Consider the following 144,179-nt stretch of genomic DNA (forward strand, 5'->3'; position numbering starts at 1 on the left):
TTTGGCCATCATATGCCCATTAGCATGTGTTTCACAAATTCTTTCGTGTACTTCTTCAAGTATCATTCTTGCTTCCACAGCATCGATGCACCTTAACAAAATTTGATCTCGACTCTTTTTATACAAGATTTTTCCATCAAGCACAAAACCTACTGCTAATCTTTGAATGATCCTCTTATCATTTTTTGAAGCCTACTTTGAGTAGTTTTGACACTTGATATACTATACAATGTCATAGACCATGATTGTCGATCTACCTCTTCTTCCACATTTGAACAGTAGGCTGGTGAAACTTTCATTTGTACTCTAATGGGGTGGATTCTTATACTATTATTTAACTTAAATATTGCTGCCAAAGTAACCAAGGCATCAACAATCTGGTTTTCTTTTAGAAGAATATGCTGAAATTGAATCTCTTTAAAATGTTTCTTCAAGCCAGCTATGTGCATTTGGTATAACACTAGTTTCGAGTCCCTAGTCTCCCATTCACCTTTTCGTTGATAAATTACCAAGGCTGAGTCCTCATATACTTTTAGTGTTTCAATTTTCTTTTCAATGGCCATCTGTAACCCCATGACACATGCCTAATATTCAGCGATATTGTTTGTGCAATTGAAATCTAACATTGTGGTACATGGGTAATAATTTTCTTCTGGGGATATTAGCATTGCCCCAATACCATGCCCCATTATATTGGATACCCCATCGAAAAACATTTTTCATACTTCTCTTACAGGCTCTTTATCTTCATTCTGCAAGATTGCCATCAAATCTTCATATGAAAACTCAAACTTCATAGGTTTATAATCTCCTGTAGTTCGATCAGTAAAAAAATCAGTAATTGCACTCTCTTTTATGGATTTTCGTGTAACATACATAATATCATATTCTGAGAGCATGACTTGCCATCTAGCTAGCCTGTCTGATAAGGATGATTTTTTAAAAATGTACTTAAAGGGATTCAATTTTGATATTAGCCACATCATATGGTAGAGCATGTATTGTCTGAGTCTACAAGTAGTCCAAGCCCGGGCACAACATATTTTTTTTATTTGAGCGTATTTGGCCTTGTACTCTGTAAACTTTTTACTCAAATAGTATATAACATGCTTTTTCTAGCCAGTTTCATCTCTTTACCGCAATACACATCCTATCAATTTTTCTTGAATCGTTAGATATAAAATCAATGGTCTTCCTGTAACTGGTGGAACCAACATCGGTAGGCTTATCAAATACTCTTTAATTTTTTCAAATGCATTTTGGTATTCTTCATCCCATTTACCAGGATTATTTTTACGAAGTAACCTAAAGATTGGATCACATTTTAAGGTAAATTGAGATATAAAGCGAGAAATATAATTTAATCGCCCCAAAAAGCCTATCACCTCCCTTTGCGTGCGTGGTGCTAACAATTCTTGAATAGCTCAAATTTTATCAGGATCTACTTTTATACCTCTTTCACTGACTATAAACCCTAACATTTTTTTAGATTTAACTGTAAATATGCATTTGGCTAGATTCAACTTGAGCTGGTATCTCTGTAATCTTTTAAAAAGCTTTCTGAGATTAACAATATGATCTTTCCCTTCCTAAGACTTAGCTATCATATCATCAACATATACCTCTATCTTCTTATGCATCATATCATGAAAAAGAGTGACCATCGCCCTTTGATATGTGGCACCAGTATTTTTTAGCCTAAAAGGCATAACTTTAGAGCAAAATGTGCCCCGCATTGTCAAAAATATAATTTTATCCATATCTTCATAAGCCATTTTGATCTGATTGTAGCCAGAGAACTTGTCCATGAATGAAAACATGGAGTGCTTAGCAATGTTATCCACAAGGGTATCAATATATGGCAATGGAAAGTTATTTTTTGGGTTAGCCCTATTTAAATCTCAATAGTCCACACATATTCTAACTTTTTTATCTTTCTTAAGAACTGGGACTATATTAGCTACCCATTTAAGAAATCGACATCAAATTACTTTTTTACTTTTTCTTTTATCTTCAGTAATATTTTTGGCTTCATGCGTCTTAACTTCTGTTGTACTGGTCGGTATTCTGGTTTTAAAGGTAGCTTATGCTCAACTACCTCTGTGCTAAGTCCTGACATATCCTGGTAAGACCATGCAAATACATCCATGTACTCTTGCAGTAGATTCACCAACTTTTGCTTCTCAATCGGTGATAGTGAAGTACCGATCCTGACTTCTTTCTTATTGTCACCATTTCTCAAATTTAATGGGTCAGTTGATTCCTGATGGGGTTCTATAATTTTTTTTTCTTGTTCTATCCATTTCAATAGATCATGAGGTAAATCATAGTCTTCTGAATCAACATCATTATCAAGCTCGCTAATATGAGTCAAATTTTTAAAATCAAATCCGGTGTTATTGCCTTGGTTATCTATAATGTTCATTATTAGAAAACCTGAAAATAGGTATAATAACAAAGAAATATATATTGATCTTGGCAAAGGCAAAGAGAATGGTAATGAAAGAAAGGAAAAATGAAAAATAGAGAACATGGTATAAGTGAAATGCATTGCATTCATCATTTTATTAAGACAATGAAAATAAGCCCATACACTTAACCTCCGCATGCTCTTGGTAGAAGCAATTAGAATTTTTGAGTTAAAAGGTTCAAGGACAACAAAAATGGTACACCGTTTTTTGAGTCTCCTAAAAAATAAAAAAGATCTATTCATCTTGCACGACTCTTTCATCTGCTTCTACTTGAAATCATGAGAAAGCTTCCTCTAATCCCATTACTAGTCTTTCTTGTTCAACTTTTATCGACCCGGGATAGATATGCCTGGCTAAACGAAAGGTTTCATACAAATAAGGGAATAACATTTTCCCATCAATCGAATTTTGTCCTTTGAGGCATGCCATTCTCTTTTCTTTCTTCTCCAGCATTACATTTTTTTATCAGTAGCCATAGGCTTATAGCCTAACCTTTACCTTTTTTTATTTTTAATCAAGCATAGTGCTCTTGCGATCCCTTGTAGAGCTTTCCCTAAGTATTGTCTGACTCACCAACCCTTACCAGCAGTCTACTTGATCACTATATTCGTACCTTTTAACAATTAAAAGATTGACATCTTTGACCTTCTCTTACGTAAGTAGTGTTTGCTACTTCAAAAGCTCTGAAAGAACTTCAATTACTTTTTCTTCTGTCTCAACGTAAAAAGTTGTTAAGGTCTTTGTTACCAATAAATCTTTCTCACCATCCACACAAACTTATTTTTCTTTCATGACAAATTTTACCTTTTGATGTAAAGATAAAGATACAACTCAGGTCGTGTGAATCCAAGGTCTTCTAAGTAAACAACTATATACAAGAGTTATGTCTATTACTTGAAATATGATGTTAAAAGTACAAAGACCGATCTATAATGAAATCTTTATATCACTAATTACCTCTCTTCATGCCATGTCAAACGCTCTTATAATTGTATGACTATTTTGCATGTAAGAGGGGTCCATTAGAAGCTTTGATAATGTCGTCAAAGGCAAACATTAATAGATGATTCATTGTCAATCAGCACTTTAGCCATAGTGTGGGACTTACACTTGACAGTAATATGTAAAGCTTTAATACTACCACGTCCTTCCGGAGGTATTTCATTATCATTGAAGGTGATAAAATTTAGGGCTATAATATTCCCAACCATGTGATCTACCTTATCAACAAAAATGTTATGCTCGACATAAGCTTGGTTGAGCACTTTCAACAAAGCATTCCTATAGGGTTCAAAATTCAGTAGTAGCGATAGTAAAGAAATACGAGCTGACATTTTGTTTAACTGGTCAACCACACTGTACTCACTGTGTTTGATGATCTTTAGAAACTCATAAGCTTTTTTTTTTATATCGATTTGTTAACTTGCACTTTCGAGCTTACCACCGATTGAAAATCTTGGCTTTCCCTTGTGTCTTCTTCTCTTATCTTGTATTTCTTTTTTCTGGCCCTTTCTGACATTTCAGGGGTATAAATTCAACCACTTTCAGTCATTTTTCCTATTTCCTCTATGTTGGCAGTATTCTTCACGCTTGAATTATTCGAGGTCATATTAGGCCCTCGCATCACTACATCATAATCATATCACCATGAAACTACTTTGTTAGTCTGATAAGGGAATGGACTAGGGACATAAATGATCATTGGTGTCCTGAAAGAGAAAATAGTTTTCTCAATTAGGGCTCTGGTTTCTCATCATAGTAAACAATGAGGGGTTTGGAGATAAAAGACTCGTTAGGACGCTCATCACCCACTGTATTCACATTATTTCCATCATATTTATCATAGAACTCAATGATGACCTTATCTATCAAGCTCTGTAATGTATGCTTAAAGACCTCACAACTTTGGATCGAATGTCTAATTATTTTCCCATGATATTTGTAAAAATGGTTAGGATCTTCATGACTTCCATTGTCATCCAAAAATAATAGTTGAATCATGCCCGTCTCATATAAACAGTCGTACACCCATTCAAAAGGGGTCATCACTTCTTTCATGCATCTTTTGATCTTCACATTTTTTTTTTACCCACCACATTGATTTTCCCTTCGGTGTGATCCTGTAAAAGGTTTCCACTGACACTTGGTTTGAATTTAGTATCAAAAGACAAAAGCCCATCATTTATCAAACCTTGCACCTTGTGTTTAAATGTCATGCAATTTTTAGTAGAGTGTCTTGTAATTTCGTAATGATAATCACACTTGACGTTAGGGTCATACCAACTTGGGTAAGGTGGTTTTAATGGTTTCGTATAAGTAGGTGGCCTCTCATTAACTGAGGGTACAAATCAATATAAGACATGAGAACTGGGTTAAAATAAGGTTTTTCCCAATTGTTATTATTTTATGAGTTTTTTTTTATTGTTGTTTGGGTAGGTTGGTCAAGTAAATGGCCGAGCTAGAGGTGCAGAGGTATAATTGGATGGTTGAGGGCTAAAACTTGATCTGGGTAGCGGTTGTTGGGGTGCTCGGTAATGGTATGATTGTTGAGAGATTTGGTTTGTGGTAAGGTAGTAAGGTGGGTATGGATTATACAAGACAAAAGGATGGTGTGAGGGATTTCTGTGAGTGACAGCATGTGTCTCCTATACTTTTTTTTTTAAAGTTACTATCTTCTTTTCAAACCCTTCAATTTTATCACTTTTGATAGCGTTCTCTATCATCTCCCCTAAGATTACCATATCAGAAAAGTTTTTTATGGCATTTCCCATCAATCTGTCATAATACGAGGCCTTCAGTGTATTGACGAATAGCACAGTTATCTCTTTTCAATCAATGACGGTTAGACTTGGGCCATTGCATCTTTCCATCGATGTGCGTATTCTTTGAAAGTTTTCATCGAATTTTTCTCCATATTTTGTAATGACAGTTTATCAGGGGCTGTATCCAAATGTACTTATACTGAGCAAGAAAAACTTTGGTCAAGTCTTTTCATGAACGAATCTTACTCTGATCTAACTGCATGTATCATTTAGTTGTTGAACCAGTCAAACTATCTTAAAAATAATATATCAATAGTTTATCGTTATGGGTATGACACATCATCTTTCTACAAAATATGGTGATATAAGCAGAATGACACTTTGTCTCATCGTATTTCTCGAAATCTGAGGTCTTAAATTTTGCTGGGATAACCAAGTCAGGGGCTGTATCCAAACGTGCTTATACTAAGTAAAAAAAACTTTGGCCAAGTCTTTTCATGAATGAATCTTGCTCTGATCTAACTGTATGTACCATTTAGCTGTTGAACCAGTCAAATTATCTTGAAAACAGTGTATCAATAGTTTATTGTTATGGGTATGACCCATCATCTTTTTACAAAACATGGTGATATGAGCAAAAGGACATTTTATCCCATCATATTTTTTGAAATTTGGGGTCTTAAATTTTGGTAGGATAACCAAGTCAGGCACTAGGTTGAGTTTATTGGCATCAATAACCCCATAAATGTCATTACCTTCAACCGTTTTGAGCCTCTCTTCGAGTTGGTCATATTTATATCAAAATTTTGAATTTATAACAGGTTTTAACATTTCGTGAGACTTCTCTTGTTCAACAGGATCGTTAAGATTTGGTATCATAATGGGATCGACTGGGATGAGTCCCGAATTAGTATTCAAATGGGTCAGTTGTTGACTTACAGAATGATTGACATAGGGGTATGGCTGTGCACTTGGTGATTGTATGTGTATACCTCGAGGAACTTGAACTTGAACCTGAACCTAAGACAAAGTGAATCCCATAGGGTATAATGGCTTTTTTATATTAACCTCATCTCCTGTCTTTGATACACCAGTGACTCTTTTTCTTTTCATTGATCCAATCAACAATTGTCTTAATTCAGCCATTTGTGCTTAAATGCTTTGTTGTATTTTCATCACTCTTTCTCGTATCTCCTCCTATGCCTTTTCGACGCTTTCAAATCTTATCGTATTCTCTTTTTCCATGGCTCGAGTATGAGAACGAGTATTATATCTATGCAAAATTGATGGATTTTGATTCCTCGACTTTGCTATCTTTGAACCTTAGTTTATTAATCATGAATTAGATCGCATGATATAATGTCGTTGATATTGTTGTTAGTATGAAAATGCATGCATGAAATGAATGAAATACAAATTAAGGTACTGTCTTGGATCGATCAAAATAAAAAGAAACTTTTATTAACCATGGAAGTCTTTATACATCATTCAATCATTCTTACATTAAAGCCATAAAAATATTTTATTTGAGCATATTGCTCCTTAGTTTCATACAAAAAGTGTAATAATCTTTGACTGTGGCCTTGGGTTGGTACAATCTCCTGTTCCAGTGCTTTCGTCTTTTCAATCATGTTGCTTTCTTTTTAAACAACCTTGTAGATTTGAGCAATCAGATGTTCAATTTATTGCTACCTCCCTAAACTTTTCACTATCTACATCTCTCGAGCATCTACCTTCATATTGCAAGTGCGAGTCAAATAATCTTCTTTATCCTGCCACTTAGTCAAAATAAAGTCTATGTGACTTTGATTGCTTGTCAATTGAAGCTCCAAGCTCATTAATTCATGCTCTAAGGCTTTTTTCTCACTTTACAAATCAAAGTTTTTGTTTTGTTCCCTCCTTAGTTTGACTTTTAGCTTTTACTTTCTCTTTGGTGCCTTGCTACCTTTTCAAAAGCTCTTGAAAGTTTTTTTTTCCATTCATGTTGTTCTTTGGTGAGTGTGAAGATCATTTTTTTATTCTCTTGAGTTCTGTTCTTTCAATATTCCATCATATCTCGTAGTTCTTTCATATTTTTCTTAGATCCCTCTAAAGGTCTACTATCCAACCTTAATTTTTTATTTTCTTGATGTAGATTTTACAGATTCTCTTTTAATACTTTTCGTTCTTTAGTCAACTTCTATACTGCATCATCTCTCATCATCAAATCATATCTTAGTTGGTTAACTTGATCCATCATAGCCATCTTTGCTTTCTCTAACCTTTTTTTTCAATCTCAAACTCTCGTTGAGCATCTCAAAAGTCAACAATACTGATACTGAAACAGGAGCTGGTAACTTCTCTGAAACATCAGTTGGTAGAGGCCTAATTTTGTTAACCCTTTTCATCCTTCACGTAAGGTAACCTTCAGCAACATTATCTGTGAATCTAGCTGGGCTTATTCGGTTGACCTACTTCCATGCTTTGATGATTTCACGAACCCTTTTCACATAACCAGGTGTTTCATAATCAAACTCGAGTGAATCGAGCTTATGAGTCATAGAGATGAACTGTCGTGAATCATATTGTCTTTGAACCATAAGAGGTGCGTAACTCACTGCCCCTCATATTTCTAACAAAGGTACCCATAACTCATCTCCATAACTATATAAGATGGCCATTGAAAACATCCATGGTGCCTTCCATATTACATGCTCGCTAGTGAGCTTCAAAAAGAATGCCAACCATTGACCTTTTGTCTAATATTTCCTCCATTCTTTAGCAATAAACTCCTTGACAGGACTGAAATGAACAGAGAATGGTCGAAATGATGTCTTTTCTTTTCCTCAAAAATGGCTTCTGAGCTAGACAAAAAGTAATTAAGCACACCTCATAAATTGTCTTTCACCCTTTTTTTGATAAAAATTAAATGATCTAATAGTCTCTGCCAAAATAATTGGTGAAAAGTTTATACCTTTATCTAATTGCTGAAAGAAATCAACTATTGATGCTTCTATATGTCCTAAAACCTTAAAAAATATCATCAATCCATATACGGCCAAAGCAAACACATCCAACCTCTGATCAGTTTCAATATACTTCTTTATGTGCTCGAGCAGAAAAGTTGATGGAATGGTCTCAACCCCATTATTTTCTTTCTTGTGCTTGTCTATCTCTTCAATCTCTACTTGCATAATCTTGTTAACTTCTTTCTATATCAGATAGTCTTATGCTCTTTCTAATAGATCTTATAATGATTGATAGACTTTATCTGAAGTAAAGAAGAATATTCTTCGATCGTGAGAGTCAAGTCTTCTTGGTTGAATACAAAGCATCGATAAAATAGATCTTAAAACTGTATTACGGCTTTCATCAGCTATTCATCAATCTTTACTAACATAAGCAGTACCACATCTCTGTATTTCTTGGAAAAAGATTTTTTTTCTCTCTATTCTCCACTGTTTCCAAATGGCTTCCAATTCTGATATATTATTTTGATTGAAATCCATATGCACTGACTGTGGTAGCACCGATACGTGACCATCTACTAAGCAATCTTCTTCTTTCCTCTGAGTACCTTCTAAATGGCTCTTGACCTTTAAGTAGCTCTTACAAACAGACGACATCCTTTAGGTTTTTTGAAAGTTTTTCTTGCAGAAGATTGGTCCAAAACAATACCTTCTAGAAATATGGTACCTATATGATACATGCAACAAAATTGAAGACAATAAAACAAATCAATAATGTAAATAAAACAAATAAATAAAAATGAATAAATGAATGAACAAGTATAACATACGTCATGACAGAACATACATTATGTCCTAATTTAGGTAATTTTCTCGTAAAAAGGACAGCATGGCTCAATCATAAAGTTGGACCTTATGGCTCACTATATGCCGGGTTAAGATTTACATATCTAAAGGTTCCCAGACTATTCCTCACATCATCATCCATTATAGACTAGTAAGGTTCCTCGATCCTCACCTATTACAAGCTACTAATGGAATGGGTTCAATCTGAGTGGAAGTGTTTTGCTAGCAAATACGGAGGTTATCACTTCACGAGAGCATAGCTACTTCACTTTCTCCTAAAAGGGATAGAGCCCGGGTCTAGAGCTCATGCATAAATATGCAAAGTGTGTGCAAAATAATGTATTAATTAAAATAACATGAATAAATCATAACCACAAAATCAAAATAAATTAATAACTAACATACAATTTATTTTATTCGTTAACATATATATATTTTTTTAAATCAAAATAAAGGAGATTAAATGAAATGTCAAACAAAACCAATTAAATCTAACAATTCTTAATAGTGCATAATTAAAAGTTTTGGCTTGACTCTCGAATTTAGTCCCTAGTGGAGTCGCCAAGCTGTCGTAACGGTTTTGAGACCGCCAGACGTAAATATGATGGTTTTAAAATCGAAAAAAATAAAAAGGGAGTAGTCATCACCAATCTTTATTAGGGTGTGATTGGTCACCCAAAAGTTTATCTTTTTAATAAAACTATAAAAAACGGGTTTAAAGTTTATCAAAAAGATAAATTTTGGTCTACGAAAAATCAGGTTGGGTCCGAGAGTCGGTTACGCGTGAGGAAGGATTAACACCTCCACAACGTCCATAAATTGGTACCATTTAATTACGCATTATTTTCAGTGTTGGATAAAAATTGTTTTAATTTAAAATTTAACACTAATTCCCTTCATTTGAAAAAATAAAATTTTGCTAAAAATTTTTATTTTGAACTATTGAGAAAATCTTTAAGTTAAAGAATTATCTTAAAATTTTCTAACATCTAGGCAGAATTTAAAATAACTCTTTTAGCTTAAAATTTAATACAATAACCCTTAAAATGAAATAATAATCTTTATAGAAAATAATTGTTAGTGACTCTCCAACATCTAGACAGAGTACCAAGAATTATTTCTTTCGAAATGTTATTTTTATTTTATTTTATAATATCACAAAAAGATTTTTTTTAAAGTATTATTCTTTTTTATTATAAAATATTTTATTATTAAACAGTAAATTAAAGAGAGAATAATGCAGTCAATTATCAATGATAACATGCTAACATATGTATGTTAATGAATGTCATGTAAAATGAAATGCAATTTAAGAGTTGGATTCTTAAGTATAATGAGACCACCCCGACTCTCCAACATCTAGGTAGAGCTTAGGTGCGATTGTTTATATTTAAGATCCTAATTCTATTATACTTTTTATTTATTAATCTTATTATTAATGTGAATTAAGAACTCGTGTGAAAAACTTGATGAAATGGAGTTTCCTAAATACCCATCATTTAGGCAGCATTCGAAAATAAACCATTTCATGTGAGATTTTCACACATATCCTTAAAGTTTAAAAAAAGATTTAAGGTGAAAGTTTAGGGTTCAAGTTTAATTAAAATGCGAACATTTCTAAAAATCTCCATCATCTAAGTAAACTTTCGGAGTAAGTTCAAATATTTTTTAAAATTTGAAAACTAATTAAAAAAATTCTTATATATTTCTTTTTATGAAAATTTATTAATAATAATTCTCCAACATCTAGGCGAAATTATTTGTTTAGGAAAATATTTTTTATTCCCTCCATCATCTAGGTAAGGAAAATAAAAAGCTTATTCCATTATTATTATTATTATTATTATTATTATTTAAACATTTCAATATTGTTTTTAGTTATTATCTTATATTGTTTTCATTTTATTAGTATTAATAACAATTAGATATTTCTCCTAATAAATTTAAACATTTATCATGCATAAATATAAAATAAAAAAAATAATAATATATAAAAAAATAGAAAAAAAAATTTTTTTTATTTGAATGGACCGGTCAACGATCCAGTCAACGTTGGTCTGGGTCGATCTGACCGGTTCGGTAGTTCAATCGACGGTTCGGTGATCCGACGGTTCAAACCTATTTACTGACGGTTCATCTAAACCGATTCAAGGTTGGCTGAAGCGGACTGTCGAGTCAGGTTGCGAAGATCTCGAGTAAGGTTCAGTTCACGCTCGGATCCTCTATGCTTGAAACGACGTCGTTTTGATCCTATGCTCAAAACGACATCGTTTTACCCTTATGTTTTCTATAAAAATCAGATTTTTTCTCTCAGTTTGTTTCATTCACAGAAAAAAAAGGTCTGGGGGTTCTCTGGCTTCGTCGAAATTCGATGCCGGGCATTACGTCGATCGCCGCTTGAGTCACCACCGGCGGTGGTCGCCGGCGATCGAAAAATGATCAAAAAGTCACCAAAAATTCCTCTCGACGCTTTCTTTCTCGATCCGACCTTCGTTTGGTCTGAAAATGCCTTGACCGTCGCGAATCGACCTTCAAAGTTTCTGAACTCTCATCTTTTTCCTTTTTTTTTTTTGGGATGGCTTGAACTGATGATTTCTCCTTGTTTCAGGTGGCTATGGCACTGATTTTCCTCCTTCCGGGGAGGACTGTGTTGTGTTTTTTGTTTTTGTTTTTTTTTGTTAGATATGTTTCGTTTTCGATTTGGGTATTTTGAGGGGTTGTTTGAAATTTGATTTTTTATGCGTGAGAATAGGGGTTTGTCTGGAGGTGTTGAGAATGTTTTGAAGTGGGGTTCTTCTGAGCTCAAGGGTTTTTTCAGAGAGTGTTCAAAAGAGCTTGAAGGGGAAAGGACTGGAGATTTTAAAAGACTTAAATTAGGGGGATCTGGGTGGTTGTACGGTGGCTGTAGGTGGGTTGAAAGGGAGCTGGTCAGGGGGCGTCAGGGGGCTGGACAGAAGTTGCAGCGGCACTGTACTAACCTCTAGTTTCTGCCTCATTTCTTTTTTTTTTTAATTTAATTTTTTAATTAATTAATTATTATATATATTTTAAAATTTTTATTATTATTATTATTATAAAATAAAAACAATAAACCCGAACAAAACCGATGTCTACAAATTAATTGTAAAATTCTTTTTTATAATTAAAAAATCCTCAATTTCTCTAGTACTACAAAATAAAAGAAAAAGAAAAAACCTAAATTTGAGTTGCAAATCTAAAAATTTCTCTACCAAACAAAACAAAAATTTCAAACAACCAAAAATTCCAAAACTCTCTTTCTCTCCTTCAAATGCTTATTCATCATCATGAAACACAATAAAAAAATAATTTAAATTTCCAATAAACAACTTAAAATCAAAACCTAATTTCAAAATTTTAACATAAATCTCATAATTTAAATAAAAATTCATAAAATATTAAGAACTCACAATTACAAAGTAAGAAGTAATGAGGAGAGAAATTTATGAGACTTAAAATAATTTAAAATATGATACGATAACACGATATAAATAAAAATATAAAATTAATATGATTTAAAATTTTAAAAAAATTATAAAAAAATTTAATAAAATTAAAAAATTATATTTTATATTTTCATGTCGACATAAATTATAACATATAATTTTGATATAAAACATAATATGAATAAAATATTTTACATAATATAATAATACAAATTATCACATTTACTTAAAAACATGCCAAGTAAAAATATAGCACAAATTCTGGAGAAAGAAAGCCCCGTTATTTAAAGTACAATCTTTACCATATGAAGAAATTGCTTTTTTAGGGAGATTAGGATTTGGGTCGCATTTGGATGCTCGATTAATTCTAGTGAGGTGCAGTTGAGGTTCCTTAATCTACCGGTGGTTCGTTTAGCACACTAATCTAGTTTGATTTTGTGGTTTTCAACTGGACTGATTTCTTAAATTTTCACTGGCCAATGCTCTCTCTGGTGCAAATTCAACACTCCTCCGCATATCTCATTTCCTATTATACCCCAAAATTTTTCTTTTTTTTTTTTCTTTTATGCCCTTGAATAAAATGTGCGGACAAATTTGTTTCCTACATTTATGGACTTTGATTTGACATTTTTTATTTATTTAGTTTTACTTTTTTGTTATTTTATTTTTCTTTTTCTAATTTAAAGTTTTTAAAATTAATTTATTATAATTAGTTAAAAAATCATTTATATTATTGTTTAATAAATTAATTAATTAATACAAAAAATATTAAGTACATAAATAAATAAATAATCAATTTTATAATAATAAATTATTAGTGAATGAAAAAAAATAAAATAGATAACTACATAAATAATAAAGTAAATAAATAATAGTTATTTTAAGATGTATAAATGCATTATTATTTTTTAAAAAAATTTGTTATTTTTAAATATAAAGAAAATATAAATAATAAAATATATAGTCAACTTATTTATTAAAAAATAATTACAAAATAAATAAAAATAGATATATAATTAAATAAAAGTAAATTTATTAAATTTCAATTATTTGTTAATTTTATAAATACCAAATATATTATAAAATTTATTATATATCAATTTTAATATAATGTTTATAATGATCTTTTTCTTTTTACATTTCATCTCATTGTTACTGTTACGTTTGTATTTAAATATATATTTTATCATTATTTTTAATCACATAATAATAATATTTAATTTTATCACTATAATAATTAATCTTACTACTATCATTATTTTTAATTTCATCAAAATCAATTTTACCACTACATAATTAAAGAAGATTGAAAATTTTTTGAAAAGAGAAAATGAGAATTGAAGAAAAGGAATAGGATAAAATTTGAGTAAAGGTGCAGCATATTAGTTGATCATGTCATTTTTATGAGTTTTTTTTTTTTTTTAGTGATGAGAAATGAAACTTAAAAAGAAATTAGAGTTACAAGAAAGAATTTATAGAGAGAATAAGAGAGAAATGAAAATATATATATATATATATATTATTGTAATCTTACTGGAAATTTGGATTTCACTTTTTCCAATTTTTTCTCTCAAATTTTTACAAAAATGAATTTTTTAAACCCTAGAACCCTTTTGTTTTAAGAGATTGGGGGTTGGATTTTTTTTCATTTTTTTATTTTATTTTAATTGAAATTATTGTTAACACCAAATTTTAACGACACATCTATCATGCTACGTCAATAATTTTGTTTGATAAAAATAAATTAATATGTCTCATTCTCTTATGTAATTCATATTAAAAATAAAAAATTTATTTGAATAAATTCAAAAATATTTTATTCTTAATTAAATATTTTTCATTGAAACAAAAAAACATACATTAAGTCTCAAATTAAATATTTAATCTTTTATTAATAATAAAAATTTTCGATATTTTTAGGTCTTCGGTCTGATGCAAGCCCGCAGGACCAAGTCCAAAAAGCCGAAATCAAAAGGGGCAATACCTGGCTCCGTCCAACGTGTGACAGCCACGTGTATCGGGACCAAAACAAAAAACAAAAAAAAAACTGGAATTAGTAAAAATTGTCGAGCAAAAGCCAACGACGACACGACAACCGACACATACGCACAAACATGAAAAAAGGACAAGAGACGAGGTTTTGTCTATCTGAGCCAGTCCACGAAGAAAAATCCCAAGGGTAAAATAGTAAACGTTGAGGAAATATGAAGAAATCTATTTAAAAGGAACGATGGAATTGGAAAAGTGGGGTTACGGAGAAAAGAAACGGCTCTTACTCATCGTTTTTTTTTTTTTTTTTGACTCTTCCATTGGGCATTAGTATTTACAACTGCCACCCATTAACAGGGAGGCACCTGCTCTTTATTTATTTATTATTTCTCTTCTTCTTCTTTTTATTATTAGTCTATTCTATTTTTTTATTTAAACGAACTATTCAAGCTCAATATTTCCGTTAATTGTTTTTTAAGACGAGTCTCTCTCTTCTGGGGTTTTTCCTTTTTAAAGAGATTGTTTTTCCGGAAGTTGATCTGTCTGGGTTTTTCAGCACTGAGCTAAAAGATTTCTCTTCGTTTTATTTTGTCAAAAAAGGAATTTTTCCTCCAAAAAATGTGGTGGATGATGAATGAAGGAGGAGGGCATTCTTGTTCTAAAAAAACTGATGACATCTGTGGAAATGTTTGTGGCCAGGTACTTTACTATTTTGATCTCTTTTGCTTTGTTTATTTATTTTTATTTTCATCTTTCACTTTTTGGGTGTTTATCTTTCATGGGAATTTGAGGGAAGTTTCTAGGGTTAAAAATTTTTCTCTTAGGTAAATTTTTTATCTATAAGTTAGCTGCTAGATACTGCCTGTTAATCTCATTGTTTGGGGGTTTGGATTAAATTTTAAACAAATGTCTTTGCTTTTGATTTGGGGATTGAGAGTTTGCCTGTTGATTTCTTATCGATCTGAAATTGTTTAGATGTAACTGTTTTTTGAGTCTTTTTTTTTAGATTATAAAGAATTTAATACAATTTAACCAAAAAACCTGAAAATTGGACACCAAAGATGTAAAATTTTAGCTTGCTTTTAACACCTGGAGGAAACTGGCTGAAAAGATATTGGGTTGATACTTTTGAAAGGAAGCTACTATTTTTTAAGCAAATGTTCTTTTACTTTGTAGCTTCTATCATACTTTTTCTAAGAATCTAAAAGGGAATTGCCATTCGCATATGAGCTTGCTTTTCTAAATTTTGCCTTCCGGATTATGATGCTTATTGTGGCACGGATGATTACTTACCCTGCTGGATTTATAATATTCTTTGATGTTTTTGGCGTGCCTTGTTTCGATTGTTACTTTGCTTCTTATGTCATAATAAATTTGATTAGTGTTAACATAGGCTTTTCTCTATGCTGCAGGAATCAAGCCGGCTGAGCATGTCAAGAATCCGCTGTATACTGCGTGGCATTGATTTGAAAACTTATATTTTTCTATTTGTACTGGTCCCAACATGCATATTCGGTATATATGTTCATGGGCAGAAGATTTCGTACTTTCTGCGGCCACTATGGGAATCGCCACCCAAACCTTTCCATGATATCCCACATTATTATCATGAGAATGTGTCAATGGAGAAGCTCTGCAAACTTCATGGTTGGGGAATTCGTGAATTTCCAAGACGGGTTTATGATGCAGTGTTGTTTAGTAATGAGGTGGATATTCTTACTATGCGGTGGCAAGAGTTGTACCCTTACATAACACAATTTGTTCTTCTTGAGTCTAATTCAACATTTACGGGAATTCCAAAGCCTATGGTTTTTGCTAGCCATCGAGATCAATTCAAATTTGTGGAGCCCCGATTGACTTATGGGACAATTGGAGGAAGGTTTAAGAAGGGAGAAAACCCATTTGTTGAGGAGGCTCTGCAGCGAGTAGCATTAGACCAGCTTCTTAAAATAGCAGGAATTTCTGATGATGACTTGTTGATAATGTCAGATGTTGACGAGATACCAAGCAGACATACTATCAACCTCCTGCGCTGGTGTGATGACATACCTCAAGTTCTTCATCTCCAGCTGAAGAATTATCTTTATTCTTTTGAGTTTCTTGTGGATAATAACAGCTGGAGGGCATCGATCCATAGGTATCAGACAGGAAAAACAAGGTATGCACATTATCGCCAGACAGATGAGATTTTGGCAGATGCAGGGTGGCACTGCAGTTTTTGCTTCCGCCACATCAGCGAGTTCATATTTAAGATGAAAGCTTACAGCCATAATGATAGAGTGAGGTTCTCTCACTATTTGAACCCGAACAGAGTTCAGAGAGTAATTTGCAAGGGTGCTGATCTATTTGACATGCTTCCGGAGGAGCACACATTCAAGGAAATAATCGGGAAAATGGGACCTATTCCTCATTCCTTCTCAGCTGTTCATCTTCCATCATATCTTCTAGAGAACGCAGATAAATATAAGTTTCTTTTACCTGGAAATTGTTTGAGAGAGAGTGGGTGATTCTTCCAATAACTTCAGATGTTTGGTTCTGTAAAGGCTAGTCAGAGGTGCCGCTGGTGTGACCTCCCACAAAGGGTTCAACTAAACAACTAATGACTGCGGTGGGTCACTGAGCAGCCTTCATCTTTTATCCAGCTAAAAGTTTTTACATTTCCTTGGGAAAATGATTGAAGAGTTGGATAAATGCTTGGAAATTCTAGGTTTGTACATAACTTTTCTTGATTTGAGTTTTACTTGGAGGATATTTCATTCAATGAGCGAGGATCTTCCTGTATCGGAAACAGCTTAGTTGTTGCGGGGGTGCATGTGTACTACTTAGATTCTCTAATACACTAGTTTGAGGTTCCTGTGATTCCCTATGTTGGGAAGTTTTGTTTTGATACAATTTATTCATACATGTTTTATTGAATTCCTTGATTTGTTTTTAGATTGTTTGTTGATGAAAATGCTTATCTCCTTATGTTTTTATCAGATACGTTTTTTGACAATTCTTAAAGATAAATATATAATAGCAAGGTAAGAGGCTCTTAAAAACCTAGGAAATTCAATTCCCATTTCATCATAAAGTAAAATATGCGATAAGAAAGGAGTGAAATAAAAAAAAACAAAATCAGCAGCATCTATTTTTCTTTTGTTGATCAGGCAATCAGCTGCTCTGTTGGCCACTCCATAGAAGTGAGGGAGCGTGGTTTGAAGGAAGCTAGTTGGCATCAAGTACCTACAAACATTAGCAAGGGGACCAAGAGGATGATGATCATTGGTGGTCAGCATTTGCGTGCTCTAAATTCAGAAGCTTGCTTGTGGCCAAAAAAAAATCAGAAGCTTGCTGAATAATGGAATAAGTTAAAATAAGATTACAAGAGGATCAAGAACACCTTCCATCAACCATAAGTGAAAATAGTACTTAGCAAAATCAAGTTTAAAGCAGAGTGGATAGAATCCAAGTAGCCAAACAATTGGAACTGGAAAATGAGTCACCTTGAGTAGTTTTCAGGCAATTCTATACGTTAAAAGCTACAGCCCAAAAGGTTGTGGGACTAATTCCTCAGAGTCAACACAAATGTCAAAGCAAGCATGGGATGATATTCCTGTGAGAAAGGAGATATTTTATTGGAAGTTTATTATGTGTGGCAGACAATAACATTTGTTTAATACAAGTATGACAATGGGTTTTTCCAGGTAATTATTCTAATTTGAACCAGAAGAATCGTAAACACCCAATCATCCAACAATCATGTAGGCTGGATTAAGGTTAAAATACCGATTTGAGGAGTAGCCCCTCAGAGTATAGTCTTCACTCTTCACCATTGCAAAAAGTCTTTACCATGCTGTTTTACAACAATTCTTTGACAGAGTATTATATGTTTGCTGATATACCACTAAGCTTTGATATAGTTTGGCCTGATGAATATTTCAAATCCAAAGAATGGTCCATTAGGTATGTGGTCTGCCTCAACACCTCCGGTTTTCCAGTGTTTGTAGCTCATTTCCATGTCATTCCTCGCTGATATCCAACTCAAATACTAATGGATGCCACGTTCATATTGTTCATATTAATCATAATCGTGCCCCGCATAGCAATTTCTGTAATTTAATGCTGCTTCTATAAAATCTTTTCCCTTAATACTGTCTCGGAACTGTGGTAAAAAAGGCTTGAAACTTTGGAAGCTAAAGACATATCTCAAGTCTTCACGGTCACTAAAGCAGCAGAATTATGGCCCAGATGACGAAAGACACTTTGATGTAAGCAGAGTGGAATCACTGACATCACTATCATGTTTCCCTAATCTGAATGACGTGGAAGCCAATGGTCGTGGCACTAAAGTTGGCAGGGATGCTTCATTTATAGCATTACTGGTCGCATCTGGAAAAGATGATGGAAATACCTAACCTTGGACATCTGCTTCCAACTATACTACGCAACACTGTCTACCAATCTGCGAGGCCAGATGCACTTTGCAGATGGTTGGAAATGAATAAATTAGTGAAAATATTATGTTCTTCATAAATATGAATTTTGTGTGTGTGTGTGTGTGTGGATAAACCCAATTATTTTATTGAATAGCCATTAATCCAAGTATATGATCGACTTCGAAACTCAAAACTACGTTACTAAAATGAGGAGTATGCTTGCGCTCGCCAATTTCGCTTCTCCTGTGACAGTGAGGGTTAATCTGTCTGTGCTTAGTAAGGTTCAAAACCACAAATTGATGTGTTCAAAACAGTATGAGAGTATCAGGCCTTGTTTCTTACCGCATGTATGAAATCTCCTTGTTACTTTCAGGTCTGAAGAATCTGTAATTTGCAATCCATTTTAACTTTGTTGGTGAGAACAGAACGTTGATAACAAGTGAAACATATTCTGGCTTTGTTTTTGTGGCCCTTTATTAATGAATAACCTTTTCAAATAATTTTTCAGTCAATATAGGAATCGATCCATAACTTTTTATATCTATTTCATTGCCCATTCCTCTGCTGAATTTGGTCAGCAGAGTATAGAATCCAACATTGGTGAAACATGGCCGGGTATGAGATGCTATCTTATCCGTCCAAAAAATTGGCTATATATAGCATAGATTCAGAAAGCAATATACAAGCTCAACATCGCACTGATGTATTCTCAATATCAAGAAACCATGCTAGACAATTTACAACAAGGCTATGGATTTGGATTTGGCCAGCATAGCTATTCCATGCACCAAGAAAGCTGGCAAAATGGATATCAGGGTCATCTCTCGGGGTTGCCAACCATGCCTAATTGCTTCATAGAATCCCCTCAACTCTCCACACACCAAATGATATTCCATGGGACCCATGCTATGCATCAGGATGTCTGGCATGCCCAAAATATGCACCAAAATGACTGGCTCACCCAAAATTTGCGCCAACATTGCATTGTCAGTCCGGAGAAATATGGACGTTTCATTGGTGGATATGTTAGCAATGTTGGTCCTGTGGCCTCAACTGGTGGTAAATACCCCATCCTGATTGCAAGCTCTGAATATGAAAGTTTTAACAGCACACAGCAAGCTCCAGCAACCATGAGGTTTGAAGCAATGAGATATGAGCACAGGAATTGGGGTGGGGATGGTCACTACCGCCAAAGCTACAGTGATGGATTCAACCTGCAGGGCAATGGCTGCCAGAGTATTGAGTGGATGTCCAAGGGGCTGTAAAGGCTAAGAAGTGATATCCTGAGAGATCATTGGCATTTTACAATCTCCATAGAATTGTGCAAGTGACCTGTCCTGCTTTATGTTTGCAGGATAGTAGTTTGATGCTTATGTACTTAAACCTTTACTTAATACAAGTTAAAAATAATAAGTTTTTAGTATTTCACAGATGTAAATTCTCTAAAAAAACTTCAGTGGAAAGATGAATCAATGGAAATAAAGGGAAAAAGCCGAAGGGGAATGGAATCGACGTTCAAATTTATAGGTAAGTCCAAATGTCACGGGCCGAAAATTAACCTCTGGATTTGTACGTCCCCACTCCAACAAAGGTCTATTATTTTCGGGGGCAAATCATTAGTATATTCGAGCTAGCTCTAATATCATTTGTTATGGGTTGAGAATCAATCTCCAGACTCGTGTGGCTTTAAAATTCGAGCATGGACTCATTTGATGTTTCAGATCAGCTTAACTGTTACGGTTCACATCATTGTGAAGTATTGTTCGCTTTGATTCTCTTTTGGACTCACGATTTTGTCGCACAAAAAACATCTCAAAAAAAAAAAGTGATATGAATCTTTATATTTCATGATCAATTTTAATACGCAACTGATATAAGATTTATGATTCCTCTCCGTGACAAAAGTACTTCAAAATTGAAACCCTGGGAATAGAGTCAGGGACTAATCAAAGCAATTAAGCTATAGCTGAAGGGACTGTCAACATTCCACTAATTACTGCAATTAGGATAAATAAAATATCCACAACTATGAAAAATCAGTATTGTTTTAGAAAAAAAAAAGCCTGAAGAGCATATCAGACGATCACTTTCCTGAGGGCTTTTTTTTTTTTTTTTTTAGTTGGCACAAATTAAACATCTAGACGTGAAAAGAGACTTTATCCATCCCTCACCAATGATATTTAGAAAGAAAATAGAGACTACTTGAACACCTTTTCTTTTTAAAACCAGCTTTCCTTCTTAATTTGAACACCTTTTCTATATTTTGAAAATGTTCAGAAAACTGATGAACGTATTATCATACCATCAAGGGAGCTAGGAATCATTCTGTGGAAATTTTCATTGGTTGTGTACCATTTACAATTAAGTTATTACTCAGATTTCTTGTAGCATGAAATTCAGTCGTTTAAATCAAAATCTAACAACTAAAACAAGTAGGAAAACGAATCAGAACTCGTCAGAATTTGATCACCTAAGGTCGGTGTAGTGATATGATAGATGCTTGATAAGAATAGTTTTTTATGGTTAAAGGCTTATTCTTCCCCAAGTTGTGCCTGTCATTTCGTCGGTTCTGGCCATGTCAGTGATTATCCTTGGTACTGATTTTGAATATTCTTATAGGGAATAAAAAAGCCGAAAGTGCTTTAGAAATTCGTTACGTATTTGCTGTTTTGTAAATTTGGTTACTTGTCCTGTTTCTTCATCACTTTCTTCATTGCAATTTCTTCAGTCCACAAAGTTGGCTGATATTATTAGATATGATTGTGACAAAAGTAAGGGAATTAGATTCGATGTCATACAGGGAATTAGATTCGATCTCATCTTAGGAACAACAACATTGGTCTATAAAATGCAACTGATAACATGAGTGACACAAATTAGATACCTTGATATCAATTTTCTGAGCCTGTCCCTGACCGAAAACGTGAAAAAGAGTGACTATAGGATGTCATACACTAGCCCTAAGCACCATGCCAAGCACCCTAGGGTCAGCTGGGGGGAGACCTCGTATGACTACCAGGTTTATGGTAAGACAATGGAGCCATTGCCATATCAATCTTACCGTACATGGGAGTACCCACAAGTTGATTTTACAATCAACAAGTTTGAGGAGCAGCGTATTCTTCATGCTTCAAGGGCTCAAATGATAGAATGTGAGTGTTATCCTCAACTTGTCAAGACTACCGAAAAGAATCAGATTAAAGAAGATGTAAACAAAGAAGCTGAGGACTTTATTAAGCTAGAGCACAAGAAGTTTGCACGATTGAATACGTCCATGTCTATGAAGAGTGGCTGATAAGAAGAGTCCTAACACTTTTCAATCAATAAGCTCTACAAATTATAGGGCATTAATAGCTATGATGAGAACTCCTCTTGCTGATTTTAATCCCATGTGTGCTAGTTAATCATACGTCAAATATATCAAACACTTGCTTTAGAAGCGCATTTGTTTCACGTCGCTCTCTTTTACATATTAAATAATCTTGTATCTAATCATCTTGCATTTAAATAATCTTCTATCAAATAAACTATTGAATCAGAGTTTGAGGCTTTGAGCACCAAGGCAAAGCAATTGCTTCATCTAGATCCAACCTATATTGCCTGGATCCCTACTGAAAAGAACTTGTCATCCCCTCACCAAAAAGAAAAGGAACAAAAAAAGAAAGGTCCCCTAATTTTCCTCTGCTCCAAACTACTTACAATTGCTTTGGCAGTCCCTTTTTTCTTTCTTTTCCCAAACCTATCAGATAAACTTTGTGAAGTCAAATTATGTTTTTACAATATATATATATATATATATATATAAATATAGCATGACTCTTTAACGTGCAATTTGCCATATTACTACCAAGTACCAAACCTAATTTTCTTGACAGTTTATAGCTGCCAGTATTTACATGGAATTCAAGGTATACCAGATTATTTAACTTATTTACTGCACCAGAACTATTTGCTGCGCACTAGAGGGAAGACATGACTATTCATATTAATTAATATGAACGTTAGGAACTTCAATTATTTTTTTTAATATCTTTACGTAATGATCTTCAAGGTTGTCCAAATTGAACTCAAGATTTTATGGTTAAGCTTAGAACACGAAAGAGTTGGATTTTTAATCAATTATAATGTCTCCTAAATTCCTAAACCACTCCTCAAATGCTAAGGAGTAGATGAAGAACCTTCAGGATTTTTTTCAATCCAGAAACTAACCAATTGTCCTCATCCAATCCACTTGAGCAGCATAATTTTGGGTCCGTTCTGTGATAAACCAACATAGATGATTTTCCTGTAGTTACTCGATTACCAAAAAGAATTCCTAATTCTGTAAGCAAAAATGAGACGACTTTGGACCTTTTATCTGTTTCCTGCTGTGGATACTTCTTCAGTGTTCCAGTCCTCATCTTTGGGAAAGGTTCCAAAACATTTTCCAGGCTACTCTAACCGGTTTCCAGTGTTTGGAAAGAAACAGTATAGCAGATATCAGCAGTTTTCAGTATTTTCTTTTTCTCCCTTTTAGTATTTTGTTTGCTTTGGTATACTTTACAGTATAGCAGATATAACGCCTGACCTGAGTTTCTTCGAAAATAGAAACATTAACGATTTCCTTTGTAGAAATACGGGCCCATGAACAAGTAGAAAAGCCCCAAAACGGCAGCTTTTTTATGTATTTTTCTTTATAAGAAATGCTCATCTGATATTATATACTACTACAGTACTACTGCAACATTCATATGCTTATCTGAAATTTATAGTCACTACAATCAGACGGAGGCACTCAAATATTTTTGGCCCACGTCTTCTAAACTTGGAAACAGAAGTTACAAACTGCAATACACAAAGGCACATAGGATAGGAGTCAAAAAATTCTTCAATCCCTTCATTCTTTTATTGTTCTTGTACTTTTTGTGGTACACGTACACACTGTAACACACACAGAAGAAAGCAAAAGAAAAAGATTGTTACACTACACAACCATCCCGTCCAGTGTTTTTGCTAAAAAAAATGAACCAAGAAAGGAGAAAAAGGAAATTACAAAAAAAAAAGTAAATGGGATATAATTGAGAAAAAGAAAAACAACTATTCCTCTGATCTGAACTAAATGACTAAATTAAGCGTCTCTCATTCTAGTGAATAGATCGCAGAGAGGGCATGTACTATGCTTGCTAGAAAACCATTTCTCTAAGCAACCTTTGTGGAAGAAATGCTTGCAAGACAACTCACTCACCTCCTCATGTGCTTCAAACCCACATAAACACACACAACAATCCACAGTCATGTTGGCCCATCCACTCCCACTCCCACTCCCACCCCCACTGCCACTGCTACTGCTAGTGATGTAACAAGCACCCGCTGCAGCAGCTGAACCCTCACATGATAATGTGTACCTGTTGTGGCACAAAGACTTGAATTCAGTTATTGATATCCTTCTCTCCCTTGCATTACTCATCTCTTCCGGGTACCCATCTGACTCCTCAATATCAAAATTTGAAGACGAAATACTACACCCTGCTGCATCTACCACTTGTAGTAAAGATCTCACCATGTTTTTCAACAAAGCCACTGACAGAACTCTGTTCATTACTAGCACAGGAAATACCCCTTCAGCTGCAGTAGGGAAGTTCAACAGTCCCATCTTATTTTTCCCGATAAACTCACTAAATTAAGATTCTAAAATCACGTTCTTATCTTCTAAAATTCAGAAAAGAATTTGAATCATGGATATGATAACATGAAAGAGTTAATTTCCATCAGATGGGAAGCAGCAACAACAATCTGCTTTCACATAATGCTTGTCTTTCACCAACGTAGAAACCGAGTTGGGCTGATAAATATACATGGGCTCATGCTAACCACCCCGGTTCAAGAACTTTAATCAGGGATGGGCTCAGTATGTAGACGTGGCGACACGTGTAGAGCTTGTGAAAGATTAGTGATACATATTAGAGTGTGGGTGTTACGTCTCGATGATTATTTAGAAATGGTTGAAAGGAAAAGACGAAAACACTGGTTGCGCTGGCATTTTCACATGAATGTGAATGGTAATTTGTGATAAGCCACGTGTCTTGTAAAGTTTGTTTGGGCCAATCAGGTAGGTGGTTGTGACGAAGGTGGGCGACCATTCAGTTTGGGCCTTGGGGGCAGGAATTTTATTGATTCCCGGATGCCGCGTATTGATCATTATTGTCTAGTTTATTTCTTTTTTTTTTTGGGAGGGATTTTATTTTATATTTTTAATTTTTCTAATTCTTTAATTACCGTTAATCACTCAATCTCTATCCACTAAATTCACTTAAAAAAAATTACAGGCCTAAATTTTTTTTTGAAACCCCGATTTTCAAAATGCATGTCATTACGTGTGGACTAATACTCGATTAATTTTTTTTTTTTTTTGTCATTAACAAATTTAGAGGTATGCAGATAAATCCAAAGGATGAGGATTACGATTTATTATGAGGCTTCTTAGGATATTTGTGTTTAAAGATATTTTAACATTGACAAATGTTTTTTTAAAGAGTAAATTTAAGTCTATAAAATTAGTCAAGGTTTAAGAGTACATTACGAATAAAAAAAATTATAATACCTAGCAAGTCCATTCAACTGATGTTATTAGTTGATTTCATATTATCCAAAATCTTAAAATATCTTTAAAATCTTATCAAACAATATAATATTGAAAATTATTTTTAAATTACTACAATAATTTAAGAGTTATTTAAAAATATTTTATCATCTTAAAAGTATTTAATGATATTACTGTTACTATCTAAAGAGGTTTTCCATCATCACGTTTATTAAGATTTTCAAAAAAAATTTATTATTATATTTTAAAATTAAAATCTTTTTAAAAATTCATGAAATTTTTCAATAATTTGATAAAATTAAATTAATTTCAAAATTAATTTTTAAATTTATAAAATATTTTAATAGTTTAATAAGATTTTATTTTTCATAAAAAATCTTCTAATAATTTAATAAAATTAATTTTAAATATTTACTTTTAATAGGTGAAAAATCTTTTAATAATTTAATAGGATCTATAAATTTAATCTTAAAAATTTAAAACCCATAAAATCTATAATTATTTTTTAGAATTAATTTAATCTAAAAAATTGTTATTTTTTAGCCATAAACTTTCATATTCTCCTCATAATTCCCTCCTTGGGAAGAAATTTTACTTTAAAATTAATTCAATCACATGTTAGAATTATACAAAGTATGCTAACTTAACAAACTTACTCTACTAAATTAGATTTTTGTATATACTCTTTCCTATGCACTTGTTTCTTTTTATAGTTTTATTGTCAAACATTTAAATTTGCGGGACATAAACCGAATAAATGAATAAATGGAAACCATATAAATAAAAAATGAAAAATGAAAAAAGAAAACACCAAATGTTTGGGCTGGGAGGAAATCTAATATAATAAATCTGGTCCATGGTGAAATTATTGGTTTGTTGGAACCGGCTTTTTCACTCCTCAAGTCTATTGGCCCAAGTCAATTAGTCTGTCTGAAATTAAAAATAATAATAAAGATGAGATTTATTATTATAACAATAAAATTAATTATTATAGTATTAAAATTAAAATAAATAATGAAATATGTATTTGGATTCAAACGCAATAGTAATGATGATATAAATTATAATAAAAAAATAAAATGATTACTAAAAATATTAGATTATAACTTATATATAATGAAATTTATAATACATATTTGACATTTGTGAAATTAATAAATTATTCAAATTATTTTATATCAAGTAATATCTTTATTAATAAATTAAAAATACTAAAATTATTTTTATATCAAATAATATTTTATTATTAAATATTTAAAAATTATTTATATATATTATTTCCGTATAAAATAGGAAAATAATTAAATAATAAAAAAGCAAAGCTAAAAGCTCTACAAGTGTAAAGGAATATTTTGTTCCTTCACTTTTGTTTCAGCTGTAAAAAAGATAAAAGAAAAACAAGTAGGGGTATTAGAAGGAAGGAGGCTGCGGTAGGGATGAGAATTTTCTAATAAAAGGAACAGTGGGCAGTGGAAAAAAAAGGCGGTATGGTGCGTTTAAAACCAACTCTAATTGCACTGATGTTGTTTGCCGAATGAATGCATGGTACGTTTTGCACAATTTTTAAAGAATAAGTATCTCCATCGGGGTTACTTTTGATTCCAAATGGGATTTAAGGCTTGTTTTGGATGCAACCGCACCTCCAGTTAGGTGCAGTTAACAACCAGAAGGCCATTTTTATTTTCTAATACATTGTCAGTGAGGTGAGATTGAACCAAACTTATCGTGCCATACCTCCAATTGACCTTTTGGAAAATTTTTCTTCCAACCGCACCCTTATCTTCTAGTTTTACCCATATTTTTTTTATTGTTTTTCTTTTTTTACCCTTATATATTGGAGGGTCTTTCTGCCACTTGCTATTCTCTTTTTTTTATTATTATTATTAAAAAAGTTTTAAATAATTTTGCTAATTCAATGTAATAATTAAATTTTGTTATAATAATTAAATATCTTCATAATTAAATAATTACATAAGTAAAAAATAAATAAACATTATTATTTTTTAATTTAATATAAATAAATAAATTTAATTTAAATTATTATATTCAAACTTTAAATAATTTATTATATTCAAATTTTAATTTAACGGTTTTAATAATCTTAACAATCTTTTTTTCTTATTACACTTCACTTTGTTATCATTGTTTCTTTTGCATTTTAATAAGTATTTTATTTTTATTTTTATTTTTATTTTTATAATAATTAATTTTATTTTTATCATTATTTTTAATTTTATCGAAATTAATTTCACGGATGGATCGTAAGTCACCTCCTTTCTTTCTTCTTTTTCGCTTTCAACCCAGCAAAACTAGCAACTCCCCCTTAAACCTGGCAATGTCGCATTCCAATCCTCTGGCCAACGCCGGTGTCAGGTTTGCAAGCAACAAAATTTCCCTTTTATCCTTTCGAAATCCTTTATCTGTTCTCTTTTAAGTCTTCTTCATTTCACTACTGTGCAACCCTATCTTTCCACTCTTCCCTCTTCTTCAATCGGTGGACAATTATCAATTTCAACAGTGTTACTGCTGCTGTTGCTGCCGTAAAGCCCCCTCCAACGATACTAGTTAGAACACTTGGAAGCACTTCCTTTCTTCCTTCTCGATCAAGCCCTTCCGATATCTGAAATAAAAAACCCAAAAAGAAATATCTTTTGTGATTTTTGCACCTAAATCCCCTACTTTGTTGTGTGCTGTGGTGGGTTTATATAGGGATTGAAAACCATTGATAATCAGATTTAAGATTAGAAAATTTTAAAGTTTATATTTGAAATTAGATTTTATCCTGTCAATCCTATTTCAAATTTTGAAGAGTCTGTTCCAAATCTCAACCTCTTCGTTCTTATTTTCAAAACCTTAGATTTTGGCATTTTATCCTAACTTCCTCATTTTTTATTTTTGTTACTTTTTTTTAAATAATAATAATAAATAAAAGAAACTAAAAAATATATAAAAGAGATGAAAAAAAAATAAAAGGAAATAAAATCAAGAACAGCTTAATCCTAAATCTAATCCAAATCGAATAGCCATAGTCATATATCACCTTGGGTTTAAATGGGCCAATTTATACTCAAATCGAAAGCCCACCATTTATTAATGGCCCAACAATAAATTTTGAAAATTAAAATATCAATGTTTACATAAATAATATTTTAATTATATAAATTTAATATTTTTATTAAATTTATATTTTAAATAATATATTAAAATGTATTCATATATACATATAAAATTAAATAAATAATAAAAATATATTCTAATATTTGTCTAGGGATAAATTAAGACAAAATATCTTAAAACTTGTTTTGATCTAACCTTGATTTTCTTTAAAAAAAAAAAAAAATTGACTTGCTTTTTCTTTTGATGTCTAATTTAAAAAATGCTCATATCAATTATACTAATCGAATTATTTCTAATTTAAAAGATATATGACGTATTTTGTCACATAATTATTCAAAATCATAAAAAATGCACAGGTATCATCCAGTAGCACACGTGAGATGAATTTCATATTCACATGGGTACTATTTGTTATTAATTTTAAAAAATATAAAAAAAAATTTAAATAAACTTTTATTTTTGAAAAATAAAAAAGGAATTTTTTTTAAAAGAAAAAACTTTTAAAAAATAAAAAGTATAAATTTTATAAAAATACTTTTTTCAAATAGAAAAAAATTTTAAATATATTTTTATTTTGAAAAATTTTAAGAACTTTAAGAATTTTTTCCTTCATTTATCAACATTTTAAATTTCAATATTTAAAAATTTAAAAACAAAATTCTAAAATAATATTTTTAAAATTAAAATGATTTCTTTTAAAAACAAAATTACAATAATTATTTTAAAATTCCTTTTTTTTTTTCTTGCTTTCATTTTTCTCTCCTTTCCTCCTTTTTCTCTTTCGATCCCTCCAATTGTGGCTGAATCCAACTATCACCGATTGAATCTGGCTGTAAGTGATCGATCCTGCATTGGTATGCTATTAATAGCCAGAAAACAGGCCGAATCGACCCGAATCAGCTTGTAATCACCTCGCCTTTAGTTTTCAAGAAAGCGTCCATGGATTAAGTATAATATACCTACCCTGCATCTAGTAGACTTCCTTCACTTTGTGCTCTTGAAATTAGTTAACCAATTGTTTTCGATATATTCATAGTTAGGTATTTAACCAATTGTTTTCAATATATTCATAATTAGGGACCATTATGTGTATAATCATTCATTCTCTCATCTACAGCATTTTTTTAGAATCTGTGTTCCACTTCCATTCATGTTTTGGTGCTCCATTGGCGTAAAGCAACGAAATTATGAACAAATTTGACTTTTGCTGGATAACTAATGGACCTGAAAATAAAAACCTACTTTTCGCCTCCACCGCAATAAAAATCTCCCCCGCATCAAACTTTTTTTTTTTTAATTTCTCCAGCGGCCAGCAGAAACTTGTGGGTAAATTCATTTTTTGGATCAGCGGGGCAGGGAAGGGTCCCAGGAATTCAGTGGGTAATTCAATCATCAGTGGAAATAAGACTAGAATTTGGAACTTGTTTCAAAAGTTTGTGCGACAAAACAAAGCAATGGACCCTTTTAAAGATCACTCATCAGCCATGTGATAGTGAGGTGAGCCCCATTCATATCCACGCATCCCATCTTCATTTACAGTATACGGCGTGTATATCAACGACTTGTCCATTTGTTTTTTTAGCACCACTGCCAATGGCCATGTTAAAGAATGAGAGAAATCAACGTTTTACAAGAATTTTTCAATTTTGTGATGGTGATATACTTTTTTATGCATCTGTCTATGAGCCGGGCAAATCTGTTGTGCCAACGGCTTGGCCTGATTAGGGCTAAGCTTTTGATAAGAATTTTCAAAATCGAATCGTTTTATCCAACGAAAAATATTATTTGATTAATAATTTTTTGATTATAAAACATATTTTAAGTTATTAATATAAAATAATTTTTAATATTTTAAATAATAACAAATCTGAATAAACTTTTATAAACAAGTCAAATTAAGACTTGAACAAAGTTTTAAAAGTATCATAAACCTTTATCCAAATATATCGCAATTCATGAACATTTAACATCATTAATTTTTTTATAGCAAAAACAAAAAGATTATGCTTAATATTAAGCCAAGTTCCTAACACTCTAAATAATTTAATCTTCAATAAAAATTGTCTTTTCTTAACTATTTGAAAACATTGTTTTCTCCACTTTCCACACAAAAATTACCATCCTTGATAGGAAGGACAGAGACAAAGACGAGCCTTGCAAATGCGGGCCAAGCAGGAGAAGTTTCGTATGAGAAATGGAATTAAGTCTTTATTGTCATTTGAGGACACAAAAGTTGTGATTATTAGTAAACATTGATTAAAAATGTAATGCTGGATTCTACAAATTTTATGTGGATAAGAAAAAAATATATATTATATCTAAGTAGTGCAGTAATACTAATAATGAATGTATACGGTCAGCTTTCCTTTTTAAGTGATGCTATTCTCCTAATGAGATGTTGAATTTATCTCCTCGAAATATGCTTTCTCCGCCCTTGACAACCGCGCTTGGAATATAGTCCATTCCTTTTTACATCTCTCCCTTACCTGGCACCACACCATTGTTAATAAAAATTAACTTAAATGACAATTAACAAAGCTATTTCGGAAAAAAGAATTATTAATGTTTTTCTTTGAGTTAATATGCAATTTCATCTTTTAACTATATTTATTGCAATGATACCGTAATCATAAAAAATTCACGATTAAATACTAAAATTTTATTTTCATCAAGCATTTTATTTTTTTACTGATACTGTTAATCAAAATATTAATGTGACAAATATTAACCAATATAAATGTTTTATGTATATAAAATTTAAGCATTTAATCGTGAATTTTTTTATAAATATCAAATCATTAAAAGTAATATAATTCAAGTTAAATGGCACAATTAACGTTTTTTCTTAATAGCACTCCACCAAAGAAAAGAGAAAGGGGGAAAAGAAAGAAAGAAAGTTTGCATACCCCCTGCCATGGTGCCTTCCCATTTTGTGACTCTCCCTATCAAAAGCAAATTATGAAAAATAATAATAAGAAAAAAAAAAAAAAAAACAAGAGAAAATAGAAGATAGAGGAAAGTTCTCATTACCTGGTTCCCAAGTGAGGGAACAGATTGATGAACAATCCACTGAGAATCTACGACGCCTATCTTCTCATGGGCGGGCTGTTTTCAAGAAAAATATCCATGCTTAGTAAACAGTTTTATTGTAATCCAATCACTGAACAAAGAATCCGTTTGGAAAGGGTTCGGGGAAGGGAACATACAAATACAGAGAGAATAACAGACAGAAAAAGACAAACGGAAGAGAGAAACAGGATGCTGACCTCTACACATTTTCTGAGGGCAAAATCAAGACCCCAGCCATGGACTAAGTCATTCTGCAAATTGTCCAAGAAAAACAATAAATGAGCATGCCGAGAAAACAATTCGAAACGCCGCAGCAATGTTAAAATGAACAAAAAGATAAATACACCCCTCATACCTGAATCATATGCCATACACACCGCCATGCATCTCGTGAGAAAACAGGAGCCATTATCTCAACAAACCTACATTTACGTAAGAAAAAAGAATACTAATATTTACCAAACCCTTGGAGAATTAAGGAATTGTAACAAACAATAATGCTCAAAGCTATACATACGCTGCACAAGGAGGAACATGTGGATCATTACACCAGCCCGGTTTCTCCTGTGTTTCTCTGAACCAAAATTGGAAAAATGAGAAAAGGCTATTTATCATTTAATGAATTAATCTGAATTCAACGATTCCTGGTATAATTGCCCCACTGTTCTTACTTGTGAACTTCACGATCACCTCTTCTCTTAGTCATTTGCCAGGTTAACCCTCTGTTTGGTTCCAGACCAGGCTGTGAAATCTCCAGTCCATACTTCCTCACCAGTTTAATGTATCTGAAAGTGAAATAAATAAAACATTTTTTTTGTGTAATTTTCTTTTTAATGCAAATGGGTTAAACTTGAACAAAGTATTTATCAAGAAGTCCTGCAATGTCCAACACTAACTCTTCTGCATTGAAATGCTCAACCCCCAAGTCCTCATCCCAGATAAATATGTAGTCATAGGGTGCCACGATGTCCGGGTGCAAAAACCGCTTGGCATACCACCTAGGTAAATAAAACTTAATGAGTTAAATCTTTAAAACTTTTAAGCAACACTAAAAATAGCCAGTCAGTGCATTCAATCCGGCTTTAAAAGCAGGATTGAATTTGTAAATCTATATTCTTAATACAAATATTTACCATTTAGTCTGCCTCTGGACGCTCACATGTATTGCCTGCTTTGACCACTCAAACTCATCCCATTCAGTTGTTCGACCATCATAATGAAAGAGAAGGATAGTAAAATTCCCTGAAAACTGTTGGATGCACGTTTTTAGTCACACAACTTGCAATGTGAAACACACAAACACATGGGCATCAGAAAACTCCATCCTGATCTCAGCATCCTGTCTACCTTCAATAAATGCATCCGTGAAGATGCCCACAAGGATGCACATTCACAAGCACACACACACATACACACACATATATATATAGAGAGAGAGAGAATGATACCTTTTTAACTGCAATATCAATATTGTTTCGTTGATCATAACCAACCGTAAAGGCGACAAGATACTTTGGTGTGCTGGCCAAGTCCTGCATATTCCAATATTGTCAAAACACAACCAGGGTAAAAGAAAAACTCGAAACATGTTTTAATCTTATCTGATATAGTTCTTTGTTAAATCTATGGACTGGTAAGAGTAATAATGGTTTTTATAACATGAATGGAAATTAGTATTGCAAACAACCTCTCACATATTAACATCTTCAGTTCTGAGATCCTGCAATATATTAGGCAACTTGAAATTATTTCACCCTATAGCAAAAGATCCTTGCTTCCTTGAGAGTGATTCAAATCCCTTTTCCCTTCTTTCGAGGCTAGATGAAAGTGAGTAAGTTCATATATCCAAGTTAACTCGCCCAAGATACCAAGATATGTTACTACTATTCCCCCCTCACCCCCCTCCTTTTATCCCTAAGCACTGATATCAATGTGTCAGAAATTTAACACTTCCACATATAGTAAGTTGTTTCAGTTATAATTTAGCATATGCCGAGGAACAAGAAGAACAAGAACCTTTGTAGAAAGAGAAACAATTCCAAAAGCGATATCCCATTTATAAGATTTATTCAATTGAAACAGAAATAATTTATCTTCTCATACCAGAGCTAAACATATTCATGTGTGTATTAGAAAGTTGAAAGAAGTTCAGGGTTCAAAATATGTTGTACGCATAAAGGGTCCAAGAAAACACACCTCACTAGGTTTGCCCCACAATCTACGCAAGTATAAGTCTGACTCAGCTCTAACAATTCCCGGTGGTAGTCTTTCTGCACCTCGAGGATTCGATGGGACCCAAATCTGCATCAGAGTCATAAAGGAAGCACAAAAACATGGTATATTAGAGTAACACCATATCATTCAGGTCCTAAAAAATCATCGAACACAAAAATCACATAATTTAGAACATGATGATGGTAAAAGATGGATTCAAATAATGCATTTGGATATGCAGCAATAAAATAAAGCAATGTCTACCATACTACAACATAATAGACACACAACTCAAACATAGGATAGATGCATGCACATATAGATGATACATGAACATGTGCATTCACGTATTGAAACATGATAGGCTAAGAATGAGTAATAGACGACATTTATACATATATATATATATCCAGGTGTTTTATTCAGTTTCCCTGATGTATAATCGTATTCTACAGGTTAACCAAGGGAACCATATACGAATTACCATGACAACTATAGGGTTTAAATATTATTCTACAAGAAACAGATTGCAGAAAGAAATAGAAAATGCCTCTCCATTCAGGAGCTTTGAATGGCATGTGGACCACACTATTTCCTTGTTTTCTCAAGGAAAACCTCCCAATTCCTCTTCAACAAATACCTAAAGCCTATAATGCAAGAGAAACAGCTAGACATGAATAAATAAAGTGGAAGTGCAGAAAAATAAATGTGTACAAAGAAAACATCCACTGAATTCCCCTCCTCCCCCACCCCCTCCCCCTCCCCCTCCCTCATAAAACAAAATTTTAGAAAACAGGTAAGACAAGAAAAGACTAGCCATGCAATTGAGATTTTACAGAGGAAAAGTCAGACAAAAAGGCTGACACCTGTTGTGAAAAACAATAGGTTATTTCAGGAACATTTTTTCACAAGTTTGATTTACTCACATTAAGCTTCAACTCAAATTAAGCATTAAGAGAACTGGTTCCAATGATGTTTGCAAAACTGCTATCTCAGATATTGTAGAAATGCTGAGGTTAGGTGAGGAGGTATACCTTCTTTAACGTGACATTAGCAGAGCTGCCATTATTACCAATTGGATGCTGCACAGGAGTTGAGCTTGAGGGGCCAGACTTTGTATACTCAGTGAATTTGAAATCGACGGTAGTAAGAATGCTGGATGATAGATTAAGCTGCCATATTTAGACAAAATATAAAAGTTACATTACGTAGATGAAAACAATCATTATTGCATAGATGCATAAAGATGAATATAAAATTAAGGGGAAAAGTTTGTCTACCTTTGTTAATGACAATGTTGGAAAAGATATTCCTATCAAGAAGCCAAAAACTACTCCAACAAATGTTGTTACAATAAGCCTCATGCTTTCATTCGGCTTTCTACTAACCATACTGCAGTCACCAAGATGGAATAAAAGTTAAATAAATCCAAAATCTACTTAACTTTTCTACACACACACACACACACACACAATTCTTTATTATGAAGAGACCATTATAAGTGGTGAACCTGCGTGTAGGGATCCCCATTCTATTTAAATTCATCTTACTGTATATTCACAACAAAACTATGTGCAATTCAGATTGCAAGAGTCTTTGAGCATTATTTAGCAGGCATTCAGTTGCCACTTCTCCATAAAACAAAGAGAGACCCTCAGCATAAGGCCTGATGCGACCAAAATATTGTATTAAAATGATGAAGCAAAGGAATAGTTACAGATAAAATAAATTAACAAAGATGGACACTAATAAGAATTGAGATTCAAACGGCAACTTTGCAGCACTTAAATCTAAGCCGATATCCTAGTTCAATCAAATTTACCCATTCATACAGAATGCAGTCAACAAAACACAAGATAATGAGACCCTTCTATTCTTGCTCTAAGGATTATATTATATGGTAAATACGCAAGAATCTGCAAAAGTAGCTACTAAGTATTCACCTAAGAACCTGTTCCAAGCAACCACGTGCTACCCCTTTGACAAAAGATCAGGGTTGCCAGCACCTAACTCTAAGCTGATATCCTAGTTCAATCAAATTTACCCATTCATACAGAAAGCAGCCAACAAAACACAAGCTAATGAGACCATTCTATTCTTGCTCCAAGGATTTTATTATAAAGTAAATATGCAAGAATCCGCATCAGAAGCTACTAAGTAACAACTAAGTACCCCTTCCACATAACCCTCAACAAGTAACTTCACAAAGCAAGTAACCATGTGCTACCCCCTTGACAAAAGATCAGTGGTGCCACGCAAACACAAAAGGCAGACAAATTGCAATCCTAAATTCAATAACTCTGAAATCAAGTAAGCGTGTGCCCTTTTTCTTTTTTCACTAAGAACATGAAATCCTAAAATCATTGAATTCAAAAAATTAAAAAAAGCTGCAATACCAAGAATTTTTAGTTCAGAGCAACAACCGTGCTTGCTTAGGTTGAAAGATACAGAACAAAACCGCCAAAAACATAAACCTGACCTAAAAGTTAGCTTAAAAGCCGGTCTTATTCCTTTAAACTTTTGTCAACTTCAACCATCTTTTCGATTATTTTAATATCAATAAAACTTCAAAAAGTACAGAAAATTTAATGCCTAGAGAAAAAAGAAATGAAAGAAAGCAAGTTCGAGCAAAAAACTGAAATACTAGACTAATGATTCAAAAAATCAAATCTAATTTAAGCAAGTTTAAGAAACTGAATGCTCATAGCTGTTGCACGTGAGACAAGGAATTTCTCGGGAACCAAACGGAAAACTAAGCGTTAAATAGATTTAAATAAAAGAAAAAAAAAAACTATAAACATCTACTTACCTGAACGGAAAGATGATTGTGAGCAACAGAGCAAGATCTGGTGGAAACTGAAAGTGTATTTTAAAAGGGCTATAAAATCTAAATCACGAGAAAATCACCTCCACCTCTTTAACTGAAAATCTGTGCAAATGAGTTTACGCTTTCTCTGACAGAACTAACTTCGTGATCGCCTTCCTAAACGGAAACTGATGGTAAACGTGGAGGAAAAAAGACTTGAAACGATGAATTTCAGTTTCCCGGGAAAAAATTAAAAAAAAAATCTCCCCTTTTTGTACTCTTATTTGCTAGATGAAGGAACACTAAGATCGCGTGCTTTTATGAAAGAAAGAGAAAAAGCAAAACGGAATCAAAGAAAATATTATAGAAGAAAAATATTTAGGCGATATTCGAGATTGTTTTCAGATAGAAATTGGAATTTTGGTTCTTTTTCTTCATATAACAAAAAAAATGGAGTTGATATCTAAATGCAGTTCATATACGAAGTAAAAAGTAACAAGTAAAAAGTAAAAATATATATATTATTTTGATTAAGAAAATTAGGATTAAATTGGTTTTTATTTTTATTTTTATTTTACTTTATCTCATTGGCTGAACCGAAATCGTGTGTGACTGTGTGTGACTGTGTGTGGTGGACGTGGTTTGATATGACATTGAAAGCTTTTTTGCTTAAATTTTGACAACCAGCTACTGCTGCTACACCTAGATTTTCTGCTAACCAAATTTTTAACCGTCCTATTTTTTATGGTTGGTCGAACTCCATATCTAATTTTAAAAATAATTTTAGTTAAATTTGATAATTTATATATTTATATTATATTTATTTTATATTAAATACATAAAAAATGTAAATTTTATTATATCATAATTTATATTAATATAAACATAAAATATATATTTATTTTTATTAAATTTATGCAAATTTTAATTTCAACCGATTTTAATACAATTTAACTAATTTAATGATTGTCTTTAACTGTCTTAAATTCTTGCCATTCATGTTCTTGAATTTATTAATTATGCAGTTATTTTAAAGAATATTTGCCAATTATTACTCTATTTTTTCATCTGGTAAAAGAGGTAAGTAGTAATTTAAAAAGCAGTAGCAACTCTTAAAAATATTCTTTCGTTTCTTTTGCTCTCTCTTTGTACCGATTTATAAAGTTTTTGATTTTCCAGGCTGGGAATGAGAATATGCTGTAAATACCAATCGAGCAAGTTTGGTAATTGTTTAAGAGTAACTGAGCAATACACAAAGGCTAGGTCACGTACACACCTTTTTAAGTGTTGTTTTCTTTGTCCTTTTGGAAAAATAATAAAAAAAAAAGCAAAAAATTAGTAACAAAGGAGTTTTCAGTCTTTTCACTTTCAAAGACTTTGTTTTTCCCTTCTAATTTCTCCTCGTTCGCTCATATCATAATTTTATTTTTATAAAGGAAATTGTAGTTTTAGAATAATGGATAAAGAAATAAGTTTTAAGCATTGAATTTTTTTTTAATTCATATATGGAGATTTAAAATAAAATTTATTGAATATTTTATTTTAAAATGATTGTATGAATAATTAAATTAAATTTTGAAATTAAAATTTTTGAGCTTTAATATTTGACTATTTGTTATTATATACTTTTTTTAATCTAAAAAATATGTTTAAACTTACTATATGATTTTTGCTAAACTTACCATTTTGAAAAAAAAATGTTATTAAATTTTTTAGAATAAATATTTCTATACTTAAAATTTTAATGTTAACTAATTTTAAATTTTGTATACGCTATCTATCCATTTTTCTCCTTCTAATTTATTATGTTACATCAAGAACCATATCAATGATAATATTAAAATTCATCAATGATTTTTATTACTGATTAATTTAATGTGATCGGAATTTTTTTTATTTGTAGAAAAAGATTCTAATTTTCTTTGAACTATAAATATACACACTTATTATTAAGAGTAAAGTGAGATTATAAAAATTTTAATAATATTTGTTATTAAAAATTTTTTGATTTAAAATTCTTTTTAAAATTCAAATTTACTTATCGCATAAATTAAAAAATTTAAAATTTTGATAATCAAATACTTAACATTTGTTTTTGTAATAGATAAGCTCTGTCATAAATTGGATCAAACATTCATTGAGTATGCCGGTGAAATAAAAAATTTGAATAATTTAAAATTTTTAAAAATATTATCATGTAGTGTTTGGCGGAGATACCTGACTTATAATCTTCTATGGGTCAATAAGATAATATGATCATCAAGGTGAAAGGGTCTTTGAATGTTTCTAGTAATTTTACTTTTCCTACGCAAGGGCGGCTGAGAGGGAGGCTCAATTCAGCATCCAACCAAAAAGAGAAGAAGATCATTCCAATTTAGGAATGTCAATTTTACTTTTTTTAATGAAGGATCTAATTTTTTATTCAAATAAAAATAAAAATTATATTATAAATATATGAATGGGATAAATATAATTTAAAAAAATTTTTTATACAAAAATAAAAAAATATATAATATTCGTTCGTACCTTTATTTATATTTATATTCTATGTATATATATATATTATATTATTTAATAAATAAAATTATTATTAAATAATATAAATTATTATTTTATATTATTTAAAATTAATATATTTTTATTAAAAATATATATTAATATATTTTTATAAAAAATTACTTAAATATATAAAATAAAAAAATAAAAAAATAAATTTTTATTTTTATTTTTTAAAAATTATAGATATGAAATTATACATACTCATTAAATACTCAAAAAGGATAGAGATAAAAATAAACTTAAAATATTCATTAAATATAAATATAATATAAAAATTCAAAAATAAAAATAAAAAATATTTCATTCTCCTCGTATTTTATCTATTGGCGTAAACATCTTTAAGCGGATCCTTAAATTATGCTCCATTTGAATGGTTAAGGATCCAATTATCAACGATAAAATGACGCAATGATGAGATAAAATTCATTTTGCCATCCGCCGTTCAAATGAAGCATTAAAAAGGCATAGACCAAAAGTCCAACGGCTACGGAATGGTTCCCAAATTTTAATTAGGCCATGGTATATTGGTCGACCAAAATAAAAAGCCTTGCATATGGTTATCAAAATTTCGTCAAAATTTCTTCATTTCATTTCTATTTCTACCAAGACTGCTAATTGGAATGTGACATTGCTGCTTTCAAAAAAAAAGAAAAGAAAAAAAGAATGTGATATTACCGCCGTGAAAGCTGGCTAATTTAGCTAGAGCAAGACCGCGTGGACTTTAACATTGGAAGCTAAATTAATTAATTCATTCAACAAAAATGGACCGTGGGCGTGGGGCGTGGAAAGCCGACTCCCAAAGTCCCATGTGTTTTCTCAAGTGGGCCGCCAAAATTAAGAAAGACAATTGCGGGACCGGTAATTGTGCTACTCTTGTGGCTGAAAAATCTCATTGTGTTCACCACAATGAATTCGCTTGTCCTAAAATTTTTTCCTTGGCCCAGAAGTAGGAGTTGTGTTTAGATTAGCTTCCTTTCGCGTACCTATGAAGTTTTTTTTTTTTTTTTTATTTGAACTATACATTTGCAGGTTTTTCCTTTTTTTTTTTTTTATAAAATGCAAATTCATTATTTAATTTACGTAAGTGTTTGAGATTTATTTTTTATTCTTTAAGCAGTATGATTTAATCATTACATTTTTAGTTTTACAATAAATTTATTATCATATTTTTAATTTTGAAAATAAGTTTGATAAAAAATAATAATGGTTTGGATATCAACTTATTTTTAAATATTTATAATCAAAATTGTTTTATTGAATATTAAAATATTCATAACCTAATAAAAGCAGCTATAAAAATCTATTATAAATATTTATAATTTATCCAAAATCATTTAATAATATACGTTAATTATCAAAAATTATATATGTTATGGATATCTTATTGAAAACCTGTATTCAAATATGATCTGATTAAAAACCAAGCTAGTAAACTCGTAATATTACAAAATAAATTTAATATTCAAACTAATTGATTAAAATGGGAAAAGAATGAATTCATTGACAGTGCTTCATAAAATGATTGTTGCATTTTGTTAGGTGGAACTGTGATTTTTCTTGCTTGCAAAAAACATTAAAATTGACTTGTTAAAAGCGATATCTTCTTCCTTAAAGTTATTTTAATATTATTGTTAAAATTATAAATTTTAAATTGAAAAAAGAATGTTAAAAAATTTGATGAAAAAAATATTATTTAAAAATTTTAAGTGTTTGATATTATTCTAAACAATATTTTATTAAATTAAAATATTTAAAAAATAAATATAAAATAATTAAAATTTAAAAAATATATAAAAATAATAAAATTATTTTATTATAAAAATTACGATTAAAAATAAAAATATTATTTTACTAATTTTTTATTTAGGTTTCAAACCAAATTAAAAACAAAAAAAAAAAAAAAAAACTTCTAAACGAAAATGTCATTTTCAACCCAAACGAAGCAACGGGCCAATAACCCAGCGTCCAATGAGCTGCTTTAAGAATGGTTTGCTTAAAAACCAATTAATTCTTGGGTTCGCACAAATATTGGGTGCGCCAAACCAGGTAGTGCCTAGTAGCTAGTTGTTAGGTTCAGCTGCGGTTGACTCGACGCTTGAGCTTGTGGGTGAATGAGAAGTCCAGGTGTGTTGGGTGCAATTGCTGCAATTGCGTCTTTCGTGTAATTATGAGACGTGTTTGACGTGTTTTGCTGTCCGTGTCTGTGTGGCCACTAAACACAATCGTGGTGGGTTCGACTCACCATCCCTTTGGCTTTGGTCAGTGCGCAGGTTTTCCTGATGGCGAAATGGCGATGGATGTATTTAATTTTTTAATTAATTAAATTTTTTTTTCATCTTCCTTCCATGTTTCTGTTTCTGCTATTTTGATTTTATAGATTCATTTGTTGTGTTAGAAGTTGATACATGAATTTTTAATTTCATTAAAATATTAACATATTTTTATTTATATTTTTAATTAATTTTTTAAAATATATTATAAAAAGTATATGTTATTTTTTTAATTTTATTTATGAAATTTAAAAATTTTGTTATTAATGTATTTAATAATTTTTTTATTTGATGATAAAAAAATATATAAACACATAATGTCCGAAGGTCGTTGAGTCCGTAAAAATTAAATATTTTAAATTTGATTTTTACTGCTACTTATCCTCTATATGGAAGATTTATAAAATTAATATAAATTTTTGTTAAAATTTATAATATATTATAATCTTGAAATAAAATAACCTTCCCTGGCCTAATTTCTTAAAAATAAAAATACGTAATCCTGTCATATTCACCGTGTTTATGAATTCGATGGTCAATAAACATTTTTTAATGATTCATATTATGTGGAATAATCTTACGGGAATGTGGCATGGTCCAGGATCTGGTCAGGAGACATATATATATATATATATATATATATATATATATAAATGAGCAGCCTATTTCGACATCTTCTTCAGCTTGGGTTGTTTGAATATTTGTAGCCTGCCTGATCGTGTAAACATATATATAAAGGTGGAAAAACAGGTGGACGGCTCGTGACATGATATGGTCCAGATATAAGTCATGCTAGCATAATCTATTTTACTATAATAATTGTGTCGAGTCAGATTGGAATCTTTTACTCGTACCATGCTGAGTTGAGCATTTTAAAATTTATGGGTTGGCACGGCGGAAGCCCAAAATTAACCAAAGTTGGCACATGTTTAGTATGGCACAATTCTTGTTAATAAAGATATACAATCAATTAATTTTTTAAAATGATTTATTCATATTTTAATAGGATGTTTTATTTTATTATAGTAAAATGAAAAAATTGATTCACATTTAAAGGGATTGATTCATTTTTAAAAAAAACTTATAAAAACTAATTAATTGGATGTCGAATGTCACTCGCAATAAAAGATTGTATCATTAAAAGAAAATAAAATGTTATTGGAAGAAAATCTTGTAAAATTTATTATTTTTTAGTTAATTAATCTTTGTAAAATTTATTTATTCATGATAAAAAATTTTTCTTTTTTCCCATGGACGTAAACATTTTAAAAAGAATAATGTAAATTATGTCCCCAATTTTTCATAATATATCACTAAAATAGATATATATAGATAAAAAAACTCACAATTAAAAAAAAATTAATATAAAAAATAAAAAAAAAAGTTTGATAATCCATGAACTAGCACTACATGACTTATATCATATAAGGTTATGGACCATGCAAGACCAAAGATTTTTTTGACATTATCTATATTTTTTGTGTTGGGTCAACCCCTACTATAATGCCATGCAAAACATGCCGTGTCGGCTCATTTGGCCCATTTTGCCATATATACATGGAGAGTGCTTTGATCCAGACAGACTGAACAAAAGTCTAAATTAGGCATATCAAATGTAAGGAGGGGGGCGGTGCACAAGCAGCTGTCATAGTTGTGTGGTCGTAAGGACGTTCATAACTTATTTTAATTGAATTAATATATGAAATTAATTTATTTTAATTAATTGATTAATTATTAAATTAATTTTAATTAATTAACAAAAATAATTTTAAAAAAATTTAATTTTTGATTAATTCAAATTTTGAATCAAATTAATTAAAATTTTTATCAAAATATAACAAAATTCAAATATAAAGCAAAAAATATATAAAATGAATTATTTTATTTTATAAATTATTAAAATTTTAACATGACATTTTGATATTTGAATATTTTATTAAATAATCTTATTAATTTATTTAAAATATAAGAAATTAAAAATTTTAAATAAATATAATTTAAAATATATTTATTATTCAATTATCTTAAAAATTAACCAAATCAATTGAATATAATTTAATTCAATTAATAAAAATAATATGATAAAATTTAATTAATTTAATTTTATATAATTTAATTTAAAATTAATTAAACCGATCAAATGAATAACCTATACAGTTGAAACATAATGAACATAATGGTCACAGAGGAAGTCCTGCGTTTCTAACATTTTGTTGTCGAAATAACATTTCCAATACAATTGATGAAAGTTTATTTCGTTTTTCTATGGGACTTCTAAGAAGCCTAAAGGCTTAATATATACATTTTCCTTCTCTTCTTCATGATATATATACTGCGCTAGAATACAAATTCGCCTCAAATTTGAGATACTAATAAATGTGATGATGGGAGCAGGGACTTCCAAAATAAGTATACTCATCAGTGTGGAAGGAGTTCAATCAAGAACATAGCATCCCACTTTCTTGTTATGCCTCTTGAGTAAGGTTTTTTGTATCAGATAATGCAGCAAAAGAAGGAAGCCAGAGTTCTACACGAGTTCCACCTGCTCCAAGAGCAGCATCGGTGCTCCGAGGTGATATGACACGGACAACACAGCCATAACTATCAAGTATTTCACGTGCTACAGTCAGTCCAGCAACAAAGTTCCATGTCATGTTGTCTTCTATCATGTTTTCCGAGAAGAGTTCGGCTCCAAATGGTGTCAGAGAATGCATCTGAGTCTGCAAACACAAGGATCAGTAAAAAAATTCGTTTATGGTCAACATGAGCTAAAACTCAAAAGCAAGTATAACAAAGGCAATCGGAACTATGTGACATCATCCTAATTAAGGCGACATAACACAAAGACAAAGAAAGTAAAATAATGGTAGATGATCAATTTACAAACGTTACTAGCATCTAAAAAACTCAGAAAATACCCCCATATGATGCTTAAGATCTTAAAACTTATTTATTTCTGTTTCAATCTTTTAGTTTCCCTAGTATGGACGAAAGCTTCCTATCAATCAATTAATATGAACATCAATTGGAATATATTGTAGGCAACTCACACCCTAATTTGAACATGGAAAAAATGCTACCACAAAGGAAAAAGACAATACCATATAGTGCATATCTGGTCCATTGTCATCAATTACCAGTAAAGCGCCACCAGCAGGTGCCCTAGTAGAAATAATTTCAACCTTACCCCCAACCTGGGTACGTAATAATGCACCCTCTATCAAATTGCTCAGAGCCTGACGCAGAGCAGGTTCTTCTATAGCCACTTGCAAAGATTCTGAAAGTTCACTTAATTCCACGATGCGTTGCTGCTTATGAGCAAGAGGCCTCACAGCATCAACTAAATCAGTAAGTACATCAGAAACATTGCACGGTCTTCCTGACAGAAAAGCAAAACCACAATCAAAAGAATAATAACACTACTAAATGAAGTCAACGGTACAAATATATTGCATGTCTAAAAAGGGATGGGACCGGATAGTGTTCAGTTATCAAATCATGCAGCATAGTATGCAACATCTAAAAAGGGAGAATTCAAAATGAAGGCACGAGGGATGAAACTGAGGACGGCAAAGAAACACAACCAAGTGGTTTATTCCCAAGGCTAATAATATCAAGATAAACAATTTAGCCTACATTCAGCTTCAGTCTACAACCTAGCTTCACAGTACTAATCCAGGCTATATACTTTCCAATAATTAGTATCACAAACATTTTTCTGCGTGAGTTTTGGAACCAAATTCCAATGGTAGAGGAGCATTTCTCCTGCAATTCTTTTTATTAAAATCTTGCAATTATCCAATTACAATAAAAAATTATAGAAGATCTACCACTTATAAGTGTTGACTCAACATAAAATTTTGGTGGTCCCTATATAATTCTAAATTTTGATTGTTTAATTGTGATGCAACTATTTTTAGTAATATGCTCCTGTAAATGAGGTATCTACAACCGCAAAATGATTGATATAATTGAATACTTTTCTAGTTTTCACTTTATGAAGTAATGGAAATGAAGTAGTGTCCAGAAGGAAGTTGCATACCTGATCCCATATTCTCGTCGAGGAGCAAGAGCTAGAGGTGGCATTGGCATCTCTAAATCCTTCTCTTTTGCACTTAGAGATAGTAGTGCACCGGATGCTTCTAACCTATCGGATGACCTATCCCTGGATAAATCATCTGATAATTCAGATCTCAGTGACTCAGAGCGTGAATGACTTGAATTATGCATCTTTTTCAAAGTCTCTTCATTGTAGCGCACTATATTAGCCTAAAAAAAAGTCAAGATAAGAAAGTTTATAGAAGTTGAAATGTTGCATTCTTCATGTAAATTAATATACTAAAGTAACATAATAAAATTATTAGAGAAGTTAATTTCATTAAAGCTTGGGAAATTTCAAATCCATGAGCAGTTTGGTACACAACCAGGAGGAATTCAGGTATTACCAATAGAATTTTTTTCATCGCTAATTACCGATGGAATATTGACAAAATTAAACAAAAAAAAATTTTACCAACAATTTATTGATGGAATTAAATCCATCGGTAATCAATAGGAAAAAGTGTGGCACGAATTGCCACAATTTTACCGACAAATTTTTTCATTCGTAAATCTGTAACTAAAAGTCACCGACAGATTTAGTGACGGAAAAATCTGTCAATAAAAAAAATTTGCAAAAAAAAAAAAACTTTTTTTTGACATTACTGACGAAAATTTTGTTGCTAAATTTTCTCCCAATTTCTAAAACCAAATCCCTAATTCCTTTTTCCCTCCCCTCTCCCCGTTGTCGTTGCTACTTTTCCCTGTTGTCCAAGTGCATTGGTTGGCTAGTCTTATTGCTCCTCCCATTCAGTAAGTTTTTTTTAATATTTTTTTATGTTGTATTTTATGTAATATATTTGTTGAGTTTAGGATTTAATTTTTTGTTATAAATTTATAGAAATTTGTTTGGATTTTGCTTACCAATATGCTGAGTTTTTGTTGGTTATTTATTTGTTAAAATTTGTTTAGGTTTTGGTTATATATATGTTGAAATCTGTTTATATATTTTTGTTGAATTTTTGTTGAGTATTAATGTTGTGTTGTTAATTTTTTGGATTTATTTTTAGTATTGTTGGGAAATTTTTTCTATTTGTTGAGTAATTTATTTTTTATTTGTGAATATTTTGTTGAGATTTGTTGATTTTTGTTATAAATTTATTAACTTTTAGATATGTAAGATTTATATTGATTAATTTGGGTTTAATATATATTAAAATTTATATATATTTTTATGGATGTTTTATATTTAATATTTTTTAAATTTTAATAATAATTATAAAAATTAAAATGATTTATGTTGATTTGAGGTTATAATTTATATATATTACTAATAGCTATCTCATTTTAAAGCAATTTCTTTATTATTAAGATTTATATTTGTTTTGAAGTAATTTATATATTTGATAGTTTAGTAAAATTTATATATTATTAATTATTGAAATATTGTGATTTTATTGTATTGATCAAACTTAATATAAATAAATTAAATTGTTCTATTTTTTTTCATAATCTATTTATGAATGTGTCCTGTGAATGTGGGTTTAGGTGAATATATTTTTTGTAATTAATATAATTTTTAATTCATTTTCATCAATACTAATTTGCTTTATTTTCCGTTCCATCTACTTTGAAAGTAATGTGTCTTGTGAATGTGGGTTTAGGTGAATATATTTTTTGTAATTAATATAATTTTTAATTCATTTTCATCAATACTAATTTGCTTTATTTTCCGTTCCATCTACTTTGAAAGTAGAACAAGCTTCGTACGTAGAAGTGCCTTGATCAAAGAAATTCTTGACAAAACTAACAGAATTGTACTAAAAAGACCAAGATTAAAAGTAAAATTCTATCATTAAAATCAATAATATTTTGTTGTGAATGTGTTGTCTTCTAGTATGTATGATGAATATAATGTTTATTCGATATCCACAATATATCTCAAGCAACTATAATACTTTATTTTTTGTTTTATCTGAAATTAAATATATTTTGCTAATTTCATTTAATCTTATATTACTAAAGTAATATTATATAAATTTGTTTCTTGGTGTTATTGGAATACTTATGGAATATTTTTGTTCTATATGGATTAGATGGTGGAATGTCGTGCATAGAGAATTATCCATCAAGGTGGTTCTAAGGTAGGATCTATAAGAGGTGATTTACGTATCGGGTCATCATCAGAATCGATACAATATGATCCACCATACGGGTCAGCTTCACCCCAAATATAGTTTGATCGACCATATTGGTAACCTCTAGCACCGATGATGGATGATCCATCGATGAAACAGTACGTTAATCCAAGATTAGCCAATGATCCACTGGTTGGAGAAGAAGAAGGGAAGACAACTAAGCAGAGGACTAAAAGGTAAACAAATAGTTACCGACTCCATCAAATCCAGAGAAGTGGGTGTGGATTATTCTACTAAAAGAAAAGTATTAATTGTTTTCTTATTGTTATTTGTTTTTTAATGAATTCATTTAATTAAACTAATCTTACTAACAAATGGATGTTAGTAGTTGTTTTGAGCAATCGTCGGTTAACTCAACAATTTCATGAATAATTCAAACGAATTATATTGGTCCATGGCTGACATGGAGTAAAGTATCTGTGTTAGTTAAGTTCATGATGTTTGATAAATTTAAGGTAGTAAAAGGATATTTACTTTTTTGTACATATTTTTATTTGATTTGAATTGAAAGTTCAAATTATTGTTAATGACTTATTATATTCCTATTTATTATGTTAGGAAAAATGTTAGTGGACTGAGTCAGATAATGATCTTATTCAATGAGCTTAGAACAATATTTCGAAAAATTGATTGACAGACTTATTGTTTGAGGAGAGAGAACTGAAAATGAAGGAATGTGGTGTTGATAACATTGTAGAGTACAGAGATATGAAGCGAAGGTGAATCACAACTCCAATTTGGGATGCTCTTATTGACATACATAGAGCACTCCCCAATGACAAAACATCTCTGCCAAAGCCAAACAAAATCGTCGGACACAAAAAGAAGAAAGTATTATGAAGCACATTGACAGCTCGATTGCTTTTCCTGTTCACAAAAAAAGAATGGTACTATCTTTTTCACAAGTTATTTTTATCATAAAATATCAATAAATTATATAAATTGTATTGTTACATGTTTCATTGAATGTGTCTAAACAAATGCAATCACTTGAGTTGCAATGAGAACCCACATTTATAGAACTTTTCAATTGCACTCACAGAAGTTCAGAAGGATGTGGTGATTTCACTGACAAGTTTAGAGTTGTCGGTGTATGTGACTTTCAAATTATTGTGAATAATTTGAAATTGTTGTCTTGTTTTATTGAAATAGATAATATCTAGTGTGTTTTGTGCTGCACAAACTTTGTGAAAAGTGAAAATGATTGTGTAGTTTGCTTTCTGCTTCTTGTTGTGTATTGTGATTGTTGCTTAATTATCTTTATAGTATATTACAATGTGATGAGATGATATTTATTAAATGTGAAAACTATTGTGTTTTTTGAAATGTGATGACAGTTATGTATTGTGATTGTTAATCAACTATCTTTACCGTATATTACGTATTTTGCATTGTGATAATGGTTGTGTATTTTGATTATTGATGAACAATAGATGTTAAATAATATATTGCGATAACTATTTATTTGTAAAAGATTTTTACGTTTTATCTAGATAAGATAACATTTGTGGAAGGTGACAATTATTGCATATTTTCGTTTGTGATTCTATTTGTGTATTGTGATTGTTGATAAAGTATACAGCGAAGTAATTGAAAGCAAAGATATTGTAAGAGATTTGTATTGAACTAGATAGTTTGGTGTGATAATGGTTGTGTATTGTGATTATTGATGAACTATATATGTTAATAGTATATTGTGGCAACTATTTATTTGTGAAAGGTTTTATGTATTATTTAGATGAGATAACATTTGTGAAAGGTGAAAATTACTGCATAATTTCGTTTGTGATTTTATTTATGTATTGTGATTGTTGATGAAAGTATATAGTGAAGTAATTGAAAACAAAGATATTGTAAGAAATCCCGTATTGAACTAGATAGTTTGGTGTATACTAAAATGCAATGAATTTGTAAAATGTGAAAATTATGCTTCAAGTTGTGAATTGTTTGAAATTATGAATTGTTTGAAGTTGGGATATTTTAGTGGATTATAAAGTCCTATAGTAACGATTATTGTTTATAATTTTTTGTAGGAAAACTATGCCATTGCATTATCTTAAAAATACAGTGAAGATTGTTTCAATCATCCAAATTTCGATCCGCAAGCATGGATTGAAGCTATTGGAGGGGTTGAAGCTTCACGCACTCTTATGTATGGCTTTGGATTAGCAAATAGATCTAAGGCCCTCCTTCACTCAACTCAGTCCATTGCTGTGGCAAGATTGTCTATCTTTGTTTGTGGTCCGTCATCCGTGCCTTCTCAAGCTCGTTAGCCTCAGATAGAAAAACAAATTGGTGAGTTGAGAATTGAGCTGAAAGCTAAGCTTAGGTCATCCAAGGATCAGATGATACAGTTATGGGGTATAAATAGATTCCATCATCATAGTATTCTAGACCTAGTCACGGCACTGCAGATTTTGGATCAGAAAATGCAGCAGCAGCACAGTAACATTTTTTGTTGGATTTGTATTGAGGTATTTGATAGATAGATGCTATGGATATTTTATAATGTTTGATGGATGTTTGATGATATATTTGATGAATGATATCCAGATTTGATATTTTAATTAATAATAAAAGCATATTTAGATAATTACATATGTTTAACTTGTAATTTACGGGATTTAGAAATAATTACAGGTTTTTTGAATAATTATAAATGTTTTTATCTAAATTATTGATGAATTTATTTTCTTTCCCGATAGAATTTCATTATTACCAATGGAATTTTTATCATTACTGACGGATTTACTGACAAAAAAAAAAAACCCTTTTGTGACTATTTTCATGTTTATTACCAATGGATTTATTGACGAAATTTCACTATTATCAATGAAATTTTTATCATTATCGATGGATTTACCAACGGAAAAAAACCATTTACCAACGAAAAATTTTGTAGGTAATTACCAAAGGAAAATTCCGTAGATAAAACCGCTGGTAATACATCCGCCGGTAATTACCAACGAATTTCAACCATTATCAACGATAATAGCATTACTAACATAGCTAGCACTGACGGAATTTTTCCATCGCTAAAACCATTGCTAATTCTATTATAGACAGATTTCTGACTTTTACCGACGGAAAATTCCATCGGTAAAGCAAAAATTTCTGGTAGAGGTAACAGAATTGTAGTTCCAAATTGATGACAGTGAAGATTACTGTGAAAGGGAAATTTTTGATACCAAGAATGGAACTAAATGAGAAGTGAAATAAATAATTCAGAACAAATGCATCAAATCAAACAAAAGAAAGACATTCCCTATTATAAAAAAAAAAGAAACCACAATCTGTACGTGTATGCTTATAAACACTGAAAGCAAAATTACCTTGGTCAAGTAAACAGCATCTTGGAGTTCTTGAACGGTGTCGCTCATACGATCACCTTGCACCAGTATGCCTTCAACAATGTCATTAGAAATCTGCAAGAATATGCTTCTCATAGTTAAATATAACAATAAACAATTAGCATAATAAAACTCTGAAAACAAAAAAGATAGGACTAACGTTTTTCAAGATGGTTTCAGGACTAACCTCACTTTTTTTGAGTTGAGTGGATAGCATTTTGCTTAAAGTCCGTATGCTAGAAAGAGGGCCACGAATCTGCGAGAAAATTTTAAAGTTAAAAGAAAATCATAAAAACAAAACCAAAATGTATCTACAACAGGCAACAAATCTTACCTGCTCAACAAGAGCACCCATTCTGACATTATTTTGCCATGATGATTGCTGCAGTAACATTGCTTTCTGCAGAAGAAATATAAAAAATGGCAATCTTCTATGTGAATGGAACTGAACATGAGTCACAAAACTTACACTATATTTAGATCGAGGGGGAGAGGAAGAAAAGGAAAAAAAAATAATGGAAAGTAAAGGAAATAGAAAAATGATCATTTGTTTGGATAAATTTTTAATTTAAAGAAAAGAAAAGAAATATAAATTTAATAACTTTTAATTTTCCTTATTATCCTCACTTTTTAATATCCAAATTTGAAAGAAAAAAAAAAAATATTTTTATAAAAAAATTATATTTATATTTTTATTATAACATTAATTTGATTATATAATTAATATTTTTTATAAAAAATAATTTTTTTATGAGTATTTTATATAATATCACCATTTATAAATATTTTATAATTTTTAAATTTTAACAATAAAACAAATCAAATTATTATCGAATACATTAAAAACTTAAATTAAACACAATATTATAAATAAATTAATAATTAATTAATATATTTTATCGCACTAAATATATTTAATTTTATTTAAAAAATTTATTTATTAAAGTTAAGTAATATAAAAAAATATTTATGTATTATATGTTATTTTATAAAAAATATTATAATTAAAAATATATTATAATAAATTTTTTTTCTTTTCATTATTAACCCAATCAATGATTATTAAAATTTATTTTTTTCATTCTTTTATTAATTTTAAGTATTCAAACAAGTGCTACATGTAACATTTTCTTTTCTTTCTTTTACATTCCTTTTCTTTATTTACATGTATCCAAACATTGCGTTAGAGAAGCCATCTTAGACCTTAGATATAAAAAGAAAAAAGAAGAGGCAAATCTAAGAAGCTAACCTGATCCATAACATGAGCCATAGCTAAAGTGTGAGATATATTGATTGCATTCGATCTCTGGTCAGCAGTAAAGATACCATTTTTCCTCAACGCTTCATAATCAAGAGACTGAATTTCCCAGGATTTTTTCATATGCAATCCTGGAGAGGGAGAAGACAACGCATAAGCCTCCTCCGGAACCAAGTCCCCACCCTCAGTCCAACGCGCCACCTTCTCCATCTCCGGCAGCTCCGCCACCAAGAACCCAACCACGAATGGGTGCTTCACCATCGGAAATACCACCGCTCTATGCTCCCCCACAACCACCATTTGTCGACTTGAAAGAACGGCTTCCGCGGCACGTAGTCCGGTAGGGACAGTGAAATTTCCGACTAAAATCACAATTTCGGCGGCTTTGACTCCCGGATATGACGTTACTCGACGTAACTCGAGCTGGTCCATGACGTAACTACCGGCCGGCCTGACGTAAACCGAGAGAATGGCGTCGCGTTCAACGGTTCGGCGAAAGAGGTCAAGTTGTTCAAGGGAGAGGTGTCGGAAATCGTGGCTGGGCATGATTAATTTATGGTTTCGGTGGTCGGTTTTCTCGATTCTTTGAGTAAAGTTGACGGCGGACGTAGAAACCTTGCAGATGGCGGCGGAGACAGCGGAGGCGGAGGAGACAATCGTGGGTTGGGGTTGTTGGGATTCATCGTCGTCGGAGAGGGTGTGAGTGGAGACGTGGCGGAGAGAGGTGGAGGTGCTGGGGGAGTAGGAGTGGAGGGATTTGAGGGAGGGAAGAGGGATCGGTGGTTTGGGAGAAGGGTTGGAGGAGGATAGACGTGGATGGGTTTGGTTGGTGGAGGAGTTTGGCGGGGAGAGGGGTAGTTGGGGAGTTATTGCAGAGAGAAGCATCGTTCCGTAGTGTACCTGCTGGAACCACCGAGGCAGACTGTGGATGACAACAAATGCTAAAAGATAAAAGGAGCAGATTTCCGCTGTTTCCTTAAAACATTAATCCAGCCAGTTTGGGGTAAGATTAGAACAGTTGACTTGGGTTTGGGGCTGGGCAGAGAATGGGGAAGGGAAATAAGATGGTCCGCTGTTTCCTTAAAACATTAATCCAGCCAGTTTGGGGTAAGATTAGAACAGTTCAGTTGACTTGGGTTTGGGGCTGAGCAGAGAATGGGGAAGGGAAATACGATGTGAAATAAGCGAGCGATGTGTACTTAAGCCACTTGGGCGAGCAGAGCCCTAGCTTTGCATTTAGGGGTGTCAACTCAGGTAAATTCGGCTCACGTATATCTCTTATTTTGGAGTTTCCATTTTGAGTTTACATTTGATTTATTTGTATTATTAAATTAAATAATATTATTTTGTTAATAAATAAAAATTAATGTTTTAAATAAATATATAAAAATTTAATTTTTTTAGAAAAATTCGTGAGATAATATTTTCTTATTTATTTTATTAATAAAATGATATTAATAATAATATATAAAATTTATATACTAAAAATATATTAAATATAAATCTTTTGTTTTTTTTTTTTTAATTTTATGGCATGTTGGGTGGGTGAATACCGAATACATTATACATGCAATTATTATGCAGGAATAAAAGAAAAACAGAAAGAATTCAAAGAGTGAACCTAACTTTGCATTCTATCCAAAAGTTTAGCTCCAACTCCAAATTTGGAACGTTTCCCTCCTCAGTCCCCACCAAGCAAGGATTCAAACTTTTGACCAAAAGCTTCCCATTCCCCCCACCCCACCCAACGGCTCAAAGTTGTAGTATAACATCGAAAATTCTTGGATAATATATTCCTTTGACCCTCCGACCCTAACTGCCTTCCTTCGCCCATAAAACTGCTTCCTCTTATCTTTATAGCCGTTGCACTCTCCTCTCTGCTAACCCCAACCCCCCCCCCCCCACCCCCCGAAATATGACAAACAACCCTTCAGTTTCAGCGCAGCCTGAGGAGAAACAGGACAAAGACCCTCCCCCACAACCTTCACCTTCTTCTTTCAAATGTTCTCCAACCAACCCTGTTGTTTCTTGCTCTTTGAAACGTAAAAGGCCGCTTAAGATTGAGATCCCAAATCTCCTGCAAGAAATCCAAGCCAACTCCCTCAAAGTTAGAGATGTTACCCCACGAGACGAAGCCGTTTGTTTCAGTGGATTGGGTGTGGGTGTTTTCTCTGTCAAAGGCAAGAAGAAGTTCATGGAAGACACGCACAAGATCGTTTCTTGTTTGCATGGAAACTCGAACAAAGTAATAGTTGTAAATGGGTTGTTTTTATTTTTGTTCTTTTTTGTAAATTTTGAACATTTTGGCTTCTGCATTGGGCTTCAATAACCAAAATTTGGGTTTTTTTTTTTCTTTGTTGCTGATTTGTAGGCATTTTTTGGGGTTTATGATGGACATGGAGGGAAGAAGGCTGCAGAGTTTGTTGCAGAAAACTTGCACAACAATATTTTTGAGATGTTGAAGAATTGTGAAGGAAATAAGGAGAAGGAGGAGGCAGTTAAGGCTGGCTACCTTAAAACAGATGAAGAGTTCTTGAAGCAGGTAATAGCATTGTGGTATTTTTTTTTTTTTAATTTTTATAGTTTTCACATTGCTAGAAATCGATGGTTGGCCGAGTCATGCATTTTCTAAGGAGTTTCGGAGAGGGGTAGGGGTTTGTGACTTGTGAGTGAGAAGAAGAAGCAGGAAACCCGTGACTTTGTCCTTACAAACTAAATAGTAGTAGCAGTTAAACTTCTGGCGAATTCTTTTTTTAGTTCCTTTGAATTTCAAATTCTTTCCACGACCACCTTTATTCAATTTGAAAGGTAATTGCTTAAGAATTTGTCTTGGTCGGTTGGTCCTTGGGGTTTCTTTGTTCTTGGTCCACAAAAGCTGCGGTTATTTAAGTAGTACGAGTTTTGAGAGCATGCAAATATTGATTACCGGACAAAAAAACTGAAGGATGATGATTACTGAGCATCAAGTAACTTTCTTGGCTTTGAATTGAATTTCTATCAACCTTTTCTAAGAGTGTTCTTATTCATATTAGATGTGTTAGATGCTATTTTTTTTAAATGGATGGAGCTTTGTAGGATGTGATGTTTGTAGCTTTAGTCTAAGGTTAGACATGAAAGACAATATCTAAGGTTTTTACCAATTTGGGATTTAAATTCCACCACATCATGCCATACTATATGGTGAACATTCTCATATTATTGGTGCTGCCTCTTGAACAATAAAACTTCATGAGTTGCTGGCAATTTAAGTACCCTTACGAGACAAGATTTTAATCTAGGCTGAGTCATTCAGTCTTGGCTTGAAACCCATTTGATGTATCGCATTCCAATCAGCCGGATTTGATAGTTGGTAGGTTCTATGCGCAGAAGGATGCAGGCTAGATCTGGCCGATACCTTAGACCTTTCTCAAGATTGTAACATGCAAGGCACATGTCTTGGCATGTAACTCTTGTACCATGACTATTTAGGTCAGGGAATCAAGAAGCAAGATATATTCCAATGTATGGAAACAACTTCTAAATAAACAAATATTAATTAACTGGCATATCTATGGCTTAAATTATGATCAATAAACTCATAGATGTGTAACTGTCAGATCAATCAACTGATAAACTCTTCTAAATGTACAAAAATCCGTCTTCATACTGGATTTTTTGTTAGCTAGATAGGCAAACTATAATTTAACAAATTTAAGGATCAGCCGGTTAAGTTTGAGATAATGAATGTGGTTGGCTAAGAATATGCTGTACTGTACATATATCTTATCAGCAAGTTGGATAAACATATGCTGGTTATAGTCTGTGAGAGGATGTCAACAGGGGCTTCAAACTAAATATTTGGGCAAGTCCTTGTACATTTGCATGAGGAACCTCCTAAGAGGGCATCAAGATGGCTTGTATACAGATGTATCATTATGCTTACTGGAGCTTTTTGTCTTTGTCTTTTATATTCCCAAAATACTTAGTTAACTAGTGGGAACCAATGCAGGATATAGTCAGTGGCACCTGTTGTGTCACAGCATTAATTGAAGGCAAGGAGATTGTTGTTTCAAACTTGGGAGATTGCAGGGCTGTCTTATGTAAAGGAGGAGTAGCTGAAGCCCTTACAACAGATCATAAAGCAGAGCAAGTGGATGAAAGAAAAAGAATTGAGAATAAGGTTTTTTTTTTTTTTCTCATCCAAACTAAAATGTATTCTTACGTTAGGTGCTAATGTCGTTCTGACTCTTTCTCTTGATATTGGAGCATAGGGAGGATATATTGAATTTCATCGAGGAGCTTGGAGAGTTCATGGGATACTCTCTGTGTCTAGAAGTATTGGAGATGCCCATCTGAAGGACTGGGTACTAGCTGAGCCTGAAACGAAAATTTTTCAGTTGACTCCAGATATGGAGTTCCTTGTTTTGGCTTCTGATGGTCTTTGGCAAGAGGTAAGAGAATAATGTTTATTTGATATAAAAAGAGAAACATTTAAGCACAGGAGTTCCATACAATGATTATTCGTACTTGTTTTTGAAAACATCTTAGACTTCACTGCATTTAACATGTTACTACTTTTCTTTTACAGTACATTCCTGCAGTTGCATACTCTTTGTTGATTGGGCTCTTTTGCTCTAATGCATTTGTATGCCTTGTTTTTCTTATTTTGTGTCTTTTAGCTAACTATAAGGGTGGACTGCATAAGCACTTAACTGGAGAAAGGTAGTAGCATCTGTGAAACTGCACAGCATTTCCTGGTATAGGTGGTGAAAATGTCAAATGCAAGGAGAGGCCGTTTGAAATGTTTGTTTGAGAGCATCTCTTTAAAACCATCTTCTCTCCCTTTCCCCAATACCAAAAACTTGATGTTATGTAGCTTTTGTCCAGGGATCTCTTTAACTAATACTGGGTTGATCATCAGTACAAATTACATGTTGCACGAGTGAAATTCTCTAAACAAGTCATTCTCTTTTATTTTGTTATGCTACTAGATAATTACTCTGTATTTGCAGAATATTAGTCAGGTCATGCTAAAAGACTAGATATTTCATTTATGTCTGTTGGGGGCAGTCGTTTTAATTACTCGATTGTTGAATTTGATCTCTAACCTTCATCAGGTTAGCGGTCAGGAAGTTGTTGATATTGTTACACGTCTATTGGTTGGAAAAAGACTGGGTGCCTCCGGAGGTCTCAGTAAAGAAAATGATGAGGATTATGGCTGTGTGAATGTAAGTCCATCATCAAAGATACGGAGAGTTTCACTGGTTAAGCAACAGAAAGAGATAAGTCAGTCACCAAGATGCAAGAAGAACATTGATGATTGTAAAGATAATGAAGATGAATTTGCTTGTGAAAAAGGAAGTCCACCATCAAAGTTACGCAGAATTTCCTTGGTCAAGCGGATAAGCATGAAGCCTGAGTCTCCTAGTCAAGAAAACGCCGGTTTTAAGAAGAGACCGTCTTCTGCTGGTCTTATGGCTGCCTGCAAGGAGCTCGTGAGCCTTGCCGTGAGTAGGGGTAGTTTAGATGATATTACCATCATGATAATTGATTTAAATCATTTCAAATGTAACACTTAATCTTGCTGATCATATAACTGCTTTCGTCATTAGTATCATTTGCGTTTCATAAAGAATAGGCATTGTACAAACCACTTTCATGAGTATAAAAACTGTTTAGCAGCAGATTTAGCAAACACATCGGTATACCGTGTACCCATTGACCTCCACATAGGAAAACGCCATCTTCGCAGCCTGGAAATTTGTGAGGATCGGACAATCCTTTAGTGAGTGTGGTTTTCCTTTACAAAGGGGAAACAGAACTCAAGGAATCAGATTCCAGAATTTTCGTATTGAAATTTGCTAAGGAGTGTTTTAAGCCACTTTTTTAAGATTATTATATTAAGAAAGTTGTTATTTTCAATGTAAGGGAAATTCATCAAATTAATTAATAACACTATGTTTATTATAAAATATTACTATAAATAATAATTTAACTAATCTTAAACACTGCTTATTGTTCAAAAACAAAATCTTAACAGTAAACTAACGTGTATATGCAGCATACAAGGGAATAAGAATGGAAGGAGATGTGTATAGCCGTATTATTGGCAGACAAATATCGTTTTAATTGAGTAGTGACTGGTGTGTGAAAAATTTTCTTTTCAAGAGAAGATTGACGTTTCACGTTCACTGGGCCATTTAGGGCAATCATTTAGAAGCAACAATAAAGCGAGACTGACTGATGAGACCGGTGGTCAGAAGCTGGAGTCCTTTTTAAAGCAAGAAGCCATGCATGCCACACCAGAAACTTTATCCTAGGACAAGGATGTTTGATTTTTTTTATAATGTAAATTGAATGTTAATTTTGCATAGTTCTAATGTTTACAGATTTAAAATAAGATGATTTTTGTAAATTGTTTTATTAAAAAATCTTACTTTAATTTATTAAATTTTTTAAAAATATTATTTTTATATTTTTTTTTGTTTTTCTCTCTTGACCTTTTAATTTTTTATTTTTCATATTTTTTTGTGTGAAGAGAATGCATTAAGATAGAAAAGTAGTCTTATTTTTTTTTATTTATTGATTTCTATACATGTGTTGTATCAACGAATAAAATAAATAATTAAATAACTCTTTTTCTATCAATAAAATTTTTAGCATTTAATTATTAAATCATAAATTTAAAAGACATTTACATGGATTAGATATTGTAAGGATCATAATATCCAACATTCTTCTACTTAACTTATGTAGTATTATTCAAATTTATGATTTAATAGTAAAATATAATGCGCACAATATAAACTAAATCTTTTCTTAAATTGGTCAAATCATAAATCATTATTAAGTTAAAACCAATAAAGATTATAATTTGACATGGTCTCTTCCAAATATTACATTATTAGTTGTATATTTAACATGACGTTTAATGAAAGATACTACAATAGTCTAACAATAATGTTTTCATTCGAGACAAATTATGTTTATATTCACATAATTCAATCATATATATATTAACATAATGAAACATGATGCATTAATATGTCAAAAAAAAATACTTAAAAGAGCTCAGAGTGTCAAATACTTAAAAGAACATAAAACTTTACTGTGATGTCAAAAATGATTTTTCAATAATGCTCATTCTTTCAACATGTTCATTAAATGTTTTTTGTAGCAAACCTTTTATTAATGAATCTGTAGCCATAAGATTGAAGTTAATATGTTCAATTAGCACTTTTTTTTATTTTTTTTTTAACAACAAAGTATTTCAATTTTATGTGTTTAACACTTTTTGAATACTTGTCATTTTTAGAAAAAAAGATTGTTGCGACATTATTACAATAAATTTTCAACGATGTAGTGATATTGTTGATAATTCCAAATTCTAAAATAGAGTTTCGAAGTTATAAATCATGAACAGTGGCCTAAAAGCATGACACAAATTAAGCTTTCATAGTGGATGCAGTAATAATAGACTATTTCATACTTTTTCATGAGATTGTCCATCAGTTAAAAGAAAAAATAGCCAAATGTGGATTTTTTAGTATCCATATATCCAGTAAAATTTAAATTTGAATGTCCTATCACTTCAAAATAATTAGATCATCTATAAGTGAATATGTGATCTTTCATTTCTTACAAGTATCTCGATATTGCCTTTTTAACCCTCAAATGATTTAATTCTGGATTACTTTGATATCTGCCTAGCATTCAACGCTAAAAACTAATGCTTAGCTTGGTATAAGTTTGAGCATACATTAAGCTTCCAACAATAGATGCATGAGGAATTTATTCCATTATTTGCTTTCAATGCATTATTTGGGCATTGCATAAGGCTCAATTTATCTTATTTTTTTGAATTGGAATAATACTTGCAGAGTATTTTTTCATAAGATGTTTTTTGAAACAAGCCTAACAATCTTTATGATATGTCATAGGATATTTCAATTCCAAACACATAAGATGCCTTACCCATATCCTCTTTTTAAAAATTCTTAGAAAATTTTTTTTTAATCTCATGTAATAAGCCAAGATTATTAGAAGCAAGCAAAATGTCATCAATATACATAATCAAAAATATAAATTTGCTCATACTGACCTTTATATCAATGATGTTTTCTTTAAATCCAAAGGAAGTGATATTATCATTAAACTTAAAATATCATTGTCAAGAAGCTTGTTTAAGTTCATGTATTAACTTCTTAAGTTACATACCATGTGTTCTTTTCCTTTAATCGAAAAACCCTTAGGTTGGTCCATGTAAACTTTTTCCTCTAAATTTTTATTTAGAAAAATAGTTTTCACATACATTTGATGTAGCCCTAAGTCATAAATAAGCCACTTTTGCCATAATAATTGTGAATGAATCTTTTTTAGAAGCTGGAAAAAAGTCTCTTTATAGTCAATGCCACGTTTTTTAGTAAAACTTTCGGGAACAAGTCTATCATTGTATCATTCAATACTGCAATTCGAATAGTGTTTAGTTTTCAAGACCTATTTACATTTAACTATTTTACAATCTTCAAGTAATTCAATCTATTTTACAATCTTCAAGTAATTCAACAAGATTCCATCATTATAATCCATTAATTTTAACTTTTCTTTCATGGCATCTAACTATATATCAAAATTAACACTTTCTATGGCTTGTGAAAATAAAATTGAATCTTCATCAATTCTTAAGTCAAATTCTAATTCTTTCAGATAAATCTCATGTTCATAAGAAATAGCATATCTATTTTGCCTTTGAAACCGTCTTAATGCTACTTCACCTGGTTCATCTACTGTAGGTTCGTTAACAATAATTTCATTATGGGGTGTTTGATAATTTATTTATTATTCTTGTAAGTTTTTAAACTATTCAATAATTTTATGAACAACAATTTGAGAAGAAGTTATAGATAAAGAAATTTGCATCCTTACTTCTTAAAGTTTTACTTTGTATGGTTTCACACTTCGACTAGCTTTACCATTCTCAATGAACCTAGCAATTCTAGTTTTAACAATTCTTGTACTATAGTTAGCACAATAAATTTTATTCTCTTTAAATTTTTTAGATGACCAATGAAAAAATCAGTAATTATTCTTGAATCTAGTTTCTTCTCATGTAGATTATAAATTCTTACTTTCGTTGAGCAACCCTGACTATGCAAGTGCATTAAACTGGATTTTTTTTTTATTAATAGTTCAAAAAGAGTCTTTGAAACTGCTTTATTAGGAACCTTATTTAAAAATACAAAGTGATTTTCAAAGCACGTATCCACAACGATAAAGGTAAAGATGAATTATTTAACATACTCCTAACCATGTTTATTAAAGTATGGCTACACCTTTCTTTAACATCATTTTGTTACAGAGTACTTGGTATTGTATATTGAGCACATATGCCATGCCTTTTAAAGAATTTAGCAAATGAACTAAGACATTGTCCATTTTCAATATACCTCTCATAATATTCACCACTCTGTCAGATCTAACAATTTTTACTTTTCTATCTAATTATCTTTCAACTTCATTAATAAATATCACTAAGATATTTAGTGATTGAGATTTTCATACAATAAGTAAATATACCCATGAGGTGAAAATCATCAATAATGGTGATAAAAGGTTTTTCTTTATCAAAAGATGGAACATTAAAAAGTCTGCAAATAACAAGGTATATAATCTCAAAAAGTTATGTGCTTTTTATGGTTGTTTTCTTAATTGTGTATTTTGTATGTTTTCCTTAATATAATCCATATAAATGCCAATATCAACAAAATTCAAATTAGGAAAGATTTCATTCTTGACCAATCTTTGCATTTTTTTTGGATATATGACCCAAACGTTTATGCCACAAGTAAGCAAAATTTTCATCCACTAAACCACATTTAGTACCACGTTATAATGTAAGGTCAATAGAATTTTAACAAAAAAGTTATCAAGATTTAATTTGTATAAACCAACACAAAGAATATCGAAATCAATGAAATAATTATGTTTAAATAAACTAAAACATTCATTTCAAAACCTTAAAAGGAGTATCCAATTGTATCAAATTATAAAAAGAAACTAAATTTTGAAAAACTAAAGGAATATAAAAAGTTTGAAAAATATCTAAATGGTGTATAGTGTCTAGTGTCTAAAACCAAATAATACGTTCCAATAGCTTCAACTAAAGCATTGACTCGGTTTCTTATACAAACAAAATTTTTATTTGAATTTATGGTTTAGATTGTAAAGAATCCTTGCATTGTATTTGAAACATGAGTGGGATAACCATAATCAATCCATCAAGTGTTATAAAGAACTTCTACCAAATTAGATTCAAAACATACGAAAGCACTAAGCTTATCTTTTTTTTTAAACCAAGCCTTACATATTAGAAAATCTTTTTGATAGTGTCTAGACTTTCCATAGAAGTTACACTTATCTTTCTTTTGTTCATTCTTATGGATTTGAGCAAATAACGCATTAATCTTTAATAGTCATTTATTGTCCTTTCAAGTTTTCTTTCTTAGTTTCTTTTTATCTCCTTTTTAGCCTATAAGATTAATTGAGTGAATTTCTTACTTCTTAAGCCTTGCTTCCTCTTGAATAAGCATACTTTGTAGTTTAATCACATTCCATTTATCTATTATAGTATTGTAATTTATTAGGAATGAACCGTACTCAGAAGGTAAGAAATTTATAATAAATTGGATAAGAAAATTTTTACTCATTTTCATTCCTATGGATCTTAATTTTGCTATTGTATTTGACATTTCAATGATATGTTCATGTATGATACGGGAACCATTGAATTTCATAATAGTTAACATGCACATTAATGTTCTCTCAAGTGACTTATCAATAGAGTCAAACTAAATAGATTTTTCATAACCTTTATAAATTCCTCAGCACTATCAATTTTAGGAATCGTTGACTTGATATCATTCGCTACTATCATCCATATGAACATTAAACTCAATCTATTTGATCTTTGCCAAGCATTATGAAAAGACTTTTGTTCTGTACTTCTAGAATCAATAATAACAGTAGGCTTATAAGTTAGGAATGCCAAATCAAGATCCAAAATACCTAGATGATACTAGACTTATTCACACTATTTAGAAAAATTAAACCCATAGAATTTTACAATAGACGAAGTTTGTGAATGTAGAGAAATAGGAACAAATGCTACAAAATAGATAAAATGCTCATATGTTGATGTTTTGAGTTATAATTTAAACTCATAATAAATATTCAAATAACATTCATACAAACATTAAATGTACATTGAGTTCTTCTTTAAGGGATCCAACAATATACAAAAATAAATATAATTGATACTTAATTTTGATTTCACATTATTGGCAATTATATATGTTTCAATTAGACAAGCTTGTTATCTTTGGATTTGCAAAAATATCTAATGAATTATATTAATTAACTACAATTATGTTCATAATTATAAAGCCAACCAATCTACCTTTGGACAATCCTTAAATATTTTATAATCAATGAACTTCAATTTACTCAATAAATATATATCATAATGTCATCTCATTTGTAGTATCATATAATCATGAGTAATTGAATTTTATTTAATTTAATATCGATAAAGCTTTTCAATTTGATCACTTTGGTAACTAACAAATATATATACTATAAGTATCAAAATAAATAATTATAACAATTATTTCAACAATAATAATATATAACGATAAACCAAAATATAAAGATGCCAAATGTGTTAATATTTAAGCTCCATTTGTTTCGCAAAAAATAACTTTTGAAAAATAATTTATGGAAAATGTTTACATTTTTTGAATTGAAAGAGATTTTTTATTGTTTGGATAAGTTAATAAAAAATGTTTTCTGTTGTTTAGTTGTTTTTTGAAAAATTTATTTTTTTCAAATAATATTAATATAACTATTAAAATATTAAAAGTTATTTATTATTAAAATATATTGAAATTATTTATTATTAAAATTATTAATATTAAAAAATAATTATATTTTAATAATAATATTTAATATTAAAATATTATGTTAATATAAAAATACTTAAAATAAAACTATTTATTATTCTTTATATTATTTATTAATATAATATTATTTATGAATATATTATAATATTATTTATGAACATATTATAATATTATTTATTAATATATTATTTAATAGTATATTTGTATTTATATAATATTATTTATTAATATAATATTATTTATAAGTAAAATTATACGAAAAAGTATTGATAAATAGTTATACTCATAAACAATTTTTTTTTAAATGTGTTCCCTTTTCAAATTCATAAGATAATTTCTACAAAAATGACTTCATTTTCTATTGACTAGAAAATCATTTTCTGTTAACTAATTAGTTTTTTGTTAAATAAATACTTGAAAATATGAAAATCATTTTTCGTGAAACAAATAGAACCTTAGTAAAAAAATATCAAAAAAACTATCATATATAAATTTTACAAAATTAGTTCATCTCATGTATAAAATACAACATTTATATTACAATAACTAGATAGATATAAAATAGTCAAACATTTATTTACATTAATGGCTTTCATAATCATTATAAATTTATAATATTTAATTGTATTCTTTACACTTTAATAACTATTAAATTTTATTTATTTTATTTTATATTTATTATGCCACCTTTACTATTTTTCTTTACGTTATTTCTCTTTTTAATATATCATATATTCTTTAATATATATATTTATTAATCTAACAAATATATATTCATTATGTTATACATTTCTTCACTAATAAATATGATTTATTATCATATTAAATTCAAACAAGGATATCCATTGCATTTTTTCTTTCAGTATCTTGTAATTAAATGATTACAGTTTCAAACCAAAGATGAAACATATGAAAAATGAAAGAAGTTTTAATTATTGTTTTTGAGATTTCATGTGATATGTCTTTATTAACTTGCGGATAATATTAAAATTCTTACCCTTCAACATAATATAAAATAAAATTATTGACAAACAACACAAAAATAGATCATAAAAAATAATAAATAAATATATAAAGTAATCTTTAAAAAAAAATCACAAATTTTTAAAATAAAAGCTTTGACACCACAATTTAGATTTTTTATATTATGCAAATCGAATCTTAACTTTATATAGTTTTAATGTCTAAGATCATATAACAAGACAGATTTTCATAATTTCTTGTTTAAAGAAAAACCACATCTTGATCCATTATAGTTTCCTTTTAAAAATTTATTTTTATGAAATTTTTTCTCCTTCTTGACCCCTTTAATCTCTTACTTTTCACATACATTCTTGATGGAAAGAATGCATACATCTACAGGCAGAGAGAACGGTTTTACACTTTTATTTATTGATTTTTACGCATACGTTCTAACAATATATGAAATAATTAATCAAATAACTCTCTTTTAATTAATATAATTTTTAACATTTGATTATTAAATTATAAATTTAAGAATGTGAATGAGATAACGAAGGCCACATAACATCCAACAAAGGTAAGCTACTCAGCTCCAAATCAGACTCCCATAAACTTGAGCCTAAGCAGGAGGATAAAAATGAATCCAACAAAAATAATCTGTCTAGTCTTACACGTTTCTGAATTCTGAACCTCTGGAGTTGATGATGCCCATTGATGGGGCTCTCAATTCTGAGTGGAGTCTCCTGAAAGTTAGATCAATCATCTATTTTTTTGTTAAGCTATTGTAAATTATTTTTATCCAACAGAATCCCTAACTAATATGAAGTGACGGCTGAATTAATGCATCTACCCTTTGAATTAAACAGAACCCTTTCGAAAAAAAATAAAATTCATTTTGGAGATCATGGTAGTTGAAACTTTAATGAAATGAAGCACAACACACTTCGGGTAATTCCTATTCCCTCAGTTTTTATGTAAACAAAATTTGCAACAAAAAAGTTCCTTGTTTCGTTTTTGCATTTGTAGAATTACTCAATACTGCTAAATGTTTTTCTTTCACGTTTTTATTTTTCTTAAGCTAAAAATAGAGAAACGTGATCTCCTGAAAAACCCAGAAAACCCAGATACGTCCTATGTGTGTTTTTTTTTTTTGAAAGATAAGGTTTGGTAAATGTCAGCTGTAGGATCGCTGCCTATTGCCTACTTTTTTTTTTTATTAAGACTCATGAACAATAAAATTGATTTTAGTGAGATTAAAAATAAAAAATAAAAATATTATAATTATAATTAAAAAAATTTAATGAAATATTTATATTGAATAGTGGAATTCAAACCTAGGCTAAACATAAGATACTTAGAGCTCATTAGCAAATTATATATAGTTACATTATTTTTTTGATTTCATAGTTATATTAAAATTCAAATACATGAAATAAGTAAAAGCAATTAAGCAAATATATACAAGAATAGGAACATTATGCTAAGGGCAAATTATAAAAAAATAATGTCAATTTTTAAACTTAGAAATAAATTAACCTATTTGAACAAAAGAAAAGTACAGTCTCTGCCAAAAAAAAAAAAAAACAAAGTTTTTCTTTTTTTTTTTGGGTAATTTACCCTTGTAGTAATTAATTTAAGATAAACTCCACTAATCACTAGGTTCCTTTTCACCCCCACCCACATGCTCCAATGAAGCTATGACTTTGTTTGAGTACTACACTTTCACATTGGCTTCAAATCTTCATTACGTAGGAAAGGTGGTTTTCTGCTTTTTACCAAAATAAAAAGCTCATCATATATTGAAGCCATTGAAATTTGAAGAAAGCGAAAAGGTGTGTTTGTTGACAAAAGAAAGAAAAGCGAAAAAAGACTAAAAGCTTACAGGGCTTTGCGTTCGATAATTGATTATACAATATATGCTTCTCTCTTCTCTCTGTTCCTCTCCCTTTCTCCCATACCTTCCAAGGTGACAATCACTAATTAATCCTCTGGTTCTATATCAAATAACCAGCCAGTCTTATTTGATCAGATCAGTATCAAGAATCATGCATGATTCAATAGGAATTCCTGCTTGCTTTTCATCTAGTGATCATAGGCAAGCTGATAAGCCAGCCAGTGTAGGCAAATCCGGTCAGAGCGTTTATATGTCAGTATATCGAACAAAGCTTGCCGGTCAGTTTTGCTTGATTACTGTTACATGGTGTAGGAATTTGTTATTACATGGCCTCTCTGTTTCTGTTCAAGGACCTGACGGGGACGAGCATTATAGTTGCAAAGTTGAGCTGAAGCCATGGTATTTCTGGAGAAAACAAGGATCTAAGCATTTTATCGTTGATGGTAGGACTGTTGGTGTGGTTTGGGACCTCAAGACAGCAAAATTCAATGGTGAGACCGAGCCGCGATCAGATTACTATGTTGCCATCGTTTGTGAAAATGAGGTTGTTTTGCTTCTTGGTGATCAAAAGAAAGACGCTTATAAAAAGACAGGTTGCAGGCCATCTCTTATTGAACCGATGTTAGTCTCCAGGAGGGAACATATATTCGGTAAGAGGAAGTTCTCAACAAGGGTTAAGTTTAATGACAAGGGAATTTTTCATGATATCTCAGTGGAATGCAACAATAATATCAGCAGCAACAGCAGCTCTGATGGTTTTGATCCAGTATTGGAGATAAGAGTAGATGGGAAACTAGCTATTCGGATTAAACATCTTCAGTGGAAATTTAGAGGCAATGAGTCCATCAATGTGGGCAAAAATGGAGTAGAAGTTTTTTGGGATGTTCATGATTGGCTCTTTGGTTCAGGTCTAAGGCATGGTCTGTTCGTATTTAACCCAATTCCATCATCTTCTGTATCAGCATCATCAATATCAGCTCCATCGTCCCCTCCATCATCATCATCGAAATCGATGCCTCTGTCAAATCAGGAAGGAAATCCTGCATCATCAGGAGACTTTGATAATGCAACGGGTTCATCCAGGTTCTGCTTGTTTCTCTATGTCTGGAAGGTAGAATGAAAACTGTACAGTGCATGACACATATATATGAGTGGTTTCTTTATACATCATCATTAATATATCATCATCATTCATGCATCATTCCCTGTGAATCAAAGGCCGTTCAACCTGATTGAGCTCCCATCCAAACTGATAGAGGGAAATGAAGGATTAGGATTTGGTAAGCGACACAAGGGCCCAAAGAAAGCTGGAAGATAGTCACCGCTGGACAGTATTGGACCGACCAGATTGGACGAGATTAGAAGTTTTCCAATAATTCTCCAATCTCCAATACCAATCAAGACTTTGCAATTGTTTTGTAATGTAGTTTTATAAATATATTTTAAAATTTTTGTGTCAACATAAGGTCAACAGTGTTTGTTATGATGTATGAATCCGGGAAAAACAGCTAATATGTGGGATGATATTATGCAGTTGATGGTGATGCCTTGATGGAATAACCCTTGCCGGAGCCCGTGTATACGCGTGCGTGTAGTGAAAATGGACGCTGTAGTTTTCCTTTTTTTCAATAAATGGTTGAAGTAGCTCTACATGTGATATATGGTTACTAGTGTGGAAGTTAACAAGGTAAATTGATCATCACGCTGACTGTTCGGCATATTCACATGTACATGTTTCTATGTCGTGTATGCATTACACATGCGAACATGTATGCATGAATGCCCATAAACATCTGAACATGCACATGTGGATGTGGTTGATCAAAAAAGAAATAAAAACAGAAGGGAAAGAAAAAGTAGAGTTCTGGGTGGCCCATAACAGCTTGCTTGTCACAACCGCCATTGTAATAAATCTCTGTACTGTAACCGAGAAAGAGGACTAAGAACCTTGCTAATTTTGGGCCTGATGGTGGCAAGCATCAAGAAGTTTGGTTATTCTTTCTGGCTAGAAAACAAGCCCAATAACAGGCCTCCTGGCTCCTACCATGCTGTGTAGAGGAAGGATGTCTGTTGGCTTCTTTTCGAAAATTTTCTTTCCAACATAAAAAGCCATGGTCACATTGGAGAAAGGTTTTCGGTGAATGAGTGGTCCATCCTTCGAAAGCCAATTTTCGATCGAATTAGTTGGTCTTAGAGTGCGCTATTGTCAGAGTGGGTATTTGTCCCATTATCCTCGATCTGATTTTTTAATAGTTTTATTCGATTTCTATTTCGTCTCGATTTAACCTAATGTATTTATAATACGAATATGATTTAATTTGATTAAAAAATAATTTAATATATTTTATTATAAAATTGTGCTTTATTTATCTAAAGAAAAGAAAATTTCTATTACAATACAACTACAGTCCTCACACTCCACCACAAACTAGTATGCACTAACATTCAACATTTACATAATAATCAATATAGTGGTTTTAATATTTCAGGTAACACAAATTCTTATTCATTACAATCGAGTGCAAGTCTTTTAATTGATTTTTGACAGCATCTTATACTCTAGCAAGCACTTGTTTAATTGTTTCTTCTCCATCCATGTATAACATATGATTCCTTTCTCTCCATATTTGATATATACAAGCATATTAAGCAATTCACAAAATGATTGAGATCAATACTTTCCCTTTCATCCTGCTCTCTCTCCACCTGAGCTTTGCAGCTCACTTATTTTTCTTTCCATCTTACAATGCTATAATATTGTTTTGCCATATTTCTTTTGTGAACTTGCGTTCAAAATACAAATGATCCCTAAATTTTCTGCCCTGTCTACATAAACAACATTGTGCATGCATAAATTCAATTATTTTAAGTTAATATAATTTTCATTAAATATAATTTTTATATAAATTATCCTTTAATTATATAAATTTAATATTTTATTAAATTAATTTTTAAATTAAAATATTAAATAATAATTGTACGAATATAAATTTATAAAATTAATTTAAATAAATAATAAAAAATATATAATTACGTCTCAATCCGGAACAAAATAAAAACGTAAAAAAAACAGAAGGCTAAAGGCTTGAATTTTGGGCTTTTGAATAGACCAGACCAGGCACCTCAAACTCCTGCTAGTTATAAGTAGTCCAATAGCAAAGAATAAGCCTCCTATGACGGTACATAACTAAAAATGCACAAACCAGCTTCAACTTACAATTAATGGGTCCAATCTAAACATACGGAATTAGAAAATTGATTTACCATTTTTGCAATCAAAGCCTCACCATTTATGCTGCTTCAAAAAAGAAAAAAAAATCGTTGCCCGAACCAATGCAGTGGCAGTCCACTTATACTCTACTGGGCAGCAAAGTTTATTAACAAGACCAGTTAGAGATAGTTTAAAATGCATGTAATCTGCTAGTATTATTAAGGCCAACTGTCGTCAATATGAACAATTAGACCCTACTTTTATTTTTGGAATATGCGAAGTCTTAAATGTTTTGACAGTGGAAACCAAGTGAATTTATTTTATTCAGTGGTCCATTCTTTGACAAGGCATTTTCAGTGGAATTGGTGGGTTAGAATAGGAGCCATTGGCGATTTGTTCAAATATCCACTTATTAGCTGCCTCACTGAAATGAATGCCATCCCGGTTAACCCGAACTGATGGATTCTGGCATGAATTTGCAATCAAGATCTCCTTGCCATTCACAGTAATCTTCCCCCCACACCTTATAGAATTGTTGAAATTATACTTCCCACCGTGGCCACAGCAAGCTATTAGAGGGAGCTCAAATCCTGTGAATCCCAAAGAACCGATATAAAGAAGTTATTAATCAGAAAGGGCTTGCTTTGCTTTATCAACATGAAACTCTGCACAAAAAATTCTACTGCGAACTTTAACCATCATTTACTGAAGAGGATTAGTTACCGAGTTTCTTGGCTTAGCTGATGAGAGTATACTTCAGAGAGTAGACATCAACATATGTAATTGCAGCCAAAGAAAGTTGTTCCCTTAATTGAATAACAACATCTTTCAGTCTTTGGTAGAAATACTGAGCCACCTCATTGAACGGACTGGCGCTGCCATCTTTGTCTACCTGAGCTGCAGTGATGAGAAACCTGTCCAGTGCATATGGTAGGCAGCCTACTGGCCCTGTGTTGTGTATCCAAAATGCTCTTCCTCCTTGATCATATACTCGCTGCAAGAAACACCAGATTACAAACTATTTCATCAATTATTATATAACTCTAACCTACTGTTTTTCTTGAGAGGGAAAAAGATGCTTATCTGACCTTAACAGCATCAGAAAATTGGCGGAGTACCTCTGGAACATATGCCTTTACTTGTTCTGTGGTCAGATTAAGCTTATATCCAGCTGTGAGATCGTTTTGGCCAATGTCAAAGGTGTACAATGCCATAGAAAAATAATCCTCCTTGGGCAACAATTTATCAAATACCCCTGATATATTATAATGTTAATTCCAGGATTATTCAAGTAATTTTATAGAAATGAAAGTAGTGCAATGTGCATGCATTAGGATTGCACCTTGCTTATTGAATATCTGAGATCTTCTATGAAAGTCCGAAAATTGAACCAACTGTACATCCAATGAAATTGGACTAGCCCCACTTTGAAAAATGGTTGTGTTTTGTCGCCTAATGGTTGATCCGGCAGTTGCTAAGTTGGCTCCATGGCTGAAATTCGAACCCACTGAGTCCAGATAAGAGCTTAGGTAAGGTAATCCGAAGCTTTCAGCTATAACCAACAGAAAGTGGTATATATGTATTAGGATATGCTGAAACTCTTCTAATCAAATTCCATGGTAGTTTTATTTATCAAATGCAGAGAGAAAGGAACAACAGATTGCATAATCACATTGAGCATCCGGTCCTAGGCTGCGGGAATACATCAAGAGATCTGTTTCATATACGCTTATCTGGACTAAAAAACATTGCCATTGACTCTGTAAATTTAGATCTTTGTTCTACTTGGAGACTTAATCTGCTATACTTGTCTAATGTTAAACATTAACTTAAAATTAAGACTTTATTTGGATGGATAGTGAGATTAATTTTGGTAAAATTAAAAACAGTAATAAAAGTTACTATAATTGCAATTAAAAAAAAAACAGTTATTGTAGTTGTGATTGAAAAAAAAAAATTTAATGAAAAATTTATATTGAATGGTTCATATTGGAGTTGAAATTCAGATTCACCTGACGATGTGGTGGGGAAAACTCATATGCACTGTATCGAACGTGTTGTGAAATCCAAACCTAAATTAATTAATTGTAAATGGAATGATTCAACTTAAATATAAGATTAAAAAAAATTAACTATTTATTAAATGTGACATAATATCATTTTAACTAGCCAGACGAAAATGAAAAAAGCCTATCATATCACATTTTTGGAAAGAGCAATAAAAAGAAATTATAACTCTAATACTATATTAAGAATTAAGCAACCAACTTGATAAGTGGAAATGAAAGAAGCCTATCATATATCTGACTTGGTAAGCGGAGATGGAAGAATTAAGCATCCAACTTGGTAAGCAGAGATAAAAAAACTATTGGATATGAAACTTAAAACTAATTAGTAGTGAGTAGAGGGACTCAATCAAAATATAAGATTATAAGATGTTGAATATTTATTAAACGTCGGATAATATCACTTTAATAATAACAATATTATATTAAACATTCAATTTAAAATAAATTGACAATAAGTGAAAGAGTTCAATCTGAATATAAAATTATGAGATATGAAATATTTATTATATATAAAATAACACCATTTAAACGTCTAAGTTTTAGTTTGTACATATTATTATATAGCAGTTCTATTGCATTTTTGTATAAAAATTCAACTAATTATAAATATACAAAAGCATTGCAGATTGTAATGAATTAAAACTGCTGGAATACGAGTTGAACCAAGTGGATACAAACTCACTAGTATATACACAGCCATTATCTAACTATAATAAGTGGAGTTAGAATTCTGTTTTAAATAAAATTTCATATAAGTGCTAAATATAGGTCTATTTATAAAAGATTGAAATACGAGCTATATTTGGCCCAAAAAAAAAAGCAATATGAGCTATATGGATAGACACATAATTAATAAGATGAATTAATCTCAATTTCTCTACCAAAAGTTCTCTACTAAACTCTTTCTTACTTAATCCTCGAGTATCTTGGAGAAAAAAAAAATCCTTGGGTATTCATGTAGATCCATAGGGTATGGAAATTTGTGGACAACTGTAATACTTGTTCTATACGAGAATGATTAAAAAAAAAATCACAAAGTAGATTCTTAGAGATTTGTAAAGCAAGCATGATAAATTAACTTCGAAAATTCATATTAGCATTGAAGTAAGTAATCTAAATCTATGAAACCAAATGCATAGATTTCATTATTGAAAATTGTTATTATGATTTTAACAAATGATGTTTTCAATCGAAAAAATGTTGCAATTCAAAAAAACCAAATATTTTAAAGTAGATGGAAATCACATGTTTGACTCTGTACATGAATCATCCAACATTTGGACTTTACCTCAAACGAACGTACACTTTGGAGATCTGTCCCAATTCCCAACGTTAAAATTTCAAAATTTAAAACGTAAACCGACAAAACAAGACTATATACAATAACTTTCAAATTTGGCCTTAAAAAATTACTATCCAAGTTTTTTACTTGAGCGGGAAAAGTTTGAAATTCAAAACTTTAGGGTGTTCATTTGTAACATGAGTTCAGGGCTTTCATGCCATAAATCCTGATTCGTCAAGCATTAAGTATTTTTCCTTAAAGAATGGTATCAGGCAAATAGCGTTAATTAATAGCAAGCCATGTCAAGTAAAATGGATAATGAACAGAAGGAAAACTCCGAATATATATACCTGTGAAATCAATTGTCAGTCGGCCATCTGGATACCGACCAGGCGGGGCATGGAAATAGGTCTCTCCATTGGGGGCAGGGGCTTATCCAAATGCCGCTGATAATCCACCCGTGTCGTAATTTGAGTCACCGAAGTTGAAGATGGCTGGAAAGTTGCAAGGCGCTGAAGAACCGCTACTACTACGTGGCAGCAATGTCATTGAAAATAAAAGGCCAATGACAACATGCCTGAAGCTCTAAGGTTCCATGAATGGGAAAAAAATAGATAGAGAAAGCTAGAAAAGGTTTGATTATATAGAAAAAGGAAAACTAATTGCCATCCATTGATAATAATTAAGGTATATTTTCCCTTTTGAAATTTAGTTAAGTAATTAATAAAGAAACTTTTTCTTTATTAAATTATCCAAATTTCAAACATTCAAATTTGAAAATGGCTTCTGCAAAGAAAAAAAAAAGCTGCTGTTTCTTGATAAAAAATTTTATTCAATAATTATTTAAATTTCTAATATTTTACTATAATCAATTAAATTTTTAATTTTTTATTCAGACTAAATTAAATCATTAAATAAATAAATTTAATTATATGATAAAATTTAATCAATTAATATTTTAATTACAGTCAATTGAATTTTTCAAAATAAAATACTTGAATGATTTTTTTATTATAATTTAAGGATATTTTTATATCTCTTAACCTTTCTGTAATTTTTTATACCAATCATATCCTAAAACTATGGTCATCTTTATACTAAAAAAAAAAAAAAAGAAGTTAACCCTTACCAAGTTTTCATTTTATCAGCCATTATCATAAAGAAAGAGTTTGAAACAATTAAAAATAATCCAACTTAAGCATGGCACTGAACTTTCTTAATACATAAAACGAAAAAAAAAACCAGTTAAAAATGTAAAAAGAGTTCACTTCCCCTTCCTAGTTCCTATGACAGGCCAAATTTAATGGAATTGGAGGGTCTGAAAATGAACCATCAACAATACGTTCAAATATGTACTGATTAGCTGCTTGTGTAAAGTGTACTCCGTCCCAATTTACGTAAGTCCAAGGATCTTTGCAAGGTGCCCCCACTAACACTTCCTTCCCATGTTTATGAACCTTTGCTCCACAGCCTAAGTTCTTGTTGTAATTGTACTTGCCACCATGACCGCAGCATGTTTTAAGCGGATGACTGAACCCTGCATTTTCATATAATCCTTGTCAACATAAATCTACATCAATGAATGGGTTGCTTGAACCCTGCATGAAAAATTCTTGAGTGGACTCACCATGCTTTCTTCCTTGGCTAATTAGGGAGTATTTGACCGAGTAAACATCAACGTATGTGATTACTGCATTTGGCAAATCTTTGCGCAACTGTTCCACCGCCTTTTTCAATCCTTGGTTGAAAAATTGAGCCACTTCATTGAATGGAGAGGCACATCCATATTTATCAATCTGGCCTGCTAAGACCGGGACACGTTCCAGGACGTATGGTAGACACCCAACAGGAACTGTATTGTGTATCCAAAAGTATCTACCTCCTTGGCTATATATATACTGCACACATACAAATTACAAAATAATAATAAATGCTTAATTCTCTTCAAATATTTGATTTAACCGTGAATACAAGTGTTCTTTATTCAAGGAGATTGAGTTCAAAATCCCTTTTTCCCGAATCAAAACTAAAAATCGTTGGTTAATTAGTGTTTAATTCAAAGATTGCAATTTCTTTTACTAGACTTACGTGTAAGCTAAGCACTCTAAATTACGAAAGTAAGCATAACATGCATTAAAAATCCACAGATTTGCAATTAAATATTCAAGATTACATTTGTTTTACTAGCCTTAATTTTAGTGTTACCTGATAAGGTTCCATTAAAGAGATCGATTGGAGAGTTCTCACCGTATCAGAAGATGCATTTTATAATTGACATAAAACGCACCCTATGATACGGTTAATGCTCTCTAATCGAACTCCCAAATAGACCTTAAGCAATTGCACGCTAGGGAGTAACCAGAGCCCAAATCAAATATTATTAATTAGTGATTAATCAATTATTCAAAGATGATTGAGATTTGATATACTAGCCTGAATTATAGTCTGGAACTGACTAAGCACATCAGGAACATATGCTTTAACTTCGTCCGTAGACATGTTTAAGAAGTAACCAGCAGTGAGATCATTTTGGCCAATATCAAAGGCGTACAAGGCATTTGAGAAGTCTTCTTCCTTTGGCAATAACCTTTCATAAACTCCACCTACATTCATCGACAAGATAATTCACATGCTTACCCAAAAACAGGTGAAATTTTGTTCTTTTTTTTTTTTTGCCATAAATTGAGAAATATGATTAATGTATGTATTGAAATGTTACCTTTTTTACGCACAACTTGTGACCTTACAAGAAAATCATGGAACTCGTAGTACTGAACGTTCAAAGAGATAGGGCTGAAACCGCTTTGATGTAAAGTTGTGTTCTGAGGTCTAATCGTAGATCCAGCAGTGGCAAAGTTAGCTCCATGACTAAAGTTGCTTCCAACGGAGTCAAGAAATGCGCTTAGATATGGTAATCCAAGGCTCTGGGCTGAAAATTGAACGGTAACATCAGTCAAGCAGAATACCAACAACCAAAGATACGCGAATCTTTTGAGATAAACTCCTTTATTCTTTGAGATTCTTTAGGTGCAGTGTTCCTTGGTTGAGATATATTCAAGTTTTAGTTGATTTTCTCCTTGTGCAAAAAATATAATACTCAATAAAAAGTCGGATCATTTTATCTGTTATCAGTCATAATCAAAGACAAGGTACAAAATTACTTCATTTCAAAGTGCTTCATTTTTTCTTATACGCTACAATAATTGAATCAGAAAGTAGAAAAGACAAACAGGATCAAATGTCACGCTTTGCACCTCCTTTTTGTGCTTGCAGTTGCTAAAATCCAATTTGCGCATAACACACTTTTTTACTTTTTTTTTTTTACTGAAGTTGGAGTCTGAAAAATGGGACCAGGAAACACCGGAAACGGACATGAATGATTGTTATAGATGGTCTTTTTTGTCACGCCAAAAACTAGTTTACTTTCTCTAAGCGTCGGTGGATGCTGTTGATGATCAGCAACTGTAATCACTAATCAGTAAAGCGCCAGTAAGGATAATTATACTGAATAATCACTGATTACTTAATGCTGACTGTTTAATTTATCTTGTTTATGGAAGTTTAGGGGTCAGTGATAAAATGATGGTGGGGCTGTGAGAATCTTTCTACCAATCAATCAATGACACAAAGAAGAAAAGAAAAAAAAAACATATGACCAATGAATGAGAGAGCGAATTGTGCTGAAACAACTCTACAATTTGCTTGCTATTATCATGAGCAATATTGGAAGGTCCAGGGTTTCATGATTTCATTCCTGATAGAATTTTTTTTTTATATGGAAACAAGAGTTTAGCTGAGATGTAAAAGAGTACCTATGAAATCGATGACAAGGCGGCCATCGGAATAGCGGCCAGCGGGGCCGCCAAAGTAAGACAGTCCATTAGGAGGAGGAGCCTGGCCAAATGCGGCTGACAAGCCTCCAGTGTCAGAGTTTGAATCACCAAAGTTAAATATTGCAGGAAAGTGGCATGGCTTTCTAGCAAGCACCAAGGATGGAGTTAAGTTCACTAATGAGATAGCAAAGAGAGTGATAACTAAAATGGAGGATAGATCAGAAGCCATGACTAGGAGAAAGAGAAACCAAAAGATTGGATAGGAAGAGTCAGACAGGCAACTTAAAGATGAAGAGAAATTCCTACTTATATATAAATTATAACAACCAAAGGCTGAGCCGGTGATGATGCATATAATTGAGATTTTGTAGAAGTTATCCAAAACAAAGAAGATTTTGTTTCTTTTTTGTTCTCTACCTCTAAAGGGGCATTCAACTGCTTTTGTGAGCTACAAAATCGCTTAGGATTTTATCTAAAAATTAAACCACGCACTTTTTAGTGATTTCACTATTTTTCCTTATAGGATTCTCAAATTGTGAACTGATCGTCTCTGCCTGGGTCATGGTCCTCAATCCTCATGCCTAGTCACATATTTACAGTTTACCGTCACATTATTTTTCCTAGTCGCTAAATGTATTGTAAAAGACAAATTGCACAATCAACAAGCACTTTTTATATTGCAATTGGAATAAGAGTCCGAAAAGTGGCATGGGACGAGACATGAAACCAATACATGATGCATGTGGTATTTGGTTTAGCCAAAACTTGTTCATTTTGGTTAAGATACTGTAATACAAAAGATCCCTCGATTGATCAGAAGACAGAAATATATTCGTGCGTTTTTGCTACTCAGACACTATTTGCTTCAATAGATGTTTTCACTTTTCTATAGATATGGAACTTAGGATCTTGATTTGCAAACTAATTCTATTACTTGGGTTGCTCTTAGCAACCGGAACTAGGGTGCAATCGAGCCGATACAGTAAAAAGTTCGAACTCAATCGAGTTTCATTTTTTTAGCTCGAGTTCGATTATTTGTGTTCGAGTTTGAATTTAAAATATTTTATTAATTAAAATAATAAAAAAATTTTAAATATAAAAATTCGATTAGGCTCGTGAGTTACTTGAACTAGGTATAAGAATACTTGAACTCGGCTCGATTGATGAATCGAGTTACTTGAGTTCGACTCGATAATAATTGAACCGAATTCAAATTTTATTCAAATCGAATTCAAGTAATTTACGAGTATTAATATACCATTTACATCCATAATTGAAACTTCATTTTGTTGCAACATTTGTCGTTTAAAGCTTTGCAAGGCAATGGTTTACATTCTGGCTTAGTCTCATTTCTATACAAATTTATCTAACTGGAACAGTTAACGTTGTTCCGACTCCATGGCCCAATGGATAAGGCGCTGGTCTACGGAACCAGAGATTCTGGGTTCGATCCCCAGTGGAGTCGTTATAATCGTTTTATTATGTTTTATGAATTTATTGCTAAAAGTAGAAACATGCTAAGGAATGAACAAACAAAAATAGACTGCTGAAACAATTTCATTGCATGCGACAGTAAAACATGAAACTGGTCTCAACATTTTAAGTTGTTGAAATGCTTTTATATTAATATCATTTCGTGCGACAAACGTGTAGCATAAACTACTAAAAAGAAAACATGAGACCACGTTGATGAGCTACTACTAACAGAGACTAGTTTCAGAAAAATTCAGCCACTTTTGCTTAGCCAATAGAAAGAAATCCAAAATTTAGGATACCATAATACGAACTTCAATGGTTGTATGTAAGACGGGTTTTGAAGAGCAAATCCGTCTAGATTAGAAAGTATTTTAAAAAATAATATATTGCCTTACTTCCAGTTTAGCCTTAAAAAGAGCTGATCTAGAGTGCGGACAAGAACACAATAAAATCAGCCAGCCTTGATAAATTTTTTAGCTATAACATAGACATTCAAATTTGTTTAATGGTTATTCTAAATGCAATTTTCTCACTAAACAGATGAAAGAAGTGAGAGAGAAAACAACAAAACAACGATGAACAGTTAGAAAGTAGGACTTCATGATACTGTGACCTATACTGCAGCTTGGGGCGTAGAATTACAAATGAAGAGGTATGCGGCATGCTTCCGTAATGGGAGTTGGAGGTTCTGAAAACAATCCATTAAGAACCTTGTTAGCTATCCACAGATTTGCGGCATGGGAATAATGAATGCCATCCCAACTTATATAAGCTGAAGGATTGCTGCATGAAGTCCCCAAAATTTCCGTTCCATTCACTATTGTCTTCCTCCAGCACAGGATGTCCGGATAATGCCCACAGCAATATGTAAGCGGATTTCCAAATCCTGCAAAAAGGGTTAGTGTTAAATATAGAACATACACGAAGAAATGTGAAGCCCGTAACTGAAAGTTGACATTTTTGGAGTTTATCAAAGAAATTTATCTTTTATTAATTTTGGCTGTGGAAAAAAAGATGATCAGAAAACCGAGATTACCATGCTTCTTTGCTTCAGAAATTAAAGAATATCTAGCTGAGTAAATGTCAACGTAAGTCAGTACTGCATCTGGCAGTTGCATCCTCAGATGGATAACTCTCTCTTTAAGCTGCCTGTTAAATTCTTGGGCAACTTCATTATGAGACCTTATGCAGCCATTTTGATCCACATTTTCAGTTTGTGGAGGAAAATCTAGAACCTGGAAGGGCAAACACCCTATTGGACCTGTGTTATGTATCCAGAATGTTCTTGCTCCTTGTTGGTGTAGTCGCTGAAACGGAAAAAATAAATATAGTGTTAAAACATAAACTTTGAGATTTAGATTATCCACATTCATTAACTTAATATTAATATAGTAGATTTGAAGGGAATTTATATTATGTTGTTCTTATTACTGTAGGCTAAACCATGTGGACTATATCCAGGCCAATGTTATCCTGCAGACTATCATAAATTCTAGCAGACTAATATTGAAGGTTTCAGCAAAGAGCATTGTCAAATGGAAAGAAAGATAACAATCAAAGTAGGGTCTTTCTCTAATCGAATGCCATAATTTATAGATTCTTAAATCTACTACTATATATAGATTTAAGAGTTGCCATCAATTTTTTTAATTTAAGTGTGATTAATCACTTGATTAAATATATTCTATTTTAAAGATGTCTCAAATTTGATTCGTGTATTTTTAAAATGTAGATTTTAATATAAAAAATCAGATTTTAGATTTAAAAATGCGGTTACGTGTGAGAAATATTATAATATTTTTATAGTGTTTATCCAAAAGATGGTATCAATTTGATTTCAAATTATCCAAGTCATCAAGTCTCTTTATAATTTTACTAAATAATTTAATTTTTGAAAATTGATCTTAAAATTACTTAAGTAATTTGATAAGTAATTTAAGATAATTTTTGCACCTCAAAAAATTAATGTTTCACTCTGAAAAGACTCAATTGTTAAATTTATTAATGTAATTTATTTACAAAATAATAAGTAAAATTTTCTAATAATTTGATAAGATTTTACTTTGATACAAATCTCCTAATAATTTAGTAAGATTTTATTTGAAAACTATTTATAAAATTTTACTTTAAAAAAATCTATTAAATCTTTCAATAATTCGGTAAAATTTAATTCAAAATTTTGATTATTCAATAATTTGGTAAGATTTAAAAATATATTATTTTATTTTATTTAAAAAAAATTAAGTTTTTTTACTAGTTTGATAGGATTCACGAATTAAAAAAATATTTTTTGAGAAAAATAAAAATAAAAAATCAAATAAATTAGCTAAATAAATAATAAAAAAGTGCAAAAAAAAAAACCAAAAAAATTATATCGACTTGGCTTAGCAACTTAAATTGGCTCGGTTCAAGACTGGTTTAATGGTTTGGAAGTTTAAAAACTCGACTTGACTTAGCAGCTCAGTGGTGCAACTTTGTGGCTAAGCTTGGAAATTATGGATCAAACAGGTCGGTCGGGTTAAAAGAAGAATGTGGATTTTTCTTGGCTAGTAAAACGTTGCATTCTGGCTTAGTTTAAAAGCTAAGAAAATTTTCTGTCTTTCTATTTTTACAAGCCCTTTTCTCTCTCTACAAATTAGAGGCTTTCCCTTCTCTTTAAAGCCTAAACATTCTTCACCCTAAACTTATAAAACCACCTGCTGTTGCTGCCTCCTTCGTCGGTTTGCTATACGCCATGTCATTCTTTGCCAAAAACCCCATGAACACCGATTCAGTCCCAAAATCAAAGTCCACCTCTATTGTTTCCTCTGTTTTTTGCCACCATACTAAAGAAATTCTTCCTTTTCCTATTTTCTATCAAACCTCGGTTGCGGATGAGTTTGATTCTGGTTTGCTTTTGGGTATAGGTAATTGGTTTTTTGTTTTTAGCTTTTTTAGATTTTTGGTTTGGTTGTGTTGAAGTTCACTGTTGAGGGTTGATTTTGAATATTGCTTGTTAATTCATTGTAAGGCCAATTTTGTGTTTGGCAAATTTCAGCTTTGTTGTGTGATGGCTGCCGAATTTTTTTTTATTTTTTTATTTTGGGTGTTGAGTTGACTGTGATGAGGCTCTTAGTGATAGGCCATTGGTTTCTGGTGGGAACGATGATGGGGAGAAAATGTGGTGATTTTGTGGGTTGATAAAGACTCGGTGGGGTAGTGAGTCTTGAACGATGGTCTCCCCCTTCATGGTGAACTATTGCTATTTATTTACAGGGATTGAATATCCCTTTCGATTTTGAAGGCAAATCAATTTACTAAATCTAAGGTTTCTTATGATTTGATTTGATTTGATTGTGAATTAATTTTATGATTGCATGAATTAAGCTTTAAGAAATTCTAAAATCATCAAATCATTAAATTCCCTTAACTAAATCCAAGATCTTCAAGCAAATCTGTCATATTTTTTTGTTTGGTTTTTTTATTCTTTTATGCTTTTTTTACTTTTCCTTTGACCAAAAATAAAATTAAACCAAAAAAATTAAAATTGAAATTAAAAATAAATCAAAAATAAAAAATTTGTTTGGGCTTTTAATCATTGGATCCAAAATTTTGCATCAAGGCCTAATTTGTGATTGAAAGCTTGTTTTAATTTCGATAAATCTTTGAACAAAATGAAATATTTATAGTTGTTATTTTTTGTATATTTTTTGTGAAAAAAAAATTACATAAAGATATAGATACCCGTTACATCTAAGTTCAAAAATAAAATTACTTGGACCGAGTTGAAGTTCAAAGTTAAATGACTTTGATAGCATCAAAAGTCAAAAAATAAAATGACTTGGCTTTACTTGAAGTTAGAAAATAAGATGACTTGATTTTAACGGAATTTGAATGAGAAAATGATTGGATTGAGCCAAAATAAGAAATGAAAGTGATTGAATTATGCAAAAAATGAGGTAATTTGGATTGAATCACAAATCAAAAAATTAAATGATTTGGATTGAATCAAAGTAAAAAATGAGTGACTGAGATTGAATCACAAGTTAAAAAAATAAATGACTTAGATTAAAACAATGTCAAAAATAAATGACTAAGACTGAATTGTGAAGTCAGAAAAATAAATGATTTGGAATGAGCTGAAGTAAAAAATAAGTGACTAGAACTGAACTTTAAGTCAAAAATATAAATGACTTGAACTGAATCGAGGTAAAAAATGACAAGGTCTGAGCCTAAATTGAGATATGAGATTAAACAATCCATAAATTTTTAAAAATCATGCCCAAAGGTCTTAAAGATCATTTTCAATTATCTTTGAAAAAAAATAGCCTTCAAAATAGATGTCTTCACAATTTTAAAATTCAAAAATTATGCTCATCATCCATTTTGTTCAAGCCTAAAACAATTGAAAACTTTTAACTTGAAATCCAAAGATTCACAATTTGAAAATTTAAAGGTTCGTTACAAAACTTCAAAGATTCGCAAGGTTTCGTAACAAAAACTGAAAGATTCTAAGACTCTAAGATTTGTAAAAAATTCGTAATGATTTCAAAATTCGCAAATATTCAATATTCACAAAGGTTTTCAAATTCGCAAGAATTTTAAGTTTAGTAAAAATTTCAAAAGTTTATAAATGACTCAAGATTTTCAAAGTTTTTAGATTCATAAAGATTCCATGTTTCATAGAGATTCCAAATTTTCAAGATTTTAAGTTTCGTAAAAGTTTCAGATCCATAAGATTTTTAAATTTGCAAGAATGAAAGCTTCATAAGACTTTTAGATTCACAAAATTTTAAAATTTACAAGAACTTTAGATTCACAAGAGTTTCAAATTCGTTAGATTTTCAAATTCCCAAGAACTTCAAGTTCATAAGAGTTTAAAGATTTGTACGAGTTTTAGATTAGAAAGACTTTTAAATTCGCAAGAGTTTCAGGTCTATAAAAATTTAAGGTTCGCAAGAATTTAAGATTCATAAAAACTTCAGATTTGCAAGAATTTTAGATTCGTAAGAGTTTTAGGTTCGTAAGAGTTTTAGGTTCACAAAAATCTTAGGTTCATAAAAATTTAAAATGCACAACTTCAGATTTGCAAGAACTTCAGGTTCGTAAGAGTTTCCTTTTCGCAAAAATTTTCATCATTGTAAAGATTTACAAACTGTAACTTACAGATAATATTCAAAGATTCACATTTGAAAGATTTAAAGTTTTATATAAAAAATTCATGGATTTACATCAAAGATTTCAAGATTTACCTCCAGAATTCAAATATTCTGATTAAAAAATTTTAGAAATTTTAGAAATTTATACTCGAAAGTTAAAGATTTTCATTCAAAAAATTTAAAGATTCACATTCAAAATTTATATTAAAAAAATTTAAAAGATTCACATTCAAAAGTTAAAGATTTTTATTCGAAAAACTTAGAGATTCACATCGAAAATTTAAAAAACTCATATTAAAAAACTTTGGCATTTCACAACTAAAATTTCAAAGATTCTTATCGAAAAATTTCAAGGTTTCACATTCAAAATTTTAAAGATTTACATTCAAAAAATTTTAGGAATTCCTAACCAAAATTTCAAAGATTCACCTTTGAAAATTTTTAGAGATTCACATCCAAAGTTTTAAAGACTTACATTTGAAAAATTAAAGATTCACATTCAAAGTTTCAAAGATTTGCATTTGAAAAATTAGAGATTCATATTTGAAAAATTAGAGATTCACAGTCAAAATTTCAAAGGTTCTTTTTCAAAAACTTTATGGCTTCACATCCAAAGATTTTCATTCGAAAAAATTTTAGGGTTTCACATCCAAAATTTTAAAAATTCTCAATTGAAAAGCTCATTTAAACAAAAGCACTATAACATTAAAAATTTGAAAAGTTTTCCTTATCAAAATAAAATCTCATCATGAAAGATCTTTCTCATTAAAGGATTCAAAAGTAAAACATTTTCTCCTAACAAAGTCAAAATCTTGTATGCAATAAATGCCATTATATAATGCAAATGCCTTCTAAATGATGCAAATGATGCAAATGCATGTCCCATACAACAATGCAAATGCCATACCATAATTCAAATATTCACTCATGATGCGAATGTATGCCATTATATAATGCAAATGCAATGATTCTTAAACGATGGTATCCCCTTCCATGGTGAATTATTGCTATTTGTTTATAGGAATTGATTCCTTTTTTATTTTGAAGGCAAATCTATTTAACCAAATCTAAGATTTCTTATGATTTGATTTGATTGTGAATTAATTCTATGATTGCATGAATTAAGCCTCAAGAAATTTCAAAATATCAAATCATTAATTTCTCTTAACTAAATCCAAGATTTTCAAGCAAATCACTCACATTTTTTTTGTTTGGTTTTCTTATTCTTTTTGTTTTTTTTTTTACTCTTCCTTTTACCAAAAATAAAATAAAACCAAAAAACAAAATTAAAATTAAAATTAAAATTAAAATTAAAATTAAATCAAAAACCAAAAATTTGATTGGGCTTTTAGTCATTAGATCCAAAATTTTGCATCAAGGCAATTTGAGATTGAAAACCCATTTTTAATTTCGATAAATCCCCGGGCAAAATGGGGTATCTATAATGAAGTTTTAGATTAACAAAATTTATGAATTACAATACTTTTTTCAACCCACATGATGGAGATAAGATTTATTCTTTTCAATCTTTCAAGTTCTTTTAATGTATATAAGCTTCCTAGCAAATTATGATTGTTCTTACTATGGGAGAAAAACAATGGTCATTAGTTTTGTTAAAAGATCTTCAAGTTACAGAGATGTCAATTCCCAAGCATCATTTTCCATGTAATTGTATACCTAGGGCACAACAATAATAACAATAAATAAACAAAAGCCTTTTTTGCTCTACCCAACTTAACAATAAAGGAAAATGGATATATGGTGCCACTATATTTCCTTGCCACTTAGAAATTTATATCTTCGAGTGTAACAGCGTTACTTACAATAGTATCAATTATTGATTTAAGCTAATTATTGAAACCCAACAATAGGAAGCACATATAGAAAGTTATAATAAGAGTATTAGACTATTTAATTGTACTTTGGAGTAAGCTTCATGCATGAACTAAGCATTAAAAAGTTTCATAAATATAGTATTTGTTAGAAGATATGGAGATAAATTCGCTTTTCATTTAATATTGGAGATGAAAGTTGGTTTTTGTAATTATCATCATTAATTGTAAATTGTTAGTAGAAATTAGATGTTGGTTGGTTGATAGAAGTTGTAATTAATAGAGGACTTGAACTCCAACTATATAATGAGGCATTGGCTTGTGCTTTTGTGTTAGAGAAAGAAGAATAGAGAGAGTTAGAGAGCTAGTGCAAAATATAGAAAGTAAGAGATAATTCTTCTTTTTTATAATTTTTTATATTCATTATAGTAAGTTTTTACAGCAGTTCTGAAAGTGGACGTAACTCTCATATTGAGGGTGAACCTCACCAACTATAAATCCTTGGCCTTTTTTATGCAATATTTTTATTCTTTGCATATATTATCGCTTTTAGTTTGCGAGACAAGCACTTAATCCTTAATAACTAGTATTAGAGCTATAAGGCTAAAGTTTTATCATAGGTGTTAATGTTCAAGTACATGATATTATTCACGTATACGGTGTTGTTCACTTATACAAAAATTTAGTGGCATGGATAAAAACGACTCTAAGAGTTTATCTAAGAAGATTGGATTTTAAATGAGATCAATTGTGACCATTCCATCTTTCCTTGAAACCTACTTAGTGGGAATATCATTCATAAGGTACTATATTTTGTATACTTTACAGACTGTAATTAAGTGATTTAAAAGCGATGGCTAGCAAAGAAAGTATAGTATATGAAATTAACAAATTTGGTGAAACAGATTATTCTTTTTAGAGAATGCAAATGAAAGATTATCTGTTCGATAGTAAGTTGCATTTACCACTTTTAATTACTAAATAAGAAAATATGTCAAACAAAAATTGGAAGCTCTTTTACAAATAGATGTTAGGAGTCGTTCAGCTAACATCGTCAAAGAACGTAGCTCACAATGTAGCCAAGAAGACATTGATTACATATTTGATTAAAGTGCTCTTTAATATGTATGAAAAACCTATTACAAACAATAAAGTTTGTCTCATGAAGAAATTGTTCCATTTGAATATGGTTAAAGGCGCTTAAATGGCATTACATCTCAATGAGTTTAACACAATTGTCAATTAATTGACTTTCGTTGAAATTGATTTGCCAATGAGATTCGTGCCCTAATTATTCTGGCATTCCTACCAAGCAGTTGAGAGCCTATGAGTAGTGGTTAGTAATTCTACTAGTCCTATAAAATTAAAATTCAATGATGTTAGAGATGAATTCTTGCTAAACCATGTGTATAGTGGTTAGCAATTTTACTAGTTTTATAAAATTAAAATTCAATGATGTCAGAGACAAATTCTTGCTAAAAAAATTTACAAAAATGACTCTAGTGAAGCGACGACATCGGGTTCTGCTTTAAATCTCAAAAGAGGCAAAACAAATGACAAAAATCCTAATCGAAACAAAGGAAAATCAAAACCCAAAAATGGAATAAGTAATTCCAAAATTAGACAAAATATGAAGTGTTGGAACTATGAAAAATGGCTATACAAAGAAACAATGTTGGGCTCAAAAGAAAAAAAAAAATAAAAAGATGCTTCAAATGCTATTAATGAAGAGATGAATAATGCACTCTATTCTTTATCGATATCCTAATTGACTCTTACGTCTTAGATCTAAAGCATCTTTTCATACCACTGTTCAATGCAACATGATGAAAAATTATGTTGCTGAAAATTATTGAAATGTTTATTTAGTTGATGAAGAACCTTTGGATATTGTTAGTATAGGTGGTATTTGTTTAAAGATGCTAAATAGGTCTATGTGAAAGATTCAGAAAGCAAGGCATGTATTGAAGTTGATGCATAACCTGATCTCAATAAGATAGCTTGATGATGAAGGGCATAATGTAACATTCACATGCAATATATGGAAAGTCACAAAAAGAGCTATGGTTCTTGCTCAAGAAAGCAAAACAAGGACTTTCTATATAATCTCAAGTTATAAAGATACATTAGCGGCAATTGATACTAATTAAACTCTAATTAGACATATGAACGAAAAGGAAATGAAGATACTTGTGTCAAAAGAAAAACTTCTTTGATTAAAATCTGTTCAACATCAACTATGTGAAAATTGTATTTGTGAAAAACAAAAAAGAGTTAGCTTATTAAAAGTTAGAAGAGAGTTGAAACAACAAAAAATTATAGTTCGTCCATTCTAATGTATGAGGGCTTTCACCAATTGCTTTTCATGGAGAATCTAGCTCTTATGTAACATTTATTGATCACTCAAGCAAGAAGGTACAAGTTTATTTTTTAAAGAATAAATTTGATGTGTTTGATGCATTTAAATAGTGGAAAACCATGGTTGAAAATGAAACAAATCTAAAAGTGAAATGTTTGAAGTTTGACAATGAGAAAGAGTACTTCAATAGTAATTTCAAATGTTATTGTGCCGAGAATGAGATCAAAATGTTAAAAACTATTCCGAGGATGCCTCAATAGAATAGAGTGGCAAAAAGGATGAACAAAACCCTAAATTAGCATAAAAGAAGTATGAGAATTCACGTGAGGCTACCTAAAGCATTCTAGGTAAATGCAGTCAACATTGTTGCTTTTCTTAATCAATAGAGGTCATTCAATACTTTTAAATTGTAAAATACCAGAAGAGGTTTAGAGTGGCAAAAAAATATAACTCTTGTTTTTAAAAGTGTTTAGATGTCTTCCCTATGTTCATATTGATGATGCTGCCAGAGGTAAACTTAATCCAAAATCTAAGAAATGCTACTTCATTAGTTATGGAGACATTGAGTTTGGTTATCATTTTTAAGATGATCAAAATCAAAAAATTATCAAAAATAGAGGTGTGATCTTCAATAAGCATATTTTGTATAAAAATAGGTTAAGTAAGATTTTAGAAACTATAGATTCTAAAATAAAAAAACCTAAGATAATTCATTTGAAAGACTTTCCAATGAATAATTTACAGCAAAATGCTTAAAAAACTCAAGTAAACACATTTATAGAAGCATAAGAGAATATAGTCCCAGATGTTAATCAATCCACTCTAGCAGTAGAACTCAAAAGATCTTCAAGGACAATCAAGCTACCACAAAGATTTTCTCTTTCGTTGAATTATATTCTTTTAACTGATAAATGTAAACTAGAATGTTATAAAAAAGCAATACAAGTTGATGATTCAATCAAGTGAGAGCTAGCCATGAAAAATGAGATGGATTCATTGATGTCGAATTAAGCATGACAGTTAGCAAAATTATAAGCAGAAAAGAAAGCATTGCAGAATAAATGAATTTATCATATAAAAGAAGAACATGATGACAGTAAACGATATAAAGCAAGGCTAGTGGTAAAAGGCTTTCAACAAAAGAAAGCATTGACTACGCTAAAATTTTCTCACTAATGGTTAAATTAACCATAATTAGAATTATGCTTAGACTAGTGACAAAAGATATGCACTATAGCAAATGGACATAAAATAGCTTTTCTTCATGGTGACCTAAAAAAAGGTAGGTACATGCAACGACCATAAGGTTTTGAAGCCTAAGGAAAAAAAGAAAATGATGTGCAAGCTTCTGAAGAGCTTATATGGTCTAAAACAAGCTCCCAAACAAAGGTATAAGAAATTTGACAACTTTATGTATAGTAATGGTCTTTTAAGGTATCATGCATATCATTGCTATTATATCAAAAAGTTTGATGGCTCTTGCATTATGCTTTTGTTGTATGTCGATGATATGTTAATTGTCAGAGCAAGCATACAAGAAATTGAAATTTTGAAAAAGAAGCTCTTAAAGGAATTTTCAATAAAGGATTTAGACACTACAAAACAAATCCCTGGAATGAGAATCACCAGAAATAGTAAGTTTTTAAGCTATCATAGGAAGAATATATAAAAAAGGTGTTCTACAGATTTAACATGGATAGAGCAAAACTTGTGAGCACTATTTTAGCTAGTCATTTCAAATTGTCCAAAGATTAGTCACCCACTATAGAGTTAGAAAAAGCCTACATGACTAAAGTGCTTTATGCCTCTGCTATTTTGCAATCTTATGTATGCCATGGTGTATACCAAACCAGACATAGTATAAGCAATGAGATTTGTGAACACATATATGAGTAATCCTAGAAAACAACATTAGGAGGCAGTTAAGTGGATTATCAGATACCCAAAAGGTATAATAAATCTAGCTTCGTGTTTCAATAAATCAAACTCAGGATTGCATAAATATGTTGATACTGACATAGCTAGCAATATAAACAATAAAAAGAGTACTAATGATTATGTTTACATGCTAGGTAGTATAGTAATCAATTGGATTTCAAAGTTGCAAAATATAATTGTACTTTCTACTACTGAGACAAAATATATTGCGGTGATAAAGGCTAGTAAAGAGATGATATGGTTGTAATCTTTCTTGGATGAACTTGGTCGCTAGTTTGATAGAAATGGGTTGCATTGTGATAGTCAGAGTGCAATTCATTTGGAAAAAAAATCTTGTCTATCATGCTAGGACAAAGCAGTTACAAGTTAAATATCACTTCATAAGATCAACTTTAGAAGATAGTGTCTTAGTACTTAAAAAGATTCAAGAGAATCAGAATCCAACTGATATGTTAACGAAGACTATAATAGCTAAGAAACTAAAGTTGTGTGCAACTTTAGTTGGACTTCTCCATTGAAAACTGAGAAGTCACGGCCACTGTAAGAAGAGATAGTTGATAATGAATTAGTATCTAAGTGGGAGATTATTAGAAGATGTGAAAACAAATTTGACTTTCACTTATTATAGATGAAAGTTGATAAGAAGATGTGGAGACAAATTCAACTCTCATTTATTATTGGAAATGTAAATTGGTTCTCACAATTAATTGTAAATTGTTAGTAAGAGTTAAGTGTTGGTTGGTTGATAGAAGTTGTAATTAATAGAGGGCTTGAATTCCATCTATAAAAGGGAGCCATGGCTTATGCTTTTGTGTGTAAATATCAAGTGAGTGAGAAGTAAGAGAAAGAGGAGATAGAGATAGTTAGAGAGTCAATACAAAACATAGAAAGTAAGAGATAGTTTTTGTCCTTTATAATTCCATCTTCATTATAATAAAATTTCTGTAGTGATTCTAAAAATAGACATAGCTCTCATATTAAGGGTGAATCACTATAAATTCTTGGTTTTTTTATGCAATATTTTTATTCTTTGCATATATTATCGCTTTTGATTTATGGGACAGACACTTACTCCCCAAAAGTATTTTCCAAAACGCCATCAATCTCCTAGTATTATAAGGAATTCAAGACTAATAAATTGTTAAGGCAAAACTTCTAGTTACCTTTACAGCCTGAGCCAACTGGTTGATAGTTCCCGGAACTAATTCCGCAACCTGTTTCACTGTCATTGACTTAAATGCAGCATCAAGATCATTCTGTCCAATATCAAATGTGTATAGTGCTTGTGAGAAGTCCTCAGGTTTTGGAAGCTTGCTTTTGATGTTTGAATTCACACCTTGAATGAAAAAAAACCAGCCAGTTCCATGCCATAAAAAATGGAAAGCTCGAGTACAATTCTAGTTTAAAAATTTAAGTTTCTTTTGTCTTTAATTTTTTAAATTGTTTCTAACCTTCTTTGTATAGCTCATTTGCTTGTTCTTTGAACCGTTCAAATTGCGAAAGTTGTATTTCAAGAGAAATGGGGCTAAACCCTTGCTTAAACGTTCTGACATCTAGTGGCTGAATTGTAGACCCTCCTGTAGCAAAATTAGCTCCATGTCGAAAATTTGCATCAATTGAGTCCAGATACGCACTCAAATATGGCAGTCCCAATTTCTCAGCTGCAAAATATGATAACTGAGTTTACTATAAGATAGAAACAGAGTGCATTCATATGATTTTAAGCACCAAGCAGGACAATATTCAGTCTGCAAAGTTGAATGAAGTAGACCAGCTTTATCTACACTTAGCTTCCAGTTTTATCTAATTTTACTATTGTGCCACAATTTTTTTTTTAAAGAGTTGAATGGAAAACTTGAGGAATTTAGTCCTCTGACCACTGAGTCACATACAAAACAAATTACCAAAATCAAAACCTAAGATTGTAAAAAAGTCCCAAAGTCAAAACCTCAATTCTAACCTTTAGGGCATTTAAATGACTAGACTTTTTCATTAACATTAAAGAAATGAAAAAAGAAAAGAGCACTCACTGACCTATAAAGTCAATAATCAGTTTTCCATTGCAATATCTCCCTGTTGGTTTTTGGAAGAAGGTAATGCCATTAGGCCAAGGAATTTGGTGGAATGCAGCAGACTTTCCGCCCGTGTCAGAATTGGAATCACCAAAGTTGAATATGGCAGGAAAATCACAACCAGTGGATTGACCAAGATTCCTTTGCTTTCCACTAAGCAATAAAAGAGAGAATGCAACAGCCAACAAGGCTGTTATTGTAACAGTTCTTACGCCCCTTCTTAAAGCCCAACCAGTCTCCAGTCCCCTACTGGTACCAGTACTGGGTATTGCCCCTTCCATACTGGTTTTTTCAGATCTTTTAGCAAACAAGTTGCCGTAGCTAAATTCTCGGACTACTAGCACTACTAACTAGCACGTAGTGGACACTTCGGGAAAAAAATCACTTTTACTGAAGTTTTTGACTAAAATCCGAAGAAGTTTAGGGTTTTTGTAAAAGACTAACCATAGGCTCGGGTTGTTCTTGCTCGTCTCTATTTATAACAGAATGTAAACACAACAGGTTGACTGATATAAAAGGTATGTAATGTATATCAAATCTAATAAACAATGGATTTAACATATGTTAATATTGAACCAGTAGTTTAGTTGTTATGGTTCATGCCCGCACTCTATTAACTGTTGGAATTTTTTACCATTACTTTCTTTCTCATGAGACGAATCTTTTGTCTAATTCCTGAATTTGCTGCATTGATTTGGACTGCCTTTGGATGGTTTGAATTGTTACCGTTGCATTGCTTGCTTGTTGCTTCTTCGTTGCTTGATTGCCTCCAACAAAATCAGTGTCTTTGGAGGGAGTTGAGGGAGCCTCCAGCAAGTCTGAATTAGATTACTGTAACGCACGGTAACTAAAAAAATTTTAAAAACTATTGGTAAATAAATTCAGTTTACTTTTGTTACTGGTAAATTCATAAACGTTGCATTAGGCCTCCAGTTTTTATTACAACTATAAATTCAATATTCCTTTGATCAAATCGTAAATAAGCAAGTGCCTTGTCATAATTTTATCTGAATTGAATGAATGACATATTTATATTATATAAAATATTAAAATTTATATAATTATATCATATTTTATATAAAAATTATATATTATAATTTTTATTTTTATAAAAATATAAAATATAAATTGTAATTTTATTAAATTTATATAATAATTATTAAAATTTTAAATTATATTATTTTTATATTTTTTATATTATATTATCGTACATGTTAAATTGACTGCTATGATTTTACCCTACCTATTTTAAAATCAACTTACTGCTTTTCTTTACAGCAGATGATGTTGACATAACTTGAATATCATAGCTTTCTTTGTTTGGTACGATCACGTGTCAACTTTACCCCAAGGGTCGACCACTACAATGTCATTGAAATGGAGCTGAGTAGCTGTAGCCCACCACCAATTTAGCCTTTCCTATCATATTAGGCACGGGCTTTTTTTTTCTTTTTTTAATTTCCTTTCGCCGTTGCTATGTTCCTGCTCTGGCAGGTCACATGGAGGACATTCTTTAGGCTGCAATGTCCTCTCTGAATCAAATCTTTCCATTTAACAGGGGCTAGCGACATGCTTTGGCTAGGGGAACCGGGGGATCTGAGAAAGAGCCATCCAAAATCCTGTTGGCTACCCAATAGTTTGCAGCTTCAGTATAATGAACACCATCCCAACTAATGTGTTTGGAAGGATCACTGCAAGAAGCCCCAAAAATTTCAGTCTCGTTCACCACTGCTGTCTCCCCACATTCGACATGATAATCACCGAAGTGCCCGCAACAGTTTATAAAAGGACCAACAAAACCTGCATGCAAGCACGAGGTCAAAGATGAGCGTTGGTATGTTTCAATGAAATTTTGAATCAATCCTTCCGGTTTTACTTGATAAAACAAATAAATACAACATAATCAAGACTGACATAAGAATAAGCATCATAGCAAGATAAAATCTTTACTGCTAATGGTAAAGGCAAAACTTTCCAAACGTTATGGAACTTAATGACAAAGGGCAGCTCATTAGAAGAAGCTCCAATATTGTGGGCTCTAAGTGGTCAAATATACACAGTCTTTCCTCTACTTTGCAACTTCAACCTGGTAGCTCCAGGTCAGGTTGGAGCAACATTACAACAGCACCAAGGTTAACCACTGCGGAACTTCTGATATAGGATAAGAAAATGTTACAAAACTGTAAAGGTCAATGACAGTGTAAAACTTACCGTATTTTTTTGCATCACTAATTAGAGAATATTTAGCTGAGTAGATGTCAACATATACAAGCCTTGCACCAAGGAGCTGGGACCTAAGTTGAGAAATCCTGTCTCTAAGCTGCTTGTTGAATTCTTGAGCCACCTCATTATAAGACTTAATGCAGCCAGTTTGGTCAGCATTCCCAGGCTTTGGAGGCGCACTTAGAACAAAAACAGGCAAGCAGCCAATGGGACCGGTATTATGTATCCAAAATATTCTAGCTACTTCTAGATAGAGCTTCTGAATAGACAAAATGAAAATAGCGAAACAGAAGTCATTTAATCGTGACTTTTAATTTTGAGGTGTATTAAAAGCATGTAATCAAAATGAGTCAGATCATCTCAATCATATATTTATGAATGTACTTCATGATGCTAATACCAATAGTCTATAGCATCTCACTTCTCAGGATGAAAAACCCAAGTGCAGTAAGATGAGAAAATAAAGCCTACGCTGGAAAACTGTACAAATAGACGGTAGCATCAATAATACCTCTATTGTCACAGCAAACTGACTGATTATATTGGGAATGGATGCCTTCACCTGCTCTTCTGTAGAGGTTATAAGACCATAATGCAGATCATTCTGTCCACAATCTAACATATAAATGGCCCTTGAGAACTCCTCTGGCCTGGGGAGCCTGTCCGTAAAATCTGGATTCTTTACCGGAAAACAAGCAAGCACAATATTAATCATTGTGATAATGATAAAATATAAACCTTGTCTCAAAAATTGAATAGCACTTATTGCAGAATATTTCTGCAATAGTCCACAAAGTATGCATAACTAACCTTCTTCATAATCTCGTTGCTGTGGTTTTTAAGTCTTTCAAACTGCAAGAGCTGTACATCAATAGATAACGGGTTAAAACCTGCATCGACTAATTTGCCACCAGCTGGTTGAATCGTTGATCCACTTTGTGCAAAATTCGCTCCATGTCTGAAATTTGAATCTATTGCATCAAGGTATGCACTCAAGAATGGCAATTTCAACTCATCAGCTGCACAGATTGTTAACAAACTTAATAAATCTCTCAGGTCTTCTTGTTTGCGGAGATCATCGCATCTATGGAGGTACAAAAGAGAAAAATTACAGTTCTATGACATGGGTTTAAACAAAGTTGACTCTAACTATCAAAATATGATCATAATTTGAGTAAAGTACGGTACCCAACCATCTATCTTTGTTGGCATCTCACCTCCTATTATAGCTGCATACCTTAAAAATTGAATCAGAGAAATACCAACTGACTAAAGCCACGCTTACCTATAAAATCGATTATTAGACGCCCATCAGAATACCGACCAAAAGGTCTACCAAAAAAGGACTCGCCATAAGGGGGAGGAGGAAGACCAAATATTGCCGAGACACTTCCTGTGTCGGAATTGGAATCGCCCAAGTTGTAAATTGCTGGAAAAGGACAACCATAAGATGAACCAAGCAATGAAGCCACAAGTACTGCATTGATTGCCGCTGCCATTAAACTCTTCTTGTTGCTAATACCAGCAAGGCTTCCACTATCCATGGAAAGCTTTCCCAAAATCTATCACACTTTTTATAAAACGAGCAATATTAGATAAACCGGGTATTAAATAGTACAGTAACTTTTATTAGCCAAGTGGGGCAATGTTAGTACATGGACAGGGAAGTAGTAGCCCGTTAGAAAATATCACTGTGTTTGTTGTTTGTAAATTCAGCGACAGAGAAGAATGTGAGAATAAACTTGAACTTTTGAGGTAAGCACAATTGATTTAGAAACAGTGAGATTGAAAACTACTATGTTTACCCCCTCCCAATCAACAAATTTATAAGGTGGAGTTTTGATTTATGGTGTTATGCTTTGGTCAAAACAGGGTGAGCTGGTGGTTGTAGCTATGGCCATTGGGTTGCCTTCTGTTCTTGTTGAACGAAGAGGGTGGACAAGCTTTATGATTGAATCTGACAAGTTGAAACTTATCCAAAGCCTCCAGAAACCGGAATCAAGTACAAGTGCAATTGAGATGATATTCTGGGCATGGCCAATGACCCATTGGCAAAATGACAGGAGGTTTCTTTTCTTTTTTATTTAAGTATAACACTGTAGCTCTTGGCCAATGAATTCCTGACAGCTGGTGCAGACCATTTTTTAAATCGATGTTTTGGTTTGATTGTAAAGCCAGTGAATTAAGCATTTCATTATTCATAGTACTTGTAAACAAATATTCATCAGTTGATTCATAAAATAAAAGAAATAACGACAGAATTAAATTCTTCATTCACTAAAACAAGTTGCACAATGATAACAATAAACAAAGCAGGATATAATAGCAAAATACATGATGCCATGTCCATGAAGGGAATAACTTTTGCTCAGCCTAAAAAAAATCCAAAATTTAGAATATTATAAAACAAATTTCAATGGTCGTATGATAGACTGGATTTTGAACAGCACTTTTTATCTAGAATAGATTACTTAGTCTTCTATACAATGATATCTTGCTCTACTTCAAGTTTAGCCTAATGTGTAATGATGACATCTGTAATTAAAAAGAGCTGATCTTGGGTGCATAGACGCTCCGAATCATAACACAATAAAATCAGCCAGATTTATAAATTTTTTTAGCTATAACATAGACTTCCGAAATTGTTTAATGGTACTTCTAAAGGTGATCTTAATAAACAGATGGAAAGAGGGAAAGAAAAAATTACAACACAACTATGAACAGTTACAGAGTGCTGAATTGGTCTTAGAATTACAAATGAAGAGGCATGAGGCATGCTTCGGTAATGGGAGTTGGAGGGTCTGAAAGCAATCCATCAAGAACCTTGTTAGCTACCCACAGATTTGCAGCGTGGGAATAATGAATGCCATCCCAACTTATATAAGCTGAAGTATTGCGGCATGAAGTCCCCAAAATTTCAGTACCATTCACTACTTTCTTCCTCCAGCACAGGTTATCCCGATAATGCCCACAGCAATATCTAAGCGCATTTGCAAATCCTGCAAAAAGGGTCGGTGTTTAATATAGAACACACAGAAAGCAATGAGAAGCTAATAACCGAAAGTTGCCAATTTTGCAGTCCTCAGAGAAGTTTATCTGGGAATTGCATGCTTACCATTCTTAGTCAGTGAGCTGTGGAAACAAAAATGATTAGTCAGTGAGCTTACCATGCTTCTTTGCATCAGAAATTAATGAATATTTTGCTGAGTAAATGTCAACATAAGTCATTGCTGCATCTGGGAATTGCATCCTAAGTTGGATAACTCTCTCTTTAAGCTGTCTGTTAAATTCTTGAGCAACCTCATTACGAGACCTTATGCAACCATTTTGATCCACATTGTCAGTTTGCGGAGGATATTCTAGAACCTGGAAGGGTAGACAGCCTATTGGACCTGTGTTGTGTATCCAGAATGTTCCTGCTCCTTGTTGATGTAGTCGCTGAAAAGGAAAAAAATAAATAAAAAAAAAGCTAAAGCATAAATTTTAAAATTCAGATTATCCACATTCATTAACTTATTTTTGATATGGGAGTTTTGAAGGGAATTTATACTATGCTGTTCTTATTAGTGTATGCTGAACCATGTGGATAAATGGAAGCCAACCTTATCTGGCAAGAATAAGTAGGAAACTGTAATTCTAGCAGGCTAGTAGTAAGCATAGATTGTTTCAGCGAAGAGCATTGTCAAGCGGAAATAAGAGCAATCATCAAAGTTGGTTTTCTCTTTCACTTTATGAAGTTTCAAATTAACAGACTTTATGAACCGCATTGCCCCTTTCGGCCAACATGGTGGAGATATGATTCATTCCTTCCAATCTTTCAAGTTTCACTATTCTGGATAAGCTTCCTAGTAAATCACGATTGTTCTTACAGAGGGAGGAAAACAGTTGTCCTCAGTTTTGGATTTTGAAGTTGCAGTGATATCAATTCCCAAGCATTATTTTCCATGTTATTGTGTACCTAGGGCAATACAACAACAACAACAAATAACCAAAGCCCTTTCCTGTTGTCAGATATTTAGTGCCATTATATTTCCTTGCCGCTTAGAGGTTTACAATCTCAGAGCATCAAAGCATTACTTGCAGTTGCACCAGTTATTGATTTGAGCTAATTATTGAAACCAACAAAAGGAACTAGATATAGAAAGTTAATAACAGAGTATTAGACCATGTAACTGTGCTTTTGAGTAAGCTTCATGCATGGAGTAATCATACAGAAGAATCATAGAGAAAGTATTTTTCAAAACCAAATCAATTTCCTACTATTATGAGGAATTCAAGACTAATATATTGTGTTCACAACTTCTAGTTACCTTTACAGCCTGAGCAAATTGGCTAATAATTCCAGGAATAGATTCCACAACCTGTTTCTCTGTCATTGACTTAAATGCACCATCAAGATCATTCTGCCCAACCTCAAATATGTACAGTGCTTGTGAGAAGTCCTCTGGTCGTGGAAGCTTCCTCTTGATGTCTGAATTCACACCTGAAAAGAAAAAATCAGTAAATTCCATGCCAAAAAAATAAAAAAGCTTGAGTATTATTCCAGTTAAGAAATTATGTTTCTTTTTTCCTTGATTTTTGAAATTGTTTCTAACCTTCTTTATATAGCTCATTTACTCTATCTTTGAACTGTTCAAATTGTGAAACCTGTATGTCAAGAGTAATGGGGCTATATCCTAGCTTAAACATTCTGGCATCCAGTGGTTGAATTATAGACCCTCCCGTAGCAAAATTAGCTCCATGTTGAAAATTTGTACCAATTGAGTCTAGGTACGCACTCAAATATGGCAATCCCAATTTCTCAGCTGCAAAGTATGATAATGGAGTTTAGTACATGAAAGGTACTTCTTATGATTTTAGAAAATCAACATTCAACATTGACTCATAGTATAGAGGCAAATTTGAGCTTAATCCTAAAATATATTACCACTGTCGAAACCTAAGAATGTGAAAATCCCAAGTTTGAGCTTTAACTTGATTGAAAGTTTCAAATTCTAACCTTTAGGGCAATCCCTTTAGGATAGGATGTGAAAAGCCATTAGTGAATTTAAAAAACCATAATCTGTATCAAACAGTTAAGTCTTTCTTATGCATGCATTTAAATGACCAGACTTTTTCATTAATACTAAAGGAAAGAAAAGAAGGAAAAGGAAAAAAAAAAAAAAGCACTCACTGACCTATGAAATCAATAATCACTTTGCCATTGCAGCATCTCCCAGCTGGCTTCTGGAAGAAACTATTGCCATTAGGCAAAGGAATTCGGTGGAATGCAGCAGACTTTCCGCCCTTGTCAGAATTGGAATCACCAAAGTTGAATATGGCAGGAAAATCACAACCATTGGCTTGACCAATAGTCCTTTGCTTTCCACTAAGCAAGAAAAGAGAGAATGCAACCGCAAATAAGGCTGCTATTGTGAAAGTTTTTAAGCTCTTTCTTGAAGCCCAAGCAGTCGTCCATCTCCCACTGATATCAATGCTGGGTCTTGTTGGCACTTCCATACCGATTCTTTCAGATGTTTTAGCAAACAGTTTGACGATGATATCAAATACTAGATAAATATATTCAACCTACTTTTGGTTTTCTCATTTGCCATAAGGTAAGGTCAGATCTAGATATATATTATAATGCTAATGGAATCAACAAGCCTGCATTACCAAATTCATATTCAAACTTCGCATTTGGTCTTAATTTTTTTTACTACTAGTATAACTTTAGTATCCGTTTACCAGACAAATAAATTTGTAAACTCTCAAGGTGTCTTGTCGCAGTCTTAACCCAACCTACTGGAACGTCAAAGATGCTGCTTTTTCTTAGTAAAACTTTTGATTTTGACGTAAACCCAAGTATCGAACTGCCAACCAGTTTGAAGCTTGCTGGTCTATAAATAAATAAATAAATAAATAAATAAATATATATATGTTATGATGTGTTACAATTTGAATTGATATTTTATATAAAACATATTTTTTAATTTTTATTAAATTCATATATATGCATTTTGTTTAAATTTTATATTTTTAAAATTATTTTTGTATCATTTCTTCATGCATCATCTAAAATTACTGGTATAACCGCAATGTAAGCATATCCACCACCAATTTCGCCTTCCTAAGATATCAGGCAGCGGTCTTTTGAGTGCAAAGCTTCCCTTTTTCTAATTTCATTTTAATTAATTATTTCCCTTTTTAAGTTCTATTTTCTCTGATTTTTATCAAATTTAATAATCTCAGATGTGCCGTCGAGAATGAAAGTGATTGATTCTATCAGAATGAGATTATTCTTTGTTGGCTGGCACCTTTAAGTCTTTAAAATCAAAGGGTGATTTCCTTTTGACTCTTGCCGTTGCTAATTTTCCTGCTCTGGCGGGTGATATGGGATGATTTTCTTTAGGGTACAATGTTCTTCTCTCTGAATCAAAATCTTTCCATTTACCATGGATAAAGAAAAACATGACAGAATATTTGAGCGTATAAGTGAACAAGAATGAAGCTAGAGACATACTTTGGCTATGGGAACTGGTGGATCCGAGAAGGAGCCACCCAAAATCCTGTTGGCCACCCAATAGTTTGCGGCTTCAGTATAATGAATACCATCCCAACTAATGTGTTTGGAAGGATCACTGCAAGAAGCCCCGAAAATTTCAATACCGTTCACCACTGCTGTCTTCCCACATTCCACATGATAATCACCAAAGTGTCCGCAACAGTTTATAAAAGGACCAACAAAACTTGCCACCACAAAGTCAAAGATGGGCGTTAGTGTGTTTCAATGAAAATTTGAATCGATCCATTCGATTTTGCTCGAGAAAACAAATAAATACATCATAACCATGAACGTGACCCAAGAATAAGCATCATATCAAGATAAAGGCAACTTAATGACAAAGGGCAGCTCATTAGAGTCTTTCCCCTCCTTCCCAACTTCAACCTGGAACCTCAGTGTCAGAGTGGAGCAACATTATAATAGCACCAAGGCTCGGCCACCGCGGAACTTCTGATATAGAAAATGAAAATGTTACAAAACAGTGAAGGTCAATGACAGTGTAAAACCTACCATATTTATTTGCTTCACTAATTAGAGAATATTTGGCTGAGTAGATATCAACATATATAAGCCTTGCACCAAGGAGCTGGGCCCTAAGTTGAGAAATCCTGTCTTTAAGCTGCTTGTTGAATTCTTGAGCCACCTCATTGTAAGACTTAATGCAGCCAGTTTGGTCAGCACTCCCAGGCTTTAGAGGGGAACTTAGAACAAAAATAGGTGAAGCAGCCAATGGGACCGGTATTATGGATCCAAAATATTCTTGCTCCCTTCTAGATAGAGCCTCTGAAAGGACAAAAAAAGGAAAATAGCAAAACAGAAGTAATTCCATTGTGACTTTTGAACTTAGGATGTATTAAAAGCTTGTCATCTAAATAGAGGCAGATCATCTCAGTTATGTATTTACGAATATACTTCATGTTTCTAATTCCAATAATCTAGAGGATTTCAGGGTCAAAAACCCAAGTGCAGTAAGATGAGAAATAAAATCTACGCTGGAAAAGAATACATGTAAACAGTAACATCAACAGTACCTCTATTGCCAAAGCAAACTGACTAATTATATTGGGAATGGATGCCTTCACCTGCTCCTCTGTAGTTGTATAAGGCCATAATTCAGATCATTCTGTCCAGAATCTAATACGTAAAGGGCCTTTGAGAACTCCTCTGGCCTGGGGAGCCTGTCTGTAAAATCTGGATTCTTGGCCGAAAAACAAGCAAGCAAAATATTGATCATCGTGATAAATGATAAAAGTACAAACCGTTTCTCAAAAATTGCATAGCACTTATTGCAGAATATTTCTGGAGCAGTCCACAAAGTATTCATATCTAACCTTCGTCATAAAGCTCGTCGGTGCGTTCTTTAAGTTGTTCAAACTGCAAGAGCTGTATATCAAGAGATAAGGGGTTAAAACCAGCCCCAAATAATTTTGCATCAGTTGGTTGAATCGTTGATCCACTTGCTGCAAAATTTGCTCCATGTCTGAAATTTGACTCTATTGCATCAAGGTACGCACTCAAAAATGGCAATTTCAACTCATCAGCTGCACAGATTGTTAACTAACTTAATAAATCTCTTAGGATTTCTTGTTTAGAAGAGGTTGGTTTCCAGAGAGCATTCCATCTATGGAGGTACAAAAAGAACAAAAACAGTTCCATGACATGGCTTTAAACAAAAGTTTACTCCGTAAATATCAAAATATGATATTTCCTGAATAAAGATACTGTAGAAATAGTCATAATTTTAGTAAAGTAAGGTTCCCAACCATCTGTCAGTTTTGGCATCTCTCCTCCGACTATAGCTGCAATCAAACTATACATCACATACTTTCAAACTTGAATCAGAGAAATGCCAACTGATAAAAGCCACTCTTACCTACCTATAAAATCTATGATTAGACGCCCATCAGAATACCTACCAGAAGGTTTACCAAGAAAGGATTCGCCGTAAGGGGGAGGAACCTGACCAAATGTTGCCGAGACACTTCCTGTGTCAGAGTTTGAATCCCCCAAGTTGTAAATTGCTGGAAAATGACAACCACAAGATGAACAAAGCAATGAAGCCACAAGTACTGCATTGATTGCCACTGCCATTACACACTTTTTGTTGCTAATACTAGCAAGGCTCCCACTGTCCATGAAAAGCTTTCCCAAAATCTATCACACCTTTTTTATAGAACAAGCAATATTAGATAAACCTGGTATTAAATAGTATAGAAGCTTTTAATAGCTAGGACTACCCAGTTGGAAAAGATCACTGATTTTGTTGTTTCTAAATTCAGCTATAGAGAACAATAAGAGAATAGATTCGAACTTTTGCGCTAAGCACGAATGATTTAGAAACAGTGAATATAGAAAACTACTATGTTTATGCATCCCCAATCCACAAATTTGCCTGCTACAACTCCAAAGATGAAGATATAGTCAAAACCACAGACTCAGAAATGAATCAAAAAATTAGAAGGGAACTTTAAAATTTGTACCTTTGATAAGCACATTCCTTTGTAGGAAAAAATGGAGAAAATATAGCAGGTGTTGTAGATTGAGATGCCGGGATGCATGCTTAAAGAAGTTGACCATATTCATTCCTGGAATTGGGTAAGGCAAATCTAACAGACAGCTTCGAGTTACTTCTACGTAGATGTATAGACAATAAACAAGATAAAGTATTTGTGAAGTAAACAAGAGAAGTGGGCACGGCACTAAAATAATGAGAAAAGTTACAAAATCAATGCAATTATATGTATATATATTAAAAATTAATTAGAATATGGAGTTTGCTGATTGCTCTCGCAAGTAAAGAAAAATAAAATAAGGAAATCTGACAAATGCCGCACATTGGTGGTTGAGTTGTCTTTTTAATGCAAAAGACTGAGGTTTTAAGGGATTTAAACTGAACTCTTTGAGCGTTCACCATCAACGCCCATTTACATTCTTGTGGAGCTGTGTGCTTAATTAGAGAGAATTTGGACTCTTTTAACTCTTTTAAGTAAAGGATATATTTTTTTTTCATTGAATCAAATGCGAATACGCCAACATGATTATGGATTCCCTCAAATTTAAGGCTCTATCTTCAATATTTACAAAATTTTTTTCCTAATTTCTCCTGGATCTTACTTCTTTAATACCCAAAAAAAAAAAAAACTTAAATATGCAATAAGTTCCACCATGAGGCGATAACGTTATTTTAAAATATAACACTGTATTCGTATCAATATATATATATATATATAACAGTGATTAGCTTTGATTGTAAAACTAGTAAATTAGCCAACAATAATGCAATATATTAATAAAATATTAAACTTTTAATTGAAGGGATCAGATTTATTCATTATTTAATAAATGTAAAAAAAAAAAAAAAAACCTAGAGTATTATGCATCTCCTTTTCTCTATTTTTGGTAACTGTACCTGATTCCGAGTTTGAATCCAGGCTGCAAGATAGGGAAGTTTACACATTACTTTAATCAGGTGTAAATAATTAAATTGTTATACATACATATATCATACATGTATTAACAATGCATCAGAGAATGAATTGATTCGTTACAAAGAATAAAAACAAAACAATTACTACTTCATGAACTAAACAAATTGTACAATGATAACAAACCCAAATATAAAAGTTCTATTGCAATTGAAATAAAAAAATCAGTTCTAGCGCCAACATGACTTCATTCCTAGCGGCTTTTTCTTCATTTTAAAGTATATACTACATCTCCCAAACAGTCCGAATGCCACCACTCTTTTCTTCAAAACAAAAATAATTCTTCATAATCTACTAGGAAGAACTTGGAATTTTGTTTTAAATCTAAGTTCTTTCCTCTTGAGGGAAACCAATAGTCCAAAGGTTCCATCCCAATTCTCAATCATGTGAATGTCACACCCAAAAAAAAAAAAAAAAGCAGTCTGGACCATTTTCACAATACACCAGATCATCCGTATAACATTTCAAAGGAATCTCAACAATAAACTGGTGAATCCCACAATGTCTGTTAAAGAAAATTTGAGTCCTAAGAGGTATAGGCTCCTTGCTTTGAAAAAAATCCAAAAAGAAGAGGGAAAAAAAGAGTGGTGTAAAGGCCATTTTACATTGTTTCTAGATGTAACAATAGATTAACAATAGAGCAAAAAAGGGGGAACAATTAAAGAGAGGTGAGACGACAAAATATTATTGGTCCAGGTGGTCAAAAGTAGAGGGCAGAATATAACAAAAGAATGCCAATTGCGGTTCACCATCTCTCCCTTGACCTTGACCTGCCGTATAAAACAACATAATTTCATTAGCCATATGACTAGTCTGATTTCTGTGAGCAGATATGCATACTAATCTTACAAATTACAATAGCCAAATGAGCATCGTAATGCAATGACGGAGCAACACATGCCAATATTTAGTTAGACATCTCCAAACATAATCTACATATAATGGAATTGAAGAGAAGGAAAGCAACGGTAAATGCTCCATTTCTTCAAGATGTATCAGTTTTACACAGGTACAAAATAAAAATACGTCTTCAGAACCTATGAATTTGCTCAGTTTCTAAGTCACAAAAAAAAAAAAAAGGCTTCATATCTGGATGACAAAGGACCTTAGAATACCATAGATACTCCTAAAACTTGCAAATTCTCCTAGTTATTATATCAATAAAGTGAAAAAAAAGGGGGGGGGGGGGGTGGGAAGGGAAATAAAGAAACAAAATAATCAAATAAGGAGGCCAAGTTTTCCATGAAGACTGGGTCAAGAAAGAGCAGACAGGAATGAGAGATTAAACTGGTAATATTTTATATCCTTACCTGTCCAAATCTCTGTTTCCCAGAAATCCTCTATCCCTGCCACCTTGAAATCCTCCATCCCTGCCACCTTGAAATCCTCCCTGAAATCCTCTTCGGTCATCTCCAGGCCTTGTCCATGAATCTGCAGTACCACGAGATCTAGGCCTATCCATGAACTCCACACTTCTAGAACCATCAATAGACCCAGACTGAGAAGGTGGTCTATCAGAGAAGCTACCAAACCTGCCAGCTCCAGAACCAGGCCTTTCAACAGCTTTCTGCCCAAATCTAACTTTTTTGTCCAAATCTTGGATAAGTATCTCTAATTCCCTTTCCTTGTTAAGTAGTTTTTCAGCAGATTCTGAATTTGGTGTTGAATCATTCTCAAGCTCCTTCCTTAGATTATCTATTTCTTCTTTTAATTTCTTTTCGTCCTCTGTTTCTGGCCTGAAACATTTTTCTCTTTAGAAATGAAGAACATAATGTTGTGGGCAATATATTCAAAAGTTATGAGCAAGAAAGGAACAAAGGTGAATAGAGACACAATCGTGAGCAAGCACATTGAACAATTGGGGCATCTGAAACCATCTAGATGACAACCTTACACAGGAAATCACAATTAATCACATTGATAAATCACAATGAATCACAGAAAAATGGAAATCACAAAGGAAAATGATAAAGTAGCAGCAGTTTACAACTATGTTGCATTAATAATCTGGCAAAGAATTAAAGATGATATTGGATTAAGGTAACTCAATGGGAAATAAGACTAAACAAAAGAAGTACACAAAGATTTAAAACAAGCACATAAACGCATAAAAGAAACAAGATTTGCAACTGAAGGAATGGTGAAAAAAGGACTAGAACTAAAATAAATAAGCACTTCAAGAACCTTAAAGATGCTAGAAGCCTGGCAGGGTGTTTGAACAAAATGCTGGGATGGGAGGAAAGGGAGGTAATATCATCATGCCTTATAATTGAGGACCGAAAATAACAAATGTAAAGTTAATAGACAACTGTTTTGCTATGTCACTACTGGTGCATTCGTTATCTACATGTGCCCCACATTAATCTCAGGGTAATTTCAGTAAACAAATGACTTCCGAACAGTGTTAATTATCACATATTTGTGTTGACTTCCTGCACCAGAAGGCAATTAAGTGGCAAAGATAGCAAACCAAAAGCAACATTGAATTATAACATTTTCAATTTGGTAAATGTATGTAAATTGGGGAACATGTACAAAGCAAAGCTTAGATGTCAAGAAAAAGAAAATAGAAAGAGGAATCCCCCAGCCCAGTCAGAAAAGGAAAGAAAATTTTAATTTCAATCCCCTAGCCACCAAAAAAAGAAAAAATGAATCAACAGTAGTTTTTTATTCAACAAGTCCCTATACTTGTAGTTCCTCAACGAATAATATATTCAGTTTACAACTGAACTGGCCACATATTCATAAATGAAACAATTTTTAGAATACAACAGTACATTTGAATTTAATGCATGAAAAAGGAGCTCAAACTGATTCAGAAGCCAAACATCTGTAGGGAACTCATACATAATCCAAAATTAGTTTCTAAGATGGAGCCCTAGACTCCAACATCAAGTACTTCAGCCACTATATGAACTTTTAGAGAAAAAAAAAAGTGTGCTCAAACACTACATAATCAGTTTGGTTAATTCAGTTGTTTGCACATAAACACCCACTTAAGAACAAATCAACCCTCTACAGAGAATAGACACAGAGGAATGTTATGATACTGGAAAAATTCACATGCCAGATTGAGTTCATGGAAACAATCTGATCATGAACTATGATTTAGTGGTTCCAAATAAATAATTATGCAACCACCAAAAAAGATCAAATTATTTTAAGAAATAGAACTATTGGGAAGGAACAATTATATTTTCTAGGCTTAAAGTAACATCATTCAATAAATCTAAGGTCATAATCAAATGTCATTAATCATATGATATTCGAAATGTTCTACATTAACTTCAAAGTCTTAACAACAAAGGATTGCTTAATAGACAATGTAATATACCCACTAGCGAGTATAAAACAATCAGCAATGACAGCAATGCATTAACAGCTAAGACAATTTACTGAAGCAAATATGCTAAGCACTTAAGCATCCCCAAAGCATTCATTAACAACAACATTAAAGGAAACAGATCAAAATAAATTCAAACAAAATCCCAAAAAGAACATTTGCAATAAATTATTAACAAAATGATTAGCTAAATGAAATGGAAACCTGTCCATCCTGCGACGTTCTAAGTTAAGATCAATCTTACGCCAATCCTGACCTCGCTCTTCCAGCAAAACTTCTCTAGGCTTAGCATCTCCAAACGGATTGACCTTTGGCCTCGGCTTGACTACATTTTCAGTCCATTGCTGCTGGGGACCTTCGGACCTGCTGGATTGTGCACTTGATGGCCTGCTGGAGTGAGAACTAGTAGGCCTACTAGTTACCTTCTTCGCTTCAATTTCAGAATCCAGCTTCTTCCAATCCAATCCTTTCTCCGCCAACACCTCTTCCCTGGGCCTCGCTGCCCCAAAAGGATTCGGCTTATTTGTCTTAACCACAGGCTCATTCACTTCCCCTCGCGGTGGATCCAAAACTAATCTAGGCCTTTCCTCTCTGAATCCACCCCCACCACCACCCCTGATCCATCTATCAGGACCCGATCCAGAGTCGCGAAAACCCGAACCAAACGTCGAAGATCGAGCTGGAATTGGCCGTTTTCCAGCCGTCCAATTATCAACCTCATCGGCCCTAGAGATTCCCCCACCTCCTCCAGTTCCAAGCCCACCGTATCGATTCTGCCGGCCCGAAGATTCAAAGGAAGGAATTGCTTTCTTTGCCACTGACCAATTATCCACCTCATCGGCACGCGACGGCTGATCGTAATCAGAAACCCTAGAAGGCGGACCTCGTCGTTCTTCATCAAAACCTCCATGCTGTCTTCTTCCGGAGCCCCATGACCCGTCGCTGTTGTCACGGTTACCCATAACCTGACCCGCATGTGGACCGGACCTCCCATAAGACGAAAACCCACCTCCAAGACGGCCATACTGCATTTCATCTGCGGAACGTTCTTTGGGTCGGGTCGGGAGGAGCATCATCTCTTCGTGCGTAAGTCTGTCGTGTTTCGTTACCCTAGTACTACCACCAACTCCGCCGCCTCCGGAAGACGAATAAGTCCCCATGGCGAACTCCGAAAGAGTCATTTTCTTCTTCTTGGGCTTCGCGCTAACGGCTTCCCCTAGGCTAGGAAAACTCTGCGATTCAGCCGTGCGAAAAGCAGCTGACGCAGCGGCCGCGGCTTCCGCAGCTTCACGTTCCTCCGCTTCTTCTCGCTCGGCTTCGGCGGCCCATGCGCCGATGCTACCCCATGGTTTCGACATTTTTGAAAATTTTTATACTATCACCTTTCTTTTTTTTTTTTCTTTGATATTTTGTTTTGTTGAGATCTGGGGAAAAATGAGAGAAAATGGGACAAAGATCTAAAAGAGAGGGAAAAATGAGATAATTGAGCTGGGGCTCCGTTAAGGGAGCCGGAGCTCCGATTGCATGCGAGAAATTAAGAGCGGGTTAAGGGTTTTTTTTTTTTTTTGGGTTGTTACCCTTTTTTCAGTTTACCGTGTGAAAGAAAAATTGAAGTTGAAAAGAAATTAAAACATCCCAGCCCAATGCGTTTTTTAGAGCGAGTGGGAGGAGAATGGGGTGATAGAATTTTAATCGCGCAAGAAGAAAAGTGAAATGCACGGTCCAATAAGAGATAAGAGTGAAGGAAATCTCAGAATGTATGGCATTGTTGGGTGTCTGTACCCCATGTAGGGTGGAGCCACTATACCATTTGGACGGTAGGAATGGTGAGAATCTTCGGTTTTTCTCTTGATTCCTCTTTTTCTTTCAAGTGCCTACTTTTTTTCTCCCTCAAGGAACTTCTTGTTGACCAAAAACACATTTTTTAAGAAACGTCTTTTATGGTCAAAATTAGCAAATTTAAATTCTAATTTAGTGTGTTTCAAATTTTTTTTTATACAATATGATCATAAGTACTTTCTAATTTTGTTTGAGGTTAATTTCTTTCTCAATTATCTTAAAAGTATACTTTTTTTTTATTGATTTAATACATTTAAAATTTTATTTTCAAAATACTTTTTACAAAGATATTTTGAATGAAATTAGCAAATTTAAACAAGTAACATCTATTGGGCTTTGATTCTTAATTATTGTTTTAGTTAATTATTTTACAACACGTATTTTTTCACAAGTTTTACTATTACAAAATTTAGAACTCCAAACTCAAAGTTTGGAAATACTTATAATTTCTGGATCTTAAGAAGCAAAATTGATGGTAATAACCATTTGAGCTATCAAAGTTGACGTGAATTTGAAATATCAAAACTTTTTAAAATTGAAATTAAAATATTTTGAATTTAAATTAATTTAATTTTGAAATGATTTAAATCTGATCTAGTTAAAATTACTCAGATTAATTGATTTTACTTTATAATAATAATAAATTAAATTTTATATCTTATAATTTGTAGATTAACATTTAATTTTAAAATTTAATAATTTAAATTTAAAATGATCTCGATGACTTAAATTCGAAAAATATAAATATTAAATCGGAATGATTCAAAACCCGAATCAATACCAAATAACCTGACCCAAACTTCTGGGCCAAATCTTCTAATATTCGGTTTCTTTTGAAGGCTCACACTTATCCAGAAAATTGGACCTAAAAAGCAACCAACAAGACAAGTTTGAAAACGGACTCCAGCCATTTTAGTCTTCAAAATGATCACAGACTCCAACTTGTTGATAACTGTCTTGAATTTTTTAATCTTACGATTGAAAGTTGAATACAATTACAAAAGTTGGGAGTTTATTTTGAATCTCACTTAAAAAGTTTAATAAATTTATAAGAGGTTTCATTTTTATAAATAATATGTTTTGATTTTAATATAATAATCTCAAATATCAAAAAAACAATTAAATGAGTGGTTTATTAAAAATGTATAATTGAGTATTTACTTTAAGTTTTGAGTAAAAAATTTTTTATAATTTTTTTTTATTTTAAAAGTATCATAATTATAAAGATTTAAATATTAGTATATTGAATTTGGAATAGACCACTTTGGACTAAATGTAAGTTCTTATTTTTTGTTTGAAGTTTACTCTATTGTTTGTATATGAATGCTGGGGTGTGTTTATTTGTTTTCCATCACTACTGTCAATGGAAGTCAACTAATATGAACATGGATAGGGAACAAAACTCTACTCAAAAGTTAGAAATTTTATGCCACTACAACCTCTGCTTCTGGCTCTTGGCCATGTTTTATAGGCCAGCGTAAGAGAAAATTATTGACCATCGCTTCCATGTAATTAGAGGCTGTTCGATTGTTTCCTTGGCTGGGGATTTTGCAGGTTTTGACTTTTTGCCTGGAAGCCCAACTGTGATGACATCGGCCACTTTAGTCACAAACATTAGCATGAGCAACCCCCTTCAGCTTAATATCCATCATCAAAATCAAACAGTTTATTCTTCTTGTTTTCAATTGATTAGAGTGTCGTTTCTATATACTAATGGGATCGCATTGCCTTCAAGTCCTCTTCTAACAATCACAAAATTGTTGAATAGTCAAGTCTGATCTAGTTTTAAAGGTTCGAGCGGGAGGATAGATAGAAATTTAGTGAATTGAAGAGTGGAGAGCACGCACATATTCTTCCTACGAGAATATGCAGGTGACGTTGTTTTATCGGCCGGTGAGCCTGTAAGAAGAGCTGCTGCTTCACCATTGCTAAGACCCTGATCCGGAGCTTCTGAAAGGAACCAAACCATAGATCAGACTTGACTGAAAAATTAAGAAAGATGTGCCCATTTCGCGTTCGGAATTAATATATATGTTTGCTTCTCTATATTTTTGTTGGTTTTATTTATTTATTTGTTACTATTATTATTGTTACTTTTAGGGGCTGAAAAAAAAAAAAGTAGCGAACCATAACGTTCAGCTGAGTTAGAATTTTATGTATTCAATTCGAACAATAAAATCTTCTTCTTCAGTTTGATTTGATTTCAGTTCATAAGTTTGAAAATCAAAATTACCCCAATTAGATTGAATTGTATATTTTATTAATATATTTTAAATCATTTTAATTTTTATAAAATAAAAATATTTTATATATAAATAAAATAATTAAAAATAACATAAAAGTACAAAAAAAAAATCAAAAATTTTAAAAACCAAACAGATCCAAACCGATGCTGTTCAGTTCGACTCCGGTTTCTGAAAACTTAAAATACTACACAGGAACCACAATTTTTGTCCAAAATCAAACCTAACCGAGTCCTAGTTACGTTCTTTGGTTTTTTGTGGAAGGATGTCGGGGGATTAGTAACATAATGGCAGGCTGTTGTCCGAAAGAAATAAATTGGAGATTGTTGGACTTGGACTCATCATATCGCTAATTACTTAAATTGCTTGATGTGATTGAAAGAATTCCATGTTGGTTTACCAGGAGTTTCCACTTTCTTAGAGCAAGAAAATATAAATTCTTAGATCAAACCGCTATTCAAAGTAAACTGTTTCAGCAAAGTGGGACATTGCATCACATCCTGTTGCTGAAATCTGAAAAGATAAGCTTTTGGTCCGAGCATGAATGCATAGAAAAAGCAGCAATTTGTTTGAAGTCCAAAACGACCACTAGATATCATTTGTTACTTAAGATTGCGTCCGTAAATTTGCTTCTCTGCCTTTTTCTTTTATATCCTTTGTTTGGATTTTTCTTGGCGAAAAAGGGGCAGCTCAATAGAATCAGAGAGCGAAATTGAAAAAAGTATAGGTACTGTCAACTGTGCAAGGCAAATTTTAAAAGATAAGCAGCAAGGTGGGAGAGACTCCCATTGTGTGGTGGTGTTGTTTTATAATTAAATCTTTAGAGATTCAAAGGACATCACCCCGCGGTAGTCCTTCTTACAACGCTACTAAATCAACCTTAAATCCATCGTATTAGCTTCCTTAAAAGTGCTAAATTTAAATAGAAGAATGCAGCTAGTGGAATGAAATTGGTTATATGACTTGAAGGAAAATGCAAACGGTTTCCAATTTAGCATGCAAACCACAGAAACAGCTAGGCTTCAACAGGACGCACTAAACTTTACTATTGAATAATCAAATTGAATCGTTCCATAGAAAGATTAATTTTACTAAAAACTCCACTACCTGTGTATGAGATAATTTTTGTTAATTTAATGAGATGCAAATGATATTCTCATAAGCATGAAAATCAGAATTTGAGATCGATAAGTTCCTCAAAGTAAATTACTCAGCCTACAGTGGATATAAAGCATAATTGCCTAATTGCGTATCCAAAAGATGAATGAGAACTAGGAGCCGCTGCAAAGATATGTGGCAAACAGAATTTGTGTTTGAAGGTCAATAAAACAGTATTTTTGCTGCAATTTCTTACAACCTGTTAATTAGAAGGAACACTACTCAAATTGAAGCTCAGAAAATGTGCTAGCTAGTCGTATGAACAGGAGAGAATACTTTGGATTTAGGCATGCTATTCGTAGCAGTAATAACAACACGGTTATACTGAATCACAGAATTCCCAGCTTTCAGAAGAAAAAAAAAAGTTCTGATACTAGAAGAACCGTTAACCGATCTAATCATTGAATAAAACTGCATATCAGACTATCTAAAATTACGCACAAAACGGGACCAACTTTGCTTATAATTGGGATATATGACTGTGACTACTTCTTTCCTAATTAAACACAGCCATTATTGTAATACCTGTATAAAAAATATAATTTTTTAATAACTTTTATAAGTGAAAGGGACTTTTTAATCAAAAGTTAGAAAGGTAAAGGATTTAATGATGAATAACTCAACTTTTAATAGGATTAACTTATATCACTTGTATAGTCAACAATTGATCAAAAGAAAAGAATAGCCTTATTTCTCCTTTCTTCCTTACACAGAGCAGATTGAAGGATTTTCAATTAGATGTTAAAAACAAAATTTACAAGGAGAATTGTCTTTCATAAGTAAGTAAATAACTTCTTTCAATTTTTGAAAAATAATTTTAATTGTTAAGTCTTACAATTTAACTTATAATTGAAAAATCCTAAAATTTTAAGAAATCCATTATCCCTCTTCAAGATTAGTTTAGACAAATCATTTAAATTTTAATTAGTGCTAATGAAGTGTTAAGAAGGTTTAGTAATGTGATTTTATAGCTGTAAAAATAGAAAACAGAAATTGGATGGGATTAGAAAGGGAAATTTTTGTTACATAAGAACAATGGTGTTTGTAGTGGTGGATTAAAATAATATTCTATATTAAAGGTTGATTAATTTTTTATATTTGAAATTATCTTTAATAGATCATTAATTATTTTGAGGAAACATTAAATGGTAGGATTAAAATGAGGTAAGTAGAATCTCACATACTTTACTTATTTTTGAACTTATATATATGTGTATATTTCTAAGTGAGTAAATTTTTATTTTTTTATATTCTGCATATGAAAATAGGATCAAGCATATGATTTTTTTTATGTTTTGTTAAGTAAATGATGGATCATGCCTACGAATGAAATGAGAAAATGATTTATGTTTAAATAATAATTTGATGATAGCGATGAAATTATATCCCTAAAAAGTGGGATTATCAACACCAAAACTAATTGTACGATCCTAGTTAATGGGTTATAGTAGTTAGCATAAGGCCCTGGTTAGTAAGTTATAATAGTTAGTAATAATCATAAGGATGAAATTATCAATATGGCCAATGTCACGGGTTATAGTAGCGACCATATCGAATAATGAACTAATGATTTATGATGATTTGTGATGATTTTAAATATTGATCCATGATTTGGTTTGATTATGATATTTGAATGATAACATATTTTGTATTGATTTATGAATTGGTATGTTTGATATTGATTTATAACTTTATGAAATATTGACAGAAATATGATTTTTGAAATGTTTTGACATTATAATTTAATGGTTATTTTTTGAATGATTTATATGGTCTGTATGAAAACGATGCTTGATTCGATAACATATTTGAGCCTATACATGCCGAGCTACGGTTTACCCATTCTCTTTTTACTTTTTCTTTACAAATCATATGAATGATAAGTATGCTTAGTCTTATGAAAAGTTAGAAGAGTTTGAGCATTTGAGACATTATTTAGTGAATAGGATTTTATAAAATAATTTTTTTAGTTGTATTACTCCACATTGACAATTTGGAGATTTGTTATTTAGTTGTTTTATAGATATTAAAATTTCTTAAGGACATTATTTAGTTGAGAATTTTTCAATGATTATGGAAAAAACTTCATATTACTTTGGGGTTTTACTTCAAGGTAATATGATCGTGTTGCATCTCGGTGTAGGATTGTGACATGAAGTGATATCAGAGTGTAGGTTTAAGACCTAGGAAAGAAAAGAAAGCAAGATATAATTAGTGTAAAATTTAGGTATTATTAACATTTACGCTAATAAGATTCGTTTATCTCATCTTGATTGGTTATAAACTATTTTTGTCATCAAAACAAAACCACCAATGTTCGAGATGAGAAAACTAATACTAGAAATGCTTCTAATGTTCATGTGACGTAAAATAATTTAGTTGAAATGTGTTAGGTGGTGTTTAATTTGATATAACAACAACAATAAATACCAAAAAAGCTACAGTAATGTGAGACAACTTATGAGCAATTTTGGAAAGATAACCTATTTCAATTTGAAAATGGTGTTGATCTTTTGTCTACAAAAGCTTGGGTTAAAGAGTTGAAAAAACTTTTAAGGCGATACGAATTTTTGAAGATTTGAAGTTGAACTTGGTTGTCATTTAACTAAAGGGAAAATGCCAAGTATTAATGGGATATTGTAAATCCCATATTTGAAGATTCAGGCGAGCCTTTGACTTAAGGAAAGCTTAAAGAAATTTTCTTTGATCAATATTTTCCAGAGTTAGTGAAAGTGAAGAAGGAGAATGAGTTTCTACAGTTATGGTAAAAGCATGATATGTTGTGTTAGAGTTTGCCAATAAGTTTAGTGCGTTAGGATGTTTTTGCACTGGTATCATTGACTCAGATAAGAACAAGACGATATGATTTTAGCATAAATTGAAACCAAGTATTTGGTCTATCTTGTCTTTTTACATAATTGATAGTTATAAGGATTTGTTACAACGAGTATTGAAGATTGAGTTAGACATAAAAATGTATGAGCAAGATAAGGGTGATAAAAAAATGCCCAAGGTTTAAGGGAGATCAAAGGTATTAAGCTTGAGAGATGTGATTTTTGCAATTGATTTCATTTTGGACCATGTTTTTTACCCTAACAAGAAGAATGATACTGTTAAAGCTAAACCAACGAAGCAACCTCAAAAGGGAAATGCTCGAGTTTTCGCTTTGACTTGCCAAGATACTAATGTAAGTGACAATATGGTGATGGGTATAGTTCATATTAATCACATCAATGCCAATGTTTTATTCATTTTGGTGCCTTTTATAGCTTTGTATTCGTCAAGTTTGCTGTATATTTAAGTATTGAACCTAAAAGGTTGAATAAGCCTTTATATGTTCACTACAGAAAGATGGAGATTTTGTGATACTTTTTCAGCAGCATATTCTAATAAACACCACTATTTGTTGTGTTAATATAAATTTAGAAGCATTTATTAGATAAATGTCATTACACAAAAATATAGAGGCATTTAGAGTATAAACACCATTAAATTTAAAATTTAGTGGCATTTATATAACAAATCACCTCAAAATAATTATTAAAATTTATTATTTTGAAAATGTAATTTTATAAAATTTATATTAAAATTGAAATGCACCATTTTTATTATTTAGTGGGATTTTTAACAAAAACTCCACTAATATAAAAGTGTTTTAATGAAAAACACTGCAATATAATGGCGTTTTAATGAAAAATATAGCTAATATTCATATTTAGTGGCATTTTATTTAGAAGACACCGCTACAAGTCATACTTTAGTGGCATTTATTATTACAAACACCACCAATTTTTCCCTAAATTCACACCTATCCTTAAATTTTTTTCCTATCTTTTTTTCCCAAAATTTTCCCTTGCCTCGCTCCCTTGCACATGAATGAATGATTCAATGTTGACATAATAATTTTGAGAAATTGTAGCTGTCTGATCCCCCTTTCACCTCTTATCTCTAGTCTTTCATCTTGTATTTGACTATTCTTTCTTTATTAGATAATTCCAAACCCTTTGTTTTCTTCTTTTATTTCCCTGTTTCTTTATTACCAATTATTTTTAGTCATCTTGTCGCCTTTCCACTTTTCTCCACCCTTTTTCCTTATCTTTTTTTCCCTTTGCTTATACTTTCGAGAACAATCCACTCTTCCAGCTTTTCTCATGTTATTATTTTTTTTTCTTAAAAAGAATCCTTTTGGGTTTTGTTCTTTTTAGGGTTTGATTATTTTTTTATTTATAATAGGAGGAACCTTTTATTTCAATGTATCTCTGTTTTGAAAACTAACTACTATTTCAGTTTGTGAAATTGTTTTTTGCTTGCTATATGTGTTTTATTGTTTAAATGCACCTTTTTTATTTGTGGGTTTTTCTTTTTCTAATTCAGCCAATTTTTTCTCTAATGTTTGCTAATTGTTTCAATTTAAAATGTGTTTGTTTCAATTGTAAACATGAAACAATGGTTTGGATTCCATAATTAAAAATAGTCTATAAGTGTTTAAATTAGTTGTGCAATTAAATGCTTACACTTGATGCTAATTAAGATTTTAAGTTTCAATGTTTAAATTAGCTAGTTTAAGAAAAAGCTTTCCTCTAACATTAAGATCTTGAATCTCATCAAGTGGAGTTATGTCAAATATAAATAAGAAGGCTGGAGAAAAAAAGAGGGTTTCTTAAATAAGTACTACCCTTGTTATCAAATCTTAATTTATTAACTTTAATACTTGCTTTGAAGCATAATTTATCTAAGAATTCTTAATGCTAGAAACAGTGTTAGTTGAAGGTGCTAAAGGCTTTTGTATCTTCTTTTTGATCCATGAATTCCAAGTTTCAATGTGTAAATTAGTTGGTTTAAAAATAAACTTTTCTCTAACATTAGGATCTTGAATCTCATCAAATGGAGTTGTGTGAAACATAAATAAAGGGGTTGGAAAAGACAATAAGGTTTCTTGAGCATGTTATCAAATCCTGATTTATTAACTCTAATATTGAGTTTAAAACATAATTTATCTAAGGATTCTCAGTGCTGAGAGCAGTGTTAGTTGAAGGTGCTGAAGGCTTTTATATCTTTTTTTTATCCATGAATTCTAATATTCTTTATCCCATTATGTGTTCTTCTAGGCAAGTGGCTTACAATATAAGCTCATCTAGAATTTCCCTTAGACATATTAGAAATTGAATAATATCAAGAAGAGAGAATTTAGGAGTACTAATATGAAATACTATTGTTAACTTAGAGTAGAAGTGGGAGAAAGTATTCAATTAAAGAAAACAAATAATACCTATTTTGCTTAAGGCAAAAAGGGAAATTAGGAAAAAAAGAATTTAAAACATGTGATTTTTAGGTGAAAACTTATGTTTCAACATCTAATACTGCTTTTTTAATGCCTTTGAAATGCTGATGACAGTTGCCTTAACAACTTTAAACAATAGTGATCATTACTTTTAGGCCATTATAAGTTAAAAAAAAATCTTGATATTTGAATAGAAGACTTAATATTGAAGTTTGTTTTGTAAAATACTTAAAATCAGTCTTCAGTTAGAAGTAGTAGATTTTTATCTTTAAATTTTCAAGTTCTTATTTTCAACACATCACTAGAAACTCATAGGAATTTCAAAGAGACAAAAAGATTGAAACTTAACTTTTGCATATCACCCTTAAACATAACCAGAATTGTTTTTACACTATGAAACTTTAATGTTAAAAAAAAAAAAGTTTTGAAAAAGTCACTTTAAACTTGTTCCATACAACCCTATGAAAGCTAATAATCAACTTCTTTTCCTTAAAAGTAAACCTCCCTCTTCTAATATCAGACCTTAAATGATTAATCCATCTAAAATCATGAAATATGAAACATATTCTTCAATTTGAAAATTTTTAAATGGATAATGTTAATTGTTTTTATAGGCTTTGGTTTATTTTTCTTTTAAGGATTCTTGAGCCTGGCAAAGTAATTTGATAGGTTTGGGTAATGTATTTTACTCCATGTTCATTCCAAAAGAATGCCAACAAAAGAACGTCAACATGAGTCCAAAAAAAGTTAGACGGATGACTTTAATTTCTACCTGAGAGCTTGATTAAAGGTTTTTATAGTATTAGATCATGACTAGACTTTAGAGCCTTACTAATTGAATTAACCCCTTATTAGTAAATTAAATAATTTTATCTACATTTCATTTTTATGATGATGATGATAATGTAAGCCTTACCTTGTTTTCAAGGACTTTTGATTGTAGATTTCATCTCTGTTTAACTCTTCTTATCAATTCTACATGTCATATGCTAATACCACTTTTACTTTGAAAAATAATTAAGTAACCCAAAATGTGTAAGACAAAAAATTGTAGGGAGACAACATTTTCTGCAAAAATCATAGGCGCCAACTTAAAGACATATATGGAGTAAATGAGAAATTTCTCGCAAAAGCCTAAAAAGATAGTTTCTTACAGCTACCCTTTAAAGGTTTTCCATAATTAAGAGACAAAAAATATCTTAAACAATAAAGTCTATCCACTATTACCTTCAAAAATGACCCCAAATTACTTATATTAAATTAAATTATGTTACATGATTCTTTTTTCTTATATTATTTTTGAAAATTTATACTATATTATTAATTCTTTTATAAAGCATAAAAACTATACTTGTTTATGGATGCTTGTAGTTAGGTTTTGGTCTTTGAGTCTCTTTTCTTCATTTTTTTTGTTATTAAGGATTTCAAAGAAGATAAGACCTATTATTTTAGATTCAAATTTTCTCTCCTTTGAATATTGGTATGGTATAGTTAGATTAATACAAGGTTTCTTTTTATGCTCTTAATGAAGAGAGGATTCCTATGTATTTGTGTGTCTATATTATAAAGTGCACCAAGCAAAACAACACTATCACACCCATTGGATTAATTCACTATATCTTCATTTATAATTTTCTTTTAGGAATACAAAAGACTCGTTATCTAAAAATATAGAAAATGATTAGACGTGTTGATCAATAATATTTTTCACCTACTTTAATAAATTTAAAATTTGTGGAGATTTTTTTATACTTAAGATTGTAAAAGGATTGAATTTTATTATTAAAATTAAAAATCCAATATTTTGTAAACATATCACATAATTGTTGACTGTAATGAAAAATATTATCATAATTGATAAAATGAAGGTTGGTGAGAAAATTTGTATATTTCATTTGGTGGTTTTGAGGATAATTACTATTTTTAAATTTATGATATAATTTAAAATTTGAATTAATACCAAATTATCAAATGAAATTGTATTTTCTCTTATACCATTTATGATTTTCTATAATTATGAAATATTTTTATTTCTAAAAATAAAAACTAGCTAAGTAGTTATCATTGAACATCATAACACATGTCCTAGAAAAAAGATGAAGAAAAAATTTGTAAACATATCACATAATTGTTGACTGTAATGAAAAATATTATCATAATTGATAAAATGAAGGTTGGTGAGAAAATTTGTATATTTCATTTGGTTGTTTTGAGGATAATTACTACTTTTAAATTTATGATATAATTTAAATTTTGAATTAATACCAAATTATCAAATGAAATTGTTTTTTCTCTTATACCATTTATGATTTTCTATAATTATGAAATATTTTTATTTCTAAAAATAAAAACTAGATAAGTAGTTATCATTGAACATCATAACATATGTCCCAGAAAAAAGATGAAGAAAAAAAAGCACATTCATGCAATATTGTGACTTGATATAGAAAATAGAAATTAAAATATCAAGTTGATATTTAGTATTTGTCTTCTGTTCCATAAACTTTTTAGTTAGCATAATTATTGAAACATATTCGTTTCTCAAGTCTAATATTTAACATATTTATTTATGCAAGCAATGGAATTTAGACACAACCATTATGATAAAATATATAAAAAAGGTAATATATTGTTAAACCAAGAATGGAATAAATATCTTTAGAGGGTTTAGCTATGATTACAAAAAAGTGAAACCCACTTGCCAAACAAAAAGAAAGGAAAACCCACATCCATGATGGAAAATTATTTTTCTATTACTATATATATTTATTTTAGTGAATTTTTTTACCAAAAATTTAAAGTTTATAGGAAATTAATTGGAGTAGTAGAGAAATTTTGAAGTGCGATGAATCAAACTCCATCATTAAGAGAATTTATGTTTTAAAAATATGGGTAGATTGTTTAAATTAAATTTTAATACTACAAGAAAATAAAAATTTGGTGGTACTTTTTTAGTGGTGTTTCCCAACAAGCACCGCTATCTAATGTGTTAGTTTAAACTTAGTGGTGTTTATTATATAAATGCCACTAAAAAATATATTCTTGTTTTAAATTTTAAATACTTTGGGTAATCATGCTTTTTTATTATTTTAAATATTTTTGGTAATCATATTTTAGATTTATAAATGCTTTTAACCATATATAGATAACAACATTATCTTTAAGCTTAGTATATTAATTATTAATTAGCATACTAACATTATCTTTTTATTGCAAATAAGTGATCGTTATGAGTTCTTCTTACAACTTAATCTAGATTTGGAGATTTGCAAATATTTTTTACTTAAGGCAAACATAAGTGTTTGCAACCCTTTTACTTTTCACAGGTATATGCTCAGTTATCTTGCTATTATTATCATTTTGTTTACATGAACTTACCTTTTTGCCTTCCCCTTAACTGTAAGAGACTTTTACAAATAAGGTTCAAATTGTCACTTTTGATAGATATAAAAGCAAAATATATAGTTGAGTTATGATGTATATTCATTCAACTATTATCCCAAAAAGCACAACCATCTTCTTTAATTATCGCTATAGGTATATATCAAATTTTGTGGACACCTTTTCTAACCAAACAATGAGATAATATGTAAATGACCTTTGCTCAAATGGTTAATGCCTATTAGCAGAACACATTGTTTTGTACAAGTAGTCTTTGGTTGTTCCAACATATTAGGAATATATATTGTATTAGTAGTTTTGTAATTGGGCTACAATGTAAAGTTTAGGGACTTTTATGAAAGAAATAAAGGTTTTAATCTTAATATTTCCAAACTCCATGCTTAATTGGTTTAAATATATACTTCCTTTCAAAGATTTGGGAAAAATCATTTTGTTTCCATTTCGTATTTTGTCATGTTACATGCATGATATAGATATGGCAACTCATTTCTTTAAATCATATAAAATATACAAAAAGTTAAATAACTTATTTAGTGATATTGACTTGTTATTATTTTTTATTTTAGGGTTAGTCTAATTAAATATGTTAGAGTTTGTTTTGATATAACTAATTATATAAATTCGATTTGATAATATTGCAAATACTAAATAACTAAGAGTTAGATGTAAAAGTCAAGATTAAGTCAAGAGTATCGAGATGGAGTAAAAATTTTTCTTAATTTTACAGTTGAGAATATAAATGAAGATAATATGATATTATGCCCATGTTTAAAGTGTGCTAATATCGATTGGCAAATACGTTAAGTTGTTTTGGAGCATTTAGTTTATATTGAATTTATCTCAGGATATATTAATTGATATTTTCATGGAAAGTTTGTACCATCAAGGTTATCGATTAAAGTTTCTTCAACTTTAAGGGCCCCTAGTAACAATATGATTCTATTAAACAAAATGACATGGAAGGCATGTTGCGGGATGCTTTCAATATTCAAAACTTAAATTTTCATAATCTGTCTCCCCAAAATGATGGATTTAATTAGTCAAATATTGGAATAAATGATTTTGGTGAACATGAGATAGGTGTAAATGACCAACAACTTAGTGAAGAAGCATCAAAGTTTTATAAATTGCTTGAAGATATAAATGAAGAATTTTATAAGGGATCTAAGCATTCAAGTTTATCTTTCTGTGTGCATTTATTTCACTTGAAATGCTTATATAGATGGACAAGAAACTCTTTGAATTTATTATTAGAGTTTATGAAAGAAATATTTCATTTTGCAAAAATCCATGAATCTTGTAAAGATTCGAAGAAAATGATTAATGAGTTAGGTCTTGGATATGAGAAAATTTATAGTTGTCTCAATGATTGCATGTTCTATTGGGGTGATAAAAAAATCAACAATCTTATCATGTGTGTGATAATTTTTATAGTTTGACATAAATCTAGAAAAATGCTTGAATGAGGATGATGGTGATGAAGTCCATGTCAAAAAGAAGTCTGTAAAAGTTTTACAATATTTTTCATTAACACTAAGACTTCAACGACCCTTCTTGTCTTTCAAAACTATAGATTTTATGAGGTGGCATCATGACAAGCAAACAAATGATGGATCATTAAGGCATCCTACTGATTCTTTGGCATGAAAATTATTTTATTCTAGATTTTCAGACTTTGCTTCTGATCTCGAAATTTTATACTTAGAATAACATCTGACAGATTCAATCCATTCAAATTGATGAGAATTTATTATAGTACTTGGCCAGTTGTGTTGGTTTTGTACAATAGGCCACCATGGATTGGCATAAAGCAATAATCATTTATCTTATCTATGATAATTTATAGGGAGAAAGGTTCAGAAAATGATATAGACATTTACTTGCAACCTTTGATTGAAGAGTTAAAATAGTTATGAGAAAGAATTGAGACTTGTGATACTTAAAAAAAAAAGAATTTTAATATACATGCTGCTTTATTATGGACTATTAACGATTTTCTTACTTATGCAAATTTATCTGATTGAAACAATTGCATAAACACATTCAAAGTGGTTACTTAATGGTAGAAAGTTCAATTATATGGTGCATTATCGATGGTTAGATAATAATCATCGATTTAGATTCTAAAAACATCTTTTTAATAAAACTGAAGAGTTAAGAAGAGTGCCCTTACCAGTTATTAGGTCTGATATTTTGTTAAAGTTAAAAGATATCGATTTCACTTATGAAAAAATGACTCAATCCAGAAAAAAGGTAAAGGAGACCTTTAAGGTGTCAGACTTCTTATTCCTTAAGTTGGTGATACTAATATTCAATTTGATGATGCTGATATTCAAAGTGATGAGAAAAAGATGAAAAAGATGACCCCAATAAGTCTAAGTTATGAAAAAAAAATATTTTTTTTGAGTTGTCTTATTAAAAATATAATTTATTATGCCATAACCTTGATGTGATGCACATAGAGAAAAATGTTTATAAAAATTTTATCAAAATAATTTTCAATGTGAATAAAAGATGAAATGATGACTTAAAGAGTTAGTTTAACTTAATTGATATAGGGATTCACTTTGACTTTCATCCGAAGGTGCTTCCTAATAGCAAATCTCGATTACCTCTTGCTTGTTTTAAGATGTCTAAAGGTGAGAAATATATGTTTTGCAATGTGTTGAAAAATGTGAAAGTCCCAGATGACAATGTGTCAAATATATCAACATGTGTGAATCTGAAAGAGTGAAAACTTTTTTCATTGAAGTCACATAATTACCATATCTTGATGCAAGATTTACTTCTCTTTGCTTTACAATCATTAGTGTCAAAGCAAATCACTTCAGTTGTAATTGAATTGAGTAACATATTTAATACTTTTTGTGCAAAAGTTTTGAATGTGGAAAAGCTTGACAAGCTTCAAAATTGAACCACGATTACTTTATGCTATTTAGAGAAGATTTTTCATCCAAACTTTTCCACTATTATGATACTTTGGTTTTTCACCTTTCATATGGAGCAAAAGTTAGTAGACTAGTTTATTATCGATAGATGTATCATATTAAAAGTAATAGGTTGTTAATATTTATGATACCATTCTAATTAAAAAGGTATATGACAAATATTTTATGCTTTAGGTTTTTAAGGAGGTTAAAGTCTTATTGTCACAACAAATGTTATTCGAAAAGTTCTATTGCTGAAAGATATTTAGCAGAGGAGTGTATGATATTTTGTTCTTGATATTTGAAAGATGTTAAAATGATATTTAATAGATCATCTAAAAATCTTGGTATGCAGCACATTAACTTTGTCTATGCTTATATTTTTGAAAGTTTTGAATAACCAATAGGCAAAGCCAAAGTCATGGAGTTAGATGATAAATCTTAGGCACAAGTATATCGATATGTTTTTTTTTCATCATGACTCAATTGAATCGTTTAGCATGTAAGTTATTTGTGCATGAAAATCATTCATTCTATTAAGAATAATTTATAGACTTTGCTTTTTATTGTTAATATTTTATTTTGATGCATGTAGTGAATATAGAAACAATTTGACAAGTCAGGCACATTATCAACAATCAAACCCTCGAAAGCTTGATAAGTTGTTCATAGAAAATTTTCATGAATGGTTAGGAGAAACTATAAGTAATGCCATACTTCCCATTTTAAGAGTTGTACATAGAATATTAAAGGTATAAATAAAATTAATAATATATATTTTATTTCACCTTTATAGGTTTGGAGTGGAAAGTTTGTTGGTAAAAATGTAAAGTGTCTTTCACAAGGTCAAATAGGATTGTGAAATGATACAAAATGTTCATCATTAAAGGATTTAGATTTCATACTAAATTTCATAAGAGATTTAGAAGAACATAAAATTCAATAGTTATTGTTACTTCGTCAACTACTAGTTATGCTAGTGCTAGGGACACAAACCTTTTAGAGGGAATTATGATATGATTAATGACATCATTGAGTTGGATTATTATGGCAAATGAAAGGTTGTTTTATTTCGGTGTGATTGGGTTGATGTGAATAGTGTGAAAGGCATTAAGAAAGATCAGTTTGAATTTACAATCATGAATTTTTTTCAATTAATTAACACTTGACAACAACTCATCAATGAACCTTATGTTTTTTTCTCTCAAATCAAATAAGTTTTTTATTATGAAATCCCCAAATAATCAAGTTGGTTTGTTGTTCTTCATAACATACCTAGGGACTTATTTGATATGAGGTTAGATACAAGAGATATGTTGAACATGAAACTAAATGTATTCCTTTTGCTGACCAAAACTTGAATGAAAATATATCTTGTACCTCTGTTCAATAGGTCCGTAAAAATGTTGATGAAGACATTTATGAATCATGATGGATCATCTATATTTTGTAATTAGAATGTTCAAAACATAATGTAATAAATGCTTTTATGTAATTTATATGGTATTTGCTTTTGTATATTTATTATGTTGTAAATCATACATTATCTTTTAATTTAATTAAATTGACATGTTTTTTATACATTGTTGGTTATGATTTCTTAATTTCTCATTGTCTATATGTGTTCTTTAGATATGTTCTTTATATATAGTTGGTTATATTTACAATGTCTTAACTTTGCAACTTTTAATGATTCTCTTTTATGATACAGCTAAGTTATAATGTTGAGGAATAGATTAAGGGGAGTGCATATAAAAGATATTAGTTCAAAACCATCTGTGCCGCCAGTTGATCTTGGCAATGAATTGAATCATTTGGATGGGAATATGCCTCCTATCGATTCTAACTCGATGGCTTTTAACTCTTCAACTGATATTGAATCTAGCAATATGAGAGGTCTAGGTTTAGATAGTATCTCACTAATTGATTTTGCTTCTAATTTGAGTGCAGGTATCGTAACCCCATATTTAGATTTCGATTATAATTATTAAAATATTGATAATTTATTAATTGACTTTTTATTTTTTACAGTTGATAACAATGGTCAATGAAGGACCAGAGGCTGAACAATTTTGAAGAAATTATGGAAACTTCCTTTGAATGAACGTATTGTAGTGTCTGAAAACTCTAATAGTCAACCTATTAGTGAAGAGTATCAACTGCTAGCTAGATTTTTAGGAAAGATTGCCTGTAATGGCATGAAATTACCTATTCATTATGAAACATAGCATAAAGTTCCAGTAGAAGTTAAGGTCGAAGCTTTAAACTTTGTTAAGGTATTAGTATAATTAATTATATATCAGAAATATAAACTTTTCTTAAATTTGGTCTATCAATTGTAACTTTTTTTTTGTATTGTCACAGTTAAGATTCTTATTTAAAATACCTACTTCATTTCAAAGTAAGTCATTAGGAGAAAATGAAAAGACTATAAGCATAATTTTAAAAAAAAGTATTTCAATCGAAATAGTACTATAGAGGCCACAATGGATAATCTACCTCATGGTGTGATTAGGTGACAATATGAATAGTTGATTAGATTTTGGTTTTTAAGGAAAAGAGAAGTATTAATTTATAACTTTTAATATTATTTTTAATAATAAAGGTATTTTATATTTTTAGTTGGTAATATTTATATTTCTGTTATATAAGTAATTATTTTTTATGACAGAAAAGAGAAAAAATTAGGATTGCTAGCAAAAAGCAACAAAAATATAGCCACACGAGTGGATAAAAAAGATATGCAAGAAAGTAAAAAGAAAAAGTAAGTTAAGCAATAAATAAAAAAGTTGTCATTTTTATCCGTTTAGCATTTTTTGTGCCGTTAAAGAGCAAAAATGTAAATTTATAGTTATTATTCTATTTTAATAGTTTGGATAGCTTTAATACATGATATTAAACTTGCCCAAATGATTAAACTTGGTTTACACGGTTGATATGTGTGAAAAAGTTACTGTTTATGTCTGTTAAGCAATTTTTTTATGCCATTAAAAGGCCAAAATACAAATTTGCATTTATTATTTTATTTTAGTAGTTTAGATAGTTTCTATACATGATATCAAACTTGTTCGAATAATTGAATTTGGTTTACACAGTTGATATGTGTGAAAAAAGTTACCATTTATGTTTGTTTATGACTTTTTTGTGTCATTAAAAGGCCAAAATGCAAATTTATGTTTGTTATTCTATTTTAACAATTTAGATAGCTTTAACACATGATATTAACTTGTCCGAATGATTAAATTTAGATTTTACTATTGATATGTGTGAAAACGTTACCGTTTATATCTTTTTAGGACTTTATTGTGTTGTTAAAAGGCAAAAATAAAATTTTGTATTTATATTTATGTTATAATAGTTTAGATAGGTTAAATACATGATATTAAACTTGTCCAAATGATTGAACTTGGTTTACACGATTGATATATGTGAAAAAGTTATCATTTATGTCTATTTAGCATTTTTGTGCTGTTAAAAGTCCAAAATAAAAATTTGCATTTATTAATCTATTTTAACAATTTAGATAGCTCCAATACAGGATATTAAACTTGTCTAAATGATTGAACTTGGTTTCCACGGTTGATATGTGTGAAAAAGTTAATGTTTATGTCTATTTAATACTTTTTATGCTATTAAAAGGTAAAAATGTAAATTTGCATTTATTATTATATTTTAACAGTTTAGATAGCTTTAATATATGATACTAAACTTTTTCGAATAATTGAACATAGTTTCCATAGTTGATATGTGTGAAAAAGTTACCATGTATCTATGTTTAGCACTTTTTGTGTCGTTAAAAGATAAAAATGTAATTTTGCAATTATATTTATATTTTAATAGTTTAGATAGCTTCAATACATGATATTAAACTTATCTGAATGATTAAAATTGGTTTCCATAATTGATATGTGTAAAAAAATTATCATTTATGTCTGTTTAGCACTTTTATGCTGTTAAAAGGTAAAAATGTAAATTTGTATTTATTATTCTGTTTAAACAGTTTAGATATCTTCAATACATGATATTAAATTATTCGAATGATTAAACTTGGTTTTCACAATTGATATGTATGAAAAAGTTACCATTTTTATGTCTTTTTATGACTTTGTTATATTGTTAAAGGGCAAAAATATAATTTTGTACTTATATGTATGTTTTAACAATTTAAATAACTTAAATTCATGATATTAAACTTGTTCAAATGATTGAACTTGGTTTTCATGATTTGATATGTATGAATAAGTTACAATTGATGTTTGTTTAGAAATTTTTGTAACGTCAAAAGGCAAAAATGCAAATTTGTAGTTATTATTTTGTTTTAATAGTTTAAATAGCTCATATCACTTGATATTAAATTTGTCTAAATATTTAAACCTCATTATTGTCATGCTTGATAAGCATAAATAAGTTACAATTGATGTGTGTTTAATAATAATAGTGTTTTTATGTAAGAGATTAGGTTGGGTGAAAAAATTGGATGTATGAAACTTTTTCGATTAACCCAAATGAAAAAAATGGATCTTACCTGAATGTCAAAACATAAAAAATTGCAATAAGTTCTTGGATTCATTTTATGCAGAAAGTAAATATTTATTATTTCAAATTTATTATGAATTAATGATTAAACTTGATAGTTTTATTTGATTAATTTACAGGAGAAAGTGAAAAGAGAAAATGGCCTTTGAGATTGAAGCAGCATCCGATTGTTCTATCAACATACAAGAATTGAAATTTTGAATTTTCACGAAATTTACTAGAAAAAAAAGACATGGATGGTTCCAAGACCTTGGATTGGGTCCAACACTATCTAGCTACTATGAAAATAGCTCTCAATAATGTATATTCTTAACAAATCAATCTTCGCGAGAAATCTCAATATTGAGAAAGAGTTTGTAAACTATGCAATAACCTGACCAGTAAATGGAAGCAAAAAGAGTTAACGAGAATGCTAGAATGGATGAAAAGTGTAAACAGTTACATGATCGATTCAACACTCTTATGAATTTTGTATAACAATAATTTTCAGAAAATAATCTAGGTGGTCCACCAACTCAGGTATTATATTTAGTTACTATTTATGTTTTTTTAATATAGGAAATAACTTATTATTAAGTGTAAAAACTTATTTTATTTTATTCAGTAGGTTCTTGAGCAAGCTAGTGATCATGGTGAAAAAAATCCATCATCAAATTGTAGTGTTTCAAATTTAAGTGGTCATCAATTTCATATGCTTTAAATTTTTGGTTAATGGACTAAAACAATTTGAATATTATTGTGCTAAACTTTGTGTTACATGCATATTGAAACAAATTATGTATTTAGATATTTAAATATTTATAATATTCAATTTATGAATTTAAATTCGTTTTTATGAATTTAAAAATATTTATCTATTTTTTATTTAATTATAGTAGTAAATATTGAAAAAAAGAAAAAAAATTAAATTTCCTACTTTAGCAACATTTGTATAAAAAAAGACACTAAATTAGTAGCATTTGTATAAAAAAAGGTCACTAAATTTAGCGACGTTTGTAAGTAGAAATGCTGCTAAATTTAGTGATATTTTTACACATAAACGCTGCTAAATTCATCCTTTAAAGGCATTTTTTCCTAAAATGCCGTTGCTATTTTTGGTAAATGTAATGAATTTTTTAGCAAAATTTATACATAAAAAAAAAAAAACATTGCTAAAGACCTATTCCGTTGTAGTGGTTGCTACTCTTATTGAAAAATTGTATGCTGATACTGTTTATAAAAATTGTGTTGTACACATAAAAGGGTTGTGAATTACTAGTAAACTTAGTGTAGTTAAAAGTGCTAGAATTTGATGTGATCTTAAAGATGAATTGGTTATTTGTACATCATGCATTTATTGATTGCTATAAAAAAATAGTATTTTAATATCTAGGACAACCAAAACTTGTATATGAAGGTGATCATCTTACCTCTCTATGTCGAGTTGTGTCAATCTTAAGTGCCATGCGATCTTTAAAGAAAGAATGCCAAGGTTACCTTGCCTATGTGAAAAACACTCAAATGAATGTAGGCTCATGATTAAAAGATATTCTAATTGTTAGGGATTTTTCTGATGTTTTTCTTAAAAACTTGCCTAGCTTACCTTTTAATTGAGAAATTGAATTTGAAATCAACCTTATCCTTGGAACTAGACCAATATCTTAGCCTATTTATCATATAGCTCCATCTAAGTTACGTGAACTAAAAGTACAATTCTAGAAACTATTAGATAAAAGGTCCATTCATCCTAGTGTCACCCTAGAAAGCTCCTATGTTGTTTGTTAAAGAAAAAAATATAGGAGTTTGCACTTATACATTTGTTATAAAGAGTTAATTAAAGTGACTATGAAAAACAAGTATCTTTTTCTTCGAATAGATGACTTTTTTTATTAGTTACAAGGTGCATAAGTCTTTTTAAAGATTGATTTGCAATCTGGATATCATCAATTGAAGATTAAGGTAGATGATGTACCCAAGACTACTTTTTGAACTAGGGATGGCCATTATGAATTTCTATTATGCTTTTAGGACTAACAAATGCATCTGCTACATTTTATGAACTTGACGAATAGAATCTTTAAACAGTATCTAAATTAGTTTATTGTTCTTTTCATTAATAGCATTTTCGTTTTTCTATGAGTGAAGGGAAACGTGAGAAACATGTGGAGATTGTACTATAGATCTTGCAGGATAAATAGCAAATGTGAATTTTGGTTAGTAAATGTTGCTTTCTTTGACCATATTGTTTCTAAAGATGAGATTTCAGTTGATCCAAAAAAGATTGAAGCAATGGTGAATTGGCCTTGCTCGACAAATGTGATAAAAGTAAGAAGTTCTATAGGCTTGCAAGTTATTATAGAAGATTTGTTAAGGGGTTTTCTCAAATTGTTGTGCCCTTGAATCATTTAACTTAAAAGTGATTGAAATTTGAATGGACTGAAGAATATGAATAAAGTTTTTAAGAGTTGAAGTAACGATTGGTGTCAGCACCTATCTTTCCACTGCTTTGTAATATTGGTAGTTTTATAGTGATGCTTCCAAAAAAGGTTTAGGTTGTGTGTTAATGCAAAATGATAAGGTAATTGCTTATGCTTATAGGCAATTAAGACCTTACGAACAGAATTATCCCACTCATGACTTAGAGTTGGCCGCCGTTGTGTTTACTTTAAAAACATGGAAACATTATTTGTATAGGAAGCTTTATGAAATTTTTACAAATTGTAAGAGTTTAAAGTATCTATTCACACAAAAAAAATTGAACATGAGAACGAGGAGATGGTTAGAACTAATCAAGGATTATGATTTGACCATCAATTATCATGCTGGCAAAGCAAAAAGTCTATTGGAAGTATGGCTACTTTGATTATTACACAACCAAACTTGTTGGAAAAACTTGATGCATAGCAAATCGAGGTGATTATACAAGGAAAAATTGTTGTTTTGGCTAGTTTGTTAGTTCAACCAACTTTGATTGAAAAGATAAAATTTGCACAAAAGGATGATAGTGAGTTGTACAAAATCAGGAAAGATGTGTATAATGGCTTGCGGCCAGAGTTTAAGCTTCATAAAGATGGCATATTATGTTTTAGGAACAAATTATGTGTACCACATGATTTTGAGTTAAAACAAGAGATCTCAGAGGAAGTACATGAGTCATTATTCATTATGCATCCTAGACGCATTAAGATGTGTAAGGATTTGAAAGAAAATTTTTGGTGGAATAACAATGAAACAAGAAATAACTTAGTTTTCGTCCCAATGTTTAATGTGTCAATAAGTTAAAGCTGAAGACTAAAGACCATCAGGGTTACTGCAACCTTTAAAGATACCAAAATGGAAATGCGATCACATCTTTATGGATTTTGTGATAAGATTACCTAGGTCATCGAAAGGGAATAATATAGTGTAGGTAATTGTTGATAGACTCACCAAATCAGCTTATTTTCTACCTATCAAGTTAACTACTCCACTTGATAAATTAGCACAATTGTACATTGATGTAGTTATTTGATTGCATAGAGTTTCAGTAAGTATTGTGTCAAATAAGGATTTTAGATTTATCTCTAAATTTTAGGCAAACTTGTAGTGAACGATGAGGATAAATTTAAGATTGAGTATAGCCTTTCACCCTCAGATGGATGGGCAAATGAAGAGAACAAATCATATTCTAAAAGATATTCTTTGAGCATGTATGCCAGGAAATGTAGATCCCTTTTATATTGGGATAATGTTGCGGAGAGAAAACTTTTAGGTCTAGAAATGGTGCAACTGACTATGAAAAAGATTAAGGTAATTAGGGAGAGACTTAAAGCAATATTAGATCATCAAAAGAGTTGCGTAGACAAGAAGAAGTTTCAACAATGGGACTATGCCTTTTTAAAGGTGTCACCCATAAAAAAGTGTTATATGGTTTGGGAAACAATGAAAGTTAAGCTCACATTACATAGGACCATTTGAAATTCTTGATAAAGTGAGAAAAATTGCATACAGAATAGCCTTGCCACCTTAGTTATTGGTGTCCACAAAGTGTTTCATATGTCCATGTTGAGAAAATGTCTTTGACCTGAGTCATGTGGTAGAGTATGAACATTTAGAAGTTCAAAAAGATTTAATATACTTGTAATATCCTATTTGAATAGTTGAACACAAAAAGCAAGTCTTGAGACACAGAACTATTCCCTTTTGTAAAAGTTTAATGAAGCAATCATACACCAAGAGAAACAACTTGGGAAATGGAAGATGATATAAAGAAACATCCTTAGTTATTTGAAAATGAAGGTAAATCAAGTTCTAAGGATGAAATTTTTTATAAGTTGGGGAAAATATAATAGCTATATAAAAAAGACTATTTTTAAGTATTTTTATGAGTGAAAAGACTTTTTAATAAGGAGTTAGAAAAGCAAATGACTGAATGATAAATAATCCAACTTTTAGTAAGGTTAACTTATACTACTTGTTTGGTCGATAATTGGTGGAAAGAAAAAAAAAAGGCTTATTTCTCTTTTCTTCATTATGCAAAGCAAACAAGGATTTCAGGTGAAGGTTAAAAACAAAATCTACAAGGAGAATTATCTTTCAAAAAGTGAGTAAATAACTTCTTTCAATTTTGGAGAAATAATTTTAATTGTTAAGTTTTGGAGTTTAACTTGTAATTGAAAAACCCTAAAATTTTAGGAAATCCATTATCCCTCTTTAAGATTGGTTTAGGCAAATTATTTAGACTTTAGTAAATGTCTAATGAAGTATTAAGAAAGTTTAGCAATTTCATTTTATGATTGTAAAATATAAAATAAAAATTAGATGGGGTTAAAAAGGAAAATGTTTGTTTCGTATGAACAATGGTATTTGCCATAGTGGATTAAAATAATATTTCATATTAAAAGTTAATTAATTTTTAATATGTTAAAATAATCTTGAATAGGCTGTTAATTAGTTTTAGGAAAAACTAAATGGTGGAATCAAAATGAGGTAAGTAGAATCTCACACATTTTACTTATTTTTTTAACTTATGTATATATGTATGTTTCTAAATGAGTAAATGTTTTATTTCTTTATTTTCGATATATGAAAACAAGATCAAGCATATGATTATTTTGTGTTTTACTATATAAATGATGGATAATGCTTATGAATAAAATGAGAAAAAGATTTATCGTTAAATAATGATTTTATGATAGCTACTAAGTTATATCCCTAAGAAGTGGGATCATTGATATCATAACTAGTTCTACAGTCATGGCAATGGGTTATAGTACTTAGCATAAGGCCCTAGCTATCGGGTTATAATAGTTAGTATTGATCATTAAGATGAAATTGTTAATATTAGCGATATCATGGGTTATATCAGTGATCGTAGCTAATGATGAATTAATGATTTATGCTGATTTGTGATGATTTTAAAGATTGACCCATGATTTGGTTTAATTATAATGTTTGAATGACAACAAATTTTGTAATTATTTTTGAATTGATATATATATATATGATATTGATTTATGAAGTTATGAAATGTTTAACAAAATGATGATCTTTGAAATGTTTTGACATTATGATTTGATGATTGTTTTTGAATGATTTATATGGTATGCATGAAAATGATGGTTGATCCGATAAGGTATGTAAATCTATACTTGTTGAGCTGTGATTTGTTCATTCCCCTTTTACTTTTCCTTTACAAATGATATAATGATAAGTGTACTTAGTCTTGTGAGGAGCTAGAAGAATCTAAGCATTAAAGACATTATTTAACAAATAAGATTTTATGAAATATTGTTTTTTTAGTTGTATTACTCGACATTGACAATTTAAAGACTTGTTATTTAGTTATTAAAATTTCTTGAGGACATTATTTTAGTTAAGAATTTTTCAATGATTATGAAAAAAGCTTCTTATTACTTTACAGTTTTACTTCAAGATAATATGATCGTGTTACATCTCAGTTTTAGGACATGATAATTTTATATCATTTCACTAATAAACAAGTTTCTGGCTACATTGCGAAACCAACATCAATGTTTAATCATCCATGTTACAAACTTTATTTGCCTTAAAATAACTTTAAAGGCCAAGAAATATTAGACCAAATTTTCAGGGATGGGCTGAAAGCAAAATTGGAATTGAAGTTGTAGCCTTTCCCCCTAGAATTAGAAACATTAAACCTTTCAATCCAAATTTACATTTTTCATGTATGGCCCTCAAATCCATATTGCAAATTGTTTCCTCATAGTGAATTTTTAGTTTTCTATCAAATTATACCTAAGGTCCCAGTACTTTGTGAAAATTTGAAATTTAGTCATTGTATTGTAATTCATATAAATTTAGTTATCGTACTATTTTAATTTGATAATCTTAAGCCAATTGCTAATGCCATTAATTTTTATTACTAAAAATGCTAACGTGACCATTGAATTGAAAATGTGAGTATTGACTTTATTGATATGGCATTAACTTGCTTACATGGAAACTTAAATGAGTAAAATCAATTGTTAAATTATATAAATAGTCCTTGTACTCATACAAGATTGAAAATTTAGTCCCTACACTAGTACGAAATTTAAAATTTAATCCTTTTAATATAAAAATATTTTTTAAAAGATATTAGTTTTTATTATATATAATTAATTATTAATAATATCATATTAATAATAATATTATTATCAATTATATTAATCAATTATAATATTAATAATTTAAATTAATATATCAAAGTTAATTTTGTTTTAATTAGTTTAAATGTATCAGATAATAAAATTTATAATGAACCAAATTATTGAATAGAGTTACATTTGTATTGAATCTGAAATAGACCACGAATATGACCATTCCATTCAACAAAACAAAATAAAATATTCAAATCTAAATTTTTATGAGAGACAAGTTCCTATCCATTTGAAAGACAAACTTTAAATCATAATAAAACGATATAAGGAATTGGTTTATTGGATAAATGAAATATTAATATTGTGTATCATAACAAAAATTTTTAATTTTTTTTGTCTTCACAAAAAAAAAAATCTAAATAAGGGTTAAATATATATTTTGCCCTTAAACTTTATAATTTTTGTTCACATTGATATTTAAAGAATTTTTCTATCACATTGGTACATGACACTAATGTCATTAGTCAACTTTGCTAACGTATAACAAATATCCAATAAGATATTGACACATGTTAGAAAAGTCCGGTTAGTGTCACATTTTCAATGTCATGCCATCATTAAAAAGAAAAATTCAGAAACAATTTAACAAAATTCTAAAAAATTGTAAAATATTTTTAAAAATTCTAAAAAAAATTGTAAATTGTTTTAAAAAAAAGTCAACAAAAATTCTCAAAAGAATATTAAGGATTTTTTGAAAAAATTCTAAATTTTTTTAATTTTTTTCAAAATTCAAAAAATTTTATATACTTTAAAACTTCAAAAAACTTTATAACATAAAAAAATCAAAATAATTCTAAAAATTCTAAAAAACAATTTTAATATTTTTAAAATTTTTAAAATTAAAGAAAATACCTTTTAATTTAAAAAATTCTAAAAATTCTAAAAATTCCAAAAAAATTCAAAAAAACTGTAAAATTTCTAAAAAAATTGTGAAAATTCAAAACAACTATAAAAAATTGTAAACAATTTTGAAACAATTTACAGTTATTAAAAAATTTTAAAAATGATATATTTTTATAAATTAAAAATATATCATAACTTGAAAACTTTTAAAAATTCTGAAAACTTTTAAAGAAATTCAAAAAAACTAAATTTTATAAAATTAAATTTTGTTAAAGTTTAAAAAATTCAAAAAAAACCTTAAAAAACTAAAAATAATAAAAAATCTAAAAAATTTTAAAAATTTTAAAAAATGAAATTATTTTGAAGTTTTGAAGCATTATTTAAAATTAAAAAACTAAAATAATAAAAAAAAACTTAAAAATTTAATAGAAATCCAAAAAATGTAAATAAAATTTAAATTTTCAAAAATTATATAAAATTTTGAAATTGTAAGATTAAAAAAAATGGAATAATTTTAGAATTTTTTTAAATTTTTTAAAAAATTATCATTTTTTTCAATTTTTTTGTTTTTTAATTTTAGTTTATTTGAGTTTTTGTTAAAATTTTTTTATTTTATAAAAACTTTAAATTTTTTTAAAGTTGTCATTTTTTTATTCTTTTAAAAGTTTTGGATTTTTTTAAAAGTTGAAACCCTTTTGAAAATTTTTAAGTTTTCATAAATAATTCTCTTTGAATCTTTCAAATTTTTTAAAATTTTTTTAGAATTTGTAGAATTTTTTTAATTTTTCTTAGAATTTTTTAAAATGTTTTCAAATTTTTAAATTTAAAAAAAATTATATTTTTTTAATTTTTTTAATTTAAAATTTTTTTGAATTTTTTGAAATTATTTTAGAGTTTTTGAAAATTTGTTAGAAATTTTAAAATTTTTTACATTTTTTATGTGAACTTTTTAATTTTGTTTCTAATTTTCAAAGAAAAAATTAAATTATTTTAGAATTTTTATAATTTTTTAGAATTTTTTTTTAATTTTTCTTTCGCAAATTATGTGGCATTGGTGATGTGGGGTTGATTAAACTATTTTACACGTGTTAGCATCTTGTTAGATGTTCATACTAGGTGAGCAAAGTTATCAATGATGTTAGTCTTAAATACCAATGTGACAGTAAATTTGAACATTTAGGTACTAATGTGATAGAAATTTTCTTTAAGTGTTACTGTGACAAAAATTACAAAGTTCAAAAATTAAATATGCATTTAACCCTTTAAATAATTATGTTAAAGTAAATAATAAGATTAATTTGAACAACAATACATATTAAGTTTAGTAAATTATTTTAATGTATTTAGAATCTTAAACCTAGATTTGATTATAAAAAATCATTTAAATATAATTTAATTTAAATGAATAGAAACATTATTTTATGGATAATTTTACTCTTATGAGATGTAATTATAATTTTAATTCATTTAATAAAATAATAAAAAAATAATAGTTTTATTAAAATGAAATTATGACATATTTATATCATATCTTGACAAGAATTTAATGGGTTAAATATAAAAATGACCCATGAGCTAATATACTTTTTGTTAGTTTAGTATATAAAGAAATAACATTGTCAGTTTGACACTTCAATTTTCATTTCATTATCACATTACTATCTCAGACTAATGTCGTAAATCTAATATGCTAACATACAAAAACATCTAATAAGATAGTGACACATGTAATAAAAGTTAAATTAGTGCCACATCATTAATGTCATGTCAAAATAAAAACAAAAATTCAAAAAAATATTTAAAAATTCTAAACAAAAACTAAAATTTTTTTAAAATTTAAAAAAATTCTAAAATATTTTTAAAATTTTAAAATTTTCTTCAATTTTTTCAAAATTTTTAAAAATTCAATAAAACTTCCAAACTTCATAAAAATTTTAAACATTTTTACAAAAATTTTAAAATAATTGTAAAATATTTTGAAAAATATTAAAAGTTTTTAAAATTCTTAAAATTTCTAAAAAATCAAAATATTTCTAAAAGGATTTAATAAATTCTAAAAAATTAAAAATTTTTTTGAAAAGTTCAAAAATATTTTTAAAAATATGAAATTTTTTTTTAAAATTATAAAGATTACAATAATTTAAAATTTCTAAAAATTTGGAAATATTTAATAAAAACGTGAAAAATTACAAAACAAAAATTTCAATAAAAATTAATTTTTTTTCAAAATTTAATAAAATCACAAAATATAGAAAACCAAAAATTAAACAAATTTAGAATTTTTTGAAAATTTTTGAAAATTTAAAAAAATATAAAAATTTTTGAAAAAAATGAACAAATTTTTAATAATTCTAAATATTTTTAGATTTTTCAAAATTTTAAATAATTTCAAAAACATGAAACATTTTTAAAAATTAAAAAATTATTAAAATAAAAAATAAGAAAACGTAGAATTTTAGTAAAAATAAAAAATTTCAAAAGTTTTTTTGAAAAATTCAAAATTATCTAAAAAAATCAAATTTTAAGATTAAAAAAAAAAACATAAAAATTTTTAGATTTTTAAAAAGTTATTTACATCTTTCAAAAAAATTTTCATATTTTTTTTAAATTTTAATTTTTTTTATTTTTAAGTTTTTGAATATTTTTTAATTTTAAGAAAATTTTATTTTTATTAAAATTTTCATTTGTGAAATATTTCTAAATGCTTTTGAATTTTTTTTTATTTTTAAATTTTGACATTTTTTGATAATTTTTAAGTTTCCTTAATTTAAAAAAAATTCTTTTTTTTAATTTTTTATAAATTGTTTGAATTTTTTAAACATTTTGAAATTTATTACAACTTTTTAAAACTTTTTAGAATTTTTTTAGAATGTTTTTGAATATTTTGAAATTTGTTAGAACTTTTTAGAAATATTTAAAATTCTTTTAGAATGTTTTAGAATGTTTTAGAAAATTTTTAGAATTTTTATTTTTTAAAAAAATTTTTATACTCTTTTTTGTAGTTATGTTTTATAATTTCTAAAAAGTAAAAAAAAAATAGAATTTTCTTGAAAATTTTGTTTTAGTGCTAACATGGTTTTGATGGTGAAACATTAACTGGACTTTTTGACATGTGTCGGTATCTTATTTGATATTTATGTCATATTAGCAATTTGACTTCCAGCATTAGTCTTAGGTATAAATTGAGAGACGGAATGAAAGTTTGAGTATCAAATTGAAAATTTTATTTTTTTAGGTATTAAACTTACAGAAAGTGTATAGTTTATAAGTCATTTTTATATTTAATTGATTTTTAATAAATTAATGTAAGGTTTTTTTTTTTTTTTTCATATGGCCACAATATAGTACAATTATGATAGAAAAGTGTGATAAAATTAGTAACATTTATGTTTTATGACGGTATGTAAATGAAACATTGACAGAACTAGTAATAATATTTCACATTGGTGACAAAAATTTATGATAGATTTAGTGATAATATATCAAAATTGTGACAGAATATTGTGATAGATTTTTTTAATATTATAATAAAATAATATGAGAAAATATTATGACAATTTTTAAAATTTAATATTTTAAAGAAATTTTGTAAAAATTCAAAATATTTTTTGTATTAGAAAGGGTTAAATTTCAAATTTCATGTGTATATAAAAATTATTTTTCAAATTTTGTAAGAGTATAGGGACTAAATTTTAAATTTTTATGAGCATAAGGACCATTTGCATAATTTAATAACTGATTTTATCATCTCTAATTGCCACATTAGCAAGTCAATGCCATGCTAGTAAAGTTAACAGCCACATTAGCATTTTTAACAGCAAAAAATTAATAAAGTTAGTGATTGGATTAAAATTATCGAATCAAAATTGTATAAAAACTAAATTTATTTGATTTCAAATAGTATTAGGACCTCTGGCATAATTTGGCCTAGTTTTTCAATGTTAGTGTTAACTTCTACATTTAAATAACAACAACAACAACAACAATAACAACAATAATAATAATAATAATCTATAAATACAATTAAAGCTATTTGTAACATCTAGTTTTTGGCCAAATAACATGTGTAACAAAAAATTATTACTAGGATAATTTAGGAAGAAATGATTATATTTAAGAACTTAATTATCTTTTTGGTACTCTTTCAATTACCTTTTTAAGACTTTAGATTTTTAAAAAAATTTGTTAAGAGGTGATAAGATTAAAGCTTTTGTGCAAAGTAGTTTATGAATTTTATGATTTCATTTTTGAAAAAAGAATAAAATCTAAACGGTAGTGAAAAAAAACAAAAAAAGAAAGGGAAAGGGAATAATAAGAAAGAAAGGGAAGCAACACAAGAGAAAGGGAATCAACAATTGACGTTAACAAAAGTTGCAATTGATGCTGAAAAACCAAATAGAGAAACAATTAGAAATAGAAAGGTAGAGGGAGAAAGAATGATATACTAATGGTAACACCAATGATTTTTGTTAAAGACCAATAACGGTTGACAAAAAAAAAAGAAAGAAGAATCTAGGAAGGAGTAGTCGATGGAAGCTAGAAAATTAGATACTATTGAAGTTATCTCCTACTTTTAGAAGATTGGTCTTTTTGCTGGATCTAGTTTTTTTTTTTTTTTTTTTTGAAACACTTCTTACAAGAAAAAAAGGAAAGAAGTGGAGTTTATATAGGCAATGACCACGACAAAAGCATCAATTATTGTGGTCAGACGATTTTGGTTATGGTTTTCTACACCTACTTGAATTTTTTTTTCTTTTTTAGTCTCTATTCTTATATAGGTTTGTTATTTTCTCATTGCTTTTTTTCATTGATTTTCACTTTGGTTGTTGATATTATTTTAGGGGTAGCAATGTTAAACTTGGATTTAGGTAGTTAGTAGTAATAATAGTTTAATAGTATTTTAACTTACTTTCTTTTATTAATGGAGCTAACAACTTAAATAAGGTAAAACATTTATTAGAGCTACTAAAAGCTAAGACATCCCAAACTTTGTGGGAGGCAAATTTAGGTGAATATGGAAGTTTTGATGATGTAATTCAAGGTTGTATAAGTGTGCTCCATGTTGCAACACCTATAGATTTTAAGTCCAATGAACCTGAGGTATTAATATCATATAGAAAATTATTCGTATGCTAGCTTGGATTACATGAAATAGTTCTAAACTAAATTTTTTGGCCTCTAAATTCTAATTCCAAGTTGAAAGCTAACATGATTTGTTACATAAAGACAAGAATTAGACTATAATCAACTTCTAGTTTGCCTTGTTTATTACATTATGAAGAAATTTAAAAGAAAAAACAACACCTAGTTTTAATGAATTAAGCTATTAGTTTATGTAAAGATATATCAATAAAACATAGAATTAATTATTTTTTTTATTTTTAGAATGAAGTTATAAAACCAACCATTAATAAAGTGATAAGTATTATGAAGCATGTGCCAAAGCTAAAACTATTAGAAGGTTGATGTTCACATCATTTGCTGCATAATGTTATAGAACACCAAAAGCCTTCTTATGATGAAAGTCGTTAAAGTGATCTTGAATTTATCCCGACTAAGAGAATGACTATTCGGGTTAGTAAATGCCATTAGCTTTCCAAATTCCTAACGAAAACACAATCAAGGGAAAAATGTTATATTCTAATTATTTTTCTTGATTGTATAAATGTTCTTTGTTTAACTTTACAAGAAATTTGATAGGAAAATATGGTAGTGATTAGTTTATAGGGGATGCCTTCAAGACGGTAAAGAACTCTTTGTGAAAATCCTAAAGCCTTTAGAAAATGTATTGAAGGAGTTTGTTTTAAAAATGAAATTATTACTATTTATTTCTCTTAGGTTTTTGCTATGAGGAAAATAATCTACACTTTTAAAAATGACATTATTACTACTTATTTCCCTTTTGGGTTTTGCTATGAGGATAATAATCTACACTTGGTTTATGTTTTCTTATCCAGAGGAAGCCTTGAAGAAAATTTCCATGATAAGTAAATGCATAACATTCTTGCTTTGAGATTGAAAAGAGATTAAACTTATAATGTTGCTTATAATATTCCTAGTGCTTTTGGTTCGAGTGAAAAATACAAGGTTCACTAAGGGTAGCATAGGCCTTAGATTATTTTTGTACTATCAAATGATTTTGAACCATAGATATTTATAAATTTTAACTTCCAAGTTTCTTTGCTTTTAAATTTTAAAATGTTCCATAAAAATATTTCCATATATTCTGTTTGGTTTATCTAGCTTTCAAATTTTGGACTTGCTAAATAGGCCTTAACATCTTCTTCACTTAAAACATACATAGATGTTGCAATAACCTTTAGATATATAATCCAATGCTCTAGCTTATTGGTTTTTAACTATGTTCTTTCTTTTCATAGGGTAATAATATACAAAAATGAAATTTCTTAAAGATTACTTTTGAAACAATTTAAAATTTTATTGGGAAAAAGGTTGTTACAACTTATTGATTAATTAATAATATTATCATTTGCTCCAGATATTTGGCTTCTGAGTAATCAATATGTGACAAAGTAAATGACAAAGTTGATGCTTATGCATTTGGGATTGTGTTGATTGAGCTACATTTTGGAAGAAAACCTATAAGTAATGACTATCCAGAAGGCCAAGAGATCTTAGTCATGTGGGTATGTCTTTTTTTTTGGCAAGACACAATTAGTAAATAACTCATAAAACTAACTTGCTAAGGATATAGAGCATAACGTCACCAAAAGAACCAAACAAAGTTATCGTAAAACACTATATAGAAAGGCTCATTTTGGTTTTCTTTTTATTTGTTGGTACAAAGTTCATTTTGTAGAAGATTTTGAGGTCCAATTGAGCAATAGAAATCTTTATACCTGATGCAAACCGTAGAGGATACTATGCAGGCTAGCTCACATTTCTAAATTTGACTATTATATATGTTTCACATAACTTGACTAATTTGGTGATAAACATGAAATTGCATATCTTTCACTCCAAAAGTTTTGCTAATAAAGGTTTAAGTTACTAATATTGAATGGTTAGAAGATAGTTAGCATTGTATTATATGGAGTTTTAAGTTAAGGATTCATTTTTTTTTTATTTTTAGTAGTGGATTAAAATCATTCTTGTCTCCTTAAACCATCATTTTATATATGTAGATTATATCTTAAACTTCAAATTTAATTAGCTCTCTTTATTTAAATTTTTAACATTACTTTAATCAATCTCTCTAATATTCATTACTATATATTTTACATTGGATTATAAATATATATATTTTACATTGTTTGACAATTCTTTAGCGAAGTACGGATTCTCATAGTAATAATAATAATAATAATAATAATAATAATAATAATAATAATAATAA

The 144,179-nt window shown here is 30.5% G+C and overlaps 11 protein-coding genes, 1 non-coding gene and 2 pseudogenes across 23 annotated transcripts; 4 read left to right on the plus strand and 10 right to left on the minus strand.

Annotated features, from left to right (window-relative positions):
* Positions 1-14,734: 14,734 nt before the first annotated feature.
* Positions 14,735-17,414, plus strand: LOC111317910 (uncharacterized). Its single transcript, XM_022920433.2, has 2 exons — positions 14,735-15,179; positions 15,893-17,414. Exons 1-2 carry the CDS (start codon positions 15,099-15,101, stop codon positions 16,985-16,987), a joined length of 1,176 nt encoding a protein of 391 aa, XP_022776168.1. The 5' UTR covers positions 14,735-15,098; the 3' UTR covers positions 16,988-17,414.
* Positions 17,415-22,481: 5,067 nt separating this feature from the next.
* On the minus strand, positions 22,482-25,384 carry LOC111317446 (putative E3 ubiquitin-protein ligase XERICO). Its single transcript, XM_022919870.2, has one exon. The coding sequence runs from the start codon at positions 24,528-24,530 to the stop codon at positions 24,006-24,008; it is 525 nt and encodes a 174-aa protein (XP_022775605.2). The 5' UTR covers positions 24,531-25,384; the 3' UTR covers positions 22,482-24,005.
* Positions 25,385-30,776: 5,392 nt separating this feature from the next.
* Positions 30,777-37,124, minus strand: LOC111317911 (uncharacterized). 4 transcript variants are annotated; one of them, XM_022920436.2, is made up of 15 exons: positions 36,688-37,124; positions 35,429-35,544; positions 35,159-35,270; positions 34,913-35,050; positions 33,861-33,965; positions 33,113-33,196; positions 32,798-32,913; positions 32,561-32,662; positions 32,336-32,449; positions 32,182-32,238; positions 32,020-32,086; positions 31,862-31,915; positions 31,626-31,700; positions 31,502-31,537; positions 30,777-31,081 (listed from the first exon to the last, which is right to left on the minus strand). In XM_022920436.2, the coding sequence occupies exons 3-15, from the start codon at positions 35,267-35,269 to the stop codon at positions 30,983-30,985; spliced, it is 1,158 nt and encodes a 385-aa protein (XP_022776171.1). In that variant the 5' UTR covers position 35,270; positions 35,429-35,544; positions 36,688-37,124; the 3' UTR covers positions 30,777-30,982. The 4 variants fall into 4 exon arrangements, with proteins under 4 accessions (XP_022776171.1, XP_022776169.1, XP_022776172.1 ...); XM_022920434.2 differs by having other exon boundaries at positions 35,389-35,544; XM_022920437.2 differs by lacking the exon at positions 35,429-35,544.
* A 6,556-nt stretch (positions 37,125-43,680) lies between these two features.
* On the minus strand, positions 43,681-53,385 carry CSK (chloroplast sensor kinase). 2 transcript variants are annotated; one of them, XM_022920438.2, is made up of 7 exons: positions 52,349-53,371; positions 51,434-51,499; positions 51,287-51,355; positions 51,082-51,174; positions 45,556-45,782; positions 44,615-44,888; positions 43,681-44,233 (listed from the first exon to the last, which is right to left on the minus strand). In XM_022920438.2, exons 1-7 carry the CDS (start codon positions 53,240-53,242, stop codon positions 43,979-43,981), a joined length of 1,878 nt encoding a protein of 625 aa, XP_022776173.2. In that variant the 5' UTR covers positions 53,243-53,371; the 3' UTR covers positions 43,681-43,978. The 2 variants fall into 2 exon arrangements, with proteins under 2 accessions (XP_022776173.2, XP_022776174.2); XM_022920439.2 differs by having other exon boundaries at positions 43,835-44,227; positions 52,349-53,385.
* Positions 53,386-53,473: 88 nt separating this feature from the next.
* On the plus strand, positions 53,474-58,031 carry LOC111317447 (putative protein phosphatase 2C 14). 2 transcript variants are annotated; one of them, XM_089752347.1, is made up of 6 exons: positions 53,474-53,611; positions 53,942-54,602; positions 54,729-54,899; positions 56,346-56,516; positions 56,608-56,787; positions 57,454-58,031. In XM_089752347.1, exons 2-6 carry the CDS (start codon positions 54,273-54,275, stop codon positions 57,913-57,915), a joined length of 1,314 nt encoding a protein of 437 aa, XP_089608473.1. In that variant the 5' UTR covers positions 53,474-53,611; positions 53,942-54,272; the 3' UTR covers positions 57,916-58,031. The 2 variants fall into 2 exon arrangements, with proteins under 2 accessions (XP_089608473.1, XP_089608474.1); XM_089752348.1 differs by lacking the exons at positions 53,474-53,611; positions 57,454-58,031 and adding an exon at positions 57,016-57,183 and having other exon boundaries at positions 54,181-54,602.
* A 9,045-nt stretch (positions 58,032-67,076) lies between these two features.
* Positions 67,077-68,710, plus strand: LOC111317677 (uncharacterized). Of its 2 annotated transcripts, XM_089752356.1 has the most exons (2): positions 67,077-68,261; positions 68,685-68,710. In XM_089752356.1, the coding sequence occupies exons 1-2, from the start codon at positions 67,302-67,304 to the stop codon at positions 68,700-68,702; spliced, it is 978 nt and encodes a 325-aa protein (XP_089608482.1). In that variant the 5' UTR covers positions 67,077-67,301; the 3' UTR covers positions 68,703-68,710. The 2 variants fall into 2 exon arrangements, with proteins under 2 accessions (XP_089608482.1, XP_022775849.2); XM_022920114.2 differs by lacking the exon at positions 68,685-68,710 and having other exon boundaries at positions 67,162-68,403.
* Positions 68,711-70,253: 1,543 nt separating this feature from the next.
* Positions 70,254-74,506, minus strand: LOC111317917 (GDSL esterase/lipase At3g26430-like; annotated as a pseudogene). Its single transcript, XR_016332499.1, has 5 exons — positions 74,063-74,506; positions 71,704-71,913; positions 71,450-71,616; positions 71,085-71,355; positions 70,254-70,951 (listed from the first exon to the last, which is right to left on the minus strand). The product of XR_016332499.1 is annotated as a GDSL esterase/lipase At3g26430-like (transcript).
* Positions 74,507-74,837: 331 nt separating this feature from the next.
* LOC111317918 (GDSL esterase/lipase At3g26430-like) lies at positions 74,838-77,977 on the minus strand. Its single transcript, XM_022920446.2, has 5 exons — positions 77,525-77,977; positions 76,432-76,641; positions 76,146-76,315; positions 75,340-75,610; positions 74,838-75,249 (listed from the first exon to the last, which is right to left on the minus strand). The coding sequence occupies exons 1-5, from the start codon at positions 77,772-77,774 to the stop codon at positions 74,990-74,992; spliced, it is 1,161 nt and encodes a 386-aa protein (XP_022776181.2). The 5' UTR covers positions 77,775-77,977; the 3' UTR covers positions 74,838-74,989.
* Positions 77,978-78,937: 960 nt separating this feature from the next.
* TRNAR-ACG (transfer RNA arginine (anticodon ACG)) lies at positions 78,938-79,010 on the plus strand. Its single transcript has one exon. It is a non-coding gene; the product is annotated as a tRNA-Arg (tRNA).
* Positions 79,011-79,460: 450 nt separating this feature from the next.
* On the minus strand, positions 79,461-93,752 carry LOC111317915 (GDSL esterase/lipase At5g14450-like). The gene is made up of 6 exons (XM_022920443.2): positions 93,624-93,752; positions 92,323-93,191; positions 91,740-91,949; positions 91,452-91,624; positions 80,058-80,328; positions 79,461-79,907 (listed from the first exon to the last, which is right to left on the minus strand). Exons 2-6 carry the CDS (start codon positions 92,639-92,641, stop codon positions 79,660-79,662), a joined length of 1,221 nt encoding a protein of 406 aa, XP_022776178.2. The 5' UTR covers positions 92,642-93,191; positions 93,624-93,752; the 3' UTR covers positions 79,461-79,659.
* On the minus strand, positions 93,480-96,616 carry LOC111317916 (GDSL esterase/lipase At5g14450-like). Of its 3 annotated transcripts, XM_022920445.2 has the most exons (6): positions 96,239-96,604; positions 95,869-96,153; positions 95,394-95,602; positions 95,095-95,262; positions 94,572-94,842; positions 93,480-94,160 (listed from the first exon to the last, which is right to left on the minus strand). In XM_022920445.2, exons 2-6 carry the CDS (start codon positions 96,125-96,127, stop codon positions 93,922-93,924), a joined length of 1,146 nt encoding a protein of 381 aa, XP_022776180.1. In that variant the 5' UTR covers positions 96,128-96,153; positions 96,239-96,604; the 3' UTR covers positions 93,480-93,921. The 3 variants fall into 3 exon arrangements, with proteins under 3 accessions (XP_022776180.1, XP_089608495.1, XP_022776179.1); XM_089752369.1 differs by having other exon boundaries at positions 95,146-95,262; positions 95,869-96,616; XM_022920444.2 differs by having other exon boundaries at positions 95,869-96,604.
* Positions 96,617-97,165: 549 nt separating this feature from the next.
* LOC111317914 (GDSL esterase/lipase At5g14450-like) lies at positions 97,166-101,227 on the minus strand. Of its 2 annotated transcripts, XM_089752405.1 has the most exons (6): positions 101,086-101,227; positions 99,761-100,089; positions 99,179-99,388; positions 98,894-99,066; positions 97,751-98,021; positions 97,166-97,582 (listed from the first exon to the last, which is right to left on the minus strand). In XM_089752405.1, exons 2-6 carry the CDS (start codon positions 100,080-100,082, stop codon positions 97,335-97,337), a joined length of 1,224 nt encoding a protein of 407 aa, XP_089608531.1. In that variant the 5' UTR covers positions 100,083-100,089; positions 101,086-101,227; the 3' UTR covers positions 97,166-97,334. The 2 variants fall into 2 exon arrangements, with proteins under 2 accessions (XP_089608531.1, XP_022776176.1); XM_022920441.2 differs by lacking the exon at positions 99,179-99,388.
* LOC111317919 (GDSL esterase/lipase At5g14450-like) lies at positions 100,984-104,216 on the minus strand (annotated as a pseudogene). Its single transcript, XR_016332502.1, has 6 exons — positions 103,608-104,216; positions 103,005-103,290; positions 102,461-102,668; positions 102,159-102,332; positions 101,634-101,897; positions 100,984-101,311 (listed from the first exon to the last, which is right to left on the minus strand). The product of XR_016332502.1 is annotated as a GDSL esterase/lipase At5g14450-like (transcript).
* A 455-nt stretch (positions 104,217-104,671) lies between these two features.
* On the minus strand, positions 104,672-109,649 carry LOC111317920 (eukaryotic translation initiation factor 4B2-like). The gene is made up of 3 exons (XM_022920447.2): positions 108,160-109,649; positions 105,923-106,348; positions 104,672-105,382 (listed from the first exon to the last, which is right to left on the minus strand). The coding sequence occupies exons 1-3, from the start codon at positions 109,311-109,313 to the stop codon at positions 105,358-105,360; spliced, it is 1,605 nt and encodes a 534-aa protein (XP_022776182.2). The 5' UTR covers positions 109,314-109,649; the 3' UTR covers positions 104,672-105,357.
* Between the last annotated feature and the right edge of the window lie 34,530 nt (positions 109,650-144,179).

Source organism: Durio zibethinus, chromosome 2 (genome assembly GCF_047325235.1).
Source record: "Durio zibethinus cultivar Kanyao isolate XHJ-2024 chromosome 2, ASM4732523v1, whole genome shotgun sequence".
NCBI classification, from domain to species: domain Eukaryota; kingdom Viridiplantae; phylum Streptophyta; class Magnoliopsida; order Malvales; family Malvaceae; genus Durio; species Durio zibethinus.

Coding starts and splice junctions, on each gene's coding strand:
- LOC111317914 (XM_089752405.1), bottom strand. CDS start 100,082: ATGGAAGTGCCAACAAGACCCAGCATTGATATCAGTGGGAGATGGACG. Junction 98,022..98,893: donor AATTTGCTCAGGCTGTAAAG/GTAACTAGAAGT, acceptor TTTCCTTTTCAG/CGACTACATCAACAAGGAGC. Junction 97,583..97,750: donor TTCTGATGCAAAGAAGCATG/GTAAGCTCACTG, acceptor CCCTTTTTGCAG/GATTTGCAAATGCGCTTAGA.
- LOC111317677 (XM_089752356.1), top strand. CDS start 67,302: ATGCATGATTCAATAGGAATTCCTGCTTGCTTTTCATCTAGTGATCAT.
- LOC111317911 (XM_022920434.2), bottom strand. CDS start 35,423: ATGAATTTAAATAGAATGGGGATCCCTACACGCAG. Junction 33,197..33,860: donor TGTGGGGCAAACCTAGTGAG/GTGTGTTTTCTT, acceptor TGGAATATGCAG/GACTTGGCCAGCACACCAAA. Junction 32,663..32,797: donor GTCCAGAGGCAGACTAAATG/GTAAATATTTGT, acceptor TTATTTACCTAG/GTGGTATGCCAAGCGGTTTT.
- CSK (XM_022920438.2), bottom strand. CDS start 53,242: ATGCTTCTCTCTGCAATAACTCCCCAACTACCCCTCTCCCCGCCAAAC. Junction 51,356..51,433: donor TGGGTGCTCTTGTTGAGCAG/GTAAGATTTGTT, acceptor ATTTTCTCGCAG/ATTCGTGGCCCTCTTTCTAG. Junction 44,234..44,614: donor GACCAGATATGCACTATATG/GTATTGTCTTTT, acceptor TTGTGTTTGCAG/ACTCAGATGCATTCTCTGAC.
- LOC111317918 (XM_022920446.2), bottom strand. CDS start 77,774: ATGGCTTCTGATCTATCCTCCATTTTAGTTATCACTCTCTTTGCTATC. Junction 76,642..77,524: donor CCTTGTCATCGATTTCATAG/GTACTCTTTTAC, acceptor TTCAATTTTCAG/CCCAGAGCCTTGGATTACCA. Junction 75,611..76,145: donor AGTTCCAGACTATAATTCAG/GCTAGTATATCA, acceptor GTATGTGTGCAG/TATATATATAGCCAAGGAGG.
- LOC111317915 (XM_022920443.2), bottom strand. CDS start 92,641: ATGGAAGGGGCAATACCCAGTACTGGTACCAGTAGGGGACTGGAGACT. Junction 91,625..91,739: donor AAATGAGCTATACAAAGAAG/GTTAGAAACAAT, acceptor TTTTCATTCAAG/GTGTGAATTCAAACATCAAA. Junction 79,908..80,057: donor TTCTGAAGCAAAGAAGCATG/GTAATCTCGGTT, acceptor CCCTTTTTGCAG/GATTTGGAAATCCGCTTACA.
- LOC111317446 (XM_022919870.2), bottom strand. CDS start 24,530: ATGGGACTGTTGAACTTCCCTACTGCAGCTGAAGGGGTATTTCCTGTG.
- LOC111317920 (XM_022920447.2), bottom strand. CDS start 109,313: ATGTCGAAACCATGGGGTAGCATCGGCGCATGGGCCGCCGAAGCCGAG. Junction 106,349..108,159: donor GAACGTCGCAGGATGGACAG/GTTTCCATTTCA, acceptor AAAATGTTTCAG/GCCAGAAACAGAGGACGAAA. Junction 105,383..105,922: donor GGAAACAGAGATTTGGACAG/GTAAGGATATAA, acceptor TTTATACGGCAG/GTCAAGGTCAAGGGAGAGAT.
- LOC111317910 (XM_022920433.2), top strand. CDS start 15,099: ATGTGGTGGATGATGAATGAAGGAGGAGGGCATTCTTGTTCTAAAAAA. Junction 15,180..15,892: donor GTGGAAATGTTTGTGGCCAG/GTACTTTACTAT, acceptor TCTATGCTGCAG/GAATCAAGCCGGCTGAGCAT.
- LOC111317916 (XM_022920445.2), bottom strand. CDS start 96,127: ATGGATAGTGGAAGCCTTGCTGGTATTAGCAACAAGAAGAGTTTAATG. Junction 95,603..95,868: donor TCTAATAATCGATTTTATAG/GTAAGCGTGGCT, acceptor CAATCTGTGCAG/CTGATGAGTTGAAATTGCCA. Junction 95,263..95,393: donor GCAACGAGATTATGAAGAAG/GTTAGTTATGCA, acceptor TTTCCGGTAAAG/AATCCAGATTTTACGGACAG.
- LOC111317447 (XM_089752347.1), top strand. CDS start 54,273: ATGACAAACAACCCTTCAGTTTCAGCGCAGCCTGAGGAGAAACAGGAC. Junction 56,517..56,607: donor GAAAAAGAATTGAGAATAAG/GTTTTTTTTTTT, acceptor ATTGGAGCATAG/GGAGGATATATTGAATTTCA. Junction 56,788..57,453: donor CTGATGGTCTTTGGCAAGAG/GTAAGAGAATAA, acceptor AACCTTCATCAG/GTTAGCGGTCAGGAAGTTGT.